The sequence below is a fragment of the Cyrtonyx montezumae genome, unplaced genomic scaffold, assembly GCF_038088225.1.
Source record: "Cyrtonyx montezumae isolate F1298 unplaced genomic scaffold, pur_monq_1.0 scaffold_0, whole genome shotgun sequence".
In the NCBI taxonomy this organism is placed as follows: Eukaryota; Metazoa; Chordata; class Aves; order Galliformes; family Odontophoridae; genus Cyrtonyx; species Cyrtonyx montezumae.
The window spans coordinates 23719350-23862765 of NW_027071824.1; the positions used below are offsets into that span (position 1 = coordinate 23719350).

Consider the following 143416-nt stretch of genomic DNA (forward strand, 5'->3'; position numbering starts at 1 on the left):
AGATTAAAATAGAAAGAAAAGGGAGGGAAACCTTACAACCAGCCGCCACCATCCCCGCCCGACTATAAATCCAGCTCAACACGCCAACGATACCATAACCACGGAGCAACCGGGACCGGCTTCATCGCTGACGGAAACCTTAAACCTCGGCCGCGATCTCCACAGCCCCCACACTCAGGCTTATCGCTACCCTTAGTCCCCCCACAGGCCGCCCATCGCTCACCTCCGCGCCTAGCTGCCGCCGAGCCCGCCCCGCGCAGCCATCGCCCCGCCCCGCCCCGCCCGCCTCAGCGACGGGCCGCCTTCCGCCTGCTGCCAACGTCCGCGCGTGTCGTCACCGCGCCGCTGCGGCGTGACGTGGGGTGGCGGCGGGCCCGCAACATCCGGAGTTGCAAGGGATTCGTGGGGATGGCCGAGTCCAAATTCCGGCACCCCACAGTACCCCTAGCCAAACCCTACGTCTGAGAGCGATGTTCAAATGCAGCTGCAATGAAGCGTTCCACCTCACTCCGGTACAGCTAAAGGAGAATGAAAACGCACTGACTGTGGAAGGAGGGGCAGTAAGCTGAAGTATTTCTAGAAGAGCCACAGAAAATAAAATCTGACTCCCACTTCTGACCCAGGGATCTCCCTTTGAGAAGAAACAATCCAAAGGAAATAAACTGAAGTATGCACTGGTTTGCTTTTGAAGCGGAACAGTTTGATTGACTCTTGATAATCTCTCTGAAGGCTGAGAAGCTGAGGGACGTGCAGAAAAATCCTTTCTCAGCTCTCAAAGCCTTTGACAGTGATTCACTTGGGCTTCATCTGGAGCAGCCCTGCACAGCAGTACAGCTGCCAAGCTCACAGACTGCCATCTCCCTGCTGATTCCTTCTGATTGCTGCTTTAATCACCACATACTGCTGGCAGCTGCGACAGCAAATCACAAAATCTTCCCTTAAATCCACAGTCAGAGTACTAACTCAAACTTTGGCCTTCAAAACTACAATTCCTCTCGATTTCCTTTCCAAGCATACAACCACTGGCAGGACCGCGTGTTACCAGCACACAGCTAGCACAATCTGACAGTGTATTCCACCAGATATTTGCTTGTTGGAGAAACAGAGGTACTTTCTTAAGACCATTGCAGCTAAGACAAATTTGGCAGCTGTCCCTGGCCAAGGTTTACCATCTGAAGAAGGACCCTGGTATCCCTACAAACTCTTACCTCCCTTCCCATGTATTTAGCTTTCATTTAGAAAGTGTTTTCCTTCTCCAGTTTGGAGACTGACAACACCTGAGTGTCAGAACACAACCCAGTAATTAGAACAGAGTTTTTTGGATCTATGTAATTCACTCTAATGGTGACATTGAATTTTTTAGTTCAAATGAACACAGCACTCACTGACTAGCAGTCTGTTAGCAGTTAAACTGGGTTTTTTTTTTGGCACAGTCGCCACCTGTATGATGGTAACAAGCTTTTGTGTGAGCTTCATCCTCACTGCAGTTACCCTTGGATCTCCCTGCTGAGTCTCCATCTACAAGCGTGCTCATCCTCACTGCGTTGCTCCATTTAGAGATCTGCAGTACCACCTCTGACCGCGAGATGGTAGGTGCTTGCTGATGGTTATAGAAGAAGCAACTTGTATGTGTTTTTGAGCCGATGGACTCCTCAGCCTCAGAGAATTAGGATCAGTACCAAGATCCAGTTAACTATCCACAGGATCGGGAATGAACTGAATTCTGGGGATGGAGGGGGGAATGTTCACACAGCTGGGCATGAAACATGAAAGAAAAAAACTCACGCTACTGTAAGGATATAGGTGCCCATTTCTTATTCTTATCCCTGCTCTTCCTGTTAAGAATCTTATAGCTGCACAAATGCGTCCATCTCATCAAAAACACAAACCTTTGATTATCTGTGGAGGAAAGAAAGCATTCTCAAAACTAAGTACTGCATAATTCTGAAACAAAGGTGCTTCCTTTTTCAAAGAGCTTATGTAGATGCATGAAGTTGCATAATGATTTCATGCAGTACTACCAATACATTTTCTTCAAGAAGCTGAAAAATGCAGCTAAAAGGAACTCTTTTTCTTTACCCCAATTGTCTGTCTGAAATCAGGAATCATCACTTTCCCAAGGTAGAATACAGAGATCCAGCCAACTAGCAAGTCTGCCTGGCTCTTTAATTTCCTTCTCCCCTTCCTTTACCACCACCACCACACAATACAGAGGAGCTTCTTTCATGCCTATCAGCCCCTCTTTGCATCAGTTCTTTGTAAGATGGAGTCAGTCCCGTGCCACTGGGCAATATGCTCATGAGGTAGAGTCCACCTTCCCAAGTAGATTATTCTCACTGTTCCTTATATTCCGCCTAATTACCCAGTGGATGCGTACCCTCCCCTCCCAGCTAGGGATATAACTGATTGTAGACAGGCAAACAGGACTACCTGAGCTGAGGGGCCAGGAAATCTGCTTCTGTCACAAGAAGCAACAAGCCCAAGTCCTCACTTCATAGTGTTCTGACCCACTCTCCAATACTGACCCAGAACTTAAGACTTACAAGATACATTAAAATTTATGAATCCATAACAAATCACTTTTTCCATCATGAATGGGAGAATATAATATGCTGCAAAAACTACCAAAGTAGATGGATCTTTAAATTATTATAAATACCGTGCACTTTCTTTGACCTTGCTTAAAGGATCCTGCTATGCCTGCTAATTTTCAACTGTCTGGCCACACGTCAATGGTGTTATCATAATTTACACTACCATAAGGCAGAATTTATATTTTTGCCATTTCCTCACAGCTTGACTTGGAACTGTGGGAGGCAGTCAATTTGAGACTGAAAAATATGATCTCCCATGTACCAGGCACTGCATAGACTTAAGTTGCAGCTCTGTAGCATACCTCATTGCTTCAGGAAGAAGAGAATGAGAATTTCTGTACAACTGCTTCCAAGCAAGCACCTGGGGCCATGCTGACTACCCTATTCTTTATGGTAGGCTTCAGAAGGACAGAACAAAACCTCATTTTGCACTCTTCTCCAAAGATCACATGAAAGTGCCTGTAGTGAATATGGCAACTGGATTCTGTCACTCATTTTCTGGCACTGCCCCATAGCTGGTCTCACAGGAAGACTAAAGCTTCCTGGAGCACAGAACTGTACCTTTGCTGTTGAAAAACAACTGAGTGTGCACACTGTCAGTTAACATTGTAGAGGTGAAAATACAGAAGTTTAAACATCTTCCTGAAGCTAAAGTGGGTGGACAAGGCCATATGTATGTATATATATAATCTCCTGCAGGCACAGATAGCAGCCAAAAGAAAATAAAAGGACATGAAGGGAGAGTGAGTCTAGTGTGGGAATAAGACAAAGATATAACAGAATAAAATTGACAGTCTGGCAGAATCTTTAGCGTACATGTAATTCTCTAGTTGTTGTTATGAGTTTAATTATTAATTCAGGAAGAGTTCACCTTGTGTAGGCTTCATACCTCTCTTTAGTTAGTAATCATTGCAAATTTTCTAGATAAGCAGCCTTTTCCATCGTCTTATCACAATATACTCTTTCCTTTATGAAAAGTGTATCTTCCTTTCTCCAATGGCAGTATCTGTTGCAAACATAAGTGCTCTAAGCAGCTATGGATCTTGTACATACAATGCTTTTACATAGCACTACTAATCAAGAGTTCAGTAGTTCCAAGGTGACTGATGAGAAGGAAAACAGCTGTTTTGCTAGCTGTAAGAAATGAAAACATACAATAAAATCAAACATTAATAAACTATATTTTTTTCTAAATATAGTATACATTATAACAGAAGATATAAGAATGCTTAAAGTGAACATCCAGACCTTGTGATATAAAATTACAAGAAAAGTGTATACACCTCAATTCATGCCATACATAGAGGAAGAAAAATATTTCAAGTATAAAAATGAGTTATCCAGTGTGTAACGAAGCTTAAGGCAAACACTTTCAGCCTTCAGTGCGGAACTCACATAGAACCCTCATAGACTCTCAAAAGCAGCTTTGTTTTCCAATATGAATCCTTGCAGCTGGCACTGATTTTTCAAGAGTTTCAGGGAATCAGAACTCATTTCCACTAGGCAACAATGTTTGTTCAAAAGCTTACAAATTTTAGCTAGAAAACAGGAAAAGGAGTAACTTCAGTCAGGCTTCTTGATTCACAAATGATACTGCATCAATGTGTGTTCTCATTTGTGAGTCATCATACAAGTACTCTAGCTATACTCCTTAATGGACTGCATCCATCACATGAAGGCATACTGCACTACCATGCACATACAGCTGTATAATGTTACAGGAGAGACAAGCTGCTGGCAGACATGCCAGCCCTCATCATTCATAAGAACAACTTCAGACAGACACTTGATCATAAATCATGCATGGGCCTGAGGTATTGGAATTACGTTGGACAAGCCGCATACAGGCTATCTGCATGTGCACAGTGGAAGCCTTTGTATGAACTGATACTAGCAGAGAGCCTAGCCACAGCAGCAGTCCTCAAAGCTGATACCAGAGCTGTTAACTAAAGACAGAAGATGACCTGCAAAAGTTACAGCTCATACATCTATCAGAAGACAATGAAAGTGAGGTGTTTGAACTGCAACCTCTGCAAGATAGAGCAATAAGTCTTCCACTTTAAAGTATGGCTAGAAAACATTCTGTTCTGAAGAGTAGCAGCTTTTCAGAGGGAACAATTAAAAATACACATACATAAATAGTTGTCAGAGTTCCTGTCTTCCACAAGCTTTAAAAAATAAAAATTACATCAACTGTAGGTCACTCTTTTTACCTTGAAACTAGATCTTCAGTTTCTTGAACACACTGCAGTAAAGCTAATTTAGGTAAACCCCAGACCTAGTGCTTGAAATTGAAATATTCAGTCTTCACATCTAATTCCTCTGTAACCATTTGTGCCAGTACCTCTATTACTACTACATGTCCCTTTTCATTCTCTTACATTAAGAAACTCAGAACAAAACTTCCCCGCTGTTTTGCTATTAATTCTTTGTCATTTCTACTTGAGAGAAGTGAACAGTGCATCAGTCTGTACCTCACTCTAGTCTTGCCCTACATCTTGACATACTGTTCACCATTGCTATGTTATATACATCTGCATACACATTAGTATCATCTGAAGTGTTCTAGTAAGGGTGAAAACCAGAAATACTTTCAAGTCACAACACTGGGGAGTGTGTATGGCATTACAGTAATAAGTACTTTATACAACCTATTACAACTGATTTTTTCAGATTTCAGGGTTTTTTTTTTAAACCATTAAAATACAGAAGATAGTGAAAATTCTAGAAATATTTTCAATGTAAACAGTGTAACAGTTTATCTACAGCCTTTGATATTTATCAATATAAACCAACAGAAGAGCTTTAATGACCATCCACTTACACCTGCAGGTGAATCTACGTGTGGATTTCCCATTATAGTGGCTTTAATCAATACATAAACTTGTGCTACTTTCATGCAAGTGTGCAACCACTTTGGTATAGGACAGAAAGCAGGTCAGACAACAGGAAGGCTGTGATGAAAACCACAGCTTATAAACAAAGAAGTTATACTTGATACTAGGGATAAACTGTGGGTGAGACATTCACTGTCACCTCACACGGCAAAATGAGAGGCATCTGAGTGAAATATCAAAGATTACTCAGAATGTACAGTTTTCAAAATGATGGAAACTAATTTTAACCATAAAAGGTTTTAATCGTGGTGGGTTTTTTTTGTGTTTGGGGAAGGAGGTTTATGGGCTGGAAAGCATCTCTGAATTGGATGATTTTTTCATAGGGACTATATGCCCTACGATGTAGAAACATGCAACCATTTTAACATCTAGCCCTGTTTGTAAAAGGAGACTCAAACTTAATTTTGCCTGAATGCGATGGTCAAACATTCAATTAATTCTAACATGCAAATCCAAACTGCTGCTTGGACAATCAAGTTGTGTCTGTGCCAAATACAGTGTCATAAAGCTTAAAAATTAGAAAAAAATCTTTTCGTCTTCTAGCAGGCAGAACACAAGAACTGTGGAAAGGCTGCCAGAAAAGCTAAGAGACTTGCCTTCCAATTGTGGCTTTCCCAGTAGCAACAACACACAACCGACTGACACGGTTCACAGCTGTTGCAATTACACCACTGGTCTGGCTTTTTCATTCTTCTTCTGCTTAGGAAGCCTACAAACAGCAGCAAAGAAAATAAAGGTGTTTGTAGACTCAAAACACAACTTGCGTTATTCTATCCACTTTTGAAAGGTTATCTTTACAACCCTGAGGGCACAGGCCATATTTATGTGTATACAGTACAAAAGCTTACAGTATACAGACTGTCAGTACAGACTCTCTGTCACAAGAGAAAGTTCCCATCATCCATTAGTTGCAGCTTGTCCCAACATTTAATAAGCAGGAACTAACCACTTTCTTTGACCTACAAGTTGTTCTGGTAACTTCTGTTACCTCTCTTGGGCCATTCCTCCTCCACCCACTTCAGTAGCACTTTCACAACATCAATTCTCTTATAAAATTTACAGAGGTCAATCAGCTGCTCCACAGTCCTGTCACTATTTCGTAGCAAAAACTCCAAGGTGGGACTCTGGGGCTTCTGTTCAAGGAAACACAATTCATCATAAGTCATCCCCCACTTGCTTGCTAAATTTCTCCAGTTTTTCACTGTTGGGTGGCAGGGATCCAGCTTTAGCCTCACTGTGTACAACAAGTCTTCATCGTTGAGCATGTCACTGATGGTCGGTGCACGGAATAAGCACAAGGAGCAGGTGCTATTTTCTTTGCAGGTTTTCTTGAGATCTGTAGTTAAAACCATCATACAGAGAAAAGTTAGGATCTACTGCTGTGGTTTTATTTGGAACAAATTTAAAAGCATAAAACTTCGAAGAGTATTATGTTTCCGTGAATCATTTCTGAAGAAGTCAGAAAACTGGCATGCAGCTACCTTTCCTCATGAAGTACTCACAAACTCAGCTTTAAGACATCTTTTGGCTACCATGGACAATAATGAGAAGGTCAGTACTTCTGACAGCATCATATTCATCCTGTCCTATAAAAGCTGTGAAATTCATTTAAGTGTGGATATTCCCTTTTCCCCCTCCCCATGTTGTTTTCGTTTTGTTTTTTTTGCTAACTACATTACATCCTTCAGTCTGGCATAACCCTCACATACATCTCTAACAGGAAGATGTGCACATTATGCACATCTTGAATGTTGCAGGATGAAGGAGAAAGTTCAGCATTTCTGAGCTGCTGCATTGATAACATTAAACATTTGTACCACGAGAATCTTAACACTGTGACAAGATAGAAATGTTCCTTTATTTGGTAAGAGCTCTTACAATAAAGCTGTTTCTGTTCTACTAAGCAAGCCTATTTTAAATGTACATTACAGAAAGAAATAGAACATATACTGTCCCATGCATGAGAAAAATTAAGAATACCAAGTTGCTGGAAGTAGGTGGTGATATGTTCCAAAATCTGCATCAAATGAAAAACTGCTATTTAGAGGTCTCCCACACACAACAGCATCCACCCAGCACTGACAACAATGCAGTTCTATCAGATCTGTATACTGTATATTGCATATTAATAACCTGCAAAAGCATAAGCATTTCTAATCATGCTTCTAGTTAAATACTAAGATCTCTAATACTGAAGTAGTTTAGGGCATTAGGGCATTGTTTTAGCATTCTGACTGCAGACATGAACTTAACTAGCTCCTTTTTGAAGACAGGGAGAATTTGGTATGTCTAAAGAGCAGTAGGGTAATGAATGCAGCGTACTTCCTAAAACTTCTGGCCTCATTGTACAGCCTGAAATGACAGAGTAATTAGCTCTACTTGGAATGAAATACTTTCAAAAAAAGGATGCTACAAGAAAACTGACAAAAATATTAATTAAAAACAATGACAGGGTTTCAGTGTCAAATGACACTGAAAACAGTGACACTGTAAGTGCTGGATCAGTGCTGGTCTGACAGACCTGAACTGTATTGCTGGAAAAGGGCAAATCTGGCAGTCAGTTCCACCTAATCTTACAGGTAACAGCATCAGTTTTTGTTTTTTTTCCCCATTTGCATTAACTGTCTGATTGTGTAAAATTCCAGAAAGACCTTCAAAAGGTCACTTTTTATGCTGAATATTAGTACTGATGAAAGCAACTAAGTTGAACTTCTGTAAGCATTTTTTTTGTTTTGTTTTTAAGAGAAGAACAAGGCTATTGTTATTTTTGTAATGCTGCTCACCAGCCTCCTTTTTTTTAAGCAGTCCAAAGACAGCTTCTGATGTTTTCAGCAAGTCAGGACGTGCAGCAACAACACTGCTGGAGACAAATAACTTCATACAAATGTTCAGATTCCCTTTCAAAGGGAAAAATGTTCTGGCAACATCTTTGCTCCCAGGTTTTCCACAGTCCTCACAGCTGTTCTCTACAATTTTTCTATCAGGGATTCTGCTCTTCTTGTGCATCTTAAACTCTCACTGAAGTGAGACAAAATTTACTTAACTCACTCATACTAGGATTTACTTAAACAAGGTGAAATGAACGTGACCCAATAAAAGTTCTGGCTGAGCTCAACAAGCAGAGGAACCCTCTATCTGAATTTCATCTTACTTTGCTTTGCAAGAATGCCAGAGTATGTTTTATCCTCCCACAGAAGTAGGGAAGAAGAGGTAAAGAAAGCAAAGGGCACAGTTATAAGGTAAACAAAACTAAACCAACCTGCTTTCTTGAGCTGTACCAGATTATCAGAAGTATTAAGAGAATCCTTCCCAAGGATATCTTATATTTGCACACATGACCTACCTACTAGCATGATCCTAACGTTACATTATACGACAGGCTTTTTTTACAGAAATTTTTCAGTTGTTCACTGTTAAATCAGTAGGGCTGTGTATCAGTCACCAACCTCCAGACAAGTTGAAAACACCACACAATAAACCCCCACAGCCCGCCTCTGCTCTCAGTAGTTGTTTACAGACTTTTAAAGGCTGCTGCACTAAGTGCATTCCGTCAGCATAACTTAGAGCTTTTGTATGGTCTGCGTGATTACCACCCTTTTTAGAACAAAGAGGCAGCTAAGAAGGGCAGTGGTAACAAAAGAGCACCACAAGCATTGATTATCCAGGCATTTCTAGGTTATGACATGCAGCAGTTTTTAATGAAGTCCTTTCAAAGAAAATGTAGGAATAAACTATGTAGAATAGTAAAGCTGACATGTTACCTGTAAGTGATTTGTCACTATGGTTTTGAGTGTCTTTGTCTTCTGGCTACAAAGCAAAGAACAAACAAATCAAAACACCACATTCAAACACCAGAATAACTATTTGGCTAATTTTTAAGTGTCAGGAGACTACTTACAAGAATCCCCAAGCTACCTGATAAAGTAAGACAGTAATTTCTCATACCAGATAAGTACCCTAACAATTTGTAGCCTTCTTAGGTAGGTTTTTTTTGTGTAATGTTTTTACTTCATAAAGCAACCCTCACATTTTTATCTATTGAACAATGTCACCCTTATTGATCATATGCTATGGGGTTACATCTTTTGAATAATTTGCTCTTACTCTTTCTTTCTGTCCACATTTTTCATTTTTACTTAATTTTTCTACATTTGACTGATGATTAACACCAATTGTATCCCTCGCCATTTGAGAAACAATAGTTTGGGCATTTACCAACAATTAAAGTGCCCTCACTGTATAAGTCATAGAAAGATGCTAATACTGTACACATAAGTAATAGCTATTTCAGAAACATATGTACAGAGCTGTATAACAATCAGTAAAGTTTGATTAAGAATATTTAAATACTTGTAGTGAGAAATCTGAGATCTTTGCCTGTAACACACAACAGTAAGGGAATGTTCCACCAGTCTAATAAAACTGGAGGAGTTTATAAAAAAACTTTACATTCATAGGAAACTTTGCTACTTCTCTAGACAGGTAGTCTTGAAGATTTCTGCTGGCTCACATCTGACTGCTGTCCTGTTTGACACAAACACTATTCTACTTCAACACAATGAAAATATTTAGCAGCTTGAGACTTCAGCACAGGTAGCAGCACTTCAATTCTACCACTTACAGAGCATATCTGTAAACTGAAAGGATGGCAGCTTGATCCTAGGACTGTAGAAAACTGCAGCTGCACTTATTTTAACTATGCGGGTGTGGGACCAGATGAAATAGCTTTCTTCTATTGAGGATTTAAAGATGAAAGCAGGAGGGGATTTTCCCCTTAGATAACTGCAATAAAGCAATGTTGATTTTCATATTGCATCATTCTTCCTAAACTATCACAGCAAGCTTCTTAGCATTTTGCAAGCTGTGCATGCAAGGAAGTCAACTGTGTAACAGTATAGTGTAACAAGTGCTTTATAGTCCTACCTTCTAAACTTTCTGTACTAAGAAACCCCCTAAAAATACAATATAGGCAGTTTCAGTTCATCTGGTGAACATACAATCAATGCAAGTCTAATTACAAAAAAAGCAAACTAACTCCAAATTACTTGAAGATTTGGTTAGGAAAGGAAAAACATGCATGCTGTTTTCAGCAATTCTTTCTTCCAGAAAATGCCAAGAACACATGAACATCAAATCAGCTCACAAATGGTTCTCTGCTCAAGAGGCCTGAAAACTGCACATGCCACCTGCAACAGAACATGCCTTCCCACTGTCTTCCAGAAACTTGCTCTCCCATGACACCATATAAGCTTTCTGTAGAAAGAGGTTTTTTAATTCATAAATTAATTAAAAAATAATTAAAAATAAATTAAAATAATTTTAAAAATAATTGAATTCAGGATTATTCAACATTGTATTCTTATAATGTAATTGCTATATGACAATGTATTATCACTGCCCATATAATTAGGGTACTAGACGTATTTGTTTTTGCCTACAGCCAAAATCCAATCAACTTCTATACACTTAAAGCTATAAACCTATGTACAGTCTGAAGATAAGCAGAAAGTTCTCCAGCTCAGTAGAACTATTAACAGCCAAGTATGCTGAAATGCAGTCACAGTGACTGTACATGGGCAACAGATGCTCTCTTCTTGATGATGGGAATGAGACAGTTACCTCTATCATCTGTGAAATGCATACTAAACTCGTTTGTTTGATGAAAGTCAGCTGGGAGTCTGGCATAAGGCACTCCCTTCTAGCTCTTTTCACTGGACAATGCTCATTCATTTACCTTCTCCAAGTTTTCTGCTCATCCCAAAGAGAATCAATATGAAATTCAGCAAATAACATTCATCTGAAAGATGCTGACCATGAAGCACCATGGGGATCACTCAGCCCACCCCATGGCAGCGTAAGACTTTACAATTAGTGGAGAGTATTTCCAGTAGGGATCAAGCAATGTCCCAAAGTTAAACCAGAACAATCAAATGACTCCCTAGAACAAAACAAGAATCCAAATCCAAGTTCTCCCTCCTTATTCTCTGTCTTGGCTCTATTTTCAGCAGGGAAGAGGAAGAACATGCATGACAAAGCCTTAACACTGTGTTGGCCCTCCTTCTGAGCATCTACCACACTAATTAAAACCTAGTTAAAGAACAAAGTAAACATTAATGATTATATATCCTTTCTTAGCTTTTATCCTCAAAAGCTCACTTCATTGGACTCCGGAAAAAAAGAGATTATTTCTAGTCTATTTTACTGAGTAATTCTGTGCTTTCCACATACAGTCTGGAAATATTTGTTAACATGTATTCAATTAACAGCAATAACTTAATTCACATTCAGTTCAATTTTTTCTTACCTGCTGGACTAGGCCAGAATCTGATGTAAGACTCCGGATGTTCACAGATGCAATTTCCAATGTAACTTGATCTGTTTTGTACTCCTCATCTAAGACGAAGATCATAAAACACTGGTCTTCAACCCAAATACAGATTTGAGTAGTATGATTGATAATCTTACATTACAGATGTCTAGTACACAAAATTTAAATCCACATTCTGCTCAGTCACTGGAAAATGCAGGATTAAAAAGCCCCAAACAATAAATTGACTAACTGCAACAGTCATGAATACATGTGTTAAGAAAAATAATCCCCACAGAGATCAAATACTAGTGCATCAGTGTTTTAAAAACAACCAGCACAATTTCCGCGGCCAGAGTTATGCTCTTTCAGAAAGCTGAGCAAAAGCAGTACTAAGAGAATATTAACCAAAACAATACATCAAAGCAGGCTGAAGAAGGCTATTACAAGTCAGTATAATCCCTTCTGCTTTGCTTTTCTGATTACATTTATGATCACTATTGAAATATGTAGGGACACAAACTTATACCTGCTGCTCCTTCATGAATTAGGCTGATATATCTATATCTTATCTCTAATTTATAGGAAAAAAAAAAAAGGATCTGTGACACACAACCTAAATGACAGAATTCACAATGCTTACCTTTAGGTACTCCTGTGTCTTGGACAGGATATTTTTCAGTCTGTCACAAAAAAAACCAAGAGATGCTTAAGATAACAAATGTTTGTGTAATTCTGCTGGAGAAAGAGTATATATGAGCTGCATAATTACATTTTTATCTCTGAAATTACTACTAGCTGATATGCCTACAATCAGATACAGTAGTGCCCTTCTAACACAGGAAGATCATTAATTACACTAATTTTAGCACATGCTAAAGTAATAGGGGTCCCTAATTCACTACAGCATTAATCAATACAAATATTACAGAGATTAGAAAAGAAGTCTGCATTTCAGTGGAATAATACCAATACAGAAAACATAATGCATAAGAAATCAAGAGATTTCAAAAGCTCTTTTAACAGACACCGACCTTTCACTGCACTGAAGGAAAAAATAAATTTTAATCTCTTCTGCTTTAGAATTAAAAAACTGATTAAGACGTAAAAGCAAACTGAGTTTAATGAGACAGCTACTCATTCCCAGGCATCTATTATAACCTGCTACTAGATCTAACATCTCTTTCACTATGACCCCTACCTTTATGTAAAAGGAAGCAAACTGCCTGTAGTAAAGCTTCAAAATGAGAACACCATAACAATAGCCTGCTAAGTCACCATCCATAAAACAGAGCATTTTAATCTGTTTATATAGCCAGACTAGGAAAGTGTTCTCTGGGCTAGAGCACTGCTGTTTTTCCCCCAGAGGGAGCAATCCATTGCAACATTAAAAAGAACTCTTACAAAACTGCACAGAATTTCCTATTTTTATATACAGTCCTGGTCCCAGCATAATACACTGAGATGCGTAATATACCAGAAGTTTGTCATAAATTGTGTTAGTCAGAGAGGACACGCTAGAGAGCACTTGTTAAGTCTGTCCCTCAGTTTTACCATGTTTGCTGCAAGACTCTGGGAAAGGCACGATCAGTGATCATACATCTCCTAAACTCATCGGATGAAACAGGTACAGGAAAGAATAAACAATACAATTGATATTTTAAGCCTTAATTGGATTTTCTTACCCCTTCAACCCATATAGACAGAAGAATGTCAGCAACAATCTTTTTTTCTAAAAATGAAAGAAGTGCTGGTTACCATCTCTATGAACTAACCATTGGACTGCTCAGCTGTGCTGCCCAATTCAGTGTAGATTTGTAGAATGGTTTGGGTTGGAAGGGACCTTTAAGATCATCTAGTTCCAACTCTCCTTCTATAGGCAGGGACATCCCCCACTAGACCAGGTTGCTCAAAGTTCCACCTAGCCTGATCTTGAACACCTCCAGGGGGCAGAATGCATTCCCAAACTTGCTGGGCAACCTGTTCCAGTGTCTCAATACACTCATTGTAAAGAATTTCTTCCTAATAACTAGTCTAAACCTACCCTCTTCCAGTTTAAAGCCACTTCCCCTCATCCTATAGCCATAAACCCTTACAAAAAGTCCCTCCACTGCTTTCCTGTAGGTCCCCTTCAGGTATTGGAAGACTGCTATATGGTCCCTCTGGAGCCTTCTCTTCTCCAGCTCCCTCAGCCTGTCCTCATAGGTGGGATTGCCTCAAGCAAGGCACAGGACCTTGCTAAACTTTCTGAGTTTGACATGGGCCCACCTATCAAGCCTGTCCAGATCCCTCTGGATAGCATCCCTTCCTTCCCTCTAGCGTGTTAACTGCACCACTCAGATTAGCGTCGTCTGTAAGCTTGCTGAGGGTGCACTCAATCCCACTGCCCATGATGCCTATGTTAAATAGCACCAGGCCCAGCAGCTAGCCCTGACTTATATTAGCTTATAGATCTATTACTATTTCTATTGCACAGGGTTAGTAAATTAACATAATCATACATATAAGCAAAACTAAACATACACACATGATTTGAGCTTCTTAAGTATTTTACTTCTTCATAATGTAACTGTAGAGAGGTCTAACAACTTTAACTTTGTTGGAACAGAAATACATACCATTGTTAAGGAAAGAGTGCTGGGGTCAGTATCCTCTACTGGCTCCTTTGCCGCATGATCTGCTGGAAATAAGTAGACTTTGTCACTGCATAATCCTCAAAATTCTCTTGCCTGGAAATTTATGATTTGCTTACATATCTGACCAATGTAAAGCACAGCTACACAGACACTCTATGCATTGTGTCAAGTTTAGTTTACACAGGGACACATGACAAACTAGAAAACGTCAGAGATACTAGCGCAGAGATGAGAAACCACATGGAACAGAAATTCAACTCAAAGCTAACAAAAGCTAGAGTTAAATGAAAATTCTAAATTAATTTTAGTAAAATAAATCATTCACAAAGCAATTTGGTATAACCCAGAAAATCTGCTACAATGTATGTTCTGTTCTCTGAGAGGCAATACTACATTGTTTGCCTTAATGCCATTATTCAAACACTAGCCATACCTGCTGCAACAAAATATACTATAATACACAAAATATACACAGTAGATTGTAGTACAAAACCTAAAAAAAATATCTGAGGTAAACAATTATTTGTATACTACTGAAACAGGAACTTCAATTATATTAACATCAAAAAGATACAAGAATAAATCCTCAAAGCACTTGCAGGTGAATCATCAAATGTCAACCCCTCTGCACAGATGCTGAAGTTGACAAACAATAGCCAAGTACTGATAAAGAGTGCACAAGCCAAAATTCACAATACCATGCCATCCCATTTCCTCTTTGAAGGGCTCATCAGTTTGTAAGTATAATATTTTCAAAAACTATGAAAAGCATTTTAAATTGCTTAATAGGATCTTCATTCCTGTCACTCTCAACCTAAAAGTTCCTACACTCATTACAAGAGCACATCAAGAAGTTTTCAACCTCAAGCAGCTATAAGAACAACCTAAGAAAATAGAAGACAGTACAACAGACAGACCCAAAAAGTGGCATCAGAGGAGCAGAAAAGATGCCAGGACAGATCCATTCCCCCTTCAGTCTCTTGAACACAGCCCCACGGGCCAGGTTTCCAGGTGTGGGCCCAGCCCCTCTTTGCACATTTCAAAGCCTCATGCCCATAGGAAGGCCACGTATGATCCCTGGGCAAGGGGCCCCACAGACACAGCCCTGCACAGCTGGAGCACATTCACATAAGATGCATTAAACATTTTTTAAGACCTTTCTGTGAGGGATGGAAATCCCTTCTCCAGAACCATGGGATCACCAAACACTGTAGTAAAGCCTTCCCTGACAGCAAGGGACAGCACAAACTGCCTGACTTGAATGCAGCAGGGGCACAAGTCACACTAGGACAGCAGAAATAACGGTATGCTGGAGAGAGGTGGTTCAGGAGGGTACAGCCCAAAACAGAAGAGAACAGAAGAGTCAGGTGGGATCTGTGGATGAAGCAGAAACAAAGAGTGGGTCCCTCAGTCTTCTATCTCCAAAGGGAAGTTGACAGATGAGGAGGTGGAGGAGCCAAGGGAAGCCAAAAACTTCCCTAGTCTCATTGTTTCCTCTACTGTCAGCAGAGACCCCCCAGAAAGCAGTGACAAAGCATGCCTGTTCTAATCAGTTTACTCTAGAGGCCTTACAGCTCCGCCTATGGATCTCTGGCTGCAATTAACAACACAAACAGCAACAAACTTTCATTCAGCCTTGTAATTTAAAGGGATTCTCAAGGTAGGTGAAAGCAGTTCTCACCCCCAAGAAGCTCTGTGCCCTGGTGAACCTTCGGGGCTCCCATATTTCCATAAGAACCTCCTCTCCTATCTACCTTTACATCTCTAAGACACAGCCAAGGTACATCACAACACTGGTATTTTTTTCATTTCCACAATCCAGAGGGAAGCACTGAACAAATAGGAGAAGCTTTGAGAAAGTGGAGATCTGGAATGAAGGCTTGGCAGACTCTAGGGTCAAGGGGCAAGAGACAATCCTACAAGGGGCAATAGAGCAGTACTCCTCATTTACTCCTCCCTTCTAGATCTCACTGAGAAACAGCAACTGCAAATCAGTGGCTGCAACCTTCTCGATTAATATACACCCTGAAAAAAAACCCCACTATTTAAAAAAACATATTACTTTACCCAGACTTAAATCCATTTCCTCTCGTTTTCTAGTTCTTTATTTCCCTGGATTTTTTTTAGGTTGCTGAGTACTACCAAGTTCCAACACTCTCTACAGGTGGCACACATGCATGTGAATATCTGTACTCGAGGATAAATACTTTACGTACTGCCAGCAATGAGTAACCATAGTCCTGTTGACCACTGATAGGATAACCATAAAATAATCTGAGTTGGAAGAGGTCATCTTGATAGTGACAGAACCACAGACTTCATGTGTAATTGTGAATAAAGCAATTAAAATGCTACGTCCCCTCTCTATCTCTCAGTGCATTTTACAGCAGGCTGCAGCTCAATTCACAGAGCTGGATACAGGTGCATGAAACAGCAGGGAGGAAAGTTCTCTATCTCAAATGTGAGACACCCACAGCTTTGCATGTTAAAAAGCTGACAGGAAATGGATAGTCAGTCAGGTGACACATGCAAGTGCAGACCACGTGAATCCTGTTACCTCAACGGAGAGCTTGGTAACAACATTTTCTGGGATCCATCAACAAGTCTCTATTACTGACAGTATACAGCCACTCACTAGCCTACATTTGCTTCCTCACAATTCAACACAAATTGCCCCAGGTGGTTGTTCCCAAGGATCCCTTCTGCTCCCAGAACCTCTAGATCAGCTGTCCAGTACTCCTCTCAGCTTCTCTGCCTGAGCCTGTCCAGCATAACCAGTTTCCAACAGCAGCAGCTGACATGCCCAGCAGAATGGCTTCTCCGTACTCAAAACTGCTGCAGACTATGGGGATGTGGCACAGGCACTTAGTGTTACCAGTTCCTCAGTCTACACACACAAACTTACAAGTGTGTGTATGCACATACCTTCTAATTTCCCATCCTACATCTATTCTTCATCTTCACATGGGAAGGATGCCTGAAGTTGGGATTTGGAGTCCTCACAGTTTTGACCTTTCAGCAGAAGGAGGTTCACAAAGCATCACGTATGTACGGCCTACCTTCAGTAGGTCAGTAAGCCACATGGCTATACAGCTTCACCCATGCCAACATAAGGCGCACATTAACAGTTCAGCCCAATTAAAGTGATCCCCCTAACATGAGCAGGGATCAGAGGGACAAGCCCTTTGATTAAACAACACTTTTTTTAAAGAGAGTACATGAATTTCAGATTTGAATAAAAGTACAGAAAATCATATTAGAATATCCAGATTTCTGAAAAACCTAACACTGGGTCAATCAGCACTCGTACACGGTTGTTTACTGTTAATTACTCAGAACTCTGATGCTGCAAGAGCAGACAGGTAAGGAAAAGAAGTCTGGCACACTTTGGAGATAGCAGTCAGAAGTCGTATGGTAGGGCAGGTTGAAAAGCATGGGCTCACAGACCTTCTGCAGCCTGAGATTATTATTAAAGTAGGAAAGTAAACAGGAAAGAAAAAAGGGAAAAAGACTTTTTAAGATGCGAACGAATACACTAAACCCCAGAGCAGGCTTGACAAGACAAGTTGCTCTAAATCACACCAGCACAGCACGTGATAAATTATTGCCAAACTTAATTTGCGTACGTGTGTGGCGTGGGGTGGGAGGCAGTCACTAGCAGCACACTTTTAGAAAAAATAATAATGAAGAATAATAGAGAAGCCGTGGCCGGTGCCACACTCCCCAGCCCGGCTCCCAAGAACCACGGCTCCCTCGGACCCGGCAGCGCTCCACGGACCGCCCCCGAGCGGCGTCCAACGCTCACCCGCAGGGGCTGTGAGCCGCCCCCGCCCCTCCCTCCCGGCTCCCCGCGGCAGTCCTCACCTGGAGGCAGCGGGCCCTGCGGAGCGGCCATCGGCTCGCAGCACGAGGAACGCGCGTCGCCCGCAGACGTGCCCGGAACCGCCGCCCCGCCGAGCCCCGCCCCCTTCCTGCCGCGGCCCCGCAGGTAGCGCCGGGCGGGGCTGCGCCTCCCGGGCCGTAACGGCGCTGCTGCGGGCGGGGCGGGTTGCGCTGCGTGAGAACTCTTGTGTCGTTAAGAAAACGAGAAAAGAGGGCGCATATTGCGACCCATCAGGTAGTGTTACCTTCTGCACCTGACCGTAGGTTAGGTAGAAATAGGAAATCAATTGTTCTCTCGTGAACTCACACAGCCGGGTAACTACCTGCGCACAAAGGTGGCTTCCATTAGGGTTTTGCTTGTATCTGCACATGGTGAGAACAGAGTTTACAAACAGAAGCATTGCGCAGTAACAGTCATACACTGCGCTGTGTTTGGACGGATTTAAAGTTCATTCTCTTCCACTACAGACATTTCCAACACAACAGAATCACAGAACATCCCGAGTTGGAAGAGACTTACAGGGATCACAGAGCTCAGCTCCTGGTTCCACACAGCACCCCCCAAAATGCAAACCCCATGTCTGAGAGCGACGTCCAAACGCTTCCTGAGCTCCGGCACTCGGGGCTGTGCCCACTGCCCTGCCCCTAACCCCCAGCCGCCCCTCCCCTGACACAGCTCCACGCCGTTCCCTCGGGCCCTGTGGCTGTCACACAGAGCAGAGCTCAGCGCTGCCCCTCCGCTCCCTGGGAGAGCTGCAGCCGCCATCAGGCCTCCCCTCAGCTCCTCTGCTCTGGGCACACCAAGGGATCTCAGCCGCTCCTCACACCTCTCGCCCTCCAGAGCCTTCACCATCTTCAGAGCCCTAATGGTACAAACATCATGATGTCAAATCCTTTTATATAATTGCTTTAGGTCACCACTGCCATCTCCGCCACATTCTTCCACTTACAGTTTCACTGCTTAAAGTAATGCAGATTTCCTAAATGAGGTCCATGCATGAAATCAGTTTCTAAATAAGAAATCTCATCTGTTGTTGTTTACTGTACAATACAAAACAAAAGAAAACAATGAATTGTGTTAGCTTGCTATCATGCAGGCTACATGTCTGTATAAGCTACCTTTCTCTTTTGTCAGGGAGGTGATTCTACAGCCAAATTCTGTCAGATTGGGAGAGCCTCAGATCAGTCAGCCAACTTACACTGGAGTAACTAGAAAAGGACTGCTCCATAAAACATTAACAACTGAATGCTTTTGCAGTTTATTTTCCATCTAATGCATTATACAAATCTAAAACATTGTGATAAGGATTAAGCCGCTCTTGTACTCAGGATTTAGATAAAACACAGCAGCTCATGCTGCTATCTGACTTTTTGCTATTATCTAGAATCCTAGCATTTTTTTCCATAACAGTGGTAGTGAATTCATGAGTTCTGAGGACTGAGGAAGGCTTTACAAGGATAGCTCTTATAGCTTTTTAATCATCCTACTAATGACAATGATAACAGTATTCAGAAGATTAAGAAGCATCGCCCTTGTTTCACCTAATACAAGCAGACACTTTGCCTTTGAGCTTTACACATATATACCTTTCATTCTCTATGTATTAATCTCCAAGGTAGAGCTAACAGAGCACTAATTTCTATCATTCATGACAGATAAAAACAATGGAGAAGTGTGGGTTGTCGTTGTGATTTTTTTTTTTTGGTATAGCATTTGAGTGTAGCTGTTCACTGCATGAGCTGACTTCTTCCACATTAGTACCAAAACTCACTTCCAAAGAAGGGAGGATTAATTTGAAAGGGCTGAGCCTAATTAGAAACAAAACTGCTGATCCCATGTTTCCCTCGTGGATTTCTTTACAGAGGCAATGGTTTCGGTAACAGATAATCAGGTTGAGACTCAGAGCAAAGAGAAAATGTATCCTACCAACACAGGTCTGCACTAATACTGGCATAACAATTTGAGCCTCTCCTATAAGCGTAAGGAGCAACAAATGCACAGCAGATAATTTTCCAGACCTTAACCTTGCCAAATTTATGCCTTAACAGAATGAATTGCATATCTGCCCTGAAGACCTGCACACATTTATTGTCTCTGTGTGCTGTTTGAAGACTACAGGTCCAAACATCAGAAGCAGAGAAGGTCAGTAACTACAAAAACATTGTATAAATGTATGTATACGCTAGATGAATCCATTAGCATCCTTCAAAATATTTCTAGGGTATTAAAACTACATAGGTGGCTGTAAGCTACAAACCAGCATTAATCATTAGTCTTACGGGCTAAGCCACCGTTGGTGTGGCATTTACAACCTGAAATCTTCCTACATTAGTATTCAGAAATTATTTTAGTAAGTAAAAAAATAATAATTCAGCATAACAACACTTTTGTCAACAGCCAAAACTGGTTAATGCTGTTAAAAAAAAATCACTTGTTTTTGTTAAATATATCTGTAAACCATATTAGTTTTTCAGTATGAAACAATTTCTTCATAAACAAATTATTTGTAAAGTGCTCTTCAAAATAATGGAATTTTATAATAGAGGTCAATAGTCTAGACAACAGTAATGCCTCAAAACTTCATTAGTCATCATAATTTAACTTTTTTCCCCCAGTACTTAAGGAAGATTCTGTAATTATATGTAAATATCTCTAGTACACCATCAACAGTGCGTATTAATTTGGCTGTTACATGCCTGTTCTTGTATCATACTTTATGAGATACTGTTACTAAATGACCAGTCAAGAAAGACAGCGAGTATTTTAGCAAAACAAAACACAACCATATCATAAAAATTATGAAACAAAATAACTTTAAACCATAGCATTCTCTAGATCGGCAGCCTAGCTCTCTAACCAAGTTTCCAAACTTAAGCATAACCTGTGTCTATCTGCCCTTACTGCAACTCTACAAGCTGCTAAATTCAGTGTAACTAAAAATAACACAAAGGATTTGTAAATTTACACTCAAACTAACACTTCCTAGAATAAATATCCTCAAATTGTGCTTTTACAAATCAACACTACAGTTGCTTCTCCCCCACTCCTTGGTGCTACCAACAACAACAACAACAAAAAAAAACTAACTAACCATAAAAAAAATAATAATCTAACAACCAAAATCCCACTCTTGATTAGATTTTTCCCAAGCTTACAGAGGTTATCAGGCGTATAGCTAACAGAATAAACAGTTCAAAGTAGCACGGTAGTCAGAGCGTGTAATTAAAAAGACTATCATGGCGTAAAGGAATAATTTAATATTGGTGAAACACTCACCCATATCCCAGGCTCACAGCAGACAAACTCCAAAGGAGCAATCTCCAGAAAGAAATCCTTCCCCAGTGGCAGTCAATCCTCAAATGAGGTTAGGAGAGGGGCCAGACTCCACCCCTTCCGATCACACAGGTGAATTGCCTTCACCTGTGCTCCCATGGCTGACTCATTGCTCACCTCAGGTGATTTATCAGTGGTTCATGCCGTGATTCAATAGTTTCCATACATCTGGTAATACATAGCCAGTTTTGTGTTTGAAATAACAACCCACAGTCACAAAGGTGTGTGTCTGTGAGCGGTTGTGAGTGTTTTCTGAGCACAAAGTTGCAGATGAAACCTTTTTCTACTCATGGAGAATATAGTCCTGCCCAGTAAAGCATTGCCAATAATGGAGGTTGCTATGGACTTGCCTGTAACATGTGGAAACTTTGTTTATTCTTCTTCATTTGTTTGTTTTGTACATTTCAGGCATCTTTAAGTATAAATTCTTATTCAGTTTATTTCTATTTCAACATAAACTCTTCATTCTTAGCTTATTTCAGTAGTTAGGAAATATCCTGTTGTTTTCTTTCCGAGGTATCCTTCTGTAGATTTACAGATGTCAGAAGCTTCAACATGTTGCTAGACCAGTTCCTTAAAACTCTGAGACTGTTTTGGAGTAGTAATCATTAAACAGTGGCTAAAAAGCTAAAATTACTTTATTTGACAATTATTGTATTGGTTTGTTCTTCTACAGTTCCACAGAAACGTTACAATTCAGACAATTATTTGTCAGAAACAACACTATATAAAGAAAACATAAGAAATGACACATACCCAGACCTTCTTCCGTAAGTCTGTGGCTAACCCATTTGCCCTTAGGCTGACATGATGTGGGAGTGTTTCCACCACTGCAGGGATTGTGTAGTGTCCAAGTCAAACAGGAGTCACAGAAACTGTGAAACCTCATTTTGTCTGTATTGGCATATTGTCTCCGAGCATAATGTGACTGGTTTCAGGCTGTAACTTATCCCTGTGAAGGGGCATGAGTAGGTTCTCCCTGCCTGGCTGCTTGTTTTCATGAAATGTATAGTAATTTAATTGAGACCTCTACCTCACCATCAGATTTGCTGACTGATAAGCACATGCACACAAAGTGCAGGTGCATAAATCTTGGTGTTTGGTTGTGGGTTTTATGAAACCAGATTACTTATGTCCATGCTCACCTGCTATATTCAGAAGTTTGACAGTCACTGTACTCATTTCTTTGTTAATGTTCCTACTTAAAAAAATGATAGGTATACAGGGATGACAGTGAGACATCAAAGAGTTTATCTGTCTTCTTGACTGAAGTGTTGCAGTCATACCCTACACAGGGGGTCTGAAACATAGGAATCAGGGTACAGGTGTATAGCTAAGATTTCTAGTTAATTTTTTCATCACCTACAAAAACTTTTTTCCAATTTGCTCTTTCTTTCTACTTCACAATTTTTTTAAATTTAATTCTACTTTCCTTTATATATATATATATATAGTATATACATATGTATATACTCATTGCAAAGACACTGTTGTATGCAAATTTCATATATGAGATTTCTCTGTTCATCACTGTATCAAATTTGACCTACTGCTTATTTCATATAGGCCACAGTCCTCACATTTATCTTGTTTATCTAGATAACTGGGTACTTTTCAAAGGAATTTGCAGAAGACTTCCGTAGGTGAGAACAGGATATCAGGCAAGCATGACTTTCAAGGAAATATAAAAAACTTGCTGTATGTCTCATGACACAGCTGGACCAAAACAAAAAACAAACAAACAAAAAAAACCTGGAGTGTACCAGTTCCTTACTTGCAGTGGTCCTAACAGACCACAGAACTCATGTGTCTCACATTGTCCGCTTTTTCTACATATATTAGGTGGTTTACCAAAGGTTGTTACTTTGCCCTATCCTCAGATATTCATAACTAGGTTACTTTAGAAACTCCGTTGCCCAACAGACTGTGCTCTCACTGTTGGTGGTTGCCAGGCTTGAAGAATTTGTGACGTACTGCTTCCCCTTGTTTACTCTGCTAATTTTAGAAATCGGTGATTTGAGTGTTAATTTGGAAAAATAAATACGTAAAGGCAAAATTTCAAGGGCAAAAAATTTCCAGAAATCCACGTGTCAGGTTACTGAAATTTAGCTCACGAACTTGGCAAAGCAGCTGTGATTACTCTGCTTCTCGTAACACACAACATGAATCCACTCCACTTTGCCTGTTTGCTCAATTCATTATATCTGTAATCATCTCTAAAATATATTTTTACATGAGAGATGACCACACATGAATTCTTTGTACAACCACAGTGCGTGATCTCAGCTGAAGCAAGTAAGAACTGACCAAAAGGCAACAATTGAACTAGCAGAAGTGGCAGGACTTTATCAGTTTCAGTTCCCTCTGTGACTTCTCTATAAGCTGAAAGCAAGTTTGGCTATGGAGTCCTTGCAATTGCACATCTGTTGCATCCACTATAAGGCCATCTGCTCCTCCCTGCATACCCAGATCTCTCTCTACTCTAAACCATGATGTTGTGATGGGAAAGCGGTGACTTTGACGTGCATTATTTAACTCTTTACCACAGTACTCAAAGAAAACCACCAACATTTTTAACAGCAATGCGTGTTATGAAATCATGGAAGATGCCTGTTTGTATGCTAGGCAACACTTTTTAAAGCAGTGGAAAAATTATACCTGCCAGATTCCCTTCACGAACCCAGCATGCTGTAACTGTTTGGATAGAAGACATGCTTAGCACTCTACCCAGCAAAGACTTGTTCTCAGTCCCTGCTAAAATATTATTACCTCATAGCAATTTTTTAAAAAAAGAAATAGGACAGGTAAATACCCCTTGTTTTGTACCATTCTGGTAGGTTTTGTTTGCAATTGTAATGCTGTTTCTCCTGCAGCTACTTTCTGAAATTGACTTGACAAAGAAATTGTATGTTACAATCTTTTTTTTCACATTTAATTCCTCTACCAAAACAACATTCATCAACACTAAAATATAAAATCAAATAAAATTGAATATGCTCTAGAGTTTAGAAAACAGTGTTAAGCAAAATTCAGCTCTGGTACAGTACATACTTATGAAAGTAAGTATTTCAGAGAGCAAACTATAGAAATACTGTGTATAGCCTATAAAACTACTGACCTCAGGCCCTGGAAAGGTTGCCCAGGGCAGCAGGCATGGCCTCAAGCTGCTGCAGTTCAGTTAGCATCTGGATAACACCCTCAGACATAGTTTGTTTTTGTCTGGCGCAGTGTAGAGCCAGGGGTTGGGCTTGATGATCCTCGTAGACCCTCTCTACCGCAAGATATTCTATGATATCATAGAATATTCATTTCATTCTTCATTTCATGGTCTCTGTGATTCTTAACTACCATTCTTTCAAGCAAAAATATGTGACGTGCTGGCACTTAAGGACATGGCCACGGCCAATTTAAAAGACTTTTAAGCTCATAGAAGTAGTTTCCCTGACTTTAGCACTTGCCTCCGTCCTCAGGAAAACGAATTACAGAGGGGAGGACGGGGGAGGGGGGACATCAGAGACCCGATGCCCGCGGGGTTTCTGTCAGACACCCACCGGAGCCCCGCGGCCGCCGATTCGCGCCGCTCCTCGCGCGCATGCGCGCAGCAACCCTTCCCTCCCCGCTTGTTTTGGAGGTTCGCGTGGTCCTCTCCGATTGGGCGCCGCCCCAGGTCCCCGCCCAATCCAGCTGTGAGTGGGCGGGACAGACTACAGCCCCCAGCATGCCGCGCGGCAGGCTGCGGTGGCTATTGCGGCGCGCGGGCGGGCTTCGGGGGGTAGTGCTGGGAGGAGGTGTTGCCGCTGCTTCTCGCTTCGCTCGCTTCCTGTGGTAGTGGAGAGCGGGGCCGCCCTCCCCCGTCAGCCGCGGCGGGCGGAGCGGCGGGAGCAGCATGAGCGGCGGCGACGGCCGGAGCACAGCGACGCGGGCGCGGTGGGCGACGCGGCTGCTGGCGGCCCTGGGCTGCGTGTTGGCCGCGGAGGCCCAGGTGGGGAGATGCGGCGGGAGCGGGGGGAAATGTAGTGGCGGGCCGCAGCCCGCGCCGTGCCGCAGCCCGGGCCCGGCGGCCGAGTGCCTCCGGCGCGTGGGGTCGCGCTCGGATAGCGGCTGCGGGGCCCGGCGGCAGTGCTCGCGTGTAACGGTCCGCCGCGCGCCGAGCTCGATATGGCCGTGGCCGCTGTGCCGAGACCTTAACCCTCGGGAAGGAGCTCAGGAGTGCTGGTGGAGTCTGTGAGCGGCCGTGTGTTGTGTCGGTGCCCGGGCTTGGCTTGTAGTTGTGTCAGCCCGCAGAAGGATGGGCGTCCCTTCTGCCTGTAAGCTGCCTTCAGAAAGATCGCTGTTCGTGAGCGGGGTTCTGCTGTTGGTCAGCAGGGCGGCTGTGACTAACAGATGGTGTCAAATAGGGGGGGACATCAGCTGGGCCAAAGGCATTGCCCTGTGCTTGTATGGAACTGTTGCGAATAGCGAGCATGAGGAGAAACATGTTTCTTGTGTCCTTGATTATTGTTTTTATTATTTTCTAATTTTCTCTTTTGTGTAACATGCTGTGTTGCAAGTGGCCGCTCAAAGCAGTGCCACAGATAGCTTTGATTGCAGTTTTTCTATTTGTAGAACTGTAGAGTAATTGAAAGAGACCTATATGGTCATCTAATCCAATTCCTGGCTTCTCGTGGCACCCAGAAAATCAAACCATATGTCACAGAGTGATGTTCTAACGCTCCCTGAACTCTGTACTCGCGGCCATGCCCACTGCCCTGTGCAGCCTGTTCCACTCTCACCACCCTCTGGGGCAGAACCAGTCTCCAGCCCTCAGCTGCCCTCCTCTGTTTTTCTCCTTGTTACACGTTGATGTTTTCTGAGGTTAAAGTAAAGCCTTTCTTTATTAGTTTTCTTACTGTAATACTGATGTGATTGTGATTCTTAATGAAGACATTAACAAACTGTCATGACTTTATCATGTTTGGCGGGGAGGTTGGCTTTTGTTATTTCACAGAACTGTTAGCTTATTGTACTCAGAGTTTAAACAGCAAGAGTTTGACTTGCGACAAGGAAAGATAAGCTAGCCATTAGCTCTTGGAGTCATGTTACCCATAGCTTTTCTCTTGTTCTGCTATGGCAAATAAAACATTAAGGAAGAAAACAGAGTGTCCCAAGTGGGCATCTCATTGTTGAAGCAGTTAAAGTGCAGCAACCTGATAACGCTAATAAGTTTGGTTATAGAAGTATGCTACTTGTTAGTATATACGTTTGTTCATTTTTTCCAGTGTGTTGATGTGCCAAATACTTCTTGCTTTGCAGATTTCTTAAGGAGAAATTGATGCAGGTTGGACATTAACCTTTTCTTGTGAAAGCGTGATTTATCATGGAGAAACCTGATGTCTCCAATACAGCTCTGATATCTCTGCAAGAAGTAAAATAGCTTTAACAATGAATGGAAATACATTCGTAAGAGTGTTGGAAAGAAAGGAATAGGAACCTGAATCTGTCTGACTTTAGTCACATATTACGTTAGGGTAATGTTTCTAGACTTTGTGATAGAGTTTGAAGTAATCAATAGTTTAAATGTAAGCTTGATATTTGGCTGTTGTAGTAAAAATTATGGTAACTTAAAGGTCAGTTTTGCTGTGTTTTTATGGGGTGAATTAGCTAGTATAGCATAGTTTAAGAAGGCAAAACACCAGTTCGAATAGCAGAGTAAGTTGTATGTTACATAGGTTTAATTGTGTAATATGTTGCTCTTATTTCCATGTCTTCGCATTTGAAAAGAGCTCCCATGGCGGGGGAGGGGGAAACATGCTACATGTGTTATGAGTAATGTAGAAAATGGCTTCATTTCCTTGGTGTTCTATCATTAAGCAAGTGTATCTGTGCTAGTAAAAAGAGCCCTAACTGGGGCAATAGAAGTCTGCATTGCTGCTGTGTTAGCATGCTGTGAACTGACTCTGATGTGCAATACTGGCTTTTCACATGTGCTGTCAAATGACTCTAAATTCTGTTTTGCTACAAATGTAGCATAGTTTAATTTTAGAGTGCTTCTTCTGAGGAAACACTGATTTTCCTGTTTTATGTATGTTGGAAGCAAACTGTTCCAGTCTAAAAAAAAGTTATGAGAAAGTAACAAGAACAAGCAAGCAAAACTGTTTCTTTGAATTAATTTTTCTCTTAAAAATTTCTTGGAACTGTTCTAGTTTGAGAGACTAGATTATTTTGGTGCTTCATTATCTTCTGAGTAATCTGTGCTGTGTTTTGAAAGGTGTTCTTAGAATCAAAATGTTATCAGGGATATCTGGCAAAGGTGTGATGTCAGTTAAATTGCCATCTTAGTTAAATAAAAGGGCTACAGTTAGTTTTTTTCTGTGTACTTGACAGTGTTTGTAAGTGCTACATGTGAATTTAGAACATTTGCACCTAAAAAAAACAACACGGAGTTTTGCATAGATGGTTTAAATATTTTTCGTAAGCAGTGAGAGGTGGTAAGCAAAATAATTTCCTGCTCTGTGTCTTTCAAGTCCAAAAACAATCTCAGCTCATCCTCACTGTGTGCTTTCATCATAATAAGTGATTGTTCTTCGTATATCCTGTTAATATAGTTGAATAATATTTGAGTAAAATGTTCACTTACCTTTTGCTTTTGTTATTCTAGTGAAGTGCGCTGCTGTTTGCTTTGTAATAAGAACATGTAAAGATGGTGCATCTATATTCTGCATACGTGGTTACCATTATGAAAACTGTGTTTCTGTAATGCAGTTGTAGATCGATCCTTACAGAAATCAAAACTCCATGTATTTCAGTGATAGCTTTTGTCTTCCTAGTCAGTACTCATGTGGACTGTGAGCTTTTTTTGAAAGTCATGTGAATGCATGTAATGTTTCTGATCTGTTTCCCCAGGCTTGAAATTAAATAATATTAAGGAAGGCAAGCATAAGATTCTGGGTCAAGATGCTTCCCTTAAATGAGTGTTACTTTATTACCGTAGGCTGTGGCCAGAGGGATGGAGCACTTCTCCTTTGAAGATAGGCTGCGGAAGCTTTTCTTCTTCATGGAGAAGAGAAGGCTCTGGGGAGACCTCATTGTGGCCTTCTAGTACTTGAAGAGAGCATATAAACAGGGAAGATTACTTTTTACATGGTCTGATAGCGACAGGACAAAGGGAAATGGCTTTAGACTAAAAGAGGGAAGATTTAGATTAGACACTAGGAAGAAATTCTTTGCTCATAGAGTAGTGAGGCCCTGGCACAGGAAGCTGTGGGTGCCCCATCCCTGGAGGTGCTCAAGGTCATGTTGGATGAAGCCCTGGGCAGCTTGAGCTGCTGGCTGGCAGCTCTGCCCATGGCATGGGGTTGGATGGGCTTTAAGGTCCTCTCCCATCCAACCTGTTGTGTGATTCTATGGTCTCTGTAGAGCTGTGACAGTCTGTTTAGTGTGTCAGGAAAAGTAAGAGCTATAGAAGGTGACTTATCTACTAGAATGCTTTACTTGCTATGGCATCGTTTTCACCACTGAGGATGACGGGGAATCCAATTTCCAGGCCTTCTTTATGCATTAAAATAGTGAAAGCTTGCAATATGGTTTCTAGTGACTTTTTGATATCAAGCTTGGTTATATAACAGCATCTTTGTTGTAAAGCAGTGGAGTGATTTATCATGCATAAAATAGATTAGATAATTTCATAACCTAGCTGTGAAATCTGTGGAGAAAAAATTCTCCTTCTGTACATAACCTTTCCTTAGTCAGATATTCTAAGCCCGTGTAAAATATGAAACATGCAGGCTTCCCTTTATTTCCTTTCTAAGCTATCATTTACGTTGAAGAATTTCATATATGGCTGAATAATAACAGTAATTAGCAGTGCTTGATTCCATTCATTTAGATATATGCTGAAGTCTTCAAACATGCTTGAAGGTCTTTTCTAAGATGTTTATATTTGTAATATAACAAGTAACTTAGTAGACTCTCTGCCCTGTGCTGGCAGCGGTGACTCTGTGCTTGCGTGCAGCTCTTAGCAGGAAGATGGTCTTAAGCTAATTCAGTGCCTTCCTGTTCTAGCACAAGAAGTGTGATGTGGCCTGGGAGCTATACAGTGTAGGTGGCTGTACCTGGTTTTCCTAATATTTGTACAACTTAATTGAGCTTACTAACTTCTTGGGCACAAAAGTACTTATTCCCCCTTTACCCATACTGCTAAGGAAACTGGATATTTTTGTGCTTAAAAAATAAGTGTGTAATTTTATTTTTTTTATTCTTAGGAAATCCAATGAGTAAATATTTAATAGGAAAATATTTGGTATGCAGTTCTGATACGCTAATATAATGTGCCTTCATTGCTTCTTAGAGGGTTCTGTGTGCTGAAACATTTAAATTCTGAAAATGTTAGTCTGTCTGACTTTGGTTCAGCACTGCGTTTGGTAGTGGACTTAAGCTTAAAAAGTGAAGAGGTTTGTTATTTTATGCAAAGTTGTGAAATGTTATGTAGTGCTTTAATAATGAGATTTTTTTTTGCTGTGGAACTGCATTTCACTAGTATATATTTTGGCTGCTGTATTTTTAGGTTTTTTCCTGTAGTTAACATTTCATTTCTTGATTAAAAATCAATGCAATGTGTTCTTCTAATAGCTCACAGGTGTCCTAGATGATTGCTTATGTGACATAGAAAGCATTGATGACTTCAATACTTTTAAGATCTTCCCCAAAATACAGAAACTGCAAGAACGTGATTACTTCAGATATTACAAGGTATGATTAGAATGACCTTTTTTCCTGATTAATTTAAATCTATAAAATATAAGGAGTACTGCAGATCCACATCAGCTGTATTCTGTTGTCTTTTAAAAACTGACAGGACTGATTGGGTTGTAGCAGGTTGTCAGTCCCTGACAGTTATGCTTGTAAGAGGTCTTAGCCTTGCTGTGTTAATCCTGGAGTCAGTGACAGTGGGATCATGACTTCTTTCATTCAGCCAATAAGTGGTATTTTCAAAGATATCATCTCTATACTGCTGTGTCTGGGAGAAGCTTGATTATTAACATCTTACTGACATTGTACAGCACTTGTCTTCTAAGTAACATGGATAATTTGAAATTCAATTATTGCAATGATTTCCTTTTCTTATCAGCAGCTGTCCTAGTTCTGATTTTAGTGCTTGCCAACTAGGAAGACTTTATTTCTTTGAAAAACAGCTACAGATATTTTCAAGTAGAGTGATATCAGTCTTCTGCGTCTTGTTTTCTCTCACTGTTTGAACTGGGTGAACAAAACATTTTGAAGACTGATGCTCTCAGTTTCAGATTTTCTGAGTTTGAAAATGAAGGTACATTTTTACTTAGCTAATCACATGGTTACCAACTATGGGCAAAAGGAGGTTCCAGTCCTTCAGGGCAGGCTAGGCCATCCCTGCTTCTTCCTTGCTTTTGGATCTTTGTCTTGTCCTGCAGTGTTTTACACCAGTGATTCACTTTAACCTGGCAGATTCTTTAGAATGTGAGTCTGTTTGCTTGTTTTTTAGTACACAGCAAGTTATTGATCTAAAATCAGGCAAGTACTAAATTAATGTAAGGTGGGGTTGTGAGTGTGAGAAAGAAGTTCTAGGATTTGAATAAGCAATGAAGTGCAGCATCACCCTGTATTTCCTACTGCTGCATGATACAGTTTTCAGAAAAAGGTATTTACAACTTTAGTGAAAGTAACATTGTTTAGTGGAAGTGGGTAATTAGGTTCTCCAAAGGCAAGAGGAAGATACAAACCAAAATATTTGAAGATGAGCTGTAACAGGTCTACAGGACTATAAAAATCAGTAGCAGTGATTTCATCCTGCACGTGTAGAGCTTGCCTTAATTTCAGCAGCAGTTCTGCAGGTCATACTTCGTACGTAATCCTACCTTACCTTTCATATAGATTTTTTGTTGTAAGCAGTGCTGTTTTAAACTTCAGGCATTAATGGACTATACACTTAAATTTTATGCAAAAGGAAAACAGAAATAATATTTTTCTCTACTTTGAAAGTTGTAGAGCTGTTCATTTTTTTTTTTTGTCCTAAATGTAGTGGTAGCTTCTAGGGAGAGATGCTTTTTATTTCATTTGTAATTTTATTTTCCAAGTTGGTGTGGTTCTGCAGTGTTTGTAGTTGATCATGCCTCAAATCTTACAGTCTTCCATCTAGGAGTGGTGATGCTGTAGTGTTTCATCACTATGCTTACTAATATGGAAATGGCTAATGCAAAATAATTATTCTATGGGCACCATTGCCATTAACAACTCCAGTGTAGTAAGCTGGAGCTTGTATGCTCTTAGAGTACTTAAATACATAAAAATATATATATACACATGCTTTGAAGTACTAAATTTAATCATTTTCCTTTTATCTTCTCATCTAATTTGAAACTACTTCCTCATATTGGGACCTCTTTGTTTTTTGAAATGCCTTTAATGTTGATTGTGACCTTTGTTTTCTGTACGTTTAGGTGAATCTAAAGAGACCGTGCCCATTCTGGGCTGATGATGGCCATTGTTCTATCAAAGATTGTCACGTAGAGCCTTGTCCTGAGGTATGCCCCAAATAGTATACAATAGAGAAGGGTTGTTTGACTAAACAGCTTGTTTAATTTCAGTGAGTAATACTGTCTGTTGTACTTTTTGGCTATAGTAAAGCTAAAATCTTTGTTGTAGTATCACATTTTGTAGCTTCAGTAAGTTGAAATTAGTGTGTTTTTAATTTCGTTTCGAGTTACAGCATATAATTTTCTCAAAGAAGTGGTTACACTGTCAATAAGTGCTGCAATAGTTGTTAGTACATCAGCAGTATATTCCTGTACAGCTTGATTTGCCTCTCTGATAAAAAACAGACTGCCTTGCACAAAATCTCCACCTCTAATATGTTTATTCTTTCCTAATAAATGCAAGTGTAAAACAGATAGCTTACCTGTGGGTGAGAAAACAAGTTCTGGAAATAGTCAATCTCATCTCTTTAAAAAAAAAAAAAACAACCCAACTTCCACTAGTTTAATATATTTCTGCATTTTGATCTTCCGATAAAGTTAAAACTTACATTTATGTATTAAAAAGCAGAACTAGAAAGTTTAAAAAGCGTGTTTAAAGTTTTATTTTGCTTTTGCTATTGAAAAGATATTCTGTATGCTGTCAGGTTAAGCAAGCATTAATCTAAGTGTAAAACGAAAGGCTTCTGAAAGAATTTTTTGAGTAGATGATTGTGGGAATGGGCACTTACCTTCTATATGTAGAATTCTGTTAAGCATACAGTAAGTCTTAATAGTTTATTGCTTTGTCATCTGTAAAGGAAGAGATCTGTATCATTTTGCAAACATAGTTTAACTAACTTTTATGGTAGAGACTAGAGTTTACAGTTGTTGGCACTTCCTTGTCATTCAAGTAACTGATCAGGGCAGGTATGTAATGTGCAGCACGGGTTTTCATGAGAGACAGAAGTTTGTTATTAGTTAGCCTGTTTGGAATCCTGTACTTTCAGTTTAAAGGTGGTCTTCCCCGAACTTGTGATAAATACTAAGCTTAACAATTTAAATTTTTAGGTGTTATATGCATAATTTTCTGCAGGCTTCGTTAGTGATGCTGAAACTCAGTTGTAATATATATTATATATTATATTTATTATATATTATATAATATATATAATAACAATATTATATATATTATATATATAAATATATATAATAATATTGTATATTATTATATATTATTATATATATTATATATTATATTATTATTATATATTATATATTAAGATCAAACAGAAGAGTGATAAAGCTACTTCCTTTCAAAAGAAGAAATGTAATAAGCACTTTAAGACCTTAAAGTTATTTATATTATCTGTACAAATTATTAAGTCTGAGATGTAATGCTTTTGAATATACAGTGCTGAGAAAGCAAAGAAGATAGCTAATTGGTTTTTGTAGAAATGATATTTAATTGCTAGATTTTAATCAAGCATAATAATTTCTATGAGCAGTGTGAAAACCTTTTTCTGTTTTTTAGAGCAAAATACCTGTTGGAATTAAAGCTGGGAGCTCTAATAAAGTAAGTAGACATTTAAGTCAGAAGGAGCTTGCAACATAAGACTTCAATGTTACAGTAGATGTGACTTTTTATTGCAGATCTTTACGGTTAGCAGTGATGCAATTGTTAACACCAGTTCCTATATGCTGCTTTGCACTTCTTTGAATTAGAGTGCTCCTGATGTAGCTGGTACCATTGCATCATTCCAAGTCTTCAACAGCTTGAGAGTTGGTGTGGACTAAATTAGTGAATGAGGCAGTACAACATGACCATGCGATGCCTGATGTAAAATCCTTTGTTCCTTTCTGAGTACAGGTCACCTTCTGTAAAGCTCTAGGCTGAGATAAGTAGCAGTTTTTGCTTTCTGCACACCTCTATTTCCTTTCAGAAGCTTCTTTTCTAACAAGGACCTGATTTGTCAAAAATAAGTATTTTTTCCAGATCTAGTCAGTGGTCAAATAAATGGACTTGCGTAGCTGTTGTTATTAAACACTGCAGAACAATGATGCCTGAAATGATGATTTTTGACTTGAATGTGCTTTCTGTTTGGGAACTAACATTTAGGATGATCTTCTTGGCAGTAATATTTATCTCTTCAGGGTAGGGATAGGTTTGCAACTCTAGACATGTAGAATGTTTACCTCAGCGTCTCAGTATTTTATTTCATCAGCAGTATGTGTTTAATTCTAGGTCAGATGCGTTCCTTGTTTACGTTTTTCCATTTAACATCCTTCTGTATGATGTGAAATAGAGCCCCACACCTAGCAAATTCAAGAAAATTGATTAAGAAGTTCTTTCCAGAATAATAATTGGTTGGTTACCCCTAGTGACAGTTACCCCTAGTGAGCTCTAAGTGACTTTTTAATCTCTTTCACTGCTTTGATATTCAGTAGGTTTTGCTGCTAATAGTTAATTTTGTAGCAGTACATATGGAACTGTATTTTGGATTTCTGGCTCAAACTATGTTGATAACATACCAGTAAAGTAGCTGTTGCCAAACAGTGCTTGCAGGACATAAAGACCTCTGTTTCTCACTCTGCCTTCTTCCCTGTTGCAGTAGTGAGCAGGCTGGGTGGCCAAGAGGCTGAGTTGGCTGACCTGAACTAACCAAAGAGGTATTCCACGCTATATCGCATCATGTTCAGCGTGAAATTGTTGAGGTAGATAAGTAGACTTTCCAAAGTCCCTGTTTCTCAGAACCTACTGGACATTGGACTGTTTCTGAGGGGTGGCAAATGATTGCCTTTTGACACGTTTAGCTGAATCTTCTGTGGTAGTTAAATGCACAGGGTAAAATTGACCTGATAAAACTAAGTAAAGAAAACTAGAGTTCCAAAAACTACTTGCCATTTCTGGAATCCAGGGTTTTTTCCTGATACTAACTAGTTGATGCCAAACTTAGAAATAAAAGCTTCACATCACCTGTTCTCAGTGGATTTTAAGTAACTTATTTGTATATTAAGTATAACCTTTCTTACAGTATTCAAAAGCTGCAAATAATTCCAAAGAATTGGAAGACTGTGAGCAAGCTAACAAACTGGGAGCAGTCAACAGTACCTTAAGGTATGTTGAGACTTACAGCAATTAAAAAATTATATCAAGTAAAAAAGGAACAGCATTTCTTTTTCTGTCTTGGTTTTGCTACGTGCTGGTTTTTATTCTTCATTCTTTCCATAGTCCATTTAAAAAGTAAATATGAAATGATGCAAAAATAGCTGAAGGTTATAGTATAATGTGAAAAGCAGGCACTTTCCTTGTCCAGTGCTTCTGTTTTTTTTAAAGTATACTTATTTGTTTGAAAGAAATCTTACAGCAACAAAAGAAACCTTGCAAATGAAAATACTCTTTTCCAGTTTTTACCAGTCTCAGCCTCATTTTTCTTGATGACCGTGGTGAATTGAGGGAGTCTGTCTGGATCCCTCTTTTACACTGATGTGTCTGTTTGTGATCACTTGGTGAACCAGGTCAGGGAGCTTGTGAATTATCTTGTTGTTGGCGAAGTTATTTTTTTGCTTGGATTAGTCAAGGTTGGATGGTACAAATTCTTCAGGACATTGTTCTTCTTTAGTAAGAAGGAGCAGAGTAACTTAGAAAAGCTTGCATTCTACTAGGTTCGCCACTTTGGAAAAGCAGAAGTTGGAAAATAAGTTTCACTACTGGAGATGTCTGGTGCCTTTGGCCATAGTTTTCAGCAGCCCTATGTGATAAAAATATTGTCCTGGCTCTTAATAAAAAGTTACTATGGTTAGAAAAAAAAAAGGCAATTGATGCTACTTTGTTTAGCATTTTAAAGCAAGCTGAGTAGAGCCTTATTCAAGCATTAAGGGAACTAAGAAGCCATTTACTCTCTTCCACATCTGTAGATTAAAATAACAATGTAATTTAGCACATGTACAGAGAGAAAGAGATTGGCTTTTGCAAGACTGGAATAGTTGATCAAAGTTGGGAGAGGTACAAAGTCCTTGTGGTTTGGGGCTATTTTCCATTATCATCTATATTAATTGTGTCATAAAACGTTGCTTCCTAGTAATTATTGGGGAGGTACATCAGTGAAGTTTGTAAGGCTCTTCACCTAATGTCAAGTATAGTCTCCTGTTGTGATTTGGTGGATTAAAAATGTATCTTGTTGAAGAATTGCAGCTGTCAAATTGAGCTAGTACTGATCTGATCAAATGAAATGGGTTGTTTTTGGTATTTTAGCGTAATTTACTGCACCCTGGAGCAGAGTTCCCAATCTTAATTTTGCTTTATGCCATGCTACTGACAGTGAAATATAAGTAGTCCTGCTTCTCGCGTATGTGTTGAAGGAAGCATTTAACTTTTAGCACAACCTGTGTTTTTGCAGCATGGGAACTTCCAAGTACTCATATCTCTCTGGTACAGCACACCTTTGAAATTGCTAGAGTGGTTGGAGTTAACGTTCTAATTTTAGACTCAAGTCGAATTTGTGGAGTAATTTAGCTTGGAACAGACCTTCAGAGAGCCAACCTCCCATGCAGAAGCAAGGTTATTATGAGTTTCTTTGAAAGTACAGGTTAAGGATTACAGTGACTTTTTTCCTGAAGTAACAGCTGCTGAAATACTTCTGAAAGTGCTAAAAATGTGTCAGTGGAAGACTTCCATAGGAAGGAAGAATTCACCTCCAGTGCAGTGTTTGCTCAAGTAATGATGGTGAAATCCTTCTTGCTGTCTAACACTAAATTGTCTTCTGAAAGTACTACAGTTGTTGCTTGCTTGTATCTCTGCATCAACTCCATATATTCTAGTGTGCCAGATATTATAGTTCATAATTCAGTTCTAAGTTAATTACTGTATATGGATTATGTTTTTGAGTATCTCTTACTGATGTTGTTTATTGGAAAGTTTAAAATCAAATGTTTTCTTCCCCTCAGTAACCAAAGTAAGGAGGCTTTCATTGACTGGGCAAGATACGATGATTCACAGGATCATTTTTGTGAACTTGATGGTAAAATGATTAAGCTTCTTTAGTGTTTATTTACTGTCTCTTAAAACAAGATTATATATATAAAATAACTTCATAAAATAACTATAATGTTGAGGATTGACATGTGACTTTCTTACATGCGAAGAAAGCAGTCTAGATGACTGAATGCTTCTTGTAATAAAAAACACAATATGGACTCACTGTTACTGCCTATTAATGTAGTGAAGAGAGACTTTTACAGAAAAAGAAAGTAAATGGAAGGGTTTTAGCATTTTTTTCTTCAGAAAGCTGCTTCTCACTTCTGTGTGACTTGTATCCAGCACAGATTGTTTACACCTGATTTTTCTTACTACCATATTTTTGCTGCTATTCTGTTATCTATGCTTGGTTTGATTACATTCTTGCCTTAGGATTACTGAGTTCTTTTTGCACTGGCTTTGGCATGCTTGTCACTGCATGGTGAGCTAATCTCAATTTGAGTACCTGGAAAGTTGATGTCTCCTTCCTATTTCACAGACTGTTGGGATGAAGTGGCTTATTAGATGAGTTCCTGAGCTGATGCAGAGGGAGGTGAGAGAGTAACTTTAGCGGGAGTTACAGGGAGAAGGCAGAAGCTGTTTTTAATCTTTCTCACCTCTCTTCCTGGTGGTGTCGGACTCTTAATTCATTAACTATAGCTCAAATTTATATCTTCAGTTTTACTTTTTACTGGCTTTTTTTGTTGAGTTCAATGGTAAACTAGGTAAGGGAGTTGACCCAGCTGGAAAAAATACTATCTTAACCTAGGTCAGTTTTCCGTCTTTCTGCTGTGTTGTCCCTCAGATGCAGTTCTAAGTGGACAACGAGAACAAAATTTGGAGAGCTGAAGTGACCAGGAAGTGTAGGAGGTGCTTTGGTTAGCTGTGCTGACAAACAAATAAAACCGTAATTTGACTTTGTTCCATCCAGCTCTCACTGTTTCCTTGTGTGTCTTTGTCAGTCTCTCTTCTCTGTTTTTGCTACTACTGCTGAAGTGATGTTTAACTGCTTGTGCAGGATCACTTCTTTTTAGAGCAGTTTTCACTCTTTCAGTGTTGCTTCAGTGTCTGAGGAATTGATCAGTTGTGCTGCTTGGCCCATTCCTTTGAATCAGTGTGGATTACTGGCTTGTATTGTATATATGTCTGGTGGTGATACTGCTGAAATCAGGCAATGATTTACTGTGGAATGTTTTGCCTGAATTTGAAGTCAACTTTTTAAAGAAGAGGGTATAATTTCTTGAAATGTTGCTTCAGTAATGTCTTGTTCCACAACCAACAGCATGTCCCGAAATATGCTGAACACTTGTTCAGTTTAGCAATAGGATCCGTGCTTTCTGCAACTGTACAAGATTATCTCAGTAATAAAAGTGATTCAGCTAATAAGGAAGATATTCCACCACTAAGATGTACTTCTCTGTGCTTGCTAAGGAGCCATATCAGCATTATACCTTTATAAAAAAGCACTCCTCTTTTCCCTTGTCCTTTCTTCACACCAAATACTGTGGTCAACTAAGCCCCGAGTTTGAAGCTCATTTAAAGCAGAACACTCTTTATAACTTTGTGTAAGGCATAAAAGCATGTGGCATATAGAGTGTTCAAAGTAAAGCTGAAGAAGCAACGTAGGAAGTGGTCAGAAATTGTGATGGCAGCATAAGAGATTGTGAAAGAGATGACGTTCTTTAGCTTTCTGCTTAGGGTGCGTTGCTGTACTTTTATGTACAAGCTATTTGTAATGCAGGTGGAGAAATAAGAGTATTATACAAGACTGTATTTAATTGTGTGACTTTTGAAGTCTTTTTTAAATGATCAGTTATGATACATAACAAAATATTTCTGCTATAGATGAGAGATCTCCAGATGCGCAGTATGTGGATTTGCTGCTGAATCCAGAACGATACACTGGATACAAAGGGCCCTCTGCTTGGCGAGTGTGGAACAGCATCTATGAAGAGAACTGTTTCAAGTAATTGGATGGGAGAGAAGGCTACTTTTATACTTGCACTTCAATTTAGTTTAGAACTGATGTTGCATTTTCTAACTTATTTTCTAGGCCTCGATCTGTCTATCGTCCTTTAAATCCACTGGCACCTAGTAGGGGTGGGTCTTGTCTTTTATTTTTTTAATGCAATTCTCTTAAAACAGTGACTTTGCTGTAGAAATGATAGAAATAACATTCTTTAGTCTCTTACTGTGCTTTCTGCTTTTTAAGCTTCCTGTGTCGAAGCAGCTATCAATTGTCAATGTTTAGACCATGTTTGTGATGCTGGATTGCAAACATGCTGGATTTTGTGTGTATAAATAGACTTAGTGATGTCAGTGAAGCCAATTAAAATTAAAAATGTCTAAAAGCCAATGAAAATTAAAAGATGTCTAAAACTTTTCAGTGAGGAAGTGTCACAGTAACTTTCTATTGTGGATGGGAAGGAGTGAAATCAATGAATTCAGCACTTCTTTTTTTCTAGACCATTTAATGTAATCCCTTTAGCAAATAGTCATTCTACTATAATGTGGCTGTATACTTTCTGTGAACAATGGTTAGTTTACTGAAAGTGTACAAATAATGAAATTATTTTCTTAATGAATACTTATGAAGGCTCAGTTGTTCATTTTTAAACAAATAGGCATAATGACTTGGGCTTTTAGATTTTCAATTTAAAATTCTGAACTGTGTGTTCAAAGTGAATCAGCTTTGCTATGTTAACGTGCCTCTTGTGAAATGTAACTTAACCAGTAGGTTGTTAGGAAACATCACCAGATATTAGAAACTCAGGATAGCTTTTGCTCATATTCAATCCTGCCGACAGATACAATAAAAATAGTTGCAAGAACAGTTTATCTCAGGGATAAGAGTTTCAAAAAGTGTTGGTCAGATCATTGAATAATGTGAACTGAAGAACAGTGCTTTGTCTTTCTGAAGCTAAAACATGGCTTTTAAGAATATATACAACTGTTACTAGGATTTTAAATTCATAGTAACTTGTACGTGTTTAGTCTGAGGCTATCCTGAAGAGGAAGAATAGGATGGAAAGTGGCACTATTTTCTGATAGCTTAAATTAGGCTTCTTGTACTTTTAAGTTTTTATATTAAAGCTTATGTTACTGCTGTGCTATGGAAGTAAATGCTCATGGACTTCTTTGTTCTTTTTTTTTCCACAACACTCTAGGAGGAGATGATGGTAAGTCATCTTATTCTGCTTTTTTTGTGTTTTATGCCTGGATTACCAGTGATCCCCTGTGGCCTCTTGAACTGAAGAAGCTCTTCTGGATCAGAATACAATAATGCTCATAGAAAAGATATTATACTGGCTAGGATTAAAAGAAGCAGGCAGGATTTCTTCCTCTCCTCATCTTCTGAAGTTGTGAATTAATTGCTTATTGTGTGTAATAGAGAAGAACTTCAAGAAATCGTTGTGCAGTAGTTAGCTATAGGGTTTACTTTCCTGCTTTCAATTTAGTTGGAGTAACTTCCAAAGGAGTTACCATTTAGAGGTAGTAATGGGTAACTTACTTTTTTTTGGATGAAATGAATAGTGTTCATTTTATATATAACTGTTACACAGCTAATGTCGCTTTAAAGCACTACCTTGATGTTTAGGATCAATTAGTATACAGTTGCTTTCTGTGCTGATCATTTAAATTATTTGTCTGGTTTTGCTCAGCAGATCTTCAAAATAAGAGGTTTTAGGGCTTGTACAAATAATAACAAAATTAACCAGAAATAGATTGGGTGGATTTCCTCTGTATCAGAAGACGTTTCTTTGTCTTCGTTATTTCTTTGTTTGGATCTGAGCACAGGGATTCACTTTATTTTTGGTTGTTCCTGATCATGTCCAACACCATAGAGTGCAGAAAGGGTACCCACGTGAAACGTAGTAGAAGCATGAAGTATTTGTGACTTTGGAGCCTAGGAGCACATGCAGTAAAGAACTAGTGTATCTATAAGTTGAGTAGGGCAATGTTTAGTTTAGGATCCTGGCTCGTTCTTCAAACGTGAAGAATGGTGGTATATGTTGAAATCCAGGATGCAGTAGTTGCTTTGCTTTTGGAAATAATTATGGAAGTGGCTGTAAAATGTAATAGTGTTGGTTACAGGAAATGTACATGTGATATCTTCCCATAGATAGTCCTCTTTTCTCAGCTATGCATTCTTGTCATGTTTTTAACCACTAGTGCATGTAATCAGGAGTATTCAAAAGCTTTGCTAGTAGCTTAGTCATGTTTATTCTTGTATTTCTTGTGTTCTGACCCCAGCAGATTTTAACTGTTCTCAGAGTTCAGCCATGTCAGTGCCTAGTCTCACTTCAGAAGCCAGGTTGTTTAGCTTTATGTCCAGATGGCAACTAGTGTTTGTACACACAGTAATATAAAGGTACTTTACTGATGAAAATGAATGCTTTTTATTTTAACCATGTTTTCTATTTACAGGAGAATCTTTCTACACATGGCTAGAAGGTAAATCCTTTCAGATGGATTAATATAATTCAGTAGGAAGAACACAGTAGTAATTTATCTTCTCTCCAAATGTTTCTCACAGTTTAGGCTTTCTAAAAAATTGTACAAAACTTGAGTGTCCAAGTAACAATTTTCTTCTTTGGGGGTGTTTGATAGTTTTTTCTTCTCTAACGTGATATATTCCTTACATTCAACATTTCATTTTTCACGAAGAGGTCGTTCACTTCAATACTGGTTAGATTTTAATGCTTTTAGGCATAAATACATCCTTGCATTTATTAGTAACATTGTTAGTTGTATTTTAAAACAACTTTAAAAAGTGTTAAAGCTTTTAATGGTTCTGTGGCTCTTACATGAACGTAAGAGATTTTCTCAGAAGGCATAAGTTTGTTTTTTGTTTATATTTAAATGTAAGTTATTCCAGTGGTAAAAATCAAAAATCCTGCTTTTGTGGGAGAAAGTAAATGAATTAAATGTACTTAACTTGCAAATTAGTTCATTATGCACTTCAGGAGTTCTTTGGAAAGTTCTGATTGATTCAGTTGTAGAAAAGTGCATGTTCATGTAGTTGTTAAAGTATGCTGGCTGTAAATGAGGCTGTATCTCAGTCTCACAGATAGGCTTCCCCGTCAGCTCTTCCTTCTGTTTGTAGAAACTGGAGTGACAGAGGAGTCACCCAAACATGTATTTATGAAGGAAGCAAACACCTAAATTTTAAGTGTAGTCCATGTCTGTTGGTGTAAGCTGTATTTCAAAGCAATTTCTATATATAAGTTATATTTTGGCCACCCATTGCCACTACATTGCTTTCTGTGCTATGAAAGTCTTTATTCATCAAATATTTTCAGGGCTTTGCTCAGTGCATTTAAATCTTCAGTGAATTTACAGTACAGCTGGGGAGAAGTATTTCTGGCTGTTTTCCAGTGCCATAGGGCTTTCTGGCTTTTTGATGTCTTTTTGTAAGAACAGTATAAAGCTGTGGTAGCTTTAATTCTAACTAGAATAGATCAGGCTAGAGTTCTGGTTTCCAGATAGTCAAAATTCAAGACTATTTTAAGTCAATTGTTTAAGCAATATAAGTATCTTATTTTCATGTAGAAGTTGGTCAGATGCTTATTGAACTGGGTTCATTAAAACACTAAAAAAGCAACCATGAAATGTCAAACTTTATTCTTGGTGGTGTTACTTTATGTATAAAAATGAGGCATACTTTTTATACTATGAATATAAAAGCTTCCAAAGCATACTTCTGAAATTAATGATGAGGGACTATAATTGTAACTCATGACAGTGGAGTGCAGACTTGTATCAGTGAAATATCAAGGTCTGTTAATTTTAATGCAGTGTTTCCAGTACCTTGTTTGAGGTTTGCTTGTCTTTTTTTTTCTCCCTCAACAGGTCTTTGCCTTGAGAAAAGAGTGTTTTATAAACTTATTTCTGGACTTCATGCTAGCATCAATTTACACCTGTGTGCCAATTATCTTCTTGAAGGTAATTTGAGTTAAGGTAAAACCACTGAATGAAACACTACAATATCTGGAACATTTACTTGTTTTCTAAACTTTACTTACCTGTCGTTCTTTTGTGCTGCCTTTTCCAAGTACTTTTAACTTCCTCCCCCTCCACTTTTTTATCTCCTGCATAGAAACCTGGGGGAAGCCTCGATGGGGACCAAATGTGAAAGAGTTCACTCGCCGTTTTGACCCCGTTGAAACGAAAGGAGAAGGACCAAGAAGGCTGAAAAACTTGTATTTCCTGTATTTGATAGAGCTACGGGCTTTGTCAAAGGTTGCACCTTACTTCGAGCGTTCCGTTGTTGACCTTTACACTGGAAATGGCCATGAGGATGCTGAATCTAAAGCTCTCTTACTAGAAATCTTCAGGGATACAAAGTAAGGTGTAAACTTGGTTTGGGTTTATTTTTGATAGCTTGAAGCTCTCAATTGTATTCTCAAGTGAGAGTAGATGACTTATTGATGGAGTAGGAGAGGGAAGAGTGGCACAAGGAAATAAAATTGAGAGGAGATAAATATTCAAACTTTGGAAATATTTCTATATTTAAATAAAAACAAAAAAGAGGAGAAAAAATACCACCCCAGGCTTTTCCCTTTTCATTTCTTTTGTCCAGTTCTTCAGTGTAAAATGCATAATCTATTTTGAATGAGAAAATATTGCATATATCCTTCTAATTAATGGTCCAGCAAGTAATCCAGCTTTTATCATGGACTTGACAGAAGGAAGAATGTTTGTTCTTTAAGGCTCTTCAGCCCAATTCTTTTGCTCATCTTCTCAATTTTTGTGATCAGTTGCATACTATGTCGCTTCAGTATTGTTCCTAGCCATAGTCACAGTAGGCGTTTAGGATGTGTTCAGATGACTGAAAGCCCAGTTATTAAGACATTCTCAGTGTATATTAGGAAGTCTTGATCAATGGAGATGGAGAAAAATCTCAAAAGTATAACAGCTTTCAAGATATAGCAGTTGAATAGTAAAGTTAATAACAGCATGCTTTTGAAGAGCAATGATATGAAACTTGAGGGAAAATTTTGGTGTAGAACAACTAGGATCTCAGAGTATTTTATTCTTAACAGCTGCTGTGCAAGCTTGATGCTACACTGTAGTTTGTGCCAAGTCTGTGTTGTTACTTTTTTGTATTTTCTCTTTCTTAGGTCCTTCCATATGCACTTTGATGAAAAGTCCATGTTTGCTGGAGATAAAAAAGGAGCCAAATCATTGAAGGTGAAGCTGCTTTTCTGTTCAACATCTAAAATACTGATTTTTGAAGTTAAGTTGTTTTAGAAAACTTCTCAGCAACATGCTTCTGAGACATAGACTAGAAAAGGCAGGGATAAAAACTTATGCAATTGTCTGAAGCCTCTCAGTCTTGCTCACTGTAAGTGAATGCAAAGTCTTGCGCCAAGTTGAGCAGATGAGAATCTCTGCTTTAGGACCTTGTTTGCCATCAGGAGTGTGCAAAATGTGTTGATTTTGTATTAATAGCATAAGCAATATTAATATATAGTTTCACTTCTACATAGGAACCCTCTCCACACACACACACGAAAATGAAGTGGTGTTTACTCCAAAGGCATGTGGCTTATATATATAAAGCACAATTCAGTGAAATGAAATATGCTTTTCTAATATTGAATTCATAGTTCTCGGGCAGGGTTTTCAAATGTGAATGTTCATAAGTTCATAAGTTCATAAGTTCATAAGGTTGGAAAGGACCTATAAGATCATCTAGTCCAACCATCCTCCTATCACTATCTCTACCCAACTACTAAATTAAGTCCTTTAGCACCTCATCTAAACGCTTCTTGAACAGCGCTAGGGATGGTGCCTCAACCACCTCCCTAGGCAGGCCATTCCAGTGCCTGACCACTCTTTCAGAAAAGAAATGCTTCCTGAGGTCTAATCTAAATCTTCCCTGGCGCAACTTGTGGCCATTCCCTCTCGTCCTGTCATTACTTATCAGGGAGAAGAGGCCTACCCCCTCCTCACCACAACCCCCCTTCAGGAAGTGGTAGAGTGCAATAAGGTCTCCTCTGAGCCTCCTCTTCTCCAGACTAAACAATCCCAGCTCCCTCAGCCGCTCCTCATAAGACTTGTGCTCCAGGCCCCTCACCAGTTTTGTTGCCCTTCTCTGAACACGCTCCAGGGCCTCAATGTCCTTCTTGTAGTGAGGGGCCCAAAACTGAACACAGTACTCGAGGTGCGGCCGTACCAGAGCTGAGTACAGGGGGATGATCACCTCCCTGCTCCTGCTGGCTACACTATTTCTAATACAGGCCAGGATGCTGTTGGCCTTCTTAGCCACCTGGGCACACTGCCGGCTCATGTTGAGCCGAGCATCAACCAACACCCCCAGGTCCTTTTCCTCTCCACATTCTTCAAGCCATTCTGCCCCAAGCCTATAGCATTGCATGGGGTTATTGTGGCCAAAGTGCAGGACCCGGCACTTGGTCTTATTGAACCTCATCCCATTTTGCTCAGCCCAGCTGTTCAGCCTATCCAAATCCCTCTGAAGGGCCTCCCTACCCTCAGGCAGTTTGACACATCCTCCCAGCTTTGTGTCATCTGCAAACTTACTGAGGGTACACTCAATTCCCTCGTCTAGGTCATCAATAAAGATATTAAACAAGATGGGCCCCAAAACTGACCCTTGGGGGACACCACTCGTAACAGGACGCCAGCTGGACTTAACTCCATTAACCACTACCCTCTGGGCACGGCCCTCCAGCCAGTTCTCCACCCAGAGAAGAGTGAACCTGTCCACACCACGGGCTGCCAGTTTCCTTAGGAGAATACTGTGGGAAAATTCAATGGAGCTCTTACTCAATGTTGTTACTATGTAGTAACTTCCAGTGTTACCAGGCTGTTGTTCAGATTGGTATGCAGTACCTTTCCTCAACTGGTGTGGTTCATTGCAATAAATGTCTGTTTGAATTCTTTTTAATACCTACTACTACTGAAATTAGTATCATGTGGAATTTCATCTGCATCAGGAAGAGTACTATTTGAAAGGCACTAGTAATTTATCGGCCCATCTGATGTTTCTTTCCTGACCTGAAATACCTAATATAGATGATCTTAATTAGTTCTGTACTATATTAGCTTTCCCTCTGAAACTACAAAGCAATCTAATTTGTCCGTAGATTGGTTGGGAAATGTCTTTTGTGAATTGGCAGTTGTTTGTTTGTTATGAATATAGGCTGGTTCAAACAGGATTTGAACAGTTGAATTAAAATTAGGTAGGGAAACAGGCAAGTAATAATAGCTCAAACTTGCTCAGTATTTTGGAAGCTTAGTGTGTAGAACACAAGTGTTACTCTGCATGTTCTGCTTTTTCAAGTCATCAACTATTAGCAATGGCTTGGAAACAAGAGTCTGGATTTATGTGGATCTTTATTGTGATCTGACCCCATGTGGTAGTGGATTTGTTCAATTTTACTAAAAGAGGATTGATATTTTAGTGATACTAAGTGAAGTTTGGTAAAGCAAGGAGGTAATTTAAACCTAACCATTATTTTTTTGTTTTTAATTGCTAGGAAGAATTCAGATTGCATTTCAAAAACATATCCCGCATAATGGATTGTGTTGGATGTGATAAATGCAGGCTGTGGGGCAAACTGCAGGTACAGTTTAGGTCTTTGATATTCTTATTTATGTATTAAAAACAGACATGTATAGTTCACTTTTTAACAATTAAAAATGTTTAATTTTGTTAGTTGGTGGTGATTCTGTATCCTAAAAGGTGTAGCTTGTATTCTCTGGGAAAAAAAGAGCAAGTAACCTCAAGGCAAAGTCTTATTTCCAGTCAATGTTTTCTGAGCAGATGGGTCTTGTGGGGTCAGCAGTGGGAAGCCTTTCTGGAAATACTGCACTTGCTTAATGATACAGCTCCACAAATTGAAGCGTAAAGGGGAAAAAAAAACGTAATTCAGATTTTAACAGTTAAGTGTTGCAAGAGATGCAGTGAAACCAAGAGCTGGAAAAGTCTAGGTTTCTAGAGACTTTGAGAATTAAGATTTTAACCCTTAATGCTAACATTAAGTCCAGACTGACAGCATTAAGCTTATTAGAGTTCAAGTTACAAATAAATTTGTTACAGCAAAAGTTTAGTCTTCTGAATTCATAGAGTTCTACTTACACTGTTCTCATTCATACTTCTGATCTGTTACCACTTCTTCTTACCCCAAGTGAACTAGGGACAGGTTTCCTGGCCTATAAAATTTTCTTACACTGAGCTTCAACCACTGTATCAAAATCCAGTGGATGCTTCCCCAGCTCTATTAAAATGGGGAATAAGAATAGCTTTTTCTGTTCTATTTCTGTATATAAAATAGGGGTTGAATCTGAAATTGCAATGTCCGCCACTGGGACTGGAGATGGAGAAAGCAAAAGTGTTGTGACACCTCATAATAAAAACATAGTTTGACTTGGTAGGGGGAGGAGAGTAGGAAAGTGGAGATCTGATCCACAGCTCCCGAGATATCTGTACTGTAGCAGGGAGGGAGCTGGAAGTGTTGTTAACAGTCATGCTTTCATATGTGTCTGGCCTGGCTGAGAAGAGATGGGAAAGGAGGAGTTTGAAAACTTGAGGGTTTAGAGTAAGTATACCTGAGGAAACATTCTTAAGTGAATGAACTTGGTGTACAGTGGATGGTATGCATTTGCATTATCATCTCAGTTTGCATGCAGCTATTTGGGCTGAAGGAGTATGGGTTTCTGAGAATCTGTACTGCAGTTTGCATTGGTTAGTATTTTTGTTCACTTTGCTTCAAACTTTTCTATTTGTTTGCTGAGAGCTGGAAGAAGCGACCTTACCTATTGACCTTGTTGATGTTAAAATGTTGAGTTTTGCTTGTAGACTCAAGGCTTAGGAACTGCTCTGAAGATTTTATTTTCTGAGAAAGAAATACAGAACCTTCCTGAGAACAGCCCATCAAAAGGTTTTCAACTAACGCGTCAAGAAATAGTTGCTCTTGTAAATGCCTTTGGGAGGTAAGGTTCTGTAATTTGTGTAATGCAAAAAAACAAAAAAAGAAACCAAACAAAAAAACATACTAGTACAACTTCAGTGTCCAAGGTCTGTGGAAAAGATGTGTGGGTGCAGCTGTGACTTCCAGAGATCTAACCATTATTAGTGATAAACTCTGAGCCATCAAGTGGGGTTTGTGGGGCACTGATTATTAGGTCATCACTTTGTGTTGCGTGTAAGTCATCGCTGTCTCAAATCTCATTCCATAAATCTCTTAAACAGTCTCAAGCATTAAATTTTGGGTGTGTCTGCTGCTGTTTGTACTCAAACTGCTAACTACAGAAGTACATTCTCTCATTCTGTTTTGAATGCGTGTATGTGAGAAGGAAGAAAAATACCCAACTTTTTTTAGTGCTGTCATTTAGCCCTTCGGCTTTTGGAAGCGGAGTTTGATGGAATTGTTTTTAGTAAAACTTCCATTCTGATTAATTCATGATACAGCAAAGCTTTTGTGTGCAAGTTACAAAATACAACTTCCTACCAGCTTTAGAAGATTAGGAAAGCTTGTGACTTTTGTGGTGCTGGTGCTTCTGATCTTGAAGTTCTTGTTTCAAATAGGATAAATGTTATTACACACAGTCAGATATTTTTAGGTGCTAAAATATATTACAGGGATTAAAGTTTACATACGTTATTTAAATGTAATGGAGAGGCAGATAGATCTTTTGTAAGAAAGAGTAAAGTAAGCATTAAACAACACAACTGTCTTCTAAAGGTTGGTTTTTTTCTAATTTAAAGCAACGAAAATAAAGTACCTGTGAAAAGCTGCAGTTTGCACTTCCCTTTTCACAGTTTACTTGCTAACACTTCGGGGTTTTTGTTTTGCAGGCTTTCTACAAGTATAAAAGAGCTGCAGAATTTTAAAGTTTTACTACAACAAACAAGGTAATGAAGGCCTTTGCCCAACCTCTTAGTGAAGACCATTTACATGACTGCATTGAGCAGAAGGAACTGATCCTTACAGGACTCCCATGAACTGATAAAAAGTAAAATCTAACACCAACTTGAATATTTATGTTTAAACTAGGAATGGTTATAAATTTGAGAAGATATTTATAAATGAAGTATATAGTTTTTAAATGTGTAAATTATGCTGATCTGGTTTATCTTTTCAATTCTCTGCTCACAGTCCTATTGTACTGATACATCATAAGTTCTCTTCATCTTGTCTTTCTGAGAAAGTTGTTTTATATGAAAACATATGTACCTCAATCCTGACTTGGCTTGTCCTGCAAGAGGTGGTTCACCTCTGGAGTGCTGAGCATCAGTGTGTTCTGAGGTCTGGGTATGTGCTGATTCTAGCTGTCTAGAAGTAAAACCAGAAAAGGAAATAAGGCTCTTGCTGAGTTTTGACTTCTTACTGTGATACGAAACTTAATTTTACCAAGCAGAAAACTTCACTTTGTACCAATCTCTTTTACATCATGCTGATATGAAAGTTTGTTTTTTCCCTTATCATGCTGCTTTTCAGATTTCTTCAAAATAACCACTTTCTGACGCAATACAGTCATGATTCTTCTGCAGCCCCTTGGCAGCCCGTGTTTGCTTCAGGGGTCAGTGGGGAGGGAATGGGGAGAAGATGGTTAGTGGAGCATTGTCAGCTGAAAAGTTTTTCAATCAAGTTTGTGTCTAGCCTGTTTTATTTTCATTTCTAGAAGTTGTCCTTTTAATGTCTAAGATACTGAAACAGCACATTTTGCTCTCTGAGCACTGAGAATAGATTTGCTTGTAATGGGTTATATTTTAATGGTGTGTTAGAAGATCTGTGCAAAAAGGAAGAACTTTTTTATAGTCACTTTAAAAAAAACAAAACAAAAGCTTTTTAAAATTCGTAATCACACTGACATTTAATACTGCATATTGTATCTATGCAATCCCTAACTGTACCTTCTTTAAAAGGATATCCAGCATAATAAGACGGGTATGTTAATAATGTAACTTTCATAAGGACATTGTCCACAAATGTCAGTGGTAATTTATCGTTGGTCCAAAACAGAATTCAGAGCAGCACTGCTGACCATCAGTAACCAGATGTTGGTTTAAGTTTAAAATGAAGGAATTTTCTTTTAAAAACATTGTTTCAGAGTGAAGTTAGGAGTTATGAATGTAGGAAGTGCTGGTGCAGTGTAGATTCTGTTGTTTTTTTTAAATCCTCTCAAAACAAAGTGCTCTTAAACATCTTTAACTCTACTGGATCTTTAGTGACCTGTTGGTATAATATATTGTAGTGATACTGGCTTCTGTAATGTGATCCTTTACAGAGGAAATATTCCTGAAAGCTGGAATATGCTCTGTCCTTTGTTTCCAGATTAGACACTACTTATCTCATCTGGAAATGAGACTCTCCTGCTGACATTGCTTATTATGAAAATATTGTTCCCTGAGAAACAAAACCCATTTGAGGCAAACTGGGGTAAGAAGTGAAAGAAAAGAAATAAAATTGGTGATAGTTGCACAAATTGACAATTGGTTTCCTGTCCTTGTTTCCTGTTTAAGCTGGCAAAAAAAATTAACGTGGTGTTAGGGAAAGCTAATGCCAGCCTGGGGATGTTACATTCTTAACTTAGCAGCCTCTCCTGCTTGTGGGCACCTGTCTGAGCAAGTCATCATGGGCTCCCTTTCTAGTCATTGGAGGAGAGCAGGTGAAGTCAAGGCGGATCACTCACCTGGCCTTTTTCAAGATTGGTTTGACATACCTCAAAGGTACAATAATTTGCTACCTGGAGTTTGCTTTCTCTGTTAACTTGAAATGGAGGTCTAGATGACTAGCTCAAATGTGTACAGCTGAGTGTTGAAGTCTTCAGGGTTATTGTGTATGTTGGGTTTTTTTTTCAGTTGGTTATTAATTCTCCCCTTTTGGGTTGACCTGCAAGGGTGAGGAACCTGTAGACTCACTCAGGTGAAGAACCTTGTATAGATAAGATTTAACTGCTATTATATATTGCAGTGCCTAATGCTTTAGGCAGGATTTTCCAATGGAAAAACAATTTCTTGTTTATGTTGCCTCAGAATTGTTCCTTTTTTTTTCCCCTATTTTGGTTTTGAGGAAAGTGAGTTGCTTCCAAGCTTCTAGGGATGCAACTTGTTTTTGTTCTTCCACCTGTGGCTCTCCAAAATCTGTGGACGTTGAAGTCACACCATAGTCTGGCATTGTGTTGTTCCTTATGGGACAGGTGAGAGATTCAGACACACAGACCTTGCATACCTGATTCTTAAAACCTTCATGGGCACAATCCAGGCAGAGTCCTTAGAGTAAGGACATAGAGATGGGAAGTCTTTTTTCTTTTCCTTTGTGTCATGAAAACATGAGTTTTAGTGTATAGAGACTTTTTTTTGCATTTGAAAGTATAATGTTTGAAACCATTTTCCTGTCATTTTTTTTTACTGTATTTGATGTACAGTCTGACTATGCTGCCTCTGAGGTTTTGCTTTGTGAGTTGGATGATGGTTCTTTATACGTTAACTTTCAATTTTAGAAATTTACAGATCTGTTTTTATATGAAGAAATAGTGTTAGATACACTGTCCATAAGCTGTAAACTCATAAATTCCAGCTTCTTATTTGGAGATGAGCTTGTCAGCGTTGTCTGCCCTTTATTTCAGATTAAAATTGTTTCCCTGTACAAATGACAAAATGATTGTAATCACACAGGTAGCAAGAAGACAAAGACAAATGCTTCATTTTTCCTAAGTCATGAAGGCTTAAGTGAAATGTGAAAAGACTTGGTGCAAACAGCATAGCTAAAATGTTTGCTGCTGAACAAACTTGCTCCTAAGTGCCAGAGGACGAAGGTGAGAGTTTAAAAAGTAAAATATGCAGGCTTAAGTTGGAATAACGTGTTCTCCTACTTTAGCTGGTGGTTTGTGTTATGTCATTGTGTATGCATGGAATACACTGTGCCACACTTGGAGTTGTGTTTGGATGATTGGGTCTTTACCTGACCTTGCTTTGAGCTTTTCTGGGAAATGATCTGTAATATGTTGTAAATAGTCTAGATGCTTATGTTTATAAACTAGCAATCTGCAACTCATCACTTTACAATCTCTCCATATATCTAGCCTATTAAAATGTAATATTTATTGAAATCAATGCTAGAACTGCTTACTGAGATCTGAACACTTCTGAATCTTTGCTATGTTTGAATCTGAGATACAAATTAAAGTATTTTCTGCTATAACTTGTGAATTCAATTGGTTTATTTTCATGTGGGCTTCAGCTATGCTTTAGAAATTGTGCAGCTTAAATTATTTACGTGGCAGTCATTCTGTGATTTAAGCTTAAGATGACAAGCAAGATTTCTCACTTTAATTGCATTCCAAAGATAAATGTCAGCTTTGGATTTTTCATAGATGTGCTGCTCTGTATCGGTTGCTATTTCCATATACCAGCACATCCAGCTGCCTGCATGGCAGAATTAAAATGTTTAAAATATGGACAATCACAGCCACTGGTTAAGTCCCATTGTGTGAGGGAGAGAGACAAAGCTTCTATAGAAAGGATGCTTGATCTGTGCCTTTTTCAATGTAGCTTATTAAAACAATTTAGTAATTTTTCTGCCCTCTAAGGAGCTTCCACAATTTTTTTCAGATGTGACAGGCAGATATGGCAGACTTTTTCTCACACTGCCCCCCCACCCCCTCATCCCCCACTGAATCAGGGACCCTTATGCATCCATCCCTCTGGCCATTGAGTAGCCATCTGAATTACTCATCTATAGGAAATACCTAGAGCTGATCGACAGAATTATCACATAACTTTATTCCTTCAAGCTTACAGGATTTCAGCCTGTTATGCTGTTCAAGCCAGAGCAGATGAGCATCTCTTCTACTTTAAGACTGTCCCTACAGCTGCTGAGAAGACGGACTTCTATGTTTTCTGAGCTTTGAGATGGTAACTAGAGCATAGATGTGTTAGCCTCCAACCATCTTCCCATGCTGTGTCAGCAGCAACAGTCCAGGATTGTGCTCCAGGAATGTAGCAATAACTTGGAAAGAACAATATTTAATGGTGTTGGCATTTTTTCATCACAGGCCTTTACGTGCACGTAAGAATCTTACTGTCATGCGTCTCAGTAACATCTGTGTATTTACAGTATACTTATAGTATACTTCTATATACTTCATATATTTCTAACCTAATATTCAGTGTAAAAATAAAAATACTTAGAAAATAATTGCCATTTTACTTCATGGAATTTGCTCTTTTAAAATGAGCATTAAGTGATTAAGTCTTCTAGAAACTCTGTTCAAAGCCAAAAATGCCATGGCTTGAAACAAGGTATCGTGAAGGCTGCTCCAAAAGTAATGCCTCCTGTTTTATCACGTCAGCCCATGATGTCAGAGGTGGGTGGTGATGGTATGGCAGTGAAGGTTGAACTTTCCCAACAATGTCACATTTGGTTGCTGTGAGAAATGGCAGCAGAGGGGCAGACTGACAAAATTGTCTGATATGGAAGTGCGAAAAATGCAAAGGTGAGTCACTGAATTCCTCCGTGTGGAAAAAATTAGATCCGTTGACATTCACTGGTTATTGCTGGACGTTTCTGGAGACCAAACAGTGGATGTGAGCACAGCGAGGCAGTGTGGGTGATGCATTATAGCAGTAGTGACAGCTAGTCACTCTGCTTGCTGATTTTTGTGTGGCATGCAGGCTCTTGTTCATCACCACTGAAAACTAATGTTGGTGACTGCTGAAAAAGTGTCTTGTAGCTGTGAATTTGCTCTATCAGTGTTACTGTGTTCTTTATTGGTTGTAGTAGTTTCCTTGGACATAAAGAGGAGGCATTGCTTTTGGAGCCACGTATGGAATTGGAACAGTCTTCAAAGTTTAACTCTTAGCTTATACTTTTCCTTAAGCTATGAAAAGCTTGAGGCAAAAACAAGTTCTTCATTTATCTGTGCATAAGAACACTTATAAAAACCAAAGGGTGAATAAATGTTCTAAGCTTTGTTTTTCAGAACAATAGTTTTAATATTGGAATGTCCTAGAATGCAGTAGTTGATTGAAGTCATATAGGGCTTGGCCTGTCTGTGTCCAGTGTTGGATCTTGCTGGAGGGATCCTATGTAAGCCATGAAGCTGTTGTTCTGATGGCCCCAGTCATAGTAATCTGGAGAGAAACTTGAGAAGGAAACAGAATTAGTGAGTGGTGTTGCTTCTGAACACAGCTGTTTAGTTACCATGGGCAAAATGCAATTGCACCGTTAGAGTTCTCACACTGAGATGACTCATGACTTGTTTCCTGATTTCTTTAGTTCTCTAAAGACTTTCCCCTCTCTGCTTTGCTAATCCAGGAGGTGGTTGAACTTCTGAGAGCTAGAATTAGTGTTTATAATATATGCCTGTCCTGTGACAGACCTGAACCTCTTTGTGTCTGTATACAAGGCCTGGATCTGGTGAGCAGCTCTGGTGTACTGCCTGTACTCTTATGAGCAGTGGGTTTAGTGTCCACTGGGAGCTGTGCTCATGCCTTTGAGCTGCCACGTTAGCTTCCTCCCCACCTTATATCATTTAGGCAACAATTGGATCTGAACAATTTTCATTACTCTTATGCAGTGTGCATCTTCCTTCTCCTCCAGCTGTTTCTGCTATGGGAAGTAAGCCACTAGGTCATGTATCTTACCTGCCCTGTGCTCCTTGAGGTGCAATGTTCCATGCCAGATCATCATCACTGTCATATCTGCGAGGATTGTCAAAGAAATAAGATCTGGGATTGAAGCCATGGCTCGGGACCATTCCTGCATTGGCCTGAGGGAAGGTGAAATTTGAGTCAGGACTTAAAGCAGATAAATTGCTTGGTGTCTGACTTCCAAAAGAAGTCACTGCATACTTAGCTCCTGCCTTCCAAATCAAAACAGGCAATTCTACATATGCTGTAGACAAAAATCTTGCTTTGTTTTTTTTTCTACTGGCATAGAGATGGTCTCATGACCTTAATGGTTTTTCCTCGTGTAACACTTTAAATTATACAGAGCATTTGGAGAGTAGACAAGATTAAAAGAGCCCATTTGAGTCTGGATAAGGTGCTCAGGGACATCTGGGAGCCAGCTGAGCCCCTACTCCTGGACTACGTGAAGTCTAGTGAACATACTGTGGCCCTTGCTCTCCCTCTTGTGGTATATTTGCATGGAAGTTCAGTCTTGCCTTGCTACAGTTGCCTTTCTAACATCCTTGTTTCCAGTTTTCCTATTACAATGTGTGTTAAGCATAAATATTTGTCTCGTGGAGAAAGAAAATCACTTCTGATTGATCCACTGTGACAGGTAATGTCTACCCTAAGGAAGTACCCCATGAAAGTACTGATAACACCAACTGACTCCTGAGCTGTACCTTCCAGTTGGAGATCTGAGGCTTTTTAAAAGTCACAATGCAGAAATATCATGTTGTAAGTGTTAATGTAGGGCTCTTTGACTTGTGAGAGCGTGCTGCCTGCCAGACCCTCATCTGAGTAAGACTGAGTCTTTATGTGGTCAGTTTTGTAAAGCAGAGGTTAGATCACAGCTCTTCCTTTTCCATGTGAATCTCTCCAATACCCCAAATGTAAGACTGTGTCTAGCCATACTAAAATCACCTCAAATAAAATGAGATCTTTCTGTAGCTGCTTTTAAGAAGAGCAGACTCACCAGCCTGTGTTGTTAAAAATGTTTTGTTTCTCCTCTTTACGGTAACCCTGGCTAACTCTGAAGCAGGAGTAGGGCTGAGATCTTACTTGAATACCACCGTTTTGATGGACAATGGTAGGTTTCCTAGTGTGATATCAGGTATCACACATGAACTGAAGGAGGATTTCATGTAACTGGTGTTTGTTACTTCCTTACCACTTACTTCCTTTCTGTGACTGCCTCTGAAAATGTGTAGGAGAACAAAAATTGTGCTCTTCTCTAGAAGTGTCAGTGACATGGGTTGCTTTTATTCTGCTGAGGACACACTGAAAAAGATAACACTTAAAGAAGCAGAAGGTTCCCCTGGAAGCTGAGCCCTCCAGCCCTGCCAGTACATCCCATGAACAAGTGTGCAACACATTCAACTCACTAGATCCTTTGTAGGATTTCGAACACGGAAGAAATACACAACCAAGGAAGTAGGCAAGAGCTCCCAGACAAAAAGGATCACTCCAAACACTATGTAACCTGCATCTCCCAGCTGGCATTTCAGATCTGCCTGTTGAAGAGTCAGAAAGAAAAATATTTAAAGGCAAAAATGGCATTTTCTTAGGAGGTGCAAGAGGCAACATGTCTTCTTACAAAGTCCTGTATTTAATTGGCTGAAACTTGACAACGTGGCCGGAAACTTTCCAGTAAAGCCAGACTAACCTGGCTAATGATTAAAGGCATCCTAAAACACAAATCAATATTCTATGTTGAGTACGTGAATTCTTTTCTTCTACCCTCTCTTTTTCCTCATCCTCTGTCTTTCCTTCAGCAAAATTAAAGTTTGCTGGATGCTTGCCAGGCTTTTAGGCTGGGAAGAATGAGATAAAATCAACTTGCTGAGAAACTGTTTCCAGTCCTTTTTTAGATGGGAATAATACATGACAGAATAGTCAATGCCCAGGTCTTAAAGGGTGCTGCTGACAAGATTTAAAAATTAAGGTTTGGGACTCTTCAGATTGGTGCTCTTTATCTTGAATAAGCACACAGTTACTCTAGCATTAGCTTTGAACTTCTCTCCAGATTTCCCCTCTGCTGTTTGCTGTATCTGCAGAGGGCAGTCCTGTCTTTTTATGTGTTCTGTGTGGAAAATCAAAAAGGGAAGTGTTTCTGAAGAGAGACCTGAGGCAGTAATGCAGCAGGTCCTAAAGCATTCCAGTCAGCTCCCTATGAACTACTGTGACCTCCAGGTGGGAAATGACCAAATGTTCTGGCTGTAACTTTCTAGTATCTGCAAGGGGCCACAAGCAGCCACCAGCACTGCAGGTCCCAACAGCAGGAGGGAAAATGTTGGATTCAGGAGATGAATCATAATGTATTGCTCTTCCATCTAAAAACTGCCTTCTACTTGCATGAAATGGTATGGTATCATCTAGCTCTTACCCATGCAGCAGCAGGGGCGACTAGTAATCCTTGATGAATTGATCTCTAACAACTCTTAACCAGATCCTCTGGGCAATTTTGCCCTCCTGTTCATCTGCTCCTTATTTCTAGTTTTATTTACTGCTTAACAGAAAACAGCTCCAGGTTTGTTTGGCCCACCTGGCACTACAAGGCACCTGCCTGACCAGCTGGGAACTCTGCTTTTGCTCTGCAAGTGCTTGCTTGATGGTGGGGAGGCATCACATATCTAGGGTTTTGAGCCCAAAAAATATTTGTGCTCCAGACACAGACCTGCCATTTCTCCAAGCTTTGATAGGGCTGGAAAGCTACTGGGAACCGTGCCTTTCAAAGCAGGGGAAGGAGCTGAATGCCCAAATTTCATAAATTTCAAGGAAGAGTTACCTGCTTATTTCCCTGAGTGTTTCTATCATTGCTAGTTCTCAACATCTGAATTGTAACTTTCAATGAAAAGTTGAGAAGAGTCATAGTCTGATCCTAAAACTAGAGAAGATATCACGCTACTGACAGAATTAAGGCAGGTTAACTCCTGCACAAAATGCCAGTGGAAGATCTGAGATGACTTCAGAACTTGGGACTTGGCATTTCAGTGGGATCAAGAACTGTTTTTTCTGCTTCCAGTTACAGTACGTTCTTCCCAATGAACAAAACACGTCTTTTTCAATGTATTTTTTTAACAGTACAATACAAATGAATGAAATGTTAGATATATTTTTGAATTGTTGAGTTACCAATCTTATGTTATGTTTTCCTTTTAGTGTGGGGTTTTTTTTCTGCTATTGCAAGAAATTTGAATTCCTGGAGCAAATCAACCTCATTGCATCAAAAAAGAGAAAAACAACCTTGAATTTTAATATATGAATGCCTCCTGCCACAATGTTTATGAAATTGGCTGCCACGTGCAGAATGAGTTTTCCTCATTAGCAAATATTTTCATACTTGCCTGGTCTGATACGTTGTACCAATCATAATCAAAAGAATTGACTTTCTTGGTTTGGGAGAATGATAAGATGAACAAGTTGTAACAGGCGCGTGAGGTATAAAGTAGTATAACAGTCACTCCTATGCTTGTCACCTGACACACAGATGAGCCCTGGAAAAGATTTAGATACAGGTTATTAGTCATGTGGGGAGTTGACAAGAACATTACTTTGCTTGGGCTTTGGGGGCTTGTTGTGGTGCTTTGCCTAATGTGTCTGAGCGACGTTTTCCTCCTTTGATCAGTATATCCTACGCCCCGTGTACCACACGGTGGTTTCCAGGGAATGGCAGCAGTTCCAACCCTTACCCAGATGGGCTGTGGTTGTCTCCTGTCACTGCTGTACAAGTGCTATTTTCATAGCAGTGAAAGCAGCTGAGAACACCTGGTATCAGATAGAGCTAGAGAATTCAGCTGCACGCCAGCTATTAAACATCCTAACTCAAACTCTGGCTACTAGCATGCTGCAACCTTGCAACTTTTTATAACCACTTGCTGTGCATCTATTTCCTGAGTACAGAGCAGATCGCAACAGTCAGCAGTTAAACAGCGCAGACAGGAACAGAACATCCTGCCTCACCTAAAGTCAACACGGAGGACACAAAGCGGAGGCACGGCCTATGGGCAGAGTGACCGTGGCCGGGTAGCCTGAGAGCGGGACCTCGGGCTTTGGGGCAGAAATGAGATTGCAAAGCGGGAAGTTGTGACAGTTCCTAGGCCTCAGAGAAGAAAAGGGGCAGAGAAGAGCAAATAGCCTCAGCTAGTGTGAGGAACAAGTGCAGCTCCTGACTACTGTGCAGCAGGGGACTGAGGCATCAGCACAGGAGTTGTGGCAGCAAGAGGAGTGCAGGAGGCACAGCTGTGGGGAGCTGTGAGTGATTGTGGCAGCAGGCATTTGTACAAAGCGGGGATGGCTCTGAAGAAATGCTGTCAAATGCTGTGCAGTCAGCTCTGGAATAGCACTTATCACAGCTGAAGATGGAATGCTCTGAGGAATGATGCTTCAGGGCAGCAAAACACCTTTCAGCCATTTGCTTCACTAGCACTGCCCTCCCTCTCCTGGCAGAGACCTACCCGACATAGATGGGCTCTTTCCATCTACCTGAAACACATAAGCCAAGAGCGAAGCTGCTTCTCCCCTCACAGGACCTTTTATAGCAGGGCAGGAGACAGCAAGACCTACACCACTCCCCCTACTCAGGTACTCCGCTACCAGGTTGGCAACCTAGGCACAGACATGCAGGGCACAGACATAAGGTGGGTCAGGGTGAACCACCAGGTCACCACATCCTGAAGCCCTGCCTGACCCCAGTTCTAGCCATGAAGCCCTGGCTTTGAGAGCCCACCAGGCCCCTCAGAGCAGCGAGCAGGACATGCCAAAAAGGGGAAACTGCTGCTCCACACTTGCCCATTCTCCTTTTGTAGGAGCAGTGGAGCTGCCATGGAAATCTGGGGTGAGCAAGCAGGGAGAAGCTGCTAAAGGGCATGCACCGCGTCCCACTTCAGCAACATTTAAAAACTGCAGTGAGGAGCAGAGCCCCACGGTAGTTTCCCCATAAGGCTGTTGTTCTTTAATAGTTAAATACTGTGCAGCTTTAGCAAACTCTAATGCCACCTAATACAAATAAAAAGGGGCTAAAGTTGTCCTATTTTCACTGCCAGTCAAATCTTGTCAGGTGACCTGGGGGAAGCAGAGTGCTGGAAGGATCCCCTCTTCAGGCACAGGCCCATAGAAAAGAGGGGAGCCCCACATAGGCAGCAAAGCTGAGTGCATGACACTTCTGGCCAAAGACACGCAGGCCTGGACCGCAGCCTGAGACCAGGTCTGGCCCCACACCAGACCCTGCAGGCAATGCAGTGCCTCTGCTGCCACTTCCACGTGTGGTCACACTGTATGTGCCAGGAGATGGGAGATGCAAATAAAAGGCTACCAACACTGATCCCCATCTCCAAGCGACATGGAACGCACGTTTCCTGCAATGCAGCTTCTACAGTACCACTGCAAAGACCGGACTTAAGCTCTAGATAGTTTTTTCAGCACGGCAGTGGCAGATTAAACCAGGATGTTTTTTCACTGCTGGCTCCAGCTGTCTGTATCCCTAAGTACATGCAGCCAAATCCTACTGGAAGTCCCCAGAGGGACTCCATTTCAGGTCAGCAGACAGAGGTGCAGTGCTCTTTAATTCTCATTTCCACATTCAAACTTTCATCAGCTCCATGTCCCCATCTTTTCCTCTCTGCAATAACACTCGAGTTTCTTTCTTTCTCATGAAATAGCTTGAAGTAAAGAACATCAAGTTTCCTGCAGAAGGAGGAAACGGAGCAAAGTAATCTACCAAAGCCTCGTGTAGGTTAACACTGCTTTGTTACAGAGATTTACACTTCTGTGACTTGCAGCAGTAGATAAACTTTTCTCAACAGTAAAAATAATCCATTGCCCATGCCCTTTGGTCAGCAAATGACAGACTGGAAAGAAGCAAAACAAACTAAGCTGTGTTTTTAAATCTTCTGTTCAGCCGTGAACTTTTAGTTGTTGTGCAGTACAGCCAGAATTGATTAAACAGGAAAAGTGTTCCTTTCATCTGATTAACCAAATGGAGAGAGGAATTTTATTATAAGATCTTCAAAATGGAAGCTAAAACTTGGATGTTTGGAAGGCTTGTTGTGCTAATGGTAATGCACCATGGGTTGAACTAATCGTTTACTTTAAGATTTAATCATGTTCTGTGAATACAAAGACCTCTGAAAGCCCTGTTCCGTTTTGTATAGATACAAAACATTCTGACTGATTTTAGGCCAAACGCTGCCAGCTTTTATGACACTTGTGCACCCAGCCCTTCCAGCACAGCTGTGAACCTAACAAAAATTTCTTGAGAGAATATTTTTTAGACTAATGGGAGAAACCTTTTCCCCCCTTCTCCCTGTTTGGATGAATTTATAATACATTAAGGGTTTTATAAAACATTATCTGTAGGACATGATGGAAATTTATAAAGGGATATTCACATTCCTTTTTCTGGCTTACCTTCAGCACGCTGCTACCTTAAGCGTTTAAAGTAATCAGGCAATAATTTGTCAAACTGAAGGGTCTCAAAGTAAGGACCACCTCTCTGAAGCAGTACTGAAATGTAGTTGGGCAGCACCCAGCTTAAAAACAGCTGCAAGGAAGTCCAGCCAAAAGTTCTGGAAACTCTGTCCTAAAAACTCTTATTTTGGGGTCTCTGGGATTAGAAAAAAGCATTCTTTCTACTCCTTAGTATTTATTTACCAAGTGCAAGCTGTGAAGCCTAAGGCCTCTAGCTCTCGGGAGATCTGAAGAACCGTGTGCCTCTGCCTTGCACTACCAACGTCTCTCAGAAGGTACTTTAAAAGGAACTGAAAATGTACCTTACCTTGGATTCCAAGTAAATGTTGGCTAAAGACATCTTGGAAATCTTATACAGGCAGATGGAGAGTGAAACAGCGCAGAGCACAAACAACGTGTCATTAATTGCCACCCGGACAGAGACAATGATTTTTCTCTCTGAATTCTGTGTCCTCACCAATACTGCACATGTTAAGTTCACCAAGAGGAAGAGGAGACTTATGAAAAGAGAAGCCAGGTAGAGGGGCAACCTGGGAGAGTGAGGAGAAAACAGTTTTAGAGACATTGTTCAGCAAGTGTCGGTCATGGAAGCTGCGCATGTTGGGCTGCCACAGCCGACCATGACCCACAGCCAAATCTAAACACTCCAGATTGCTGGAGAGATGAACAGAGCTAGCTTCAGACCTCTTTTTCAGTCATAGAATAAGCAGTAAGTAAAGAAACTGATGTCAGGCAATAAAATTTGGAAGAGTACAGCAGAGATACAACAACACAGTTCTTACAAATCAAGTTAAAGAAAACATGTACTTTATTAAAGCGTGCACTTCATGTATGGCACAAACTGTCTGACTATTTACTGGCAGGAGAAAAAGGTTGAGCTGGTTGGAAAGGACTGCTGCTGATCTCGGTTTTACTGCCATGAAAACCACCACTGACTGCTACTATTTGCAATCAGATTTCATATTAAATTAGGGACGTGCCTAAGTGTAGGAAAACTCTGAATTACTGGCTCCCCAGCATCCTTCTCTGCCCCTTTCTTGAACATTTTTGTCATGGGCAACCTCTTGAAAGAACCATCAAGAAATGTAAATATGCACATCAATTCCAGGTTGGCATTTTGCCATCTATGCCGGATAAAGGGTTTGTTTGCACAACCACGAGAGCAGAGCTGGAACAGAATTGTGACCGGAGCCCAGGAACTGGATTGGTTTGCTTTCCCACCCATCCAGAAGTGATACCTGCAACATAAGCAAACCATCTACCCAAGGAAGGCTGCTTCTCTTTACTCCTACGCACAGCTGCAGAGGTTTCCATAAAACAAACAGACAAACAAAAAGAAACATATTTACACTTCAAGTGTTTGCTTATTTCATTATCTCTGTTGTCCGAGGCAATTTCTGATAGGGTTTATAATCTACAGACACAGAGCAAGTGGTTTTGGTCCTAGTCTTTATTGCCTGGTGAGAATTTTGAATTTGACTGATTGTCTCTGAGGAATCAAATTCAGATTGCTTAAAAATACTTTTACCTCACAGTGATAGATTTCTTTCACATGTTCACATCCTTTTGGGACATTATCAACCCAGCTACAAAACTGAAGAGTAGTTGTCTTCTTTTCAGAGGGCATGAAAGGGAGAGGTATACCTTTGAGACCATTCACGTGCCTAATTGGGAGAACTGAAAGCCTCAGAATACCCACTTGTGTCAACAAATCAATGCCCTTCTTTCCAGCTATATCTGGCAGCAAACAAGACTGCTGTATTTTCCTTGCTGGTCATGGAAATTCCCTCTCAGGGGGAAGATTGTGCTCATTCTTAATCTTCCAGGGCAGGGCTCTGTTCTTAGAATAAGCAGCTAGAGGCAGCTCCTTTCAACCTCACAGCCTAATGCTTAGAAGCACTGCTGTCCTGGAGCTCCTCTCTCACACAGCTTCCACTAGAGGATGAAGTTCCCACTTGAAGTGTGAAGATTTTATTTATTTTTTGAAGCTTGGGGCACAACAATATACGAAAGATTTTGGATTTGGGGTGGTAGTATGTGGATTTGGTGATCCCTGTGGGTCCCTTCCAGCTGAAGATATTCTATGATTCTACTGATATTTCAGAAGTCTTTATGTGATGGTCATGAAGAAATATCTGCTTCAGAGCAGCCTGCTTGCTCTCGATGCTGTCTCATTACCAGCCAGGCTCCTCTTTGGCAGAGTTAAGCCAAAAAAATAAAACTAAAAAGCACTATTTTGAGCTCTCATGCCCACGCATTCCTATATATGCCAATGTGAGCTGCACAACTGATGGGCCGTGACAGCTCTTCACATAACGAGCTTCCAACCCCCTCATTAACATGATGCGGCTGGGGAGAAGGCTGCCCGCTTTGACAAAAGAGGCATTGTTGCTGGATCTCTGAATAAGCACTGGTGGAGATGTAGACTGTGTCTCTTATGGCAGTTTTAGGGTCTCTGCAGCTGCAGAAGGCACTGAAGCCTCACTTAAAAGCAGAATGCATCCCTACATCTCAGCTACACAGGCACCTACACAGCATGAATAAACAGTTTTTGTTGGTTTGTTTGTTTCAGAAAATAGAAAGCATGGCAGGAGAAGTGCTTCTACATTATACCAGTAACTGTTCAAACAGCCTATTGTTTGAGCATAATTCCCATTTTGGGGCTAGTCCCTTAGATGGAGCTATGTGCAACCTGGCTTGGCAGAGAAGTCACGTACTGAGGTGTTCCCTTTTTCTGTCAGGCTTAGATGCACCTCTTAAGTAAGTTTTTCTTTGAGCTTAACACCAAACTTCAGCTGAACACAGTGAATTTTGCCCTGATTAATGAGAAAATGTGTGCCACTACTACACTGTGTGTGGTTCCTCAGAAGCCATACACTCTCTGAGGCTTGTGTGCAGCACAGCATATACACACAGCACAGTAAGCCTCAACTAAACTCAGTGACTGTAAGAAATCCCTAGGCCCAGGGAGATGTGCAGGAGGACTGGTATATATGAAGCTGAGCTGGTACAGACTTGGCCATGAGCTTTTTTTGCCACAGTGACTAATAACATGAAGGCTACGCTGAGAAAAGTTTACTTCAGATTCTGGTCCTCTGATAGGACTTTTTCTTTACCTGAAATGATTCTGATTTATGAGACCTACGTAATACATAGGTCACAGTCCCACCTCTCTGCTGATCTGTTCACGTTGCCATTATCCCCTTCTGCCATAATGCAGAAATACAATCACATCTACCTAAAAATAACAAACAAACAAACAAAAACAGGAAAAAAAACCCAAACTCCGCACATTTAGATAAATCAAATTCATTAAGTGTAGGCCCCAACCCCTGTATGAAGGCCCAAATCATCCATTTTTCATTAGTGTGTGAAAAACAAGATGCAGGATCTCTGCTGAGGGTGTGCATGTATTTACACCACTTGAACAGCCCTGAAATGAGGTCAGTTTGTTGTTTTTTTTTTAATGCAGGCTAACCACATTCATATGAATAGTTTTAGATATTAAAACGAAACTCTACTTGCAGTCCTGAATATGAGAGACTAGACTGGACCAGATCCAAGAGAGATCAGTGTTAGAAATGCAAAAGGGAAGAGTCAAGATGGACCTATAACCGTTGACGGCAGGGTAGTATGTGCTCACAGCAGACATTAAATAAACTTCACAAGCTCATGAGCTCTTTTTGCTTGAAGAAAGAACGTTTCAAACACCCTTTAAGAATAAAGTCTTGCCACAAATGCCAGTAGTGTACAAGGTTCAAAGCTGCTATCTCTCACCTTTAAAGCCAGCCAGAAACGTGTTCACAGACTTTCCCTACACCGTGACTTACCTACAGCTCAGGTGTTGTGCAAAGGTTCCTCTTGGCTACGTGCACCATCAGGGGCAGGTACACTCACTTTCACTGAGGTCTGCCTGGGGACCTGGCGAGTGTGTGCAATGTTTGCCTGCCAACCTATACTCCATTTCTTTCCCACAGAAACCACAGCTCAAAGGGGGATGAATGTATTTGTATGTCACAGTGTTCACCAGTGAGCATCTGGCTTTTGCCCTTTGTGGTTTGGGATATGGCCAAAGAATGCACATAGACCAACTAATTTGAAAGCATTCCTAGGGCCACCAAAACAGATGCAGCCTCTCTGTTTCCATCCTTAGAATTTCTGCATTAGCTGCTCATCAGCACAGAGTCCCCAATCTCCAGGTAGCCTCCACACCTCACATGTCTCATACCCTCACTGTCCAAGCACCACTCAGCTCAAGCCTGCTCTCACTGTCCTGCCATTCTACCAGACGTGGTTTCTCAAGCTCCACATGACTGCTCCAGCTGCATCAAAACCTAGCCAGATAACACACCTTCCCAGGCACGGACAATGTTAGTATTTCACCTGTTTACACAGTACCAGCTTCTTCTAAACAGTCAGCAAATAAGGGGTCAGATTTCAGTTGCAAATTACTCTGCCTTCCTATCCTGACTTCAGATTGTAAACTCATTATTTTAGAAAGAAGACAACCTCTCTCTCTCTTTCTCCCTCTTGCCCTATCTTAGCAATATTTCTCCTGACCTATGCTTTTAGGCATTGCCACAATAAAGAATAATTTATTGATCTCTTCCTCAACTTTCTGGACATTTAGGCCTTTTGAGCAGTTTTCAGGTACTTCCTCACAAACCATCCTGCTCAAACAAGACCCTAAACAAATCCTAACACCTAAATACAAAGCCATCATAATCTCAGCTCTCTGGAATTGAGGTAATTCATCCATAAGCTCCTGAAGACATCATCATTTTGAATCCATTCTCTCTAGCTCCTTCCCTCCATAACTCCTTTCTCAGCTCTCCAAAACTTTTAAGCCTTTTATTATTGCTGACCTCACTTCTGAGTTAAGACATACTCAGTCCCACTTATTCCTGTTGCAATGAATACGTCACCCTGCTGTCTTTACCAAAGTGCTGGGCCTGGATTCACCTAGCACCCACAGGTTCTTTATGAACCTGTAGGCAAATCAGCAGGGTCAGTGCTTTCTGCCTGCCTTTGTTTGAAAGTGGTGCTTGTATTGAGAAATTACACAGGCTTTGAAACACCATAGGAAGAAGCTGGCCTCAGAACCACAGTCATGAAACACTGGTATTTAAATATGAGTAGCAGAGGTACAAGCGTCACAAACTGTCAGAGTTTCTCAAAGTACATGGCTATTTTTCTTCACCACATCAAAAATTTCCACAGTTCTTACCTGTATTTCAGTAGCTCTGGGGAATATTTTGATTTAGCCTTAAATATCACCTGCAAAATAGGAAAAAAAAAACTCCATCAGACATAGGACACGTGAGTAAAGAAAAATGCTGTGTCCACAGGAATCCTGTCTCACACATCACATGAAATGTAATGACAGATTCACATGTATGTCCTGTCCACGGTAGGCAAGGTATGAACAAAGTATTAAAACTGCTCAGCAAGAGATGATCACATAATGTTACACAAATTGTCTGCACCACTGTTTTCACTTATTCAGCCTTGGGAATAAGGTTTTCTATCAGTATTCACAAGAGCTTGTATAATCAAGAGGTAAATAATTATTAGGTTCGTCCACAACCAATCAGTACATGCCTCTCACATGGACCAGCTCATACTGGCACGTTGGGTTGGGTGCTGTATGCACATGTGAAGCTTGTGGAGTACTTTGGCCTGAAATTGGTGATGTCAGTTTGCAGCCATGCTGCTTCTCAGGAGGATACCAGTGAAATCACTTTACTTTGAGGTTTACTTAGCTTCTGCTGTCTGTTCTCAAACAGAACAATACATATTTTTTACAGAGACAGTGCTCAGGAACAATAGTCAACTTGCTGAGAAGAAAAAAATACTGAAATGTTTTCTGTAATGTAGGCAGGTAGTACCAGTCACAGTAGTTTAACCATCACCAGAAACTGGACAGAAATACATTTGCCTATTTTGCATTTTATTTATTGATTATGATCTAGGGAAATATCACTGCTTTTTCATAAGTTAACGTGGTTACTAAACATGCTCAACTTATAAAGCTGACTGCGTCCAGGCCTGGGGTCCCCAGTACAGGGAAGATGTAGAGGAGGTCCAGAGGAGAGCCACTAAGATGATCAGAGGGCTGGAGCAGCTCTCCTGTGAGGAAAGGTTGAGGGAACTGGGCTTGTTTAGCTCGGAGAAGAGAAGGCCCCGGGGACACCTCATTGTGGCCTTCCAGTACTTGAGAGGAGTGAGGGAATGACTGTTTACACAGGTTGATAGTGCCAGGACAAGTGGGAATGGTTTTAAACTAAGACAGGGGAGATTTTAGGTTAGATGTTAGGAGGAGCTTTTTCACTCAGAGGGTGGTAATGCATTGGAACAGGTTGCCCAGAGAGGTTGTGGATGCCCCATCCCTGGAGGCATTCAAGGCAAGGCTGGATGTGGCTCTGGGCAGCCTGCTTTAGTGGTTGGTGCCCTGCTCACGTCAGGGGGGTTGAAACTAGATGATCTTTGAGGTCCTTTCAACCCAGCCCATTCTATGATTCTATGAGAAACCTTTATAAATTTATTTATTTTTTTAAACTCAACCGTCACCACTGAAGCACACAGATTACCAGTATTACAAAATATCATGCTGCATGACCGTTCCCTAGGCTTGTTCCCCAACTGATTTCTTCTCAAGTCATCCCACTTCATCCATTTCACTTGGTATCACATATCCTTTAGTGTAACTTCCGTAACAGCTACTATGATTACTGTGCTCTGCCAAGGGAACAGGAATTACACGACCACTGTGTAGGTAGCAGGCATGTGTCCAGCTGTCAACATGTTTATCCATCCAAACGAGGGGGACCAAAATGGCTCTGGAGGTCAAGACATATGAGCAGTGGCTGATGTCTTTTGGGCTGTTTAGCCAGAGACTCAAAACAGTCTGGTCACCGAAATTCTCAGTGTCAGTGAATGATCCTTCTGTGTCCTCCTGAAAATCAGTGACCCTGCATAAATAAGGGACCCTCTAAATGCATCTGATATATGAGCTCTGTGAGGAGAATCCTGCAGAGTGACCCCATACATCACCCGATTTGAGACTGCACAGAGCCAAGTACCATGAGAAATGCCCGTCATGGAAACAGCCTCAGACACAGCTCAAAGTCAAACATGAGAAACAGAACTGGAGAAAATGAGGCTTCATTTGTTCCAGCACTCCTGGAACAACGTGTCATTTAGCTGCTATTCACCACAAGCAGCTGCCTTGACTTGAAAATTACTTTTATGACACATCAGTCTGCTTAGCGCTAGCAGAACCAGCAGAGAGCTCGGAGCCTCTCAGCAGACATTAAAAAGGAACGGCTGAAAATAAAATGGAAACGTAGAGGAGGAAAATCTTTAAAAATATTCTGCAGCCATTGACACTGTCTCCCAGTAGTTCATACCTCTGGCATCTTCAAATTCCTAGATCGTGAATTCTCACAGGAAATCAGGAACAAGTTCCCTGTTGCTTTACCTACTTGCTACCGAGGAGGGAGCTATAAGAGGTGTGGGAGTTCTGACCCCAGCAGCAGAGCTCGCACACACTCTACCATTGATTCTGACAGCTTTCAGGAGCAGCTCTGAACAGAGGTATTCAGAACCTGTGCAAAGAGCTCCACGTGACAATCTGTGCTGAGCAATGAGTTGTGCGGGGTCCACAAAGCCTGGGAAATTCACTTGTTCCTCAATGCCATCTCCTGTACTTCCCCTAAAAGATTGCAACCGCCCCCGTAATGTCACAGAACACTGCTTTCACATCCAACAGCCCAAGGCTGCCCCACTCAGCAGAATCCCCGTGGCTAACTTAGCAAGGACCACGCATGCCGCTCCTGCTGCTGGTACCATGGGTACAATGCAGGGCCACATTGTGGGATCGCTGAAGCAGCTGTGTGGGGGGGTGCTGGGTTTGGTGGAGCTGCCCCAACAGACAAATGCTTCTGAATTCTATCAGAGCAAAATGACCACTCGTGCAAACTGACTGCCAGACAGAGACAGGCAGCCACGTTCTACTGCCTTTGCTTATACCAAAGATGCCTTATTTCATGAGTAACCTCACTGGAAGCAATGTGATAGGCACAGAATAAAGGGCCATTCAGCGGGAGTAAGGGGTGTCTGAAGCTGAGCTCAATATACCTCAGATGCGTGGGTGCAGCCCTGTAACTCCAGAGAGCCGTGGAAGAAAAGGTTGCTCAATGGCCCCTCCCTGCAAGAGCATTGAGAAAGCTTCCAGTCAGTATGTGAGTCACCTCAGCAAGGCTTCCAGCAAACCAGAGCAAGCAGCTATTCCTAAGAATAGACCAAACAGCACACAGAACGCAGACCTCTTGAAAGAGACCTTTCAGAGAACCCCAGGAGGAACAGCAACCAGGAACACTCTGCAAAATGACTTGCTGTTTTTCTAATGGCAAAGGGTTACTTTTCCTCCTTCTTTCTTCTCACTTTCACTTTTTTATTTTATTTTATTTATTTATTTTTCTTCCTGAAGGAGAACTATCCTGTTTTGACTTTCTCTTTGCTGAAGGACTGGAAACCTCAAATGAGATTCTCACACTCCCTCCTCCACTCCCCTGAGGTATATGTCTGGCATATAAAAGGGCAGCAGTACAAAAGCACTCCAAAAAAGCCGTAGATACAGCCAGGGAAAATTCCTGTGTTTCAGGAACTGATGTAAACAGCTGACCTTAAAGGCATTCCACCAGCCCCAGCAGAAGAGAGGTGGGGATGGAGGAGAGTGGCTCAGCAGCGAGCAGGGTGGGCAGGCAGAGCCTGGCTGCTATGACTTATGGGGGTTACAGCCCTGGTTATCAAAGTTACATCAGGAGCCACCCTGTCCATGTAAGGATCAATGAAACAGGTGTCAGAGCCAAGTCACATACTCCTAGAGCAAAAATAAATAAATAAACCTCACTGGAGCAGCTTTTAGTCTATGCTCCCATTTAGCTGCACTGATATGAATCCAGGCACAAACTTCCAGGATACCTCTGTATCAACCCACTTTTACTGGGTGCTCAGCTCACCAAAAGCCTCAGGTATGTGTTGAGTGCTCTCATACCTGTCCAGCTGGCCTTCTGCAGAGGTTCAGCTTTATTTACCAGTCCTCATTTCAAAGAACTGTATGTGAAGCACAGCGTGTACTTTTCCTTCCCAGTCCTTCTCAACGCTGTCCCTCTCTTCTGCCATCACATTCCAAGCAAATTTCTCTTTGTGCTCTGAAACCATGACCCAGCCTCCTGCAGGCCCAGAGCCCCTCAACACCACCTTTCCTTTCCTGTGCATTGTCCAGTCCCAGGCCCACTTTCTCTCCTTCTCCCATGTTTGTTCTTTCCCCTTACATGTTCCTTCATTCCTGGATCTCCCAAGTATGCCAACTTATCCCTTTACTCCCCAAACTCCACGTGCATTGCAGAGCCTACTGACATGGGCTATGACCACCTGCCATACTCAGCCTTGTGCAGCTCAGTAAAAACAAGGGCTGGAGCTATCACAGGGCCAACAGCCGTGCTATGTTTGCAGGTGTAGCCTTCCTGTCATATTATTTTCCAAAGCAAATGACGTCGTTTCTCATGTCAGATGATGACAGCCAGCCAGTCTGCCATATCAGTTTGTCTCCTACAGATCTAATGCAGAGGGCAATGTTTGGAGTCAAATATATATGCTGATGCTTTACCATCCTCAGTTGGACTCCCTTGTAGTTCTATGTACATCTGAAGCATTCTGTAAACAAGCCCTCTCGATTCTCTCACTGGTAGTAATATTGTTAAGATCCTGCCCAGACTAACCAGAGGATAAGATCTCTCAATTTCCTTCACAGATAACACGTACCCCAGCTCCATGGAGATAAACGCAGCCTTCCTGAAAGCCTGGTGATGGTTTCTCCCTGCCCTGCCAGGCACTTCCAGCATGGCTAGCTTCTCTCTGACTGCCTTACTCTGCACAATTTCTCCTCATTTGAAAGTCCCTGATTTTATCAGCCCTGCCTGGAAGGCAGGGTAAGTTCCTCAGTCTAGGTGCCAGATAAAAAAGAGAAGATGGTTAGGGAGGAAGAGAGGTAAATCTGCCTAGCAGCACTTCTCTGCCTATACATCCTCACAGTTCCTCAACTCAGTACCACCTTCCCCAGATCCTGGAGGAGTTCCCAACACAATGGTTAAACCCACAGCCCAACAAGTGGCTCACCATGCCTGCCTGCAGAGGAGGACCGGGATTTCCAGCATCCCCAATGGCTCATGTCCTTCGGCCTTGACTTTGTTAAGCCAGTAGCCCTACATCCTAGCCTGCCTCTTCCTTCCCTTGCATCCTGCTCCCCAGGGAAATTGAAAGCCTGAAACAGAACAAAATGAAGCAAGCCCATCTATGCCACCTCCATACCAAAAAGGGCAATGTTTCATTCAATTTCCCAGAGCCTTTTAAACTTATGCCCACAGTACTGTTCATAAGGCCTGAGGCCCCTATCAGGGACTGGGAAGAGGGGGAGATTTGGGAAGTCAGGACATAAATAACAGAGTGCTCGACTCCTGAGGTCCTTGCTGTCTGCATTCACATAAAGGGGAAAACATTTTTTGCTGGTATACAGTGTTTGCTTCATTGAGCAGTCAAAACAAACCCATGAGAGGTGCAGGTATATGAGACATATGTTTCTTATGGGATTTTTGGCAGCTTTCTGCTGGATGGACCTGGGAGCTGCCCTGTCCTGGTACAATGCTGGTACTTGCAGGTGTTAGGCTGCCATTAAGTAAAAGAGCTGCTGACTCTCATCTTCCCTTGAGATTTACTTTAATCATTCCCAAGTAGACAGGAAGTTATCCTGAGAGGACGTTAACATTCATGTTCTCCTTCAGAAGGCAGGAGATCGATATAGACAATTAAAAAAAAATAGGAAATTCAATCCTTACCTACAGCACCCTTTGTATTCTGCTTCAAGATCACTGCAAAGGACCCTGACCAACCCCCCCCCCACCCAAAGAACAATTGTCAGGAGCAGTTGTGACTCAAAACTATTTTCATTATAATTTTCCTTTTGTCCACAGGTTGTATGGTCTAGCAGTATGCCCCAGCACATCTCAGCTTCCACTGTATCTGCTGATGGCAATGCTCAAGGCTGAGAATAACCCCTGCTGGGCTGACGCCATCATGGCTTATTCATCTTGCTGCACATAAGAGAGAGTCCAAATTTATGTCCTTATTGCTTTGGGATACCAATTAAAAACAGAATAGTTGTGGCTAACTTTCTGTCAAGTTCAAAGGTGCTTATTATTCTGAAAAATGCCCTTAGGTGCTTACCAAATGATTTTTTTTGTGTGTGTGTGTGTGTTGGGCCAGGAAGATCTGCAGTTACTTTTTTTTCTCACTTCTATGTCTAAAAGTTTTCTTAGCAGCGCTGCTTCTAGAAATGCTGGACAGCAGGTGAACACCTGCAAATTCCATGAGATCTTCCCATCCTGTTCCCATACCTTGCACAGATCACTCATTTCCCTGCAGCTAATCACCAGAAAGATAGCATGGTTTTCATGCAGTGAGACACAGCTGCAGATCCTTATTCCTTCCTTCTAGAGAAAGAAGCATAAATGTTGCTTCTGAACAGGTCTGTGAAGTTAGAAGCCATTACTGAAAACAAAAGTTCCTCTCCCCACCCCTTTCACACTAGTTCTTGCTTGCCTGCTGTGGAAAGCTATAGATGCACATTAAAAATAAAGCCTTAAGAAGATGCTGAATTTCAAGCCAAACCACATTTTAATGGCCAGAAGTAAATAACAGTATATTAAAAATACATGCGGCTGTTCTGTGTCTTTACATTACATTTCCACAGTGGCTGTGCTTGTATTTCTTAAGACTTGGTTATGGTTAGGGAGATGTTTGAGATGAGATTTCACCGGGAGCAACCGGCTCTAAAGCAAACACCACTACTAATAATATGCCTGTCTCCAGTGGCTTACAATCTTTAGAGATTATGACACACATCACAAGCTCTGAAAGTCCTGTGTAAATGTTTCAAAATCCCCACAGCAGCTCTTCAAGACAGGTAACCATGCTGCTCTTTTGAAGAGAGGCTCAGAGGAAGATCAAGAGGACTCATGGTGACAAAGCAGAAATTGTGTCAAAGGCAGAGCCAATAGCCTTGCAATTTTTGTGTTTCCAGCCAATGCCTTGTACTTCCTTAGTGATATCAGACAGCAACGCCAAAAATAAGTTAAAAGGACAGATGTCCGCATTCGGGTATGCTCTCTTTTTACATCTCCCTTAAACAAGAGGAATCGGTTACTGATGACACAGACACTGAGCACTGATGCTCACGCTGCGGAGTGCAGCCCACCATGCGCACTCTGTGCTCATTTCAGCCCCGACTTCTCCTGGCTAAAAGCCAGGATGCTGCTGCACTCTCCGGCCTTCCTTGGCAGCCCTGCTGTGTGACTGAGGGAAGAATCTCACCTAGGGCTATGGTTTATTCCCAGCTGCTGTGATGGTGGCGGCCTATGTGATGATGGACATTAGCCCCAGGAGAGCTGCACCATTATCAAAAGTCATGGGATCAAGCAGAGATGATTAAATGCCTGAGCTGGATTCAAGTAGCATGCAGATGAAAGGTTCCTGTAATCTCTTAATATGTTTCACATCCTGAGAAGTGGAGTGGTGTGAGTTGCAGGCATTCCAGGCACTGAATCCACAGAAGTAAACCTAAGTGCAAAACTGCGTACATGGTCCTAAGTAATACCCTCTGCAACTCAAATGATCCTCTTAGAGCTTTCATGCTTATGTGCTTTCAGCTCTGGAATGGTGGCTCTCACAAGCAGCCTGACCTCTCCAGCCTGGCTGTTCTGAGTTCACAACCCTGTAGCAAAATGGAGCACTGCAGGCTCTGTAGAAGCACTCCGAGCGAGGCACTGAGATGGTCCCAAGAAGGGCACGCAGCCACACACAGAGTGTCCTCAGCACTGCCTGGGGTTCCCCTCGCCAGCTGTCCCTGCACTGGGAAAGCTGCCTCCAGCAAGAGTCATACAAGGTCTGGGTGTCCTGCATGCACTGTAGTGGGAAGGAAGACATAGAAGATTCAGCTCCTGCTCTCCTGCAAGCTTCCAGTGAGATCTCAGGCAAGCCAAGCAGTCTTTCTGTGCCTCAGCATGCTGACATCTTGTCATCTCGGCAACCCGGTGCCGAAATACTCAAGCTCACCAGAAATACTTCCAAGCAAGTCTAACTGCAGTAACACAGAGCTCTGCGCAGCCTAATGCATCCAGCTTCCTAGCTGTTTGCTGCGCAGATATGTTCTCAAGGTGTCTTCCTGAGGCAGAGATGCTGCTTCCTTCACAATACAGCTGATTTACCTTTATTTCACAGGGTCCTTGAATCAGAGAGCACACCTCTGTACAGCACCTAGCACTTGCTGGGGCGCGCACACAGACCATTGTAGGAATTTGTGTCTGCAGTAGGACTAATACTGCATTTTGGTTATTGATACACAGAACAGAAATCTCCCCGTTGAGAACTACGTCAGCCGACTTGCGAAAAATTGGAGCTGGGGGGATGCCTGCAAAATTATGTCTTACAATTCTGGCTGTACACTGAGATGTAGGTCTGCTAAGCCAGGAGACTTACAATGCCTAAGCTAAGCAGTAAGAACAATAGTGAGGAATAATAACAGAACAATATTTTGGACATCGAGCCTTCAAACTCTCCTGCATATCTTTTCCCTCCCTTTAAATTCAGTGACACCCATTTCACAGACAATAGACACTCTTTGCCATTCCCAGAATGATGACAGTAGGCTCCAGTTTCACCGTAACACCGATCGCTTGCATACAGATCAAACGTTAAAATTCCAAACTAAATTATCTGAAATTTGCTTTTTGCTTTGCCAAAGTACATTAGGAAATTACATCCTTCTCACAAATCTTACAAAACAATAATTTATCCTTCTGTCAGATTTAATCAAATATATGTTGCTTACCTGTGTGAAGTAAAGATTCATCAGGGTCAGGGTGAAAAACTGGAGGCAGACGGGGAAGCAATAGAGGAGCCAGAAGATGAAGGGGCTGAGAGAATTTGCTGTGACAAAGTCTTTGAAGTAAAATGAAAAGAGCACAGTCCTAAGAGAGGCCCAAAACAAGCACAGAAACAGAAAGACAGTTTGGTAACTGAACCTCTTGTGCCTGTAGTGAAGGACCAGCCAGAGCTGGACGTAGATGAACACAAAAAGCAGTGAATAAAAAACAGTATATACAATGGTCAGGCCCAGCTTCACGTACGGAGGGACAGCTGGCGTCAGGGTCGGTGGAAGGGTGTCATTTTTCAGTGGGTCCCACTCAGGGGCCTCCATTTGATATCAGGAATCGTCAGAATTATTTATTAAGTTTGGCTGCCGCTGCCGCCTCCTCCTCCTTCTCCTTTCATCTTCCTACAGCACAGGAATCAAGAAAATGAAAGAAAACAAGCTGCACTTCCTCTTTGGCAGCTCGCTGTGGGCTGGTAGCACATGATCACAATTCAGAATGATTCATTAGGACTGCCTTTGTCAGCAATTGGCAGGGAACAGCTCCGAACGCTGCCCTTCGCTGATGTTTGTGCACGGATCCCCACCATCCTTAAGAAACAAAGAAGTGCAGCAGCTCTGAAATGGTTTACAGCTGCCTTTTTTTCTTCTTCTTCCGGAAAACATTCTGGATTTTAAATTATTTAAGCCACGTTCTATTTTCTGTAAGAAGCAGACCTACCTAACATTTCCCCAGTGGCAGCCACACTGTATCTTTGTATGATTTTTTTGTCTTGTTCCACATTTAACAAGTACTTTATTTAGCTGCGCTTCAGCAGGAACAATTTTAGGCACCTTCACCTACTCACAAAATTCAAACCACTGTAAATAAGCATTTCAGCTCTGCACTGCAGATACCTTCACTTTTATAGCAAAATGAAAAATTTGCATTGCAAATCTAACACATTTACTGGCTTTTTTTCCTCTAACACTAGAATGGAAGAAAGGCCACATCGAGGCTTCCCAATACACTGTGTGCAGGAAGAAGTAATCCCCCTAAACATCCAAATTCACCAAAGCATACATGCAGCTACAGGTTCTGTTGCTGCCTGTGTGTGCTATCACTGTGGCAACAGCTGACCAGACACTCCTTCTTGCAAACGTGCAGACGTGCCCCTGGGATTAAATCTATACATGAATAGGTGCTGTGGCAGTCTGCTGGCTTTGCCTCATGGGGGTGAGAAGTGAGAACTGAAACTTGGTGGTTTAGATATTTGCAGTACGGTGGAAATGCTTAATGTATCTCTAGGTCACATATGCCACTGAATAACAAGGTTTTTTTAGAGACGTTAGCTGTATGGCTGGAGCACTGCTGGGTTCTGTTCCACCATTTATAGCAAGCTGCTTATGAGAAGCAATTGTTGCCTGGAACAATCTCCAGGGAGGATCTGGTCTTTCCAGTGAGCAGTGAGAAGAGATTCCTTCAGCGAGGACTTCCTCATGCAGGAAGGACTAATACAGTGTTCAACACAAGGCACAGAGATGCTGATACTGGCACAGGGCAATAACTATGGTAATTATTCAAATTATTAATGCCTCCTCATAAGAGGATTTCAAAACTACTATTTTGTTGAAAAAGACAATTAACTATAACTGTGCTTATTGATATAAATACAGGGTATATAAGTTTGGATAATGTATTAAAAAGATCTTCCATCAAAGCTCATCCTCCCCTAAAAATATCCATACCGAACACTTAATTAAAACTACATCCCAAAACCAATGCTTAAGCACTGAAATATAAGTGGCTCGATCTTAAAGGTGCCTAGCAAAGCCAGCTCCCACTGACAGGAAAGAGATCTGTGGGTTCTCACTCTTTCTGTCGGTAAGGTCACTTCTACTAAGGTGCCTAAGTAAGATTTGAAGACCCTTACCAGGAGGAGTTAGCTGTGGGGATCCTGGAGGAGCAGCCCATGGAAGCAGTGGGATGCACAGCACCAGGTGGTGTGTAGGCTGGACAAAGTACAGGAACGCACAGAGCACACAGTGAGTGACGGGAAAGAGGAGTGAAGATAAGAAATGTCAAAACACTTAGAATCACGTACATATATGGATATGTCACAGCTTGCGTGGAAAGAGAATTTTACAACTTTAGCATAAATAAACATGGGCTTTGTTTTAAATTAGCACCTGCTCTTGGATCCTCCATATTTCCCAGAGGGGAAAAAAAAAACCAACTCAATATCAGCATAGATCACAGGAAATGAAGCAGTTACTGAAGCAAGCTTGTTAGCAAAGCTATCTGTGCTCTTTAGGCAAAGATGGGGAAGATCAAGAGCCTGGACAGGAGTTTAGACAACAGGTACAACAGGCAGAATAAGTACAAGAAAGTGATTTCAATACATACTAGAAAGGTTGTGTCCCGGTCCAGAAAAATGTCTCCCCTAGATACTTCCTTCAAGAAAAAAAAGGAAAACCTCTTCCTAGCCTTTCCCAGTTCCGCTGATAGGCCTGCCAGAAGCATGCCTCAGTTTCCACAGCCCCAGTGCACGCACACTCTATCTGGGGCCAGAGGGCAGTGACAATAAATTCAGCGAGTTACACACCACCTCTGTGCTCTCAGTACAAACACTGTGACTATACTTGGGGCTAACATTAACTGGTGCTGCTTTCCCTTACTGCCCCCGTGGAGATGATGGCCTACTCACAACCTATGAGCAGCATGCTGTGAATGGGTAAAGACAGCTGCTGCTTTGTTGGCCTGGAGTTGTCAAGGGACAGCAAAGAGCAGTGTTCACACAGTGTCACAGACTTGTGCCTTGCTGACAGCTGACCCAAACTTGGTAGAGAAACTGCTCTGTAACATTACAAGAAACTTCTTCATAGGCCTACCCATGCAGCCCTCCACTCCTTTTAAATTTCAGCTACTGCTGTCTAGGGATGTTAGGTAATTGCAGAGGATCTGTTTGTATTACTGTTTTCTTTCTAAGGGTCACTGTCCAAAGGAATAAACCCGAGTGGAACTGGAGGGTTCAAAAGGTTGCTTAGCTAGGCTGTCACGCTGCCATTTGACTTGAAATGATCAGAAGAAGATAACAAAGCATCTGGATTCTGCAAGTTGAAGTGCTGTTCTGTTCCTGTGCAGAGGTCTAAGGTTCTTGTCTTTGATGTCACTTGGACTTAATGAACCCGCTGACAAGACTGCGAGTGAATCACTGTGTGCTACCATGCACCTATGGACTCTCACCATGTTGTTCATAGCTTAAAAAGTCTTTTAGAAAGGGTTTGCTAGAAGTGAGCACCTCTAGGAAGTGAAGAAAAAAAGTCATTCAATATTTTGTTAGACCCTGACCCATCTTCATATTTGATTCCATAGCATGATGGACCAGAGAATTTGTCTTCAGTAATACTGGAAGGCTTTTCATTCTTTTGAGGTTTCTTTATTTCTCAGATTGTATTTCTTCTAGTACCTGGTTCCTGTGGTTTACATCTTGAGAACCAAGTTGGACAGAAATCTGCTGTCGAACAAGATGGGTCACTAAGCCAGCTGATGGAGAGTGGGAGTATTAGGACTTAGAGAAAAAGTAAAGATAGTGTGGAATTTATGATGATTGAACGCACCTGACTTTACCACAGCACTTAAAACTCCTCTTTCTTCAGTCTGTGTCCCACACCCTTGCAGTTTGCTTATTTTGTTTTCCTACCCTCCCCCCTCCCCCCTTTCTGGTTAAATTACTACTTCAAAGGGCAAATTCCTTTTAAGCCTGTAGTAGCGTGGCTATTAAGCCAGACAAATTTAACTATCATGTAAGTGCACACCTTCTGTGTCAAATACTAAGGCCACTGCAATCTGGTGTGCTGTATGCCAAGGTATCAAGTTTCCTGATGAGAGCTGGGGGCCATGATGCTGAGAAGAATGGACATTCCTTTGCAACAGGTGAGGGAACCTGTCTTAACTGCAGGGCACTCAACTACTGCCTGCTCAATGCAACAGATAAATCAATCTGTAAATCCTGACACTGTAATTTCTCATTTTTCTCTGGCTTCTGAAAATGTTATACTGGAAGTTTTTTTGAATGCTACTGCATTGCAGAGAATGATTACTTAGGCTGCCAATGGGATACTTCCATCCTTCACTCATCATGGGCTTATCTCCAAGACACAGACTACGTCACCATCTTTGGGATCCAGCAATCTATGCCATTCAACATTTAGCAATGCCGAGAAAAGCCAGACTGAGGGCTGGGAACTAGTGCTCTCAAGGGAAAAAATGTCCTTTGGTTGTTAAGCTTTCTCAGTGCTGGGGCACACTAGATTTCATAATTAATCCTGACACAGACCCCATACTCAAAACATATCTAAATAAAGCCCTCATAATAAATCAGGATTTATTATTCTAATCTCATTTAGGTCATTCAGTGGCGTACAACAGTGTAAATGTAGGGTCCTAACCTATAATCCTTAAAGCAGCCAAAGCTTCCACTGGCTTCAAATGAAGTAATGCCTGTGCACCAAGTGCAGGACCTCACCCTCACAAACTAATCAGAGTAAAGTAGCTCTCGAGCACACACACAAAAAAAAAAAAAAGCGCCTTTGGTTTGATAACTTCATTTGATACTAGAACAAGAATAAAATTTTCTAGGAGAATTGAACATGTTACTCAGCAAGTAGAAACTAGAAAGGGACAGATTCCATGAACTAGATGCATCAGAACTGCCAAGCCTTTGTTTCATGTTGGACTTTTGCCTCTATTAGCTGATTATAAACTGATTTTGTTCTCTTCTGCAGAATACCCCAATGCACAACATGCAATAAGAACAGACTCGATCTCATAGATGGAATCTTCGTTCCATGTTAGTAAGAAGTCTTGAAAAGTGAAATTTCTGTCCATGCTGTTCATTCCTTAGAGATTAAGAGCAGGCTTTACAATCTGCAGAGGTAAGACTAAAAAGCCCTGAAAAACATTTCTTCCTTTTCATTGTTTAAATAGTCCTTCACAGCCTTCAGTTTTCTGAATGCCTCTGTAACTCAGATAGAGGCATTAAATTCGCAATAGCTCAAGTAGTACGCATCCTCCTCTCTGCTAGCCTTCAGCACTTCCTCTGCTTAGGGTTTGCCCATTTCTTTGCACCCCCCACAGGAAAAACACCTAAAAGAGGAACTACAGAAAAATAGGTACTTCTCTGTAGTGGGAATTCCCTTAGCTATTTCAGTCGGCTGGGTACGAGGTGACTGGAAGAGAGAAATTGACCAGATGTGGACTGAGAAAAGGGGGAGATGGAGCAGCGTGCTAAGGATTGCTTACTCCACTGTCTGGCATTTCCCATCACCTACAGCATATCCTGTCAGAGAATGTTCTCTCTCCATAAAAACCTCAATAAAAGCCTATTTAAGCATGGATGATTTTAGCTACAATAAAGGAAAAGAATTTATTTTAATTAATTTATTTTCTTCTCCTGCAATATGAAGCATCTGTTTCCCATTTAATGAAATCCCACATGTTAGAAATTATCTGCTTCAGCCCTGATTGTTTGCTAGCTCAGGCAGCTGAAGGTCAGCTCTGGAAGAAAAGGACCTGAGTCTTGCTCGCTCCTTCTACAGCTGTTGCCTAGAGAGGGTTTTCTTTTAAATCCCACTATCCCCATCTTCAGCAGCGCCCCAAGATGTCGACGCCCGCTCAGCCGGGCCGCCAGCGCTGCGGCACCACAGCGCCCCCTAGCGGCGGGTGGCCGGCTTGTGGCTGAGCCGGGGCGCCCGTGTGCTTTTGGCGCCATTGGGGCCCCAACGCAACGTTTGGGGTTGTGTAGGAACCCAGTGCACAGAGAAGCAGTGGGCTCGCTTCTGCTCGTCACCTGAGAAGGACTGGCCAGAGAGAAAGAGAGATCACAGCTTCTTTTTTCCCCTCTCAGTGCGTCCTGACGGCAGCTGCTTTTTCAGTACTGCCTTGGGAGATGCCTGCTTTGTCCATAAAGCTCTCCTGGAAGGGATGCAGAAGCAGTTACAGGCTTCTGTGCAGACAGGCGGCTTCCTGTCCCAACCAGCAGCCCTTCCAGAGCTGCTTCTGTTGCGAAGCAGCCACCAGGATAACCCCCTTCTTTCTTCTGCTCGCTTCTAAAGGAATTAATTTGTTCATCAGTTTTGACTCAGTGGCAGAAATTGAGCTGTATCTCCTCCCCCTTAAAATCGTTAAAATACATGACAAATAAAGTTGATGAGAGCAGGTTTAACAAAATGCTGCCTTTATTGGGAAGAAGAGTGCCAAGAATGTATCATATGTTTCCAAACAGCGCTAATGCTGCTCCTAAAGCAGTAAAAGAAAAGAGGATTGCTCCTTGAATTCGATGGTTGTGCAGACTATTTACGTTTGTTTATGCCGTGACAGAACTACGAATGCATTAAGACTTGAAATGGCCCAGCTGGAAAATTTGGCTCAGTGGGTGGATCAGAGTGGGGAACTGTAGAAGCGTGGAAAATAACCAACAAAAATGAAATACTGAAAGAAAGAGGAGAGTTTGAAGAAGCGGAGCTTCAGATGTTATTGTAGGAACTACATAAAAGAAAAAATCTGCTTGAAGAAAGGAAGTCCCATGCAGATCTCTAAGCTACGGGGAGCTGTCTGTACAATTCTTATAAGCTGTTTGAAGATACCAACATAGCAAAACCTTTGTCTTTTTTGCTTCGTTTCATAAACCTGTGTCCATATAAGTTTATTATATCTTTACGTAGTAATAATACTTTTACTAAATTAACTGCTTAAAACTTAAGAGATAGTGGAAGTAAGGTTGTCAGTGCAAGCTTCATTTGAACCCCTTTCCAAGAGCTTTTCAGCAACTCTTCAGCATGCAGGATCCTCGCTTCGTTCAGAGATGAGAGTGGGGAGTACTGCAATGTGTTCTAGGAGGAACCAGGCTGCTGGGAAGTGATGTGGCTGTTTGTAGGGTACAAGGTATAAGCAAACTGTGGGTTGGTAAAATAAGGGTTGGTACAACTGCACATGAGGTCTTTGTAACTACTGGCTATTTGGGATTCTTGGGCTGAGTGTCATCTGGGGGATTTCAGTAAGCAGAGGATGAAGAGAGCTGAGGAGCTTTGCAGAGAGGAGAGGGGAGAAGCAATCCAGTGCTGTGAAAGCAGCAGGGACAGAATGCTTTAACAGCTGGGAAGGAGGGCAGGGAATAGATACTTACCCTGGACATGCTTCTGTCACCTCCAGCTGTGTTGGCTTTAGTTTATTTTGGAGCAAAATCCAGTAATACAATGGCAGATTTCCAATCCTCTTAATGGAACAGACAATGTGCCCTGAAAGGACCTCAATCATTTTTTGCTATAAAAACATTTTAAGTGATGTGCTTCTGTATGGAGCTGTGTTTCCTCTTTACTCTGCCATGCAGAGCATGTTTTATTGGAACGTCTGTCTTATCTTTCATGTCTGGATGGCTCAGGTTTATAAATAAAGAAAATCTCAAGTAAATAGAATGCAGACATTTGATTAATGAATATAAAACATACAAAATTTCAAAATACTGTAATGAACAAAACTGAGCAGCTGAATTAATGTATATGAAATATTCTGAGAGATGTAGCACTTCATTAGTCAGTCAGAGAGAAATTCAGTACAGATACCTCCATCAGGGGGATAACCAAACAGGTTAAAACCTGAAGTTACTTTAGTTAAATACATTTTTAGTAACTCTTTCTTTTCTCCAGACCTGGGTGCATATGTCAGCTTGGGCCAGTCTCTACGAATACACAGCTCTCCTGAGAAATCAGAGCTTCAGAGCTTTCCTGACCTGTTCATTTCTTTTTCCCCCGTGTCCTCACCTGTCTTTATTATTGTGTATGTCCATGTGACTAAAGATTTTATATAGCTACTAAAAATGAATTTTTAATAATATTCAGCACTTTAGGATGTTCTTCAAGGAGGAAACAAGCTACTTCGTATGTGCTGAATGGGGTTTAGCTCAGTCACTCCCACCAGCTCGTTTGCTGCATTTACTGCGGTAACCAGCGGAGGGTGCTGCTGCTGCTTCCCTGATCCAGTTGTAACAGCAAAAAGTTGCGTGATAGGAGTCGGTTGTTTGTCTTACTTTCTATATGTAAAGCTTGGAAACATAAGCCCCTGGACTCTATCTGTCATGCTAACTGCTTGCATTTGTCCGAGCTGTTTCTATGCTGAAGAATATCTAAGGAGCTGCACAATGGGGGTTTTCATCTTTCAGCATAAACTTGGCTGCATAGATGCATCCTTTGTGGTGAGCTTTTGCTTCTCTGGTGCTAGTTGTAGCTGCTTGGCTGTTCTCAAGCAATCCAATGTCAGCTTAGAAAAGTCACCTTTTAGAGGTTAGAAGATATGCAGTATAAAGTTTCCCATACTATAGCCCCTGCATATTGAAGAGCATATGCATGGAGGTCTGGTTGTGGGTCTTCCAACAGGGAGAAAGTATCTGAAGACCTCAGTTTTTCCTTCATTATATCTTTGATTGGAGAGAAATGCAGTTTGATTTCCTGCAGTGCCAAGAGCTGCTTAACATTCACTGAGTGGATTGTGAAGACAGAAAGAAATTGTATGAAATTACATGAAGCATAAATCAATCTCAGCAATAGTAACTCTCAAATACATCACTTAAGCCTCCTATGTAGTTCTCTGTCTTTTTGGTTGGCTCTAACTTGACCCAGTCTTTGCTCTTTGGACAGCATCAGTGCCTTTCTTGTGCCTAGGGAGTCAGAGACACCTGCTTCTTTCCTTCCTCGAACACCTGACCTTGTTCCTGGTCAACAGCGTTTCTCCCTTCGCAGCCAGAGGCGCTCATTTTGATAATTCGCTCTCTTTTCTGAAGGTGAGATCCTCAGTCAGAGAAGAGATATGTTAGTGATTGTTGGTTGTTTTTTGTTGTTTATTTGTTTGTTTATTGGGGGTGGGGGGTAGAGGGGGTGGAAGGTATTTCATGCAGAGTTTGAAGACCAGCAGAGTCAGCAAACCCTGAGATTTGGTGGGTAGCACTGGGAATTTGTGTGCAGACTTGGATAGCCCACATTTTTTTTCCTTCTGCTTGCTGTAGGTGTGTGATCAGCCCTATTAGAGTGAATAGAGTAATTTGCATGCACAATTTCTAGCAGTGTCAGTAATTTTGGATCCTCTGACTTCAGTGGTGAAGGCCCCCTTTTCCACCATCCTAGTCCATCCTCATTTGACTCTTCTTCAGAATCCTCTTTCCTCACCCTGGCTCATGCCTTCTCAGTTGAAGAAGGATATCCTTAATGTCAGGAGTGACAGGCTTCCTCATCCCAGCTCCACCACTCCAGCAGCAGCTTAGTGCAGCTGGCTCTGATGCTGAGACAGTAACTCACTAACAGCTCAGGCACCCTGCCGAGGCAATGCATGTGACATCTGGGTCTGCCTGCTACCAGAGGGGAAAAGCACATTCGGCAAAGATGGGCTGCATTTTTTTTTTATTATTTTTTTTTATTTTTTTTTTTTTTTGCATTTCTTTGGAAATGGCAAAGGCCTTGTCGATTTGGTGGGATTTCTGCTGAAGTCAGAAATTGAGAGAACACTACACTGCAGGAAATGTTTTAAAACCTTACAAAACAGAAAAAGTTAACAGTTAGTGGCAGTGAAATAGTAAGGGTAGCATACTTTTATGTTCTTCTGTGAGTGTAACACATGAGAGAGATAAATAGAAGACTAAGGTTGCAAATGCTCAGGCAGGAGTGTTCCCAAGGTTTTGAGAATGCTCAGATAAAATATGCAGGGGATGCCGGTGGGTATGTGAAACTGAGTCTTGAACATGAAGTTAGGTTTGGTTGCAGTTTGCCATGTAAAACATTCCTGATGTCAAGGTGCTATCTGGGAGAGAGTTGTTTCAAGTTGAAGCTCCTCTCTAATGCTTCTGTCTTTGTTCTCTGCTGTCTTCGAACAGCTGGGTGTTTGAGAAATACTGTGCTGTCAGAGGAGAGATATGCTACTGCTGTTGTGTGAAGTCAGCCTGTTTGTTTTACTTCACTCTGAAACATATTTCCTGTGTTCAAAGTTATGGCACAATTTGTAGTGATCAGAAGCAGCTTAAGATCGGCCTCTTAATTCCACCTCATGGAATGGGAACTGCTGCAAATGTTCTGTCTTTGTACGCTTTCTGAATTGTAATTTATCATGTGCCCCTCTGATCATGCTGTCAGCTAGCAGCACAATTACATATTCACCTTAAAAAAATAATAATAAAAAAGCTGTCTCTGTATTTTACTTGTGATTTGCTGCTCACTTCTGCCATGTGGTGGCCCCCAAATATGTGAAGTTGGTGAGCTCTCCTGAGGCTTGCTGGGCTTTGGATCCCCACAGAGAGAGTTATTGGTTGAAGCTGGCATTTGCCTTGGGAAGAAACATGATCTGCTCTGCCTCAGAAAGCTGCTTTTGGTGTCAGGAAACCTCTGCTGAGTTTCCTGTCTGTCTTCTGGCTCACCAGGTGGACCAGCTGTGTTCTTTTGGTGCTTTAATTTTTCTGTTTGTGAAGTGGGATAATAATGTTCCTTAGGTCAAAGGGAGAGGTTTTGAGACTTGGCACAGTAATTGCAAAAAGTGCTGTCAACTATAAAACTCTGATTGCTGAATGAAAATCTGCTTTGAGTTGAGCTCTGCTGCAGGGAATAATCTGCAGCAAACACTGACGTTTTGGGATGAGGCAAAGTCCAGTGCTACATACTTCAATGACTGAATTGTACTTATTAACATGGAAGAAGCAGAGGGCAGTAGATTTCCCTCAGGAAGAGCACAATGTATTTGTTTGTTCAAAGGCTGTGGCTCCATTTTCAGAACTTAGATTCTCTGTTCAGAGGATAAAAACGTAAGTACCAGTATCCACAAAAAACTGTATTTTTTTTATTAAAACATATCTAACAGAACACACTTTTATTCCCCGTATTGTTTGTTTTTATTAATTATGTATCCAAGTATGAATATGTAATAAGTATGAAGAATATGGTCTCTACACAGCCATTTCATATAGCATTTAATAGCTCTAAAGACGTGTGGGACTGCTGGATCAGATCATTGCTTTAAGGGACAAGTGCATTAAATGTATCGTATGTGCTTATAACAATTAATGTATTGAATGAGAAGGCAGAGTATTAAGGATCAGATTTAGATTGTCTTATTTTAAATAAGACTTCCTCATTCCTAAATCATTCCCCTATATTTTAGTGCCCTTACTCATAAATAAGGATAACCCATACTGGCAGGACCAGGGTTTGAAAGGTTTGTGGTGCTGGAAAACATTCAGATGTTTTTCATATGGGAAATTTGAGAGAATCGTAAAAGATTTTTAAAGGAAAAGGGACATGAGTTTCTCTGAGAAAGAACTCAAGGAATGAGAACTAGTCAATGAGCCATAAAGTGGGTCAGCCCTGGGTTCCCCAAAGGTTTATAAAAACGTGCTCTGGAAGAAGACTGGGAAGGAAGCCGGGAGAGACGTAGCAGAATGGAGCTGAAGACTGCTGGGGTGAAAAGTAGAGGAGGAGGATGTTACAGTTGGTTCAGAGAGCTCATGGGACATTAAGAATGGGCGAAGACATGACACTTCTGTGCTGTAACTAAATCACTGGTGTATAATGATCTATTTTATTTTTGACACCATGTTCTGAGGAAAAAAATACCAAAAAATGTTGTTGTGTGTCTTAGAGCTACTGTAACCCATCGGAGATCCCAGGCTAAAGGTTACCAAGCATGGACACAGCCAGTGAGACCTAGGGGTTAGCTTAGGTCCCATTGTGTCCACACTGTTTGGACACAACCAACCCTTGCTATACTGCCTCAGGAATTGCACTCCATCTTCCTTTTAATTGGGAATGCAGACTGCAAGCACAGTCTGCTCTCAGCAACCTTTGGCCGAAAAAAAAGTTCCGTACTCTTGCTCCTGTCCTGTAATTTCTCAGTGAATAAATTATCACATCAACCTTGCAGTTTGCAAATGCTGCCTCTTTTCTCACAGACAACATGCTTGTTTCTGTGCAGAGTTGCTTAGGGCAGACCCTCGTGTTTTATTGTTGTTCTGTGGCAAAGCTAGAGTGCTACGTGTTAGGCTAAAACTCTAAACTATGTTTGGGAAGAAAGGAGTGGGCCACTGTTTACATTAGTCTGCAGTTTCCAAGTGAAGTGAACAGCAGTGGAAGTCCTTAGGTCAGGAAGAATAAATAGCTGTAATTCATGGAACTACTCCTGTTTTTTTGGGTCTGAACTGTTTCAGGCCAGAGGAAAATTTACAGGCTTTACAGTTTAAAAACTAAAAAAAAAGAAAAATATTTTTTCAGCATTAGAGATGCAATGCATGGTATGTCGCAGCCAACTATAGACATTATATTCAACTGATTTAGAAGATTTTATCTTCATGAACACAAATTAGACTTTCATGTTAAAAATATACAGTAAATTCTTGATACTTATTATGAAGAGATTGCTTCTAAGTTCAATATATAATATTCAGCTCTGGCAAGCACAGATGGACGTTTTTTTTTTCCATCTTTGCAGGGTTTTCTCTCTTAACATGTAAAGGTGAACTACAATCCAATGCTGACACTTTGTAATCAATAAGAATAGGTGCTAAATGTATTTTAAAGTATTTCTTCCCTCAACCAGTCTTGATGTAAAAACAAACAAACAAGCAAAAAAAAAAAAAAAAGCAGCAATTCAAGTTGTTGGCTTTTGCTGTATTACAGCACCACTGAAAGTCAGTCCTATTGAAAATCAGTTTCTGTTTTATTCACAGCTGCTCAAGGTAATATGTCCTCCCTGCTGAGTTTTTCTGCCTTAAACAATAGATTCCACTACTAAATAAGTTTCAGAAAGAAGCCCTCTTCCTTCTAAAAGGGATTACCAGTTCATGGGGAAAGATGAGTTAAATTTTGTTTTTAACTTGTGATTATTTAGGCTCACTTGAGAAATCATGTACTCTTATAATAGCTTGGCTGCCATGAGAATCCATGCTGGAGTGTCTGGCTTTACTAGCACTTTTGAGCACTCACAGAGAAGCTAAGGCTGACCTTCTGTAATAACCAATTGTCACTGAATTTCCATCCACTACCAGCATCAGAGAAGTGCTTGGCCTCTCTTTCCTTCTTGCTTCTTTCTTTTGTTTCAGAGTAGACAGGAGATAAAGGATGCCTTTTCTATATCTGTCCTCCTGTCCCATTCAAATTGCTTTTCCACATCCCATTCCCATTATTTAAAAATGTTTATTTGTTCATATTGTAGTCATATTGTTGCATGTGTAAGAAACTGGTCGTACCTTTTGTCTTCTTGACTCCTGTGTGTTTTAACAAGCTCGAGGTCATTTTTAGTGTGTGTTTGGAGTCTTTTCTGCACAGAGCTAAACTTCTAAGTAATGACAGAGCAGTAAGACTTGGAATAGTTAGTACTCTGCTCAAAATTTAAATAGAAGACTAACTAGGTGCCTTTCTTCCCTATTCTAATTCTGTTGCTACAAAGCTTGCTATATTTTTCCTGGATTAGAAACTCAATTTTTCAGTCAACAGGCTTTAGGATATCAGAAGGATATTTTAATAAAATATCAAAAAAGAAGCAATAAAAACTGTCATGTTTTCCAAGTAACTACATGACAGATAGAACAGTGAGGCTATTTTTATCTAGACAAATTCTGTGATATTAATATTTTTCTATTCTGTTTTTCCTACATTATATACTGAGACAAAGAAAAATGTTCATACATCTGTGTAAGTGTAACCTTACTGTGTAACTTACTCTGTATCAATTTTTTTCTGTACATTTTTGATATAGTTATCAGTTCTAGTAATGAGACAGAAAAATGGATGCAGGTGACCATGGAAATGTAAGCATTCTCTCCAAGCAGGAGGCTTAGGAAGGGGCTGAGAACCAGTATTTCTCCAGAGCTTCTTCCCCTGCTGTGGGTAGCTGCTCATCTGTACTGCTATGCATCACTACATCCCAGCAGTCTCTTTCTTCTGAACTGATCAGCTCACTGGCCAACTATCATACATCCCCACTGCTGCCCTGCTGTTCTCCAGAGCAGGATGTGCATTCCCAAGGAAGATTTGTTACACTGCGAGATCTCCCAGTTAAAGAAAATGAAGGCACTTGACAATCTTTTGTACCATGCACTGATGTAGGGAGTTGTATTTAATATTGTTCACCATGTGCATCTCTTCTCAAGCATCTAATGGTGCTTCAGAAGTAGTCTCTGTTTTGATGGAATTTATCCCTTTTTAGAAATGGTTCCTAAATCTTGTGACCTCCATAATGATATGGGCTAATTTAGACTTGCAGGGGGAATCTCATAGTGTCCCACCCTCATGAACAACAACTATTAAGAGCCAAGACAGTAATTTAAATTCATGATACTCACATTGCCATCTTCCTGCAAGCCTCCCCTTTGTCTGTGACCTTCTAATTCCCACGACCTTCCCTCTCTGAAAAATGTTCCTTCTCAGCAGACCTCAGTCCTATTCTTTCCTGACATTATCATAAATGGTCAATTCCTTCCAGTTTAATTCTGGATGGTTACTGTCTTTTTATGTTCTGTGCACTAGAATCCTTCCACATCTTTGAACAGCTGATGATCACCATGAAGACCCTAGTTACTGCATTCCTTCTTGCAGCCAAACTAGCACAGAGGACCCTCTAGCACCCCTTCTCTGTTCACAGATCGTGGGAGGAGGTTGGGGTGGTCACACAAAGCTGTATGTGCAATCCTCTTTTCCCCATCTCCTCTCATGTAACCAATGGAAACTTTCAAATATGTGTATGCACATACCTGTGAGCTGTTATCATAGAAACTCAAAAATATATATATATATATATATATCTGTTGAGCTGTCTCATCCCAGGATCAAATATAGAATTATTCCTTACAGTGTTTTTATTCTCATTTTTTTGCAATACAATCAGTCTGGCTGTGGTCTGTTCAAAGCTTTTTGTCATTCTGCTTCCACTGTGCCTAATCTGTGATTCTCCTGAAAATAGACCCTATGCTAAAGAAACAATTTCTTCTATTTGGTTTCCTTCTTTGAGTTTTTTTGATCCCTGCTTATCTATACTCATGGTAATTCACTGATACCGCTCTTCTCGCTGCTTTGTAGTGTTCTTCAGATACTTGAGTGGAAGATGCTTCACGTCTTTGATGAGTGATGGAGATTAAATCTCCTTCCTACTATCATTCAGCCAACTACATTCTGTTCTTTAACAGTGCTTTGTATGCCACTCCCTCAGATCGTCTAATCTTTTTAAATGTTTCGCTCCAAACTGTGTCCAGTTGTGTACTTCCAAGGATATCTCGGATCACCCAAACCATTTCTGGATTGTATTCTAGCCATTTCATATCTTTTTAGAAAAAGTCACTTCTGTAAGAGTAACTCAATAAAAGCTGCTCACAAACTGGCTGCTCTGAGAGCCACGTTGCTTTGTAAACTGCTGCTAGGTCTAATTTGTGATCTACTGAAAATATGATAATATTGGCATTTAACAGCTATGTTTTTGGAAGAGTTTGCATGATGATATGCCGGTGATAAGCTGGTGTTATTCCAGTTTGCCTCTGAATTATTTATTACCATCTAAATCTCACTCAGTTATTTTGCGTTCTCCATTCTACTTAGGAATTAATATTTCCCAATGAATGATGATGTGTAAATGTGCTTCTCCACCTCATTTTTCAGGCTTTTATTGAAGATGCTAGAAAGCACAACTTAAGTAAAATAGCTTTGAGTTTTGAGAACCAGCAGTTCTCATTACTTGTCACTGTGGGAGACACATACGCAGTAAACTTACTCAACAGAAACACTGCATTCCTCTTAACCTAAAAATAGGCCAAACAATCACTATATACTGACTCACAAACAAGGGATTTGCCATATCATAGCTATCACTCTGTTTTAAATGTGTCCAGATGGTTAACTCTGCAGCCTTCAAATCCATTTCAGATTTACTACAGGAAGTTTGTCTTTCCAGTGTTCCTTACTCTCCAAGATCTAGTTGTAACACTGGGGAACCATATGGATCTGGCAGGGGAACTTCACCCCCAGATTTTCCTTCAATGTTTTTATCTTCCTCTGGCTCAGGTTAACTTTTGTGTTGATGAAGAATGGGGCTTAGGCACAATGGAAATTATGTTTATATGTTTTGAGAATATATATCGGGTGCTGGAGGGGTTTGATTTAGGCTTTCTTTTTTCCATGGAGCTGTATTCCACAAGCATGGTTTGCCTTTAGTCAGGTACCCCTACATCCACCAGTCACAGATAAACAGGCTGTGAATACACAGAGGGTTTGAGTTGAATATTAGGAAACGTTTCTTCTCAGAAACTGTGGTGAGATATTGGAATGGGCTGCCCAGGGAGATGGTGGAGTCACCGACCCTGGAGGTGTTCAGGAATTGTGGAGATATTTCACTGAAGGACATGGTTAGCGGCCACAGAGGGGGAGGGTCGGGGGTTGGACTAGATGATCTTCGTGGTCTCTTCGAACCACATTAATGATTCTATGACTGCTTTGTTAGTTTTATTCTGCAATCGGATGAAGCTCTGTCACGGGTTAGGTTGATTTCCAAAACACGTTTCCACGCACTTCTTAATTTCCTTTTGACAGTGAGCAGATAGCGTCAAGGTGATTCCAGAAACCAGTGTAGGGATTCCTAGTTCTGCTTCGCATCCAGTTGTTAACTTGCTCTACTTCGATATGTCATTGCTGGTGTAGCGCTGAGAGAGCAACCCCACCAGCTATGGAACGGGGCCGCAGCGCTGGAACTTCCCTCAGACCCTGCCCCTCTGGGCCTCGGGGGGTCCCTGGGCTGCTCCCCCGCCTCAGGACCGCCCTTGGCCCGCCCCCTGCCCGCACTTATAGCGGCGGTGCCCCACCGCTGTGCCGGGAGTCGTCAGTATGGGCGGTGGGCTGGGTTGTCCGCCGTGCGCGCTGCTGGCATTGGCTCTGCCGCTGGCGCTGCCCGCGGAGCTGCTGCTGCCGCACGGAGCCGAGCGCGGCGATGCGGCGCTGGAGCCCGGGGACGACGCGCGCTCGGCGGCGCTGGAGCTGAGCACCGCGCTGCGCTTCTACGGCGCCGCCGTCCGCTCCCTCTACGTGAGTGCGGGCGGGGGGTGTTGGCTGCGGGGTCCCGTGCGGTGCGCGCACTGCCGGAGGCTGCGGGCGGATCCCGCCGCGTGCCCGCGCCTTGGTGTGCGTGGGGCTCGGGAGGGGTTGGAAGGGTCGGCTGCGGTAACGCGAGTCTCGTGGCTGGGACCGGTCTTCATGGGGGGTGCTTGGGAAACTTGGCACTTTTCCGTTCCTGTGCTTGCGGCGTGTGAGACCCCCACGTGGCCGCGACCATTCAAGATTGAGTGTAGTTCCCAAGTATTCGAGTCTGTGCCGAAAGGTTGAGGGACTCGAATTGTGCCTGTGTGGAAAGTGGGTGCTGTGACCCGAGGCTGAAGGTGAAGATGAAGGTTTTGGACTGTCCTGTGGGGTGTCCGGGCTCCAGTTAACCTCCGAGTTCATGGCCTTGCTTCCCACGCTCTTAGCTGGGTCACTGATTAGCCAGCTCACTTGAAAACGTGCTTTCTGAGGCACGAGATGTGTTCTTGGAAGATCGCAGAGTGACAGGCATGTCAGGCACTGAGAAGTAAAGATAACAGTGAGGCATCAGATAAGCGGCAGAGAGAGGACAGAGCTCTCAGAGAGCAGCGCATTGGTAACACCACCGGTTTTCCTCAGCTTAACGATCTTGGTATCAGCCCTGGGGTTTTGTCAGGGACCGTGTGGGTGCAGAGACCATTCCAGAATCAGCTTTAGGGCCCTTTTAGCGTGATTGCTAAGGATGGGCATCTGTCAGGCCAGATCTGATCAACAGTGGTGTTTTAGTATCAGTCTGTATGGTATCAGGAGGCTTTTATCTCATTTTTAGTCTGTCACAAACATTGCACAGTGAAAGCACAGTACAGAACCTATGTGGGTGGAGAGAGGAGTCTCAGTGTCATGAAATGCACTGAGCAGCCTTAAATGTGCCCCCACAGTGTACAGTTCTGTTGTATGATGGCAGTGAGTGCTTACTGAGCTCTATGATGCTATTCAGTAAGCAGAGTTTTCTCAAGGATTTCCAGCAGATAGTGAGCATTACCAAGTTTATGAATTAAAGCACAGTATAAAATACATATATTCACTATACGAAAAATGTTTTTCGTCAGATTTTGAAAATGGCTCTGGATCATGGGATTCTCCCTCTTTTCCCAGCAGCCAGGGAGCCCAACTGAGTTGCCTCTACGTGCTGATAAAAAGGCAAAGACCTCTGAGGAATGATTGTTTGTTATCAACATGTCATAAAACCCCCAGCAACAAAAGCTCTCTTTTCAAAGCAGGCTGAGAGAACTTTTGTTTAACATAAATTGAAATATTTGACTTTTGCCTCATCTTCAGAAGATATTTTCAGAGAAAAGCAGGTGCTTTTCTATGCAAGCTCTATAATGCTGAATGCTATTACTAACACATTCTGCCCTATTTATTTTGATAACATACTTTTGTTCAGACTTTTCCAGTTCACAGTGGTGCTCACAGCTGTGGAAAAGCTGAAGGACTGGAGGTGATTTCTTTTTAGGGAAGAATCAGAGTCCATTAAGTCAAGCTTGGGGCAATTTGTTCATTGTTAATTTTTGAGCTGCTTAAGTTAATAGTTAGTCGTGTTTTAGATTGAATGTTTTACTGGTTTAAATCTACTGACATTTCTTTATACAAACAAATTCAGCTACTAAGCTTTTATTTATTTATTTATTTCCTCAGAAATGTTCATGTCCTTAAAAAGCCTCCTAATTAGGACAGGGAAAAAATGTCATTTGTCTGAAACAGTTTTGTTACCCACTTTATCTTACAGTAGAAGTACTTTGTTACTTCTTGCCTCCTTCTCCTCACTTAATTTTCAAGATATGACTGTAATAGAGTGTGTGTGATTTATTCTTTTACAGACCATGAACGTATGTCAGCTATGTGTGTAATCCAGAAGTTTAACATGCTAAAAATAAATCTGTGTTAGTTCCTGACCATTTAAACAGAATTATACCCTAAAAGGAAAGACGTACTCTACAGCTGGCCTTTAGACAACGCCCACCTGGTGCCTTTTTTCCCCTTTTCCTATTGATGGGAATGATAGGAGAATGACAGAGCACAGGGGTTGGAGGAAACCTCTGGGGGTCACCCAGTGCACCCTGCCAAGGCAGGTTGCAGTCATGCTTTAATAAGACCCAGTGCTTACTCTGAATTACCTCTCTGTATTTTGAGGTTCATGCTTTGACATATCAGTGTGAAGTTCAAAGTAATGAAGTTATGCAATTTGATACATGTACTGTTAAATTCAAAGACTAGTAACTTTTTTTGTAATGATGAATGTTCTTTACGTTTAAATCTCTTCACAAAGTGCTCAGCCAGTGCATTTATTTTCATTTAATAGCTTGCAAATGTTTTCTTGGTGATAGAGTACTAGCAACCAAACACTCCCCTTAACGTTTAGAACGAAACCATCTCTTGTTTATAAAGTATAAACACAAAATGAGAATGGCTAGTATTTTTGTATCCCCTTTATTAAATTACTTGTTACATTCCAGTTTTTAGCTCAGTAGGAAATAGTCAGAAGTGTATCCCTAAAGGATGAAAAGAGGAAGACCAAACTTTAGGTCATTTCTTATGGTCTGTATTTTGTTCAGTGATACTAACTAGTCCTGGTTGTGTTTTCTCATGTTACTTTAGATGCCACTGTAAATGGAGGACCATGCAGATTTGGTCTGCACACACCAAATCTGATGGAGAACAAGGAGTTTGTGTGAAATATTTCAAACGCAAGTCTTCTCTCAGAGGAGTAGGAGTAGGTGTGCTTGTGTGCAGAAAGCATAAGCAAGAAGGAAGAAGAAAACTTCTATTCTAAATTCTGATTTTAAAGATGGAGTGCATCTCCTTGCTAAAATGTCTTAGCAAGCAGATTAGCCTAGTGTACTTCATCTAAAGGAGAAATTACATAGCCAAGAAGCTGAGTCAGATGTGACCATATATCTCAGTATAAGAACTAGGCACCATGAAAGGAAGCAGGGAACCAGACTGAAAACAAACAGAATAGGAGAGACGACAGGGTATGAGTCATGGATCTGCAGAATTCCTTTTTAAATGATTTTGTGAAAGCACAATGTTTAGATATGTAAAAGGGAAGACTTAACAAATACTTGAAGGAGATCCACTGAGGATGAGTCAAGGCACAGGGAATCCCTTCAGCTGTGTGTGAATGAAGGTTGACTGGAGAAGTGCATCTGGGCCCCTCTCTTGTTCTTAACTTGAAAGTCAACAGGCACAGTCAGGTACAGGCTGATGGGCTTGCTGTCCAAGCCACTGTAGGTATTCACATGCCCTTCTAAGCATTCATAAAGACCTTTTAGTGTTATAAATGTCTTAAATGTGTGAGAAGGTCTATTGGTGGCCTATTCTTCGGGGAGATGTAGCGAGTGAGATAAATCTGCAGGAGGTGGCTGTTTCAGTTTCATAGCTTGTGATGGTGGCTTTGGGACTTCTGCCCCTTGGTGAGCTGTCTGCATGTGTGGCATCAGCCGTGGAGCTGTAAGTGCCTGGCTGAACACAAGTGGTATGACCTGCCCTGCTAGTAGGTCTGTATCATCAGACTGAGTTCCACTTTTATTTAATACCATTTAGGGTTTCATTTTGCTTTGTCTTCCACGTAAGAGACAGTCCTCCACAGTATGGTAGCAGGGTAGTCTGCTGTAAGGGAATTTACAGGATGTCCCATATCTGCTGCAGAGAAGAACCACTGCTTAACCAAAAAAATATCTCTTACAAATTTGCTTCACCTTTCCTGTCCTCAGTCACGCAGTTGTAAAAATACTCTGTAAGAGTAATGGCTAAAAGAGAGAGAAACTTTTGGCCACCAGAAGAGGTCTGCACATCATTCCTGACAGGCTCACAAAGGGGCTATGCTGGGTCCTGGTCTGAAAAAGACTTGGCAAATTGGGAAATTGTGATGAATGTATGTATCTTGGAAGAATTGATATTTATCTGGGATATAAATAGTTAAAATCTTTCTTCTAGAGGGAAAATGTTGGTCAGTCTGTAAAGCAGAACTCTGGTTTTGAGGCAGCTGAAATCCCAAGATTCCTGAAATGGTGCACAAAACGGAAACACATAATTGCTTTACAAAGATGAGACTAACTTCATACTCAATTCCATTTAGAAATGCCGTGAAAAGTGTTATCTGGAGCTCACAGGTGTGAGAGACAACCATTATAAGCAGTATTTATCTTATTGTAACTTTTTTTTTTTTAATTAGGTTACCACAAACGGGATTATTGCAGTGAATGAACCTAAGAATGAAGAAAAATATCTTGGTCAGTTCCCAGTCAGTTTTGGGGCTATTGCTCCTTTTATGGCTGATCTGGATACAACAGATGGACGTGGAAATGTTTATTACAGAGAAGATACATCCTCAGATGTCTTACAACTTGCATCAGACTATATCAAAGGGGGTTTTCCCGAGGCTTCTTTTGATCCCAGCGCTGTTGTTATTGTCACCTGGAAGCTTGTGGCTCCCTACCAGGGACCTGGAGAAGATTTTACTTTGGAAGAAAAGGTGAACATTAGTGAGAGCTCACAATGGATGAAGCTGAGAACATTACCACAACTTAGAAAATCTTGTTTTGTCAAAGATTAATTTCTTGCACCTAACTTGACGCAACCATTGTTTTTGCAGTAATAACTCTGCACTGTTGTAGCAATGAATAGCTGATGTCTGAGGTACAGTCTTTGTGGTTCCCACAGTATATAGGAGCTCTGAGACAGCAAAAGACAATTGCAGCAACATGAAAGTTATGAAAGTTGAATTTTTTTTCAATATTCTATTTACCAATATATTCATGTCAATTTTCTACATCTTCTTAGTTTAGTTTAGCACAGATTTATTTATTTTTTTTTATTTTAAGAAGACAATACAGCATGCAATGCATGTAACTGAGCTTGGAAGTGTTATGTCATAGGCAGCCTCCATGACTGTTTCCTGAGAGATTTAACATACCTTTGGTATGCTTTCTGCTTAATGTTTATGTGTGCTAACTGTAAAACTGCTTCAGCAGAACGTAAGCTTGGATAATATATATTTTTCTCCTTGTAAAGTACATGATGCATTCATTATGCGTTACGGAAATCCAAATGTTGTCTTTGTGTTTAAAAATGTTATTTTATTGGCTGTCTTGAGTATTTTTACATGAGTAAGTGGATTTTAATTTATTTTTTCCACAGAGGAACACATTCCAGGCTGTTCTAGCCTCTTCTGACTCCAGTTCCTATGCTATTTTCCTATATCCAGAAGGTGGTTTGCAGTTCTATAGTACATACTCAAAGAACGACGATGGAAAGATTCCTGCAATGGTTGGCTTTAGTCAAGCCTCCACAAACTACTACTTTTGGGAAAATCCAGGATCCTACAATGTCATTGCTAATGAAGAAGACAGCATTAGAAACTTACACAAGTACGCTTTTTCGTTTGTTTTAATTTATCAAGAAAACGTCAAGGAGTTGCATGTTTTTCTGAATTGTATCATGACTCAGAAGGAAATAGTAAGATTCCACTAGCCATTGTGTAAGAAATCGCCATCTGCTACTGATACTCATCCTCTTGAATAATATGAGGACTTTGATGCAATTTATCAGAACTAAATAGTTCGGTTGTCACTGGTAGGAGCTGCTTAAAATGGACCTTATAAAATTGGACCTCTTCAGGTTTTAACTCTTATTACCATGTCATACGCACTCTTTTGTGAGGAAGGAAACAAACAAAAAAAAGTGAGCAAGAAGGAAAGGGAGTAGGTTAGAAAGTTCTCACAGGTGTCAACAAGATTTTTGTGACTTAAATATCTCCTATTTCCACTGCTGTGGGAAAAAAAAATGTTGTCCAAACTATCAGTGGTGTTTTATAGCTGAATAAACTACTTGTGTAGTGCTATGTAGATGGTAATCCAAAGTTTGTTCTGATATTTCTAAGTGAAATATAACATTTTCTGTAGGATAGAAATACCACAAAACGTGAACTTGACCATTTTAACTTGGCATATGCTCTCTTTGATAGAAGCAGCAATGCTGGGAGACAAGGTGTCTGGGTGTTCGAGATTGGTAGCTCATCTGACACTATTGTGCCTGCCAAAGTCAGCAATGTTCTGGCTAGCCTAGAGCCCAGTGAGGAAGACCAGGAGTTGACTTCAAAACCATTCATGTCAGACTATGGCTCCACTGAAATAAGACCACAATACATCACCAGTAGCACGGACAGTACAGAAGAGGAACAGCACGTTACATACAGTGTTCCTCAGTTAGCTGTGGAAGACCTTATAACTTCATATCAAGATGTAACAGGAACACCTTCAACTGAATCTTTTTATCGTCATCGAGTTTTCCCAACAGCAAAAGCTCCACCTCGCCAGTTCCCAGCCCAGCAGTTCCCCCCACAGGAACCCCAGGTCATAGATGTGGAAGAATTTGATGAAACCGGCATAGGTAAGATTTTTTGTAAATCTTGGATTATTTTAATACAGGCAGCAAAAAGATTCAGATTTTCAAATGTGAGATTCTGGGTGCATTTAATAATTTTGTGTTATTCATTGGGGCAGTTAGCTTGAATGTCACCTCAGGCTCATCCTGCCATTCTAATAAACTAGTCTTGCAGTCAAACTTGCAGGAGAGCGGGTTCACAGTGCCTGTGGAACCTGAATTTCTACTAAGGAAAGCTTCCTATAGGGATGGTCACTTTCCTGAAGTTGTCGTGTTCTTAGTGAGAACTGATCTTTCCATGTCTTTTGTCCAAGACTGTTGTTAAAGTTACGATCTGAACTTTAATATCTGCAATAAGTGGCTGTATGATCATTTTTACTGAAACATGGCTTTTTTCCTTTCATTGACGTGAGTTACTGAATACAGACAATTTAATAAAGGCTAAGAATAGTGATTACTGTAAAAATCATTGGCTGGGGTATGGCTTCATGGCCTTGACTTTTACAAAGGTGCAATTAGCAATTCTAACTTGTGATTAAGTGTTTATAGAAAATTCAGAACAGTGTGACTGACTTACCCAGATACTGTTTCTTGAAATTACTGGTTTCCATGAAATATGTTGAGCTAACTACGATTGCCATCTGTTTGGTGCATGTTTCTGGGTACTTTACTGATGTTCTTTGTCCCGAGGTTGGGAAGGCTGTGTTTTGGAGGAAAGCGTAGATTAAAATGATGTGTTTAGTTTCATCAAAACAATTTAAGTGCTCTGTGTTAATATAATATTAAGTATCTAGTACAAGTGTCTGGTATTTCTACAGTGTTCCGCTACCACACAGACGTCCAACAGACCTGTGCTAACAATCGCCACCAGTGCTCCGTTCATGCTATTTGCAAGGATTACCCAAATGGATTTTGTTGCAGTTGTATTGCTGGATACAAAGGAAATGGCAGACAGTGTGTAGCAGAAGGTAACACAGCTATTACACTTGGTGTTCTTGAATAAGGCAACCCATTTTCAGTAGTCAAAATGAGAAGTGGTTACATGTTTTTTGAAAGAGTTATCACTGGAGGTGTTTTGAAAGGTATTTTAAGTGAGCTGTGTTTTCTAAGATGGTGGCTTTGTTTTCTAAATGAAGCAAACTATTTTAAGTAAGCGACTATATGAATGATGCAACTTTCTAGGGGAAAAAAAGTTATTCTTTACATTATTTCAGTTAATAGGTAGTATAGAAGCCATTGTTATTGTTAGAATTAGTTGTGAACTTCCAGTGTTTTATAATCTGATATGGTCCCCACTCTAGAGATGTGCTGTCTAAAGGGGATGAACAAATTAACTCTGATCATAAAAGTAAAGAGCATGGCTCCTCTTTGTCTGACTCTTAAGCTTCTTTACTAAAGGGCTAATCTGCTGGATTTTTGTTGCATACCCATTTAAACTTTGTTCCTGTGTAAGATCCATAAAGGAATTTCTTATGTATACACTTGTAATCCTTGTAGTGACTTGACTCAGAATATAGATGCATTACAATGGCTGAACTAGCTGATTGCAAACTTTGTGTTGCATAGAGAAGGGAAGCAAAACCTACTACACGACTTTCAGTTCATAAAACTGAGCTTTTCAGAGAAAGAAAAGAAGGATTGAAGGTAATGCAACTTGAATTGGAATGCATTTAGGAAATTATATTCAGGAAAAAAAAATAGTAAACCACAGTAATTACTTCTGTAAAACACTGTCAGTCTTAGAACATGTTTTCTTTGAAGGCTGGTGGTCTGATTACTCTGCGCACCTAGTGGTGGTATGCTTCTAGCATGGAATGAGCAAATCTACATTCAGTAGGTATTGAAATGAAGTCTGATCTTGTTCCTGTCAGAGATACTGTAACAGTGTGATTTGTTAATGGAGTTGTCTTTGGAGGAAAAATTGTTGATGAGAATAAAGGGCATTTCTTGAGGCAGTTTTGGCCTCTTACTGACGACAATACACATGTAACTGAACTGATGCATTGCACTGATTTCCCAGGTTCTCCTCAGAGAGTCAATGGGAAAGTCAAAGGACGAATCTTTGTAGGAAATAACCCCATTCCAGTTACATTTGAGAACACCGATCTCCACTCATACGTTGTGATGAACCACGGACGTGCCTATACTGCTATCAGCACAATCCCAGAAGCTTTGGGCTATTCTTTACTGCCTCTTGCCTCTATTGGAGGTATAATAGGGTGGATGTTTGCTGTGGAACAGCAAGGATATAAAAATGGATTCAGCATTACCGGTAACTTAATTTAAAATTGTTTAAAAACTGTGCTGTACTTTCCCTTGTCTTGAGATAAAAAAATGTATATGTAGAAGCAATATATGACAAAAATCTATTTATTTTTAGTTGAAAATAGACTGCTTTTTATTAAACTTCTCGCTATTTTTCTTGTTTAAATATTGGACTTTTTATTTTACAGATTCTGCGCAAGCACATATATTTCTTAGAGAAGAATAGATTATCCCATTCCCATACAAGAGATTATTAAACATATCTAATTTTTGGTTATAGAGTATACAGAACTACTGAAAAAAAAAAACCTGCCCCTACATCTATGAGGCATCTAATGTGTGAATTTCCTGATAGGTCAGACTTGTGCTTTGTTTCATTGGCACTCTCAAAGGCCTGATATACTTTGTAAAAGAAAATGTTGTATGAAATGCAAATGATCCTGCTAACTTATTTGAAGGAAGCCTTAGTTCACAAATATAGCTTTAAAAAGCTGGCCAGGGCATTATCTGCTTGTCTGCGCACTTTAATTCAAGCTGTAGGTTCAGTCTGTCTTAAAAGAACATGTGTTTCTGTTTTAAATTTTATCCTTTACAGCCTTATGCTATGAATCTATTTGAATATAGCTTATTGTTTGGGGATTTTAATGTAGTCTGTGTGTGTGTGTGTGTGTGTTTGAAGCTTTTTCCAGAATTTACAACATACATTTCACCTGGTTTTGATTTAGAAACAGATGTAGGGGATTTTATTTTTTTGTTTTTAACTGACTGTATTCTGAATAGACATATTCTCTAAAACATACAGCTCAGTTGCTTTTTTTCTTTTTTACTAAGAAGAAGATGCTGAATATTTTTAGCTTTTCTGAATGTATTTCTTTATTTTAGGTGCTTCTTCAGGATTACTCACAGTTTAGCATATTCAGTGTTTAAGAAGAGAGAATTTCCTTGTGACATTATTAATAAACCTTTGGAAATTATTTCTGTAGGGATCCAGAATATTAACAATTGTGTTACATCAAAGCTTGCTTGCAGAAAATAATTGTTTTAATTTTACCTTGTAGAAGTGGTTGTGGTGAGTAGGATTCAGAAACCACTGTTGCATGGTTTAACTAATGCTGTTGCTTTAGGTGGGGAGTTTACACGGCAAACTGAAGTCACTTTTCTTGGCAACAATGAGAAGCTGGTTATAAAGCAGAAATTCAGTGGAATTGATGAGCATGGTCACCTTACCATCAGCACAGAAATGGAAGGCAGAATACCCGAAGTCCCCCCTGGTGCATCAGTCCATATTGAACCTTACACTGAACTCTATCATGCCTCTAGTTCTGGTAAGATTTCCCAAGAAGGAATTGATATGTAAGTGCACAATTCTCAGAGGGGAGAGAAAGATAATCTGAAAAGCATGATTTTATTAGCTTCTTAAAGGATGTGCTTGTGATCCTCAATTTATATAATTTTGACTCTTAGCAATGGGTTCCAGAAGGTGGATTTTGAGTAGAACAATGCAAATATTTCTGAACGTTTTATTGAAAAAAAAGTGAGTTTAATATTGAGCTGATGTTAGCTGTCCTCTTTTATTGATCTTATTTTTTACACTGTTCGTGGTAGACATACACACTGCAAAGCTTTTTGTGGAGTCCATAGCTCTCCAGTGGGAGCTGAACTGGCCCAGTTTGTAGTAATGCCACTAAATGGGCTTTAGTTCAATGAGACCGTGCAAACCAATTAGTTATTTACCAGTATGTGTTGTGTAAGCTGCACCTCAGTGGCCATGCCTTATGTCAGTAACAAGCATTTGTCAGTATTATTTGAGCTGAATTTGAACAACTTTCTTGAAGATTAGGAGGCTCTTAATTCCCTTATCAGTGTCCTTTTATCAGCGTCCTTCATTGTTTCTTCAGTACTTCTCTTCCTTCTCTCAGAGATGTGGTAAGAGTAGTTCTGTTCTTCATTTTGACACTTACTGTGGGGTATTCCTCTCTTTACTTAATTCTTCCTGGATAATATGATGCATGACTCAACCCAGCAAAAACAAAGTGTTCCTGCTGGCCGCCCAGCCATCAAGAAGCAATAGAGAGGAAGCAGCAAGTGGTGCAATCAAGTGCATCTAGATACTAGAGAGAGGGCATTTTGTTCCAGGGGTACCCTTTGGCTGCTACAGGTAGCTTCAAGTGGTGTAGTTGCACCATCACTGCATTATATCTGCTGATGTTGACTTTGGTATTTGGTACCAAGCCACTCTTGCTGCTTTGCCTGCCCTTACGAGCTGAGAGGTGTTAGAAGCAGCAGGAAGACTCTGCACTGAACAACTTCAGAGATTCAGAGGAGTTGTTTGGGCAGATTTATCTAAAGGAACTTGTAAGTTTCCTGAGTTAAATTTTCATTACGTGGCAACCCATAAAGCTAAGATGAATTTTTAAATCATGTCACGATAAATCACATTTCCTGTTCATTATGACTGTGCTGAGAACAGAACAAGTCTAATCAAGTGCTTTCTCTTTTGCATCCAAATGGATCTACGTAGCAGTGGGCAGAGATTTTTGCTTTCTGTTCTGATCAGAGTATGTTGCCATATTGCAGTGATCACTTCGTCATCCACCAGAGAGTACACAGTGACAGAGCCAGAAAGGGATGGGGTTTCCTCCACGTATACCGGTGCCTATCAGTGGCGACAGACCATCTCCTTTGATGAATGCATTCATGATGAATCTCTCCATGCTGCTTTTGCTACTCAGCAGCTCTCAGTGGACAGCATTTTTGTCCTGTATAACAGAGACGAGCAAATTCTGCGATATGCTATGAGCAATTCCATTGGCCCCATCAGTGGTATGTATGAATTCAAAGTATTCCTTTTTTGCTACTGTTATTACAGGTATGTTTCTATATTCTTTTAGCTTGCATTAGCTGAATATTAATTAGTTATGTTTATCAGCAGATCTGGATCCGTCACTTATGAAGAGAAATGGCACTATTGAAGTTGGTGTTTTTACTTGGGGAGGGGTATTTAACTCTTCTTGAAGTCCAGTGGAGTTTGTGACTAATTTCATGAAATACTCTCAACATTCTAGCTTGAATATATTGCTGCTTAGATGCAGAGAGTGTGCCATTTTTCTACATTTTATACCTAGTTCCTCTATTAACAGTTGTTTTGTGTATTGTCAGAGCAAAGAGCAAAAGAGGTGAAAAAAAATCTACCTTTGAAAAAGCTAGTTTCTGTAGTTTATCTTGATACATGGCACAATGCTTGTAAGGTAGGAAGCCTCTGAAGTGTATTTTCTAGGGGAACATTCCAAGTTTGTCTGTGTTCACTGAAATCGGAATAAAAACAAAAGAGCAATTTGAAAATGCATAACAGATAAGTACGGAAGGGACTATGCTCACTTCTGTTTGTTCCAAAAATTAAAATGAGCAAAACATGCTGTTAAGAATCACGTTTTAGGTCTAGGTTAGTTTCAGGAAGATGCATTATCTTGGTTATTTTTTCTTCTTAGTGATTTTTTTTTTTTTTTTTTTTTAGATTTTAATGATCTTTTGCCAAAGTTACAAAACATACAGGTGATACTGTCATTTGAGCTTGATGTCCTGCGTATCACCTATAAGTCCTCTTCTTCCTGGTGCAATAATTTTTGCTTGTTTCATTTGTGCTAAAAGTGATCTCCTTCTGCACTTTATCTGAGTTTTATTACTTGGATTGTCATGGCTGAATATGGTCTTTCTTGTCAGATGGTTCTGCTGATATTAGCCGGAATCCTTGCTACACTGGTACCCATAACTGTGACACCAACGCAGTATGTCGTGCAGGATCTGGGAATCGTTTCTCCTGTGAATGTTCGATTGGATTCCGTGGAGATGGAAACATTTGTTATGGTATCAGAAATCTTTCTTTAGTAAATATGTGATTTGGTTTGGTTGGAATGTATTGACTCTCATTCTGAAGGATCTAAATGAACTGTCCTAAGAAGCTGGTTTGAGGAATGGTAGGTTAGAGAGATGTTGCGGTAGCTAATGTATGTGATTAATCACAGTCAGTAAGTTTGATTGTCTTGAAGAGTCACACTTGGATATGCTAACTTACAAAGCATCTTTTCTCTTCTTCTTAAGACTTGTGGGGACTTAGCTGTAAGAAATGCAACATTCTGCAAATTCTGGTTAAAACGAGTCAACTAAGTTATAAGTTCTTACAGGCAATGAGGAATGTGCACGGGGCATGGATATGGGGACCCAATGAAATAATCTTTTTTAGGATACACTTTGAGAATCCCTGTTGCTCAAGTCTCTTAGACCAAGTGTCCAAGTACTTCGTCTTGCTCTTCAGAGAAGTTTTTGTTCCCAGCACTGCACAGTATTTCTGTTGTCAAAGATCTTTTCTTTGTAGTATTTGACAGGATTTTTAGATGCTTGTAAGAGCTGCCCAAGAAATGAAAGCTCCATGTCTTTATTTCATTGTGTTTTCACTTCCTGGCAAGGAAGTGCATTGCTAGGTGTACAAATCAGAACCTAAAATAAAACCTACGATAAACCATAAGCTTTAGAGTATGAAGTTTCCTTCTTTTCATATTTTAGTCTCTTCTGCATGCTCCAGGTCATAGACTTAATGGAAACCACCTTCTTGCTAGAGACTTCCAAAATTTGATTTTTTTCAGGCATGTGGTACACGCCTTGCAGCAAAAAGCAGTGAAGCAAAATCTCTGCAGTTTAACTGAATTATGGATAGTGACTGTTTTGTTGCAGTTTGATAAAATCTTAGATCACCTTAGCTTCTGAACTTGCTCTACCTCTTACATGTGTGTATATTTATTAGTAGACAGTGAGATTTGGAATTAATTAAAAGCTTTTTGAATATTTTGCATTGCAAAATGTGTTTTAGAATCAAATATAAAAGTTACTTTGCTCCGGATTTTAACATAATAATACACATGAATTCCACATATTTATCATTTACTGTGCTAAAGAATAACCTCCATGTTCTTTTTAATATGTGGATGATCAAAGGAGAAGACTTTCCTAAAGTTTCTGCTTACTGAGTAGTAATCACTACTTCTGGTCACCTTATATCCTGCATCTTCTTCAGAGGCTGGTTTCCTGTCCCACTCTTCTATAAAACCTCTCCAGTGGCTTTTTGTTTGTTTGTTTTCATGCAGATTAGCAGAGGTTACAGTTAACTGAAAACTTACTTTCCAGTTGCTAATTACTTCTAAGAGTCGTAGTCTAGCCAAGTCATGGATTAAATACACAAGCCTGCTATTATTTAACATTTGCATGTTTTCTGTTTTTCTGGCATCCATTTTAAATGCATCTTTATAATAGCAGGAATATTTATTTAATATTGTAGACATTGATGAGTGTTCAGAGCAACTGGGTCTGTGTGGCAGCAATGCTGTTTGCAATAACCAGCCGGGAACGTACCGATGTGAATGTGTTGAGGGATACCAGTTTGGAGCAGACGGGAGGACTTGTGTTGGTGAGTTTCATACTTAAAAGCAGTGCCCACTGACTTTCAGGATGTAATCCATCTCACAGAAACAGGATGGCTTCTAGGATCATGCTGGCTTGTAACTCGAGTTGAGTTTAGGAGTTTGTGCTGCAGTTAGATGATTACCATCTGTTAGGTAACTGAAGAAGGTCCCTGAAGCACTTTGCTTCTGTCTCATAAAAATTTCCCATTCAGAATTGTTTTGAATATAAAATGGGAATGTTTACTGGATGCTTCTGTCTTTTCTATACCATGACTTAGTTGCAGATTTCACATAGAAATAGAATTAAAAGTCATGAAATAAGAGTGCCAAGGTATTCCTTACCCAACTGGAAGGACTTTGGTGTGATCTTTTTCTTCAATGAAAAAGAAATTTAGAGGTTTCCCAATAGAATGAAAATAAATGTCTTATTCCTTTGTCAGGTTATGGCCCCTGAACAACTTGAGCCTGAGACAGGGCAACAGCACCCTTCTTTGTGTTTATGTGGCTTGCTGTGGAACTGCAGTTTTTTCATACCAGCCATGTTACTTACTGTGTTAAGAAGAGAATTGTAAATGAATCCAGTTCTCCTGTTTGTAGACTGAGGGACAGGAGGACTTCAGAGCTCCCTATGAGTTCCAACTTTAAAGCTAATGCTGTTCTGAATAGGTTATTTTGTACTCTTTTTTTGTACTCTAAATCCTACTCTATGAAGCAGAACAGATAAGAATGATTCTAACAATGACATGGTCTTCTCCAGAGAAATGAAGATAATGTCTGTTTTCAGATCTGGCTATGATGGCAGATTTGTTTTTTTACCCTGCTGATACGGTAGTAGTTTCCATCTGTGTACTGTGATGAAAGGAGCATTGTGGAGTCTAGTCCTGGTCCCCTGTCAGCTCTTAGGAAGGAATTGCATAAAGAAAGCCTAAATGGATGTTCACTGCAAACCCACATTTTTCTTGCCCTGACATTTTTGTGTTGTTTTGCTTCTTTCTTTTTCAAATATAATGGGTTTTTTTCCTCTTCTCTGGCATAACGGGTAAGCACAGGCAAAGCTCCAGCAATTACCTAAAATACATTATGTGTAAAGCAGTGCCTTTATAGTCATCACTGTCACCACTGAGAAAATCATGAAAATCTTCAGGACTGGCCCCAGCTGCTGCAGTTATTCAAAATCTCTCCAATAGTTGACAAATGTGTTTATCTCCTATTAAGTGAGTCACAGCTTCCATCTCTTGCCAAGTGATGAAAGCCCTGGGTCAATCCTAGGTTAGTGTAGCAGGATATTTAATTCCCAGTGCAATGAACTGGCTGCTTAACCAATGTATGAGATGCCTCATGAGATGTCTTATATTTCTTCATTGAGGACTCCTTTTTATAAACAAAACTGACATAGATGTCAGGATGTAAGGCTGTCAAAATCTTTCTGCCCTGATCTATGCTAACAGACATTTATGAGGTGCTGAAGACAGTTGATGCCTTGTAAAACATTGGTAAGTTTTAACATTGGTGTAATGGAAGAGCTTTAAAAGGCAACAACAAAACAAAAACCCCAGCCCCCAAAACAAAACACAGTTTTTGTTTCTTTTTTCTTCTCTGTGCCTTCACCGGCGTGCTGTCTAGAAATGTATTACCAGCTTCAAACTTCGAGGAGGGAAATCACTCTTCTCTTGTGTTTAACCTGCAGCTGTTGAATATGCCATAAACCACTGCCAGATGGGCACACATGGCTGTGACATCCCTCAGCGTGCTCAGTGCGTGTACACTGGTGGGTCTGCCTACATCTGCACATGCCTCCCTGGCTTCTCTGGAGATGGGCGTGCCTGTGAGGGTGAGTAGTTAACCATTTGCTGTGATTTTTTTCATACTCTTTATTGCACAACTTGGCTGTTCAATGTGATGTCCTATTGTCGCTTCTGATTTTAAAGAAGGAAGGTTTATACCTTACAGTCTGCAGACGTGCATCATAAACTCTTGTTCTTTACTCCTCTGCTTTTGAGTTCACTCCTCAGTATTTATGCTCCAGAAGGACTGTGAGGAGGTAGCTGCACAAATGGCAGTAGCCGCAGTTAGGGGATCACATCCACACCTGCTGGAACTGCTGGCACTGTACTGGTTTCTGTCACTAAGGTGTGTCACACAGTGCTCAGAATTCAGAATCTGTAAAAATGTTATATTGTGTTTCATGTCAGTTGGAGTGCAGTGGGAAAGAAGCTTTACCTAAACAAATCAGAAATCTCACTGGCCAAATCCTATTTTTCTTCTCGCAATTATGTCTTTTCCTCTTTTCCCTTTCTTATGGGCATGCATTTCTAAAATACTATGTGAATTTACAGTGCCAATACCCATCAGAATAACAAGATAGAGAGATTTGCTGACAGAATCTAAAATACATGCATGCTTTTATCCTCTTTTCATTTCTGTATTCTTCCAAAAGTCTTTAATTCTAGTCATATGACCTAAAAGAGGAGCCTGGAAGTAGTAAGCCAGGTTTGCACTTGAATTCCTTACTCTGGTTTGTAAGCTATCCTCCATCGTGAGGAATATTTATTGAAGACTGATCTTTTATTTTACAGATATAGATGAATGTCAGCAGGGCCGCTGTCATCCAGATGCTTATTGCTACAACACTCCTGGGTCCTTCAGCTGCCAGTGTAAGGCAGGTTATCGTGGGGATGGTTTCCAGTGTGTGTTAGGAGGTAAAATTTTATAAGTTTTTGAAAGTTAGAGCAGAAATGCAATTTGGGAATTGGAAGATAGAGGTTTATCTGGAAAAAATTGTACTTTGTCTCACTGGGGGCTTTGTTCTTTCTCATGTCCCTTGAGGTCTGAACTACACCAAACTTGAGCCAACATTTGTGTATTGACTTTTAGTGCTTTTTCTGCTCAGTATGTTGTTTTATATTTTGTTTGTCTACCCCCAGCACTTCTCAGCTCCAAGCTGATGATATCTTTTGAATTTGCCTTATGTTTGACCACAGACTAATTTTGTTTTCTCTACACAATAGTAACATATCATAAAACACATGGAACTGTTGGCAATGTAAATGAAATGCAACAATTACAGGAGAAAAAAGAAGGATGAAACTCAAAGGATCTATACTAATGTATTCAGCAAGCTCTAGATGTTTACATTTCAAGTATAGTCAGAGTCCAGAAGGACTAATTGCTGGTTATAATTAGCTCTTAGATGTTTCAGTGTTTACTCAGTTTGTTCTCTAGTTAGCATAAAGCTCCTTCTTTCCATGTTTCTGTTCTTGCAGTCTGGTTTGGGCTTTGAAGTAGTGAGGAACATTAAAGCTCAAAGTAGCATTGTTACAGTTATTTCTGTTCAAAAGTATGACGAACCTAGATGTTTTGCTCAAAGTTGAATGATTGTCCAGGAGATTAATTAAAAAGCCTAACTTCTTTGTACATTCGAACCTACTTTGGCTTCTGAAATTCTTGCTCTTGGGCTAAAGACACTGCACCTCACCACAGATTGAAACTCAGAATGTGCAAATGTGCAGCCAAGAGTAAAAAGGGCACAGGGCCAAAGGGAAAAGAAGCAAAATGCAGTAGGACTTAGGAGGGAGTCTGTCTTTGTAAATGAGCTTCTACACTGTGTTTTAATGATGTCCAAAATACTTAATGATTCAAAGTTGAGACTTTTTATTAATCTGTTGGCTCTAAAGTGCTTGTCTGCATGAACCCAATCGCTACTTATATTAGTGAGCTTCTGTATTTCTTTTTTGCCACTGACATTCTTGTACAGTAGGATACTATTGCCTCAAAACAAAAAGATGATGGATCACTTACAGGAAAAAAAACAAAAAAAAAAATCACAGGGTGATTTCTGGTTTTAGTTCATATTTGCATGACTTCATGCATACAGCAAATTTTATGTCAGATCATTGAGTGTTTGTAGACTTTTCTATCATTGGTAAATTGTTGGAGGTTTGGCTGTGTTTAATTACAAAGCTTTAGCTTTTTCCACTTTTATGTCAGTCTTTCAGCATTATTTTCTTTGCATTACTTACTTTGCATGCGTATTTTCAATTTAATGCCATATTAATGAAGAACTACCTGGTGTTTCTGACTGGAGTTAAAACATTTATATAATTACCCTGTTGATAAAAACAGGATTGTTACTTCTGAGGTTTGATTTTGCTTCAAGCTACTCATCAAGTTTCTCCTTTAGAACTTCTGGTTCTTGAAGAAGGGTTGCAGAGTGAGAAATACTGCTTTCATGTCTGGCACATTCCCCTTTGTAGCTGAAGTGGATGGTTTGGCAAACTGCTAATTGAATTCAATCAACTCAATTCAATCAGCATTATTACCGGGGCGTATTTCATTTCTTCTGAGTATATGTGATAGCTTATTTGTTGCTGTTGTTAAGGACAACACCTTTTCATGTGCTGTGATTAGTGTGTCTATTCAACTGCTAATGATATATAATATATATTAAATATACTATTTTGTAGAAGCTTTATATTATCTTTACTACTTATCCTAGATGCTTCTTGATTTTGTTTTCATACTCAGCATAAACATAGCTTGAATGGAGATGTCTCCATGCTCAGTTAGGCTGTTGGGTACCTCAGCACCAGGTCCTGGCACCACGCAGAATGCCTCTTCTGCAGCAGTGCCACTGCCTCTGGTTCCTGTTTGTCCCTTCTGGCTGCTTGAAGCTCAGGATATTAGTATGTGTTGCAGGCTGAGGCTAGGTAAATTATTTGTGTAACAGCCTTGGTTTATGTCTAATGTTTCAGTAGATAGGGATCTGCCAGATTTTGTTAATTTCTATATACATGTCTCTGATCTTCAGTTGTTTTGTTGTTGTTGTTGCTTTTATGCTGTTTTGTACTAGAAGACGTACTTTGGAGACACTTGCATTGTTTCTGCTCATGAAATTCTCTGAGCAGGGAAATGTAAGTTTTATAGATGGGAAGTCTTGCTATTGCTGAATCCTGACTGAAGTAGGAATATCTGCATTGCCCTTCTGTTCTGTGGCAATGGCAGTGCTGACATGCATGGCTACTCCTCCCTCTTTGAGAGTTAATAGAACAATAGCTGCCTTTGGAATGTCATCTATTGGTAAAGCTTTAGTACTTTTAAAATAGATATATCCAACAGTTAATCATTGCCAGTATTTGGAATCAAACTAGTTTCTGAAGCTCAGGAAAAAGCAGCTCAGCTTACTTTAGCACCAAACAACTTACTTCAGGGTGGAGATTCCAGATGAGAATCCATTATATTCAGAGGTCATTAGAGAGCCTTTCTTCCCCTTTTACCTGATAAAGTTTTGATCTAATTAGTCAAATCACTGAAGTCTGTCGTGGTTGTTAATAGCATGGAAAGTTTCATTCATCCGAATACTTTGTTTGGAAAAGCACGTTAAAAAGAACAGTATGTGCAACTGCTTGCTTGTTTGCTGTCTTTTTTATTATATGGAACATACTATTGAGTTTTACCACTGCTGGGTGGCAGCTCTCAAAGCAAGGACACTAACAAATAACATGGATTTGAGTCATACATAACTGAATGTTGCAGGAATAAACTGGTAGGTTAACAAAAGAGTTAATGATGCTGGAATGTCTCACTGCTTACAACTGTTAAGAATGTCTGTACTTCATTATTTCCTCACGCTTCATTTTTCCATTTCAAAAAACCAGATGTCTGAGTGTTTCTACCCCTGCAGACCCCAGACACTGTTTACTAAACAGAAACAAATCTGGGTTCTTGGACTGGGGGTCTGACCGTTAGAGCCATTTGCTGGTGCTCTGTACACCATTTGTTTCACACGAAAAATGCACAGGGCAATGCTGTAGGTGAAGGACTGCAAAGGAAAATGAATGGACAAAGGGCAGTGTGTTGGTTTTTTGTTTTTTGTTTTTCTTCCTTTTTTGGCAGTGTCTGAGAACAGCAGTTAGAAGTGCTAGTATAACTGTGTTATTTGGGGAATAAAGTGAGGTACATCAAATTAAAGAGTACTCTTTGGTTATGTACTGGACACATTCTTATTATCATTTCTCTGTCTTTAACTTGTGACTGAAAACCTTATTTGAGCACTTATATCAGATCTTTGAAAATTTCTGAATGCTGTCACAAACTGATTTAATGTGATACAGCATATTAGTCTTTGATCCCTCTTACAGGGTGGAAGGGAAGAAGTCCCATACATCCCTGTTCCCTCCTGCTTTCCCAGCCTCTATTTTTTTTCTGAAAAGTCCATAAATGATCTGCAGAGAACTACAATAACTTTCCTTTATGACCAAAAGAGACTTTGAATGTTTGTGTAGGGGTTTGTTTGTTCGTTTGCTTTTTCCCCCAGTTCTGTTTATTTCTTTGCATATGTGAGGAATGTGTACATGCATTTTTTTTTTGTCTGGTGCAGTATCCAGGCTACTTTCAGTTAATTTTTTCAAGTTTTATGTTGTTTTTCCAGAGTTTTAAATTCTGCACTGCTCATAGCAGTTTATAAAACAACCACAAAAACCGTGTTGAAAATGTTGAATACAAACGTATCTTTCTGAGGAGGAGTATTCACTTAGCTCAGGATATACTGTTCTATGGAGATAGACTAGTGTGCACTGTGGCCTGTCAAACATCTTGTCCTGGGCAGTGTGCATTTCTGTTCTGCGCTGCAGCAGGTCCTCTCTTCTGTACCCTGATTCAATTTTTCACTATCCTTTTGAACTCTGGGTGCCGGAGCTGGACCCAGTATTCCCTGAAGCAGTAACATTGCTTCTCTGTAGTTGAGTGGTGCTCCCTCACAATCAAATGTAGCTGTGCACCAAGTTAGTGACCTGCTGACGACTTTTCTTAGTTGCTGTTTTCCAAGATAAGTCTCTGTCTTTAAAGGGCAGAGTGTGTGATGTATTCCAAGTGTATCTGTTCATTTGACTGTGTGAATCAGCATGTTGATTTTAATGAGCTCTATTTACCCAGTAGTGAGGTCTTGTCCTTCTCATCTTTTGTATACTATTTCTCTTCCAAGTGACATGATCTGTGGTTGTATATCTTCTTCCAGAGTCCTAATGAAGAAATGAAATTAAGGAAATTTAAAACCAAACTGGGGTAATGTGGTAGCTTGCTAGAAATACCTCTTAATGACATTTTTCCACTGACTGAAATATTTCTCATTTTTTTTAATCATTTATTTTACCTGCATAGTGTGTTGAGTGCTATAAACAAAGTTTGAGATAATGTAGACTTTCTTTCAGAGTTTGATTTTGTAACTTGACTAAAGACTCTTCACCACCCACACTAAAGCTGAGGCCAAATATTTTATTTGTTTGGACTGAGCTGTTCGCCAGACATTTGTATTTCTCTAATTGTGTCCAGGTGCACAAAACTTTTCCAAAGCGTTTGCTTGCGTAACTGTTTTATTATTATTATTATTGATAGTTGAGTGACTTTTACACCACAGTAGTCTGTAGGCACACGGGATTAAATTCCTACTCTGCTGGGCTGGGTCTAGTCTGAGCCACACATAGCTAATGCTGCCCACTAGACAATGTAAAAGTGAGGAAGGAATAAGTCAAAGTGCAATGCTCAACCTCCTTGTCAGACAGTTAAGTATTTCTGTCTGTCTATAGAAATCAGGAAGAGGATATTCCCCCATAATAAGAGGCCTTTCTCTCCCATTGTGGAGAGCCCCTCAGGTCTCAAGTATAACATCAAAATGGAACAGATTTCTTTGTGTGGAGAGGGAAAAAGTTTATTGCATTCTGTTAGTTTGTGTGTGCTGTTTGATATCTGGAAGGATATGTTGGTCTAGATGACATTCCTTATTACGTGACATATTATGGCAAAGGAAGATTTTTTTCTTTGGTCCAGACTGTTTTTGTAAAATTTAAACCAGAAGAAACTTATCCCTGAATCTCTTGGTAATCTGGAAAATAAATCTTTCTTCTATAATCTCTGTAGTAACATGTATAGCCATTGTGTATTACTTGTTTCTCTCTGTGTGTAGTAGTATTCCAGCTTTCAGTATAGCCCCACTTATGTGCTTTAGCAGGATCTGGGCAATCTATTCCTACTGCTCCTTTCTTGAGTCCACAAGTATCAAATGAACACTCAAATTTGATGCCTGAGCTTTAAAAACCTAATACATATCAGAGCAATAAGTTGTTTCATTTCCTAGGCTGTATAGAGAGCTTAGCACCTACTTTATATCATTATTTTCTCTTGCCCCTCTGAAGGGAAACTTGACTTTTAGCATTAAAAAGATATATTCACTGTATAGTCTGACTAATTAGTCACATCTTGAAGTCTGTGGATATTTGCCAAACAAGTAGACATTGGGGGGGTCACAAGCTGGACAGAATGTTCTTGCTAATGTACTTCTAGGAGAAAAAATGTTTTCCAGCTTCTCTTTTGTGACCTTTCAATGTAGAAAACAGGAAGGGAGCTTCTTGTTCTGTTTTAAATTAAACAGTAAAATACATTGAAAATGATGTAAAATTAAGGCAAATGTGTTATTTTTACGTAGGGCAGACTGTCTCTGAAAGTGTATTGATGCCTTCTAAATTTGTATCATGTTCTTCCAGTAGTGAGAATGTCTTTTGTAAGTAGTCAGTGTATGGTAACTACTAATGGAACATAGTTGTTAATTAAAGCAGAAACATTCACTTGTCTGTTTTCTTCATAGGAGTGGTAAAGACCAAATGTCAGCATGAGAAAGAAGTAGCTCTTGGAAGTGGAGGCACTTTCTTCCAAAGAGAAATAAGAGTTGGTCAGTTCATTCCCCAGTGTGATGAACATGGAAATTATGTACCCACTCAGTGCCATGGCAGCACTGGATATTGTTGGTGTGTGGATAGGGATGGAAATGAGATTGATGGCACCAGAAGTGGCCCAGGAGTTCGACCACCATGTAAGTGACTGAAGCACTTGTTTCTTTTGGGTGTCTCTCCTCTGACGTACACTGTCTCCCAAACATGGGGCCCCTGAGATGTAGCACTGAATTAGAACAATGCAGGCTTGTCTTGTCCCAGTGACAGTTTGCCTCATGCTACAGCCCTTTGGCAACTCCAGTTTATGCTTTTTCTTCAGCCACGACATCTGGACAACTGTGGTGAGCCTCTGAATAAGACAGTCTTCTGACTTCTTTCCTGCTTTGAAACTGTGAGGGGCCCCTATAATGTCTGCCCTCAGGGAACCTCTGAATGTGTGGTAAATGGCTGCTGCCTCAGGAAATAAGGATGTTCCTTCCAAAATCTTCATAACTTCAATTGTAAAATAAGATAGGCTTTTTTGAACATATGAAGGAATGAGCAATTACAGAGTTGAACATGAAAAGATCTGTTAAGTCAGTTGCTTCTTCTCTGTCAGCTAAGGGAAGAAAATCAGAAGTTTTCTGCATCTGATTAGAGCTGGTGTCTACTTATAGGGCCATTCCCTTCTAAGAAGCCTGGCTGTAATTGTTTCTGTAAGTAACAAGGAGCCTTGTTAGACTGCACAAGCTAATTTTGTTGCCATCTGTTTCTTTTTCTGTCAACAAGGCCTGAGCACAGCTGCTCCTCCCGTTGGTATTGGACCCTCTGTTCGGCCGGACACAATACCGCTGCCTCCAGGAACGCATTTGCTTTTTGCCCAAAGTGGGAAAATTGAACATGTTCCACTAGAGGGAAACAACATGAAGAAAAATGGTGCAAAAGCGCTCTTGCATATTCCAGTAAGTAACGTTCTGCAAAAGTCAGTGTGTCTGTGAAGAGCTGCAATGCAGATGAAAGTGATTGTTTGTCTTTTGTCATTTGATAGCTTAAGTTCCAAACTCAGTTCTTACTTTTCATTAAGATTCTGGTATCTCAGCACTTTGTCACTGATTTTTATTTTTTATTTTTCTGTCCTGACTATTAAAAACAAAAACAAAAACACAACAACAACAACAAAACACACACACAAAACAGCTATAGGAAAAAAAAGTTACTTGCTTTTAAAGAATAGATCCTAGGACAATAATTTAATATTTGTGATCTCATATGCTTTCAAAACTTCATTGTGTAAATACTGCTAACTTCACATTTCCATTGCTGTAAAAATCTAGAAGACTAGAGGACCTGCAAGAAAAGTATCAAAAAAGGCCCTTTTTTCCTCCTCTCAAATTTTTGTCATACCTCTTAATCTATTCCTGCTCTTCAGTCAGTTTTCAGCATTTCTTGGCTACAGATATGCAGATTTCTTTTTTTCTTGTTTCCTTTTTCATGTGCAGGCCCAGTGGGGGGTAGATATTTTTCCCACACTTCTTACTACTGTCTTGAGAATCTTTTTTCCTTGAAAATGAATCCCTGATGTTGAGAATCTCTTCTCCATCACCTGTGAAACACACAAACTCTTCCCACTTACAGTTTTGTCACATTCATTTTGCCTGGAGCATGGAATTGATATTTTCATTCCAGAATGGAAGTATTTATAATAGTTAGCAATAGCAGATATCATGTTTGCTGAATAGATGAAATACAGACTAAATTGCACAGATTTAGTTCAGTAAATAGTACTGCAAACTGTGTTGTGATGTAAGGGTGAAACTTAGTTTTTTTCTCTTGCCCAGAGTTCTGCTGCTATAGTGCTTTAAGGAAAGAACTTTAATTGGTAGAATTGGTATTATGCTGACATGAAACACAATTCTGAATCTGTCAGCTGGTCTTATTACTTACTTGGTCTGGCTTAGGACTATCTTCAGGAAAGAGCTTTCAAAAGATAACATACAGCTCTTCATTAAAACTTTATTTTAACTCTCAGTCTCTCCTATTAGCATTGTTGGTTTTTTTATGTGTTGTGTATTTGGAAAGTGATATCATGAAGACATTTATGTCATTCAGTACTCTAGAGCATTAACGTAGGCTCAGTAATAAGTACATCTCTGTTCCAGTGTGCGTTTTTGGACCATCTCTCAAAGAAGTTGTTCATCTTTCATTTTCTGTCAAATGAACGAGTCTTAAGTAACAAAAGCAGCACAGGATATAGACTCAGAAATCCATGATACATTAGCACTTTACCCTGAAACTGGCTTTCATTCCTTGTTGGAAAGAGTTTACACTCTAAACTCAAATCTTCAGACCTATCTTCTTTTTCCCTATCTTCTTTTCATTCCACCAGAAAGATTCATTTGTGGAGTATTTCGAAAACTTATTTAATGAACTTAGTTTGCTAGAACTTTGTTGTGGCAGTTGATGCTTTTTAAGTAACTCTGCTGAAATGCAGCCATTGTGTGTGAATTGATGAACATACAGAACACATTTCCTCAAAGGGAAAGTATGAAAGGGGAAAAAAAAAAGCAGATGAAAAATAATGAAGTAAGATATTAGCGTGAACTTATAATTGGAAGCATTAATCTAAACTATACGACAGTGACTTCCCACACTATCCTTTTCTCTGCATGATCTATTTTGCTTGCTGATCAACAGGACAAAGTTATTATTGGAGTTGCTTATGACTGCATGGACAAGATGGTTTACTGGACAGACATCAGTGGTCCATCAATCAGTAGAGCTAGCCTGCATGGTGGGGAGCCAACGACCATCATCAGAACAGGTAACAGTACTAAGTTCTTCCTCTTCCTACTCCCTATCAATGGCATTAAAGGCACATATTCAATAAGAATAATTCACAGGTGTTACTTCAGCTGTAGCATTACAAGTGAGTATTATTTAGGTAAACAATAGCTCCAAAGCTTTGATAACTTAAAATGAAGAAGGATCTATTTCCTGTGCAGTAGCACTTGTTGCCTTTCCACTGCTGAGATAAGTGGTAAGTCTGTTTTCTTATATGTAAATTAAGTCCAAATGAATGAGCAGGTTGGAGCATATATGTAGTCTGAGTTCTGACAGCTGCAAATAGAGACTTTGTTCATCTTGTACATCTGGCTACAAGATGTAAGTATGTGAAAAAGGAAAAAATCATAAGTAAACATGATGTAACAAGCAGTAAACAATCTGGGTCAGGGTTTGGTTGTTCTTTTTTTAATGTAGGAAAGTCATGAAAGGTTTTCATCAGTCAGTGGATGTGCAGATAGAGGCGATCCAGTAAGTATTGTGTGGATGGATTTTTGAAATGCTTTTGTGAAGTTCTTTGCAAAGGACTTATGAATAGATTTGTTATGATTATCTGCTGAACTAACACTTCGTTACTGACTGACTAAGAGATAAGTAACAGCAGTAGCAGAAAATGGCAGGTGTTCATGAGGGAATTGAGTTATTTAAAACCTAGGGCATTTAAAAATGAATATGAAGTATGAAAACCTTTCTTAAAAGATTAAGGAGGACAGGTTTAGGAAACCAAATGAATGTGGAGTTGCAGAGGGAAGGGGGAAGAAAACAGCAAAAGAGGCTAGAGGGAGGCACTTTTTATGTGCTTATTTGTGTTCTTGGGATCCTAGAATACTTATAAACTCAAGATAATAGAGTAGATCATTCTTGCTTTTGATCCTTCCAGGTGTTGTCACTGAAATGTAGGAAATTACTTTAGCAAAATGGTAGCTAGTTTTAAAACTCCACAGTAAATTTGCTTTGATTTTCTTTGGATGTGTTGCATAGCTCTACCTGGAGTATGTGCTTCAGAATAGCCAATTTGTCAGTATCCTATTTAGGCTCTCAGGGGCAGTGGAGATGTGGAAGCAGCTTGGATAGTGCTTTTATCCTGGGGAGGGTTAAGGGAAAACTTAAAGCCATCCCTAACTGCTACAGCAACTATTTCTGTACAACTTGATGGCTGTGGAATTTGTAGAACTTCCTTTTTAATCCTAATGCTTTTAATCTAAGAGAGACTTTAAACATAATGTAAGCATGTGCATGTATAACTACAGTGTCAAGGGGAAAGGATTTACAATCTCTACTATTGAAGGATCTGCTCTTCAAGGATTTTCTCAGATTGTGCCTTTTAAAAAGTGAAGGAAATAGCTATTGCTAAAGATTTTGTATAGATATTCATTGGTCTGTATAATGAAACTGTGTGTATGCCTTGAAAGTCTTGCAGTATGTAAAATATTTTAGGAATATTTGTGAAGGTTTTCAACTAAATTGGTTTATTTTAGGTAATTCAAAGTGATTACAACATACCACTGCCACATGGGTATGTTGCCACATGGGAACCGGGTGTTTTTATCTGCTACAAATAACACCATATGTGTAAAGTTATCTCATAGTTTCTGTTGTCTTGTTGTACATAAAGGATGTGTTTGGTATTCCTGAGGAGATACCAAGCAGTGTTTCTCTTTACTTTCTGTATGGAAATGTTAACTGGATCTTTGATAAAGAATCAGAACAATTTAAGGTTGGATATTCAGTGTTTGAATATCTCTGTGGTACTCAAAACTGAATCTTCAAAATTTCAGGAAATAGGAAAATGCCTTACTCTTAGAAAGCTCATGAGAATTTATGATTTTGTTTTGATCTTTGCCTTTTTCCTCTGGAGGGCTGCAGCTGCTTTCTTTAGTTCACACATATTTTTGTGGAATGCACTTTTTTTGGTTGTTGTTGTTAAAGCTTTTGCGATCCAAGTTGAATTGCTCTGCAGAAACATGTTTTATTGTGGAGCCCCATCCAGTTCCCATCTATTCCTGCAGCTGTATTGCCTGTGGAGGCTTTCTGAGCTGTGCAGCTGTGGGGGCAGGTCAGGAAGGAGAGCTTCCTTCTTTGTTGTAATTGCTTAAATTATATCAATTGTATGTCTATACAAGCCTGTCTGTTTCCAAGCAGCAGAGCCTTTGACTGTACCAGGCTTGGTGGCAGTGCAGCACGAGCACATCTGTGTCACTAATGCCTTTTCCTCACTGAGAAAGTTTGTGTTGCACACTGTTTGTTTAATGGCTGTCAGTAAATACACTTGAAAATTAGTTTGCCACATTCCTTTGTTGCAGGACATTTAAGTGATGTGTCGATCTGCATTTGAAAGACTTCTTGACAGCTGGCTGGTATGAAGGGTCGCTGCCTGTTCAGGAGTGACCACTGCAATTCTATTTCTTTTGGAACTGAAATTAGTCTGAAAGTGATTTGTACCTGGCTTTGGGTACACAGCATCCCACACAGCATTCACGCTCCTTTTCAATGAACATACGAACGTTGAAAAGTGTAGAAGCAGCTTTAACACAGCGGCTGAATTAAACCTTGATGAGCTACATATTTATTCTGCATCTTTCATGTGAGTTAGAAATTACCAATGCTAAAGCAGAAAGGATATTATCTGTTATTTCCTGTTGCTTTTGGAACAACCAACTACTCAAGACAAATTGTGCACATACAGTACTAAAATACGTTCCAAAAAGGACTGCTGTGCAAAAACAAAGAACAGGATCTAAATTCCATCAGTTAGCTAATAGCATTATCTCTAGTACTTTGGAGCATACTTTCTGTATTGCTTTGGCTAAATGTATTAAAAATCCAGCTTTCAAAGGTGTGCCATACTGAAGAAGGGGGAATATTAATTGCTATAAAATCATTCTACGTCCTGACTTGCTAAGGAGGGTAGAGTAAGATTCTCATAATCTCTGCTGTTTGTTTCTCTGCTATCAACTCTTTTTTCTTCTTCTTTCTTTTTCATTTTCTCCTCAAAGAAAGTTTATCAGACTTGGGATGTATGCTGGTTTGATTCTTATATTTATCATTCATTAAAACAGTTAGCCCAGTATAATGCATAGCATGAAGCATAAATGAGTATCTTAAGGCTCCGAGCTATCTGTGCTCTATCTGAAATATAGGTGCAATCCAAGGCTTGTATAAAAGAGGTGTTCCCAGGGAGGGAACCTTATGCTAAAGGAGGTTTGGAGAAAAACATAACAACCTTTTCCAGCTGATGAGACTTTCGTTGCCCACAACCAGAAAACTAAAAAAACAAACAAACAACAAAAAAAACCCACAGAAACTTCTCTGATAAGAGTTGAGAATACTTACAAGGCAGATATTGCTAAGAAATAGGATGTCTATGAATATTTTTCACTGTTCTTTTGCAGACCTGGGAAGCCCTGAAGGGATAGCTCTAGATCATCTAGGTCGCAACATCTTCTGGACTGACTCTCAACTTGACAGAATAGAAGTGGCTAGACTGGATGGGCGCCAGCGTCGCATCCTTTTCGACAGTGGCCTGGTGAACCCCCGAGCAATTGTCGTGGATCCTGTAAGAGGGTATGGATACCTTTTCAAAATACGTATGCAAAGCTTGGCTTCTTAGAGAGGTCAAGTAAAATTTCAGCCTCAGAAAGAGCATTCAAGGGCAGAAAAAACACCACTAACAAATGGCCATTAATAATGAAGTATCAGTGAATGAATGGCCCTCCCTGGGATTCTTCCCTGACAATTTACTCTGATCAGTTCCATTGTATGCTGCTTGATATGCTGAAAATAAAAATGGAATTTCGAATGAATTCTACAGATGTGTGCTAAATGTTGCTGTTTCTGCTGTTTAGCCTGTGTAGACATGATGGGTGGTGGAAGGAGTGTTGTGGATGTACGTTTTGAACAGTCTATGGAACTGCTGAAATAGAAGTGTTTTGTCTGGTATCTTGCATTAAACAATGCAGGGAAAGCATTTCTTTTTGTGTGATCATTTTCTTTGTCCTTCATAGAAGTATAACATTCAGTATATCTTAACAATACTTCTGTTAATTCAATATTTGAGGGTAATGTGGTGGTTGTTTTTACAAATGTAACTACTACTTTGGCAATTATGTTGTTATTTTTATCCTCGTTTTTTTCCTTGATTACAACAATCCTTTGAGATCAGCCACAGTTTTTATTTTTGCTTTTTTCTTCCTCTTAAGAAACTTGTATTGGACTGACTGGAACAGAGAAGCTCCTAAAATTGAAACTTCATACATGGATGGCACAAACAGAAGAATTCTTGTGAAGGATGATCTGGGATTACCAAATGGGCTGACATTTGATCCTTATTCCTCCATGTTGTGTTGGGTAGATGCAGGTAAATAGGTGCTGAAGTCTGTCTTCATAATATTAGCATTCTAAGTATGTCCAGTCCTGAAAAGATGCACAGCCAATTACTATTTTTATAGCTCTTAGGGCTACAACTTAGATTTCATACCTTGATTTTGGCTTTATTAATCTCACTTTATTTGTTCGTACTACTTCTGTTGAATTCTGTGTAATCTGAAAGATTTTAATTCTGACCAAAAAGCTGTCTAGAGTTACAGCAGGTTTTCATCTGTTTCATATATGTGACTATATCTTTGTAGAAATTTTGTTTCAGAGGAGAAATGATCACTGGCTCTACAGAGTATTGTTTTGGCACTGTTGTCCTAAGCCTTTTAACCTGTTGTTAGGCAAAGCTTGGCTTTTATTTGACTGAGGCAATTCTTGAAAATGCAATTCACACTATATTTAAAGACCAAACCATATCCTGGGTTGCACGAAGAGAATTGTGACCAGCAGGTCGAGGGAGGTGATTCTGCCCCTCTGCTCTCATGAGAGATGGAACGAAACTCTTTACTGTGAGGGTGGTGAGATGCTGGAACAGGTTGCCCAGAGAGGTTATGAATGTCCCCTCCCTGGCGGCATTCAAGGCCAGGCTGGATGGGGCTTTGAGCAACCTGGTTTAGTGGGAGATATCCCTGACTGTAGCAGGGGGCTTGGAACTAGATGATCATAAAGGTCCATTCCAACCCAAACCGTTCTATGATCAAGAGTTGAATTCTGCTACTGATTTGTTGGTTACGTGTACCTGCTTAAAGAAAGAATATGCTTTTAATTCTCATATAAACTTTTTTTTTTCCGTCTTGCTGTCTTTCTCACTGTAGACTTCCTGAAATCTCTTCCTGTGGAGGTGCTTATATACTTCAAGTCACTTTTCAAGTTAGTGATAAACTAAAAAGATCAAGCTTTATTTTTTACTGTAAGAAACTTTCTCTAGCCTTCAAACATTTCTTCTTGCACTGTCTTTTTTTTTCCTGTCTTTTGCTCTCACGTTTGTCTCTTCTCCTTTTCTTCTCCTAATTTTGAAATCTGCTAGTTAAGAAAATTCTACAGGTGTTTACATTTGCTAGCAGTGTTCCTGGACTTTTTAGACCTTATTTGCATCTGTAAGCTAGATTTTTTTTCCTTCAGTCTTGTCTTGGTGGCCCAAGCCAGCAAATATTTTACAAACATGCTTACCTAGCTCAATTTAAAAAGTTCCTTCCAGAGGAAGGAGAACTGGTTAGTGGTTGAAGCATACCTCCTGTAAGTTAGGTGCTGTGCTGATTATATTAGCACTAAAATGCTTTGCCATCCAGTCTAGGACACTGTTGAAGATTTGGCATGGGAAGGCCTTTGGCTGAGTGGCAGACTGAAGGACTTCCAGAAGGCTTTAGTCTGCGCTCGCATGCTTGTGCTTATCCTTTCTTCCTCACGTGAGCTTTGTTGATCTTTGTTTTGATCAAGCTGAATTGTTTCAATCTACCTAGGTACAAAGAGACTGGAATGCATGAATCCTAATCAGCTTGGTCGACGAAAGATTGTTGAGGGAATTCAGTATCCTTTTGGTGTTACAAGCTTTGGGAAGAATTTATACTACACAGACTGGAGAAGGTATATTATCTGATAAAGAAATTATGGAATGCTTTATTCTGTTCTCCTGTTTGATAGGAAGTGAAGCTTATACTGCATTTCTCATATCTGACATGTCGCACATTCCTCGTTTTTTGTTTTTTGTTTTTTCTGTTTCTGGCAATAGCTGTTGCAGGGCAGAGTGATTCTGTAGAGCTGACCTATTGACGTTGCCAGTTAATTGAGTTTTCTTCTTAGCACAGTGATTTGTCCTTTAAGAAAATGCTTATAACACTGAACGTTTTTGGGAAATGAGTGGGAGTTAACATGTTTCCCTTAAGGCTTTATTTTCATCATCGTAGAGGGCAGATGTTAGTCACTCAAGGCTTTTTATGCTGAATGATATCTGAATACATAATAAGAAATAAGAGGACATTTTTACTTTCTTGATGGCACTTCTTTTGTTGCAAGTAAACTAAAACATTGAAATGCAATTGTGACTTTGGAGTTTACTATGCGTTTACAGAAAAACATCCAGTCAATGCATTTTTAACTGTTTTTCCTGGAGGTGAGTGGTTATGTGGGCTCTATCTGCAAACTCATGTACAAACAATTCTGTCATTTGCAGCAGGAAGAGCTATTAATGTGTTTAAGGATTCCCAGACTAGAACCTAACAGCTGGGAAATGCTATTCTGGATAAATGGGAAACTGTTGAAATTGTGTCAGTTTCTGCCCTTTTGTTTCTAGGAAAAAAAAAAGTCCTCATGACTGTGTTCCTTTCAAATATGAGGCTCCATCTGGAGTACAACATTGTCTGTAATCATTATGTGTAATAGCTGTGTTGCCTATGTCACAGAAGATAGAGGATTGCAGAATATGTGGTGCGTCAGAACCACTAACAGATGTGTTCCTGCAGAGGGACATGTGTTGGAAGTACTTCCAGAATTGTCAAGCTGGCTCCCTGCTACTGAATCTCACTGCTGCTTAGGATGAAAGTTATGCATACTTGAGTTGTCCATACAAGCTAAGGTCTTGGGGGATCACTCCATAAATAGTGAAAAACAAGTAATTCTAGATTTCTTCTTTTTGTTTCGTTTTGTCTTATACTTCTATGTTAATCTCACTTATGTACTCTTGTATCTGGCAGGGATGCTGTTGTAGCCGTGGATCGCATGATTTCAGTAGAAAATGATAACTTCCAACCTCACAAGCGCTCCCGTCTCTATGGAATCACTACAGCTTTTGCTCAGTGCCCAGGAGGTAATTCTGATGATCCTCAGGTTTTTCTAGCTGTGCAGCATCTTAGCCCATAAATTAACTTAGTAACAGCTCCCGCTGAAGGGCTGCCACCTGATGTAGGTGGTTAGTGAAGGTCTGGTTATTGCTTAGATTTCAATCTTCAGAGAAATTTAAAATTACAAATCTGTTTTTTTATAGTTGCTATATCCAACCATAAAAGGCAAAGAAGAGGCTTATTCTATCATTAGACATGGCTAAGGCTACTATCTTGTCATCTAAATTGAATGCTATACTTATGGCTAGGGCCTTATTTACTTATTTTTACCTTCAAACTATAGAAATAAAATGGTATTCCAGATGTCCTTAATGAGATCCAGTGTTTTTAGAATGGGAATTTTCAAAAAACAGCAGGTGGCAGAGTGGGAGGACTGATCTTTCTGCTCTGTTGAATATTAAGCTTTTCAGATGCATTATCAACCCCCCCCGTGAAATGTAGAAGTGAGAAAGTTGATAGCCTTGAAATAACAATTTAATCTTTAGGAAGCAATACCACTATCCAGTTATGTTCTTCTTTTCAAATCTCTGTAATGAGAAGAGTTCTCTTTTTTGTTATTACTATGTGGCTAGATTTATGATTGTGGTGTTTTAACTTCAGGCCTGAAAAAACCCTAAAGAGATTATCTGATCAAGTTATTTGATATGTACAGTAAAAACTTAATTGCGTGTCTAGTTCAGAGCATTAAAATGTACATATGAATTTCATAACTAAGAAATCAGGTATCTTATTCCTAGTAGTTAATTAATTAGTTGGTTAACTAGATAACTTGATAATGTTAACTAGTAATTAATAATTAATATTTCCATTATGATAGGCACTGTATAACAAAACAACACTGTGCGCTTTGACTAAAAGATTATATTTGTAATTTTAGGAACCTTGACATTATTTTTTCTTATTTTAAATGTTTTTCTCTGACTGATGTCTTTCCCTCAAATCCATTGCTTGGGGCACTGCCTCATCTTTCATTTTACCCCTCAATATTAATGCATCCCTCCCTAAAGCCCCTATTTTTTGTGATTTGCAAGCCATTCCTCAGTGTGTTCATAGTGCATAGATGGGAATTACCTGTACCATTTTGAATTTGGTCCTCATTTGCTGCGCTTTGCATTTTCTTACACTCTTGTCTTTATAATGTCTGTGACCACTCAGCCAATTTATAAAGTACATTTCTGAGCATATGTTGCCTCTACTGCTCTGTCCTGATATCTAGACTTTTCTTTAAGGTGAGTATCAGAAGCAGGGATCTGATAACTTTGATCTCCCCAAAGCATAATTTTCTTTCAATCTCAATTTGTTTCCCTGGTGTAATCATGAATCTGCATATTTTGTACACGCATTTGGATTTTATTGTGAGTATGCTTTTGCTTTCCTTCAACATTTTTCATCTCTTCTTTTTCAGGACATAACTACTGCACAGTGAATAATGGTGGTTGTACTCACCTCTGCTTGGCTACTCCAGGAGGCCGCTCTTGCCGCTGCCCTGACAACACAGTTGGAGTAGATTGTATAGAAGGAAACTGAGGATTAAAACAAGCTTTCAAGCAGCAGGCACCTTTTGGGAATGTGCCATAAACAATTCAGTTCTATCAACACAATCAGGCCCTAGAGATAAGTGCTGCATGCTGTTGACTGCAAGCCACAATGCGCATATGCAGACACACACAGGCAATGACTGTTTCGTAGCAGTTAGGCAAGACAGAGCCACCCAGGTTGGGACAAGTTGCATCTTAATCCTTGTAATACTATCTTTGTGCTTTGAAAGAAAAATGTGGAGGCCTTAGTTGCACCTGAGTCGAGCTGGGAGCAAGTGTGCCTTAACTGAATATAGAGTGGATTAGGGAATGGTGTGATCCTGAGGCTGGGTTGCACCTCAGAGCACACAGCAGTTATCTGCATAGTGGCATGTTTAGCCCTTCACATATGTGAAGGCTGTATATTTAGCTGAGAAGAAGCCAGAGGGTCCAAAGGATGAATAGATGCAGATGGGAACACCTGGTAATACAACAGATTTAATACCTAACTGCATTCAACCCCACTACTAAATCTTCGAAACTTGAATCTCAACTTTTGACTTGCTGTGATGGAAATACTTTATTCACGTGCTGTCAGGGTATTATTCACTACCCTCATGTGATCCATATCCACAGCATGTGATTCTTTATAGTCAGGACTGCTTAATGGCTGTGTTTGAAGTTTTTTGCTGGATTTTGAGAGATTTATTTTTCTTCCATCTGATGTAGATTCCTGAGTAGTTTCCTGAAACCCCCTAAACAAACTTTAGATCTCAGATGCCGATAGTTCATCAAAGAATAGATATTGATTCATTTGGAGGTGTTTTTTTTTTTTTAAGAGAGAGTCATGTTTGTTTCCTGAGAGCTTTTAAGATAATATTTCTATATTTGATTCTATAAGCCTGAAAATGATCTTTGGATTTTATTGTAGCCATCTTTCTTCTTTAGCAAAACATGTTATGCTTTTTTTTTTTTTTTTTTTTTTTTTTTTGAAACATGGCAGTTAAAAGTCTGATTTCCAGAAGGGTTGGCTGTGTCTTGGTGCTTAAAGGTAAAAATAATCATGTACCCTTTGTGTGCCAATGCTGAGCAACAGCAAAAGGGTATGCTGACAATCGAAGCAAACTTGACGCACATTTTCAACATCACCAATGAGCTGGAGTTGGGGAGGCAAAATCCAAACTGCATATTCTTAATGTCATACAAAACCAGGAGGGATGTTTAGCTTCTGCACAGTGTGTTGGGGAGCAAACTCAAATGCAAGCCCACTTCTGTCAGCGCAAACTTCACAACATTGTGATCAGAGCAGTAAGCTACTAGTATCCCTATTTCCTCGTTCCCTCTCCAGATGCTACAGTTAAGCTTCATAAAGAGCCAATTCTGAGTCTTAACTGTGTGACATCTTCCTCTTTAATTGTATATGTATCATAAAATAGCAATGTAAACATTTTAAAGATATTTTGGTGTAACTTTTTATAACTACTAATTCATTTTACTCTTATACTTAATCAGGTGCTTCTTAATGTAAATATCAAAAATGTTTTGAAATGAAGGTGCTTGATAATTCTTTCTCCAGAATTATTCACGTATCTGGTGAAATATTAAAGTTTACACTCTGTACAGGTATCTATAGTACAGTCAATAACAATGTTTTTTTTTTATTTTATTCTTATTTGTATTTAAAAAAAAAAGTGCCCTGGCTGCAGAAGGAGGTGATATGCAGTATCTGAAATCTCTTTTCTTGTACAGGTCTGGGTTTAGCTAACTTTCATATCTAGTCATGATTTTTTTCTCCTCTGAAACAGAATAGGGCTTTTATATTTTAAGAACAGTAGGATTACTTTATGCCGAACTAATGTGTACACTTGAAGAACACAGATTCCTCTGTTTTGTGACTTGGATGGCACGGACTTTTTACTGATTGTTAACTTTTGTTTAACTTTGTCTGGTAAACATATTTCAGTTATAACATGCTTCACAATTCTGCATTAGTGGAAATGTAGGGCAAGTGAGGGACAGAATGCATTGCTTTTCCCAAAGTTGGCCTGGGTGTGGAGTTTGAGTTGGTAGGGTGCTTTGTCACCTTGTGCTGTAGCACGTGAGCTGTGGATGTGCTGTACCTGCAGGCTGAAAGCTAAGCAGTGCAGCTTGTTTGGAGGTGGTGATGCTGAGGCTAAACTCCTCCACTTTTACTCCTGCAGTATGCCAATGTCAGGTCTGGATGCCAACACTAGGATCAGGTTGTCCCCATGATTGCTAGGCAGGTCTGTAGTGACAAGGCAGGCTTGCAGGCAAGCTGGGGAGTTGCTCCCTTGGCCAGGATAAGGATTAATGGAATGCATGGCTGTGGCACAGCTCATGCAAGAGCATAAGCTAAAGAGCAGCCCTCAAGGGAAGGAGGGTGGATCTCAGTGGGGCCTCTCAGAAGCAGTGTTTGAAGACAAGCCTCCACTAAGGTTTCTTTGGGCTTTCTTCATAGCTCCTATCAGCCAGCTGGCCTCGTACAAGCTGCTCAGCTGCTAGTGGTGGGAGTGTGCTCTGGGTCATGATGCTCTGGAGTTTCCTTATTGCTCAAAATGTTTGCTTCCTCATTGAATCTTGCTAAATATTTGTCCTGAAAGCTGTTTTGTGGTGTTGCATTCTTCAACGTGGTCTGGGGAGGAACCTCATCTTCTGAGATTTTGGCATTAGCCCATGGCAGGGTGTCAGTCTTGTGTATATCATATTGTTTGCTGTTAAATGTTCACAAGTATTTTGAATGAGACATTACAAACGTGAATTTTCTGTTTCCTCCCTCTAAACATAGAGTTAATGGCATCTTTTTATAACACTGGGCTTTCTCATGCTGACCTGGATCTAATTTATCTATGGAAAATGGGATTTATTCAAAATTTATTTATCATAATAGTCTGGGACTGGTAATCGTGTCAGTTTCCATTGTTACAGTGTTAGAAGAAATGATTGATTAAATGTAACTGTAGCTCTTTTTTTTTTTCCTGCCAAACATTAGTAGATTTCCAGGTTTTCCAGGAAGGAACAGTTCATTTAATGGTTAAACAAAAGACTTATTACACAGCTAAGTGAAATGTTTTTTAAATATTTTAGTTCAAATCTTCTACCACATACAAAATATTAAATCGTAATGTTTAGCGATGATGTAAAAAGTTGTAAACAATTGCAGTTTATGAAAGCAGTATTGACTCCCTGGTGAACTAACGGACTGCTTCAGTCATCCTTCCATTTGAAGGGTGTTTAATAATGCTGCTTCACTCACTTTTTAACTTCTCAAGAACTCTCTCCTTATGGTGAAAGTCCAGTGTGGCTTGCTGAAACCCAGTATCCCATCCAGTATTTTTCCAAGTTGGCAAACTGCCTACTCTGCAGTTCTCCAGTTGCACAATTTTGTCACAACTTACTACAATTTTAACTTGTAGACATATAATTAAGAACGACAGATGATTAGTAGGGAATAATGTCCCCTCAATGACAGTGTCACAATGCATCAGTTTAACCTATGGTTAAATGCAAATTAGCGGAGGTGCGTTGTGCAGTGGATCAGGGATATTGGTGACCAGGGGAGTGGGCTTCTGAGCTGGGGCAGCCCTAGGGAAGGCAGAACACTACCAAGAGCAGACAGTGCTCAGAGAAGTAGCAAAGGAGTGCTGCAGACATGATGAAGGAGATCTTTTGCAAAGAATACAGTTGAGAGACGCCCCGTGCTTGGCCTGTTGCCTCCAGCATCCAAGTCCCCAGCTGGGGATCTGGCAGCAGCATGTTAGTTAAGAGACTGAACCACTTCTTTTGTTTAAATTCTGCTCCACTTGAATTCTGTCCTTTATCTGATAAGTTCAGGGCAATCTGTCAGTGGAATAGGTAGAAGATTTGAAAACTGTTCCCTACAAATGTGCGTATTGAGGACTCTAGGGCTTTGCGTAATGAACAAGATGCTCAGCTGCCCCTGCAGCTCAGCAAGTAGAATTCCCTGCTGCTTTGTGGCAAAGCAGATGGAGCTGCAGTAACATTTAGTGCTTTTCCTTTTTTTTATTTATTTTTCCAGAAAGATTCTGGACTTGATGAACATAGGAAAGCTGCTCATCTCACAAGTAGCCAGAGTGGTGTATTTCAGCTTGTGGCTTCTTTATTTCAAGTATTCACCAGAGTCAGTTTTGGTTTATGGTTCCTTTGCTCTGAGCATCCTATCTGATGCACTATCTAGAACACACATGAAGCATACCAAGGGGTTGTGTAATGTGAGGCCTTCAAGATGAGAAACATGGCCTGCTGTATAGATACTGGTGGGCCATGCCACATGGTGGCTGTGCATCTGACTCAGAAGTTTTATCTAGTGGCACTGAAAATGGCAATGGGAATCTTCCAAGGAGCTGGATGCAGGATGTGGAGAAAGAGCAACTGTGGTGAAAGGCAACTGAAGGGGAAGCAGATCTTGAAGTAGATCTGCTGATCTGTATGAAGTTTGAGAGGCAGGAGGAACAGTTAGCATGAGGACTGTGGTGCTTTTGTGGTCAGTACACTGCTGGGGGTAGGGCAAGAAAGATGAACTTGGGAGAGTCACTGAGTTTTAATGGGCTTTGGAAACCATTCAAGTCTCTTCCTTTCTCACTAGAATCAGAATTTCCCACTGACCAAAGCACTCTCTTTAGGCGCTGTGGGATAAGCTGTGGGATCCCGCATCCAGTTCTGTTTGAAGACAAAACCCAAGGGCACAAGGTTTTGTTCCTTCCTGCTTTATGCAGAGAACAAACCTCAGCAGATAGGCCAGAGAAGAGCCAGAGCAACAAAGCAATAGTCTGCCACCAATCTGCTAAGCATCTCCAGCAGCTGGAATCCAAAGATCCCAGATGATGCATTTGTAGGCATGAGGTTCTTTCTCTTGCAGTGTATTGAAGGTTGTTTTAGTGGTTATTAACATTTGAGCAGATGTATCTAATGTATTTTTAAGTGACTGCACTTTAATCGTTTATCTTAGGGGCCTGTTGCCCTTTCAAACATATACACAAGTGGAAATGGCAAACCACATAGCTGATTTCTTTCCCTTCTAAACAGAAGGTCCTTCAGGGTTTTTGGCTTCCAAGTAGCAATGCAACCATGATATCAATTTCTTCTTCAAAACTGTAAGAGTTTGATGTGCTGCAATCAGTGTCTGTGCTTACGTGCCTTGTAACTTAGCTGTCATGACATGCCACCATGGCATTTTTAGCTGACCTTAATCTGGAGGTCCGAGCTTTTTTTTTCCAGTTGTTTCAGCCAAAATCCTGGCACATCATTTACTAGAACCTGTGCCATGTTGCACCCAGCTGATACGACAAAGTCTGGTGCGGCCTCTGTAGCAGTTAAAATGTGTTTGGTCCTGGGCTAAATATTTGGTATGATGCATCTTTTCCAGGTATACACATCTATGCACTACTGTGACAGGAACAACTTTCAGCAATGTCAGATGGCTGTGGTCTTCATGTACTTAGTTTAGCTGTCTGTGACTTATGCTTCACTGTCTGCTAAATTTTACTGATTAATATTATGAACTCAGGAGTGTGTATTTTGCCAGAAAATATGTTTTTAATGTTAACCATGGATTAATACAAGAGGGAGGAAATTGTTTCTCTCAGGGGAAGTGCTGTCAGAGATTGATATGTTCCCTATGAAATCCCAGTCCCCACTGGGTGTTTCCTGGAATCCAAACTTTTTTGCATACAAATTGGCAGTACTTGCATTTGCTCAGTCAGTTCATAATTTGTCTGCTGAATTGACATCTCTCAGGGGCAGCCATTAGGGACTGAAAACCTGTCTACATTGTACATTTGTTCTGATAGAGTATTTTACTCCTAGTGGAGCAAGAAAATTTGACTTCATTTTTGTTCTCCAGTACTATGACATTTATATTCCTACAGTTATGCAATCTGTATTTTTTTTCATTTTCAGCTTGATTTTTACTAGAATGAAGAATCACAGAGGGAAGAATAGCTTGTTCTTGTATTAAAAAAACTCCCTAAGACATTGCTTAATGTACAACAAATGTACAAGAATTAAGAAACACGCGTTAAAATTTTGTTCACATTTTTAAATTAAGAAAAATATTTTCTCTGAAAGCCTCTGTTCTTCCATACGTGACCCCCAATACTCTTGGCTTCAAAACAGATGTAAAAAGACCAGTGCAGCACTATAATTTTTTTCTCTCTCTACTTTAAGTGTATTTAGACTGGAAGGAGCCTCTGCAACGTGTCCAGTCCAATGCCCTTGGTCAAAGCCAGAACAAATTCCATGTGCGAGCAGATTTGAGAGCAGATTGCTCAAGACCTCGTCTTGCCAGCTTCTGAAATCTCAAAAGATGGAGAAGCTGCATTCTCCACGGCAACATCTCAGGGCTGAACCTCTTTGGTGTTCAAGTCCTTAAGTCCAAAAATTTCTCAAAAGTTCAGTGAGGCAAAAAGAACCTTCCTCTAGCAGATTTGTTAGGCTGAAGTGAAGTTAGAATTGGTGTCATCACAGGAAAGGGAACCTTGTAAAACACATTTAAACTAAAGATTCTGTCACTATAAATGCTTACAAGGTATGATACAAACGAAATGATTATTCTAACAGCAATCTAAAACATAGTAATGAATGTGGAGATGGTCTTATTTAGTGGAAGGCTGTGGTCAGAGATGTGATCTCTTATTTTCTCTATGTCTGGATTTCAGATTCTGGATTGATTCCTTTCTGAGTTGCCATTGAGCTGGTGGGACATTTATAAGACAGTCAGTCAGGTACCAGGATATCTTTCAGAAGCAGAACACAGCTGAGTGCAAGTCAACAGTTTTAATCCTTGATGACCAGGTATAGCATCAAAATGTGTAATACATGCTACATTTTAAACTTTTTAAAACATTTTAAACATTTAAAACACTTATTTTAACACTTAAACTTTAAACGTTTAAACACTTTATTTAAACACTTTTATCTAAATGTTTAAACACTTTATTTAAACACTTAAGCCCAAACCATTCTATGATTCTATGATTTGCAATGCTCTTTCAAGATAAGAGCCTAACTTTCAGGATAAGAGCCTAACTTGTGCTTGTCTGCCCAGGTATCACTTTGAGGAAAACATGAAAGAGAGCTCTTTTTAAATTACAGTCAAAATGCCCTGAAGTCATGGGTTTCAACTCTGACTTGAGCTTTCTTTATGAGCAGCATAGACAGCTCAAAACACCTGCCTTTATCTATCACTCAGCTGATCAAAAAGTCTCAAGGTGATATATTTATTTTTCTCGTTAATTCAGTTTTAAATCACTCCTTTCCCTGTTGTGACACTTTTAAAGAAGTTTTTATTGTTGTTCTGTTTTTCTTGCATTGAAAGAGACACATTTTCTAGCCGTTTTCCTGCCGGTTTCAATCTAGATTAGCTGTAGTGCCTTTTTTTCCATTGCTCCTTCCGGTTTTGTTTTCGTTTTTCTTTCCTTGCAGGCATAGTTTCTACTCTTGCTAAGACTGGAGTGTGTGGGTTCAGCCCATAGTGTCGTGCCCTCACGGCTCGGTGCTGAGCGGCGGAGGCCCCCTGGTGCCCGCTTTGCCAGCAGCTGGGAGCAGGGGGAGCAGTGTGCTGCGTTGCCCATGCTCCACTCTGCGCTGTTATAAGCATAAAAGAGAAGTAAAAGCAGGAGAAAATGCTCCTCTTCCCAGCGCACGCTGTGGTCTAGGTCCTGAATGAGTAACTTTTACAGTTTTATAGTGTACCTTGGCTCTCCGTATTTTTCTTCAGTGTTCTACCCTTTTTTCCCCGCAGTTTTCCTCATAACAGAATGACTTTACTGTATCTGTCAAATGAGAATTGCAAGACCGCACCTGAAGCTCACCAACACGCAAGAGGGTATCTTTTGTTTTCAGACTGGCTTTTGTCATCTTTATTGCTTGCTTGGTTGAGCAGCAGTGATGGTATTTGCTGCTTAGTTTTCTTGTTTTCATCTTTCCCTTACTTCTAGAAAGGACATTTTGCATTGTTTGAGCCCTGGCCAGCATTGCCTTCTTTGCAGTTAGATACTGTTTAACTCATTGCTTCTGTTTATGCAAGAACCCACATCAAAGTCTTTTCAGTTCCCAGTTTTGAAGATCATACGGAGAGCAAAAATAAGACTTTGAAAAGCCAAATCTCCCTGGAAAAGAGCTTACCCAAAATATCAGAAAGCTGCAAGAGTGAGCAGTTCTGAATGCTGCTTTCTGATTAATGCAGGTGCGGTGACAGTCTCTGTAACTGACACTGTTTGGTGGCACACAGCCAAAAACCTGATCAGTGCTGTGTGCTGATCTGTTCTTTGGGTCTTATTCAAGTGCTTGTGATGGTCAAAACACTGAGTCTTCTTACTGAGGAACTTTCTGGCATTAGAAAAAAAATAGTTGTAATGACTGACAAAATCAGGAAATAATAGTATCTTCTTGCCTTGTCAGGTGTTTGAAACCATCATTTGAAATGATTTTCCAATGGATGCAATCCATCAGTGTCTTGTTTAGGAACAGTCTGATGTGCAGAATTCAGTCATGTTTTCAAATCAGTTACTTCTTAGCTGGGGCATGGAAGTTGTTTTACTTTGTGTTTTAGTTCTGTTTCTTTGGCTTTTATTTGCTCTCATTTAAAAGCGTGGTCTTTTTCAGCCTGCAGTGCTTAAAAACAGCTCTGCAAGGAAAGTATATCTTTAATATTTGCAACACAAATTTTCCCTTATGCTTTCTTTAAACTTCACATAATCCATTTTGATAGCATCTAAAAAGGCGGAAGATAGTTCAGTGTTAATTTTGGCTGTTGTTTATAAGAACTACTAAGTATTCAGTGCCGTTTATGAGGCGTTACTTTTTTTCACTTCTTGCTTGTGCACTGCAAGCAGGTTGTTAAGTGATCTATTTTGTGTTGGCTGTACAGCGTGAAGGCTGACTTGAGACACTTGGCTGATAGTATAGCTTCCTTGTGTTGCTCTCTTCCCAGTAGAATAAATTAGGTATTTTAAAATTAGGTATAAATCACAATCTTAATTGCACGCAGTTGGTATATATTGTTAGTAGGCACAACAGCTCTTTTCCTGAAGTCTGACAAAATTTTTGGGCAAAAAGAGTTGTCAAAAGCAGGTAAAACTGGAAAGTAGAAAATTTGAGATTTGTGCCTCTCTCCTCTAAAACCCTTATTTCTTTCAAGCATGGGAAGCTGATACAGACTTTGCATCTTGCTGTTGAGCTTTTTCCAACACCAATGGTGTATTTTAATTCCTTACATAATCTTATGACAAATGTTCACTCTTCAGTCTCACCACTCTCACAGTAAAGAATTTCTTCCTAATATCTAGTCCAAACCTATCCTCTTCTAGTTGAAAACAATTTCCCACCATCCTATAGCCACGTGCCCTTATAAAAACTCCCTCCCCAGCTTTCCTGTAGTCCTCCTTCAGGTACCAGAAGGCTGCTGTAAGGTCCCTTTGAAGTCTTCTCCAGCCTGAAGAGAGCCCCAGTTCTCTCAGCCTTTCCTTGTAGGGAAGGTGCTCCAGCCTTCTGATCATCTTTGTAGCTCTCCTCTGGACCTGCTCCAACAGTTCTGTGTCCTTCCTGTGTTGAAAGACCCAAAACTGGATGCAGTACTTCAGTTAGGCTCTCAGGAGAGCGGAGTAGAGGAGCAGAATCACCTTCCTTGACCTGGATGGTCACACTTCTCTTGATGCAGCTCAGGAATAGAATCCCTTCCCTCTAGTATATCAGCTGCACCACCCAGCTTGGTGTTGTCTGCAAACTTGCTGAGGGTGCACTCAATCCCACTGAGATGTGCAGGTAGGAGAGCCTGAAGTGCTGGGTCTGGAAAAATTGAGTAGAAACGAGTACAAATGGCATCCATGAGTCTCACAGCTTTCCTCTGTTACTGAGCTGGAATTAGCAGGGTGTTTGGGGGCTTCTGAGTCACGGCCTGAACCACTGATTGAGCACCTGAAGGAAAGACCTGGTCAGCCCTGGGAGCACTAGTGAAGGCAATTCAACTGTGTGACCCAAAGAGGTAGAGCCAGGCTCAACCCCTCTCAGGCCCCATTTAAGGGTTGCTGGGGCTGCTGAAGGTTCTCTTGTTGGAGATCCCTGCTTCGGAGTTCTTTCTCTGTGAGCCTAGATCTTTTCTTTTGTACCATCTCCTTGTTTGTTCTGGTCCCCTTGCTTTACACAGGGTGTGCTAGTGAACAAGCTGTTTTTCAAGGGAAACTCAATAGCACGCTGGATCTTTAGTGTTAGAGAGGTAGATTTCTGTAGGGTAAAATTGGAGGCCATTTTAAAGGAGGAGAAGTAGAAAATCTGTTTCTTGTTGGGTGGAACTAGACTGTGGAAGTATTTAGAGGAAAAAAATAAAGGCAAGAAGTTGAGGGTTTGAAGTTGAGGATAGTGAGAAAAACAAATTGAGTACCCATGATAGTTTGGGCAACACAAAAGGGTCATCCAGATCAGCAAGGAGTAGGTGAGTTGCTAAAGCATGGGGTGAACAGGAATGGATGACAGTTTTAGCAGTGTTAATTATGGACCTGAATGATGATATTGCTGGAAGAAGAGAATGTTTGACAGGACAGGCAGAGAAGCTTCAGAAGGGAGGCTGATGGTGTGTCCTGACCTCTAGGACACAGTGCAGCCTGCGTGTTCAAAAGGCTGTCTCAGTTTCATTAATACTTTACATAAAGAACTACTAAACAATAACTGTCCCATAATCCTCTATGGTGTCTAACTAGGGGGCTGTGATCCTTGGAGAGTGGGAAATGAATGAAGAAAAATTGCGGAGTTGCAAAATGAGCTGAAACAAAATGTCAAGCACTTCTCAAAGAATTCTCTATTCCCTTCCAAGGAATGCTGAGGTTAGAGCTCTGCACTACTGGGTGTTTTTGCTACATATTTTGGCTGGTGGCACTGTTAACCCTTCTTTTGCATTTCCAGTTTTAAAATCAGCTGTCTAGTAAAGAAAAAGCAAAGAGGCCAGAGTTTAGCCAAAGAGGAAATATTTAAAGCCAGTACTCACATACCTCTTCTCAATAGCAAATGGCAGTGCTCTGCAGCTGTGTCTTCTGATAAATCAAGGAAGCAGAGTCTGGTATCATGTTTTGTATTAATGAGATACTTCTTTTGTTTATTTTTGCAAGATGTCATCGTTTTTATGTTCTGGTGCAGAGTGGCCATTTTCATGCCTTTCTTATTGTCTGGTTTTCTGAGGGCCTGCACAGCACCAGAACAATGTATAGCATTTGTTCATCTGCAGAAATTTATAATGGTTAAAATGTTACGGTGGCTTCAGCATAGTCTGATTCTCATGCATTCTTGAGCAAGGATTATAAAGACACATAGGGATAGGACTGCTTTTGAGAGAATTGTGTCATGTGAAAAGCCCTTCTTCAAGCTGAAGATTTTTCTTGGTGTCCACTTTTGCCTTATAGGTCACAATCTCTCTGTAAAGTTTGAGTTATGGCAAAAGAAGATCCAGAGTCTGTATTGCAGGTTGCATACTTCTTGCATTTTGGGCGCTCCTCCTTTGCAAAGCACCAAGAGGTGCTCCGTTGTTTGAAGGTATAGAAGGTTCCCTTTAAAAAACTGAGGGCTTGACTTCAGAGAAATAACTGTGTTATTGGTAGAGTGCACTCATTATACAAGTATAGCAGAAGCTATGGTTATTTGGGAAGAAATGTAAGAAAAACTGGGGGGAAGTGATCACTGCTCTTCCAAATATTTTTTTTTTCCCCTCAGGTATTTTGGCCTAAACAAAGTTTAGTTGATGGTAAACTTCCTTGTCCAAATGATCTCAGAAAGTACATTTAGCAGAAACTGTTCTGGTGCTTTGTGTCAGTACGGAGCACTGACAGAGGACAATGAACACATTTTCTACATCCTGTATTTATAAAACTTGTTGCGTTCTTACCTTCATGCAGAAAACCACAAGCAGTGTATCTGTCTTAGCAGCTGCCTTTGTTTTAAAGTGTTCCTTTTTATGCAGACTGCCTCACAGAGGAAGCGACCCCGAGGCACTTGGTGAACGTGCAAGGGTTTGCACACAGGTGTGTCCAATACTGTTGCCCGTCTTGCAGGTCTCTAGTGACAATTGCAGAACTGCAGAATGCCCAGTGACACAGAGTAATCTGGAAACATGAGATTAAAACCCTGACTCTGCATGGCTGTATGTGTGTGTGCAGGTAGAGGTTCTGCAGGGCTTGGTCTATATTGCTTGGGTGTAAATGTTTTTCCAAACCCTTTGGCTCAGTGCAGGGGTCAAAATGTGTTTTGCTTCATTTGTTCTTTGCTATCCTGGTTTGGTGGAGAAAGGAAATGGCCTTCTGCTGGTGTGAAGTTAAATGGACTGATACAGGCCAGAACAAGGGTCTTGCAGAACCCCTAGTCTGGCCAGCCAAGGCAAATACTCCTCTGTGGTAACTTCAGTTCAGCTGTTTGTTCTCCCATCAGTGTGCACAGCTGCTACTTTAACATAACTGAACAATGGCTAGACGAAGCTCTAAAGAGTTTATCTGTCTTGTTTTACTTCTTGGATGCCCTGTCAGGGTTGGTTACAGTCCAGTTGGCTGGCCCTCAGTGGAACGACCGCTGGTCTGTGCAGTGCTCTGTAAGGGCAGACGGAAAAAAAGGCGATGACAGGAATTGGTACTGCTGTTCCCGGCTGCCGAGTGAAGGAGCAGTAGCAGCGAGAAAGCCTGCACGGGCACAGCACGAGGAGTGGCACTTCCCAGAGCTCCACCTTGAAATCATAGGACAGAGTTCATGCGCCTGAGAAGACGGCACGTCAGTTGTGCTGGGGGAAGTTGAGGTTGAATATTAGTAAATATTTCTTCAGAAGGAGCAGTGAGGCACTGGCACGGGCTGCCCAGGGCGGTGGTGGGGTCACCGTCCTGGGAGGTGATCAGGAAACGTGTGGATGTGGCACTGAGGGCTGCGGTCAGTGGGCATGGTGGGGGTGGGTTGGATGTTGGACTGTGATCTTGGTGGTCTTTGCAACCGTGACCATTCGATGGAGGCCAACGTGGGCGGGAGCAGCAGGTACCGCTAGGTGGCGGTGTAACAACGCAGCTAGCAGGGGACGCCCAACTTCCAGCAGAACGGGTGGTGGCTGGGGATTTTAAAGGTAGTGCCAGGAAGTAGGCGGTGTTCAGAAAGTCAAGTCGGTAGAAAATGGAATATAAAAGACAGACAAGCACTGAGAGTGGCACTCTGCCTCTTATGTAGCGGAAGAGTAGAACGAACAGGAACGAGATGTTGTCTGGCTGGTTGAGAGATCCAGACAGTGCAGGCACTGAAAAGCATGGATCAACCTCTGCTCTGTTTCTCTGACAAGGAGCAGTCCTGACCTCCTGCTGTAGTACTGTATCCCTGATTCAAAAGTTATCTCATTTAGAGGAATTCTGGATGTTTGCCTGCGGACTCGGCACTTGGAGGCATCCTCTAAAATATGAAGTCCAGTTGTCTGCTGTTCTAGGCAGCCCAGTTTTATTATCCCTTAAATGGATTTATCAAGCTTTGTCTTAAAACTGATTAGGCTTCTTTTGCAGCCACTCTTTCTGACTGAAAGTCTGTTCCAGAACATTACTTTATTGATGAGTAGAAATAAATTTAGAACCAATTTAATGACCGTGTGCGGCTGGTTCACAGCCATGTGTCTTTGTGCCAACATTATCCCATTGCTTATACCCCTCTTTCCATTTCTTTCTAGTATGTTTATAGGAAGCAATCGTGTGCTCTCTCAGGCTTTGTTAGACCAAACACGCTTCATTTGCTGTCTTAGTCTCTTCTTATAAGATCCTTTCAGATTCCTGATGTCCTTCTCCACATCCATTCCAGCAGGAATTCTCTTTTCCTGAGTATAGATGGCCAGGATGCTCTTCTCTGTTCTGGAAAAGCCTTATCCAGGCAATGCCTCACTTAGTGGCATTCATACAGAGGGCTTTTCTGCAAGATTGCTGCAGTGTGTGCAAGGTTTTGGCAAAAACTGCCATCATCCATCATCTCAGACGGGCCTGGCTGAGTGTCCTATGTCATTACATCCCTTCTGCTGAGGAAGCAAGCTGGGGGAAAAATTGAAAGACCTGGAATGAAGGGGGAAATTCAGCTGCAGGAGTCTTCCTCCTTAGGCCACGTCACTTCTTAAAGCAGTGCAAGTATAGACTATAATTTCTGGATTGGTCAAGCCAGAATAAGCGTATGTGTTTTCTTTTATCAAATGTTTCCATATCCCTGTCCTATAAATACAGTCACAAAATAGTAGGTGCAGCCAGTGCTCTATTTCTGATAGGACCTGGAGTTCTTCCAGTTTGGCCAGATAATGTCTGATCTCAGTGCTTTCCCAGGTAATTTTGAGATATATGGATTGGGTAAGCAGTAACAAATATAGCAAAGTATCTGAGGTTCCTGCTGACAAGTGCTAAACAAAGTTTTTATCCTGGAATCTTTTTAAATTGAGACGTTTTTGCTCTACTAATTTATTTAAAGAAAGAAAGCCAGTTGTGAATTATAACCCATCCTGCTCTGCCTAGTGAGTTTCCTAGAGCTGAGAAAGTGGTTTTTTGTACTTGCTGGATTTTGAGTTTGTGCCAAATGGAGAGGGAATGGAGCTCTAGCTCATGGCCAGGACACCATAGGTTCCAGTAGGGATGCTCCAAGGGATATATACAGCACTGTGTTTTTAAGCTTAATTCTGGCTTTGTCCATTGTAATTAATATCCATTGTAATCAATATCCACTGGAGACATTTCTCATTCAAACCATCAGAATATGTGGGTGTAGGAAAGACTCCACAGAGAGTTTGGCTGGAAGAGAAATAACAAACAGTGTGCTTGGTTCACATCAGTGTTTTTTCAAGGTACCATTGCTAAGTCTGAAGTAACAATCAGCAAAAGGTGATATCCACAGCAATCCTGGTCCTTGCCCGCATTTCCTCTTCCACTGATGTACCACATTCCAGTTTTGCTGCATTCTTTATTTTTGCATTGCCACTGTATAAAATAAAGAATGCAGCAGATAAAGCTGTTCGGTTGTTAAAGCTCATGACAGCTAAGTAGGGCAGTGTAAATATTTTTAATGAACGCTGAGCCAGTCAGTCTGTACTGTTGCCTTGCTCTGCTGAATGAGCACAGCTCTGCATGTGCCAGCCTGCACTGCCTACAGGGGCAGCTGTACGGCACGCAGGTATGTAGTTGCATCTTCCTCTGACACGTTTTGCAGAAAGTGTATTAAAGGAGGAGCTGCACAAAACAGCTGGTAGGCTCTGAGAAACACTGTCAGCCTGAAAAAAAAAAAAAAGTCAGATGATCCTTATTGCCTTTTTCCTTTTTTGTTTTGCTTGGGGGGAAGGGTGGGGATTTACTGAGTACAAGGCACATAAATAACCAGTAATCCAGAAAAATTCTGCTGCCGATCCCCCAGTTTTGTTTTGAGATTAGCTGTTCTTTTTCAGTTTTTCCCTGCATTTTCTCCCTCTGAAATTCCTTCCTTTTGTCTGCCTCTATCCCTTCCACTTTTCCCTTGAGTAAGAAAGTAAGAACAAACTTTGTGTTCACTGTCTCTACTTCTCAGGAGTAGAAATCACAAAATGAGAAGAGCTGGTGCCCACAACTGCAGGCCTTTGAGTAAATAACTAAATGCTGTTTGTTGTAGAGCCTCTTCTGTTCCTAATTCTGGGACAGGGAACTTGGTCATCACGTATGAGGATTTGATGACTCAGATAACTAAATTGCAAGCAAACTCATGTTTTAAAAGGTCCCTAAGTAACACAAATAGATAAGTCTTTGCAGGCAGGACAGATTGCAGTCATAAACTTCATTCTCAGCCCTGTTCAGTTCCAGGCCAACAGATGCTTTAACCTGAAGTACAACACATAAGCATTATCCTTAGTAGTACTTCCTTTTTGTTCCACTGGTTTTGTATCATCAAATTTTATGTTTCTCAGTCTGAACCATCAGCATTGATGCAGTTTTATGCGAGTTCAAGGGTGCCTTTTCCTATTCTTAGTTCCTTTTCCTTGCTCTTGTCCATTAACTGTTGGAAGAGTCCTAAGTCCTGCATGTTCTTAAGGGGAACAAGGCTTAAATAGAGCATACTTTTCAAAATACAAGTTTTACCTGAAAATACTTTTCACGGTAAAGGTGTCATCAGGATTTGCTCTTTATACTTTACTGTCAGAATTGGTGGAAAATATCAAATCATGTCATTTAGGCTGATGGTTGTTATGCTTCCTCAACAGATCATGAAACCATGGCAGGTGTTTATAGAACCTCTCCTGCAAGCTCATTATGCTGTATGTGATTATTAGCTCTCTTGAGGACATATATCCAGGCAATCTGTCTGAGTGACTCATGCTGAATTCAGGAGGAGTTCCATGCAGCCATGCAGGGAACTGGATCTTTTTATAGAAGAGTGGGAAAGAAAAACACTGTTGTTTTTAGGAAGACAACTTGAATCTGCAGTTAAAGTTGATTGTTTATGTAACCCTCCCATTGAATTTTTCTAGTCCCAGTGTAATTTCAAGATACTTTTTCCTCCCACCTCTCCCAAGGTGTTTGATTTCCTCAAGCATTACAGCTCTCATTTTTCCTCTGGGTTTGTTGTCCCCACTGGTGGTAGTATCACCCAGAATTATGGAAACAGAACTGGTTCCTCTGGCTTGGGGAAGGAACTTTTTTTTTTCTTCCTAGCATCACTC

General features: G+C 40.5%; 4 protein-coding genes across 8 annotated transcripts; 2 read left to right on the forward strand and 2 right to left on the reverse strand.

Moving 5' to 3' along the window:
- Positions 1-5661: 5661 nt before the first annotated feature.
- EDARADD (EDAR associated via death domain) lies at positions 5662-18364 on the reverse strand. Of its 2 annotated transcripts, none has more exons than XM_065729924.1 (6): positions 18299-18364; positions 14417-14475; positions 12442-12481; positions 11796-11884; positions 9253-9298; positions 5662-6827 (listed from the first exon to the last, which is right to left on the reverse strand). In XM_065729924.1, the coding sequence occupies exons 1-6, from the start codon at positions 18327-18329 to the stop codon at positions 6451-6453; spliced, it is 642 nt and encodes a 213-aa protein (XP_065585996.1). In that variant the 5' UTR covers positions 18330-18364; the 3' UTR covers positions 5662-6450. The 2 variants fall into 2 exon arrangements, with proteins under 2 accessions (XP_065585996.1, XP_065585987.1); XM_065729915.1 differs by having other exon boundaries at positions 14417-14478.
- A 7107-nt stretch (positions 18365-25471) lies between these two features.
- ERO1B (endoplasmic reticulum oxidoreductase 1 beta) lies at positions 25472-50071 on the forward strand. 3 transcript variants are annotated; one of them, XM_065730038.1, is made up of 16 exons: positions 25472-25632; positions 30258-30377; positions 32102-32185; positions 33648-33689; positions 35149-35231; positions 37061-37134; positions 38976-39096; positions 39184-39230; positions 40298-40309; positions 41559-41585; positions 42984-43076; positions 43231-43477; positions 44255-44324; positions 46637-46723; positions 47959-48092; positions 48958-50071. In XM_065730038.1, the coding sequence occupies exons 1-16, from the start codon at positions 25537-25539 to the stop codon at positions 49016-49018; spliced, it is 1398 nt and encodes a 465-aa protein (XP_065586110.1). In that variant the 5' UTR covers positions 25472-25536; the 3' UTR covers positions 49019-50071. The 3 variants fall into 3 exon arrangements, with proteins under 3 accessions (XP_065586110.1, XP_065586121.1, XP_065586129.1); XM_065730049.1 differs by lacking the exon at positions 40298-40309; XM_065730057.1 differs by lacking the exons at positions 47959-48092; positions 48958-50071 and adding an exon at positions 47435-47938.
- A 3742-nt stretch (positions 50072-53813) lies between these two features.
- GPR137B (G protein-coupled receptor 137B) lies at positions 53814-75664 on the reverse strand. 2 transcript variants are annotated; one of them, XM_065730078.1, is made up of 8 exons: positions 75489-75664; positions 75191-75329; positions 66470-66519; positions 61550-61772; positions 58118-58271; positions 56160-56284; positions 54751-54875; positions 53814-54248 (listed from the first exon to the last, which is right to left on the reverse strand). In XM_065730078.1, exons 1-8 carry the CDS (start codon positions 75557-75559, stop codon positions 54137-54139), a joined length of 999 nt encoding a protein of 332 aa, XP_065586150.1. In that variant the 5' UTR covers positions 75560-75664; the 3' UTR covers positions 53814-54136. The 2 variants fall into 2 exon arrangements, with proteins under 2 accessions (XP_065586150.1, XP_065586142.1); XM_065730070.1 differs by having other exon boundaries at positions 75191-75664.
- A 16440-nt stretch (positions 75665-92104) lies between these two features.
- NID1 (nidogen 1) lies at positions 92105-128389 on the forward strand. Its single transcript, XM_065730089.1, has 20 exons — positions 92105-92302; positions 96531-96830; positions 97496-97725; positions 98322-98746; positions 99559-99708; positions 100761-101012; positions 102130-102330; positions 103583-103828; positions 104726-104869; positions 106335-106463; positions 108146-108289; positions 109035-109157; positions 115094-115318; positions 115947-116119; positions 117852-117978; positions 121391-121562; positions 122198-122355; positions 123833-123956; positions 125063-125175; positions 126615-128389. Exons 1-20 carry the CDS (start codon positions 92105-92107, stop codon positions 126734-126736), a joined length of 3756 nt encoding a protein of 1251 aa, XP_065586161.1. The 3' UTR covers positions 126737-128389.
- Positions 128390-143416: the final 15027 nt, after the last annotated feature.

What these genes read in the sequence shown, in the direction of transcription:
- ERO1B (XM_065730038.1), top strand. Translation starts at nt 25,537, where the DNA reads ATGAGCGGCGGCGACGGCCGGAGCACAGCGACGCGGGCGCGGTGGGCG. An exon ending in GCAGTCAACAGTACCTTAAG is followed by an intron (nt 35,232 to 37,060) that starts GTATGTTGAGAC and finishes TCTTCCCCTCAG; the next exon opens with TAACCAAAGTAAGGAGGCTT. An exon ending in TTTCTACACATGGCTAGAAG is followed by an intron (nt 41,586 to 42,983) that starts GTAAATCCTTTC and finishes CTCCCTCAACAG; the next exon opens with GTCTTTGCCTTGAGAAAAGA.
- GPR137B (XM_065730070.1), bottom strand. Translation starts at nt 75,559, where the DNA reads ATGGAGGCCCCTGAGTGGGACCCACTGAAAAATGACACCCTTCCACCG. An exon ending in CAACGTATCAGACCAGGCAA is followed by an intron (nt 56,285 to 58,117) that starts GTATGAAAATAT and finishes TTCAACAGGCAG; the next exon opens with ATCTGAAATGCCAGCTGGGA. An exon ending in GAAATCCTACAAAGGATCTA is followed by an intron (nt 54,876 to 56,159) that starts GTGAGTTGAATG and finishes ACCTTCCCTCAG; the next exon opens with GCCAATGCAGGAATGGTCCC.
- EDARADD (XM_065729915.1), bottom strand. Translation starts at nt 18,329, where the DNA reads ATGGCCGCTCCGCAGGGCCCGCTGCCTCCAG. An exon ending in GCACTCTTTCCTTAACAATG is followed by an intron (nt 12,482 to 14,416) that starts GTATGTATTTCT and finishes TTTTTGTGACAG; the next exon opens with ACTGAAAAATATCCTGTCCA. An exon ending in TAGTGACAAATCACTTACAG is followed by an intron (nt 6,828 to 9,252) that starts GTAACATGTCAG and finishes TTTTAACTACAG; the next exon opens with ATCTCAAGAAAACCTGCAAA.
- NID1 (XM_065730089.1), top strand. Translation starts at nt 92,105, where the DNA reads ATGGGCGGTGGGCTGGGTTGTCCGCCGTGCGCGCTGCTGGCATTGGCT. An exon ending in AAATGGATTCAGCATTACCG is followed by an intron (nt 101,013 to 102,129) that starts GTAACTTAATTT and finishes CTGTTGCTTTAG; the next exon opens with GTGGGGAGTTTACACGGCAA. An exon ending in AGACGGGAGGACTTGTGTTG is followed by an intron (nt 106,464 to 108,145) that starts GTGAGTTTCATA and finishes TTTAACCTGCAG; the next exon opens with CTGTTGAATATGCCATAAAC.